Genomic DNA, 129,645 nt, shown 5'->3' on the forward strand with positions numbered 1-129,645 from the left:
TTGTATATATGTTAATAGTCAAAACTGGCGTTATTTATTTATATTTCAGACCTTTTCTATCTAATATAATTCCTAAGATACACATTTGAAAAATCAAAAATATGCAGATATCTGTACATTTTCAAATATTTACAAATAGCAATTTAGTCCAATTTAAACTCTGACGTGATTAAAAAATTATATTAAGCTCCTTTTTATAATATTTTTTTAAAATCATTAGAATAATTCAATGCTATTTCAAATTATTCATTTAGTATTACGCTTAATTGATAACGCATACATTTCATCTCAACAAACGTGAATTAAACTGAATGAGAATGTTTCTAACCAAAAAAGGACCAATGACATTCGTGATCTTCAATGGGTATACAATTCATAATATAAAAAAGGTTTGATCGTGTGTCATATCTAAAATAAATGGTAAAAAGAAAATAAGAGCAAATCATTCGAAGTACAAACAACAAGTCTAGCAGGTAAATATAATACATGTATAAATTTAAATTTTTCTGATGTTTATATGATTGAAATCAAAGAGAAGGCATTGTTTTTTACACTTTGGATAGTGAAAATGTGTAAAATATGTTTGAATGCATTTAACTGCTCTAGCTTAAACACCTTATTATTTTGTTGTTACAATTTATCTTCAATTTAATTGGTGTCAATAAGAAAGATTATATCACGTCAAAAAAAGTAATAGTGTGTCTTGATTTTAAAAAAAAATACTTAGACACGATCTGGGCACATTAAAAAATTATTATGTCTAGAAAACATAGGTATTTTTAATGCCTTGTTAACATTCGAAAATCAAATGCTTTGTTACAAACAAGATAACGAGTTGGAAATTCTTTGTTTTGTAAACAAAGCTCGAGTCTTGCTAATGTTTACATATGTGTTGTATTGGTTTAATTCAATCAAATGTTGCTTTCTTTTGTAGAAAAATATTTTTATGAACATATTGAATCAATACTTCTTGTTTGCAACTACTCATTTATGAATTCTTACATCTTTATCTCTCATGTAACTTGAATTTTAGCATTCAAATTTTGGTCAATCATTCAAAATGCACAAGTTAGTTATTCCATGCATAGAAAATAAAACAAATAAAATTTTGATTTCAAATTGTATAGATCTATTTGAATTTTGTCTGTTTTACATGTTTTTTTCCTTGTTCGTATACTTATCAGCAGTCTTGTGTCTTGTGTACCGTTCTTTTCTTTGAGTCAATAAAATGAAATGAATCGATAAATGAGTACATTCTGTCTTTTTTATTACTTCTAATTATTAAGTATTTTCTAAATAAACGCTAGTTAATGTAATCATTCAGATGGTTATATTTCTTTTATTACATACCACTTTGTTAAACCAAACCACCAGATTCATTGAGTGAACGCTTCAAAAATATAAATCAAGAATATGTTTTAAGCGCAACTGCGCACATATTAAATCAAAAGAAATCGTTTGGGTCTGAAAGTGTGGCCCAAATCAAGTTAGTTCGCTCTTATTAATTACAATCTTTGCATTATATGAAAATGATGTGCATAAATAATATCTCTTGTCTAAGTATATAAGTAAACGGTAAGATAATATATATTCTATTTAATGATTTTTATAGAAAAAAATTTATCAATCTCTAACTTATGTAATACATGATATATTAACGGAATTTATTATGGGATATTGGTAATTGCAAACTTCCAACGTTGTTTCGTTTTCAGTATTAAATTCTTTAAAAATGCAACAACTAATAAACAAACATTGTGGCTAAGTTTGCTGCATGCATGTTGATTTTAATTTAGATATTACTGTTCTTTTTTTTTTTAAACCAATAATAAAAATAGGTTTAAAATAAAATACATCTTCCCCGCTTCAGAAACTAACGGTCATACATTATAATATTGATTATAGATAATCAATGAACTTTTTTCATTCTCAAGAAAGACACGTCGGAATGTTTTAGACGTTTTTTCTTTAACTGTAATTGTGCTTTCTCATTAACGATAATTAGATATTTCAAACTGAAATGTCGGACAAACTAGGAGAATTAAAATACGGCAATACTTATTAGTGTGTGAAGAACCAGTAATCGCTCTGAGAACATAAACTTGAGACTACATGCAGGGTGTGGTCTCATTATTTGGAATTTTCTTTAAGAATGACATTAACTATCTCTTGGTCTAATCATATTTCATTTTATACCTATTAAGTTTACTTTGAATAATTAGTGTCTTCTCTGTGTCGGCTTCAAGACACCATTGCATTGGTCAGACTTATCATAGGATACGACGGATTTGCTTTACAATAATCGGATAAGTTATGATATTTTTGCAATCAAAATCAATACAAAAAATATAATTCCTATTATATAACATTTTATGCAACAAAGTAATACTTACACTTGTTGTACGTGAACCAAACCCTGTTTGTCATCGAAAACCTTATAAACATGTCTATCTGGCATAGTTTTGTAATATTCCGTGAGCACAACTTAACAACAAAGTGAATATTTGTTTTTGATTAAAGCACTTTGTACATCTTTTGTATTGCCCCATTGACGACGATATATCGATTCAATGCGGATACCATACAAGATCATATTCTGTCAAAAATTGCAATAGGGCAAAATGCAGCGAAACAAAAAGGTAATTAATGCTCCTTTACAGAAAAGTGAGGAATTTTGTGCGAAGTTATGGTTGCTAATAATATAATAAAAGTCAACACAAATGTTTTCACCTTACAAAATGAATAATACTATAAAACATTTTATTGTTTGAAATAAAGTAGCGAACGGGGAAATTAAAATGCGTACTTGATCAATCATAAACCAATGACTGTGCCTTGTGAAAATTACTGGTTATTAAACATATATGATATTTACTCCTTGGAAATGATATTTTGTTTTAATCGAGGGCATAAATCCCGAGCCCGAGCTGTTTTATGACAGGACCCGCCACGTTGATTCTCTTGCAGTGGTGGTAATTTAGGTCGACGTTGAATGAAGTGCCACATGATGGAGATTATATTGGGACCGACTTAGTTACGCGAGCAGACCTTATAGAGTATGCAGATGTCGGTATCACATGAACAGCAGCTAACTTTGCTTTGAGAGGCAGAGAGGAAAAGAATGTGTGGAAAATTATGTTAAATGGTATCCCATCTCACACCCACAGTGCCAATCTGAAGCTACCTCCATCACTCCGAACCAAGCTCTGTAGCTATATGATATCAGTTGCTTTATTGGTCTCATAAGTGAAACTACTAAAATTATCATTAATTGGTGTATATTTTTGGATAAACAGTTGATAAGTAATTGATTGAATTATTTTGCTTTTTCCATTACTTTCAGTGTTTGTAGTAATCTAACTGTTTAATCAATTAATTCAAATTTCACTCTTTCTTGTGGTCTGTTTTACTTCTTGCGATTACTTCTTGCGGGTTAATCGTTATAAACGTTAGAAACTATCAGATACTTCATAATTATCTAGAATGAATGGATGTGAAAATCAATTTATGAAGACAGCCACCTAGCTAGTTCTAAACCCAGTTTGGATATTACTAAAAGACTTTTTGAATGTGTTTAAAGTCTTTGTCGATGGCAATCCTAAAGAAAAAAGTTTATATTATCACTTTAAAAAACTAAATTGAGATTTTTTAGAATTACATATAAACTTTTCAAAATTAAAGCTCAATGCAAAATTTTTCTGTTTGACACACACACAATCATAAGAATTAACTTATGATCTTTTCATGATCTTTTCTGTTTTGATTTATTATTTATTTGTACAGCATTGTGACTTTTAACTAAAATAATAGTACTTATGTAAAAATGTGCAAAAAAAATTAATAAAGCGATAAAAGGTTCTAAAAATATAAGAAACATTTTGTCTTAGGTGGATATACAACATAAAAAAGCCCACACATTTTAACCCAATTCTATTACAAAACCCTATTTTGCTGTTCAACAAATGCTAACAGATTCTTTTCTTATGTAATTTATTTTGGTTTTTATTAAACCGACCTTAGTTCATATGAACGTGATTATATAGCTTTTATGCTTTATTAAACCCATCAGATGTTAAAATGAAGGCTTTATTCTTCTTTGTAACCTGTTTGAATGGTTTTGTTTTTCCGTAAGTGTTTATCAACACGATGTGAAACGTAAGAGCAAGAAACCAATAAATTCAAATTTTGATGTACCATTTTGATATTGTTTCTATATTTTATTTATGATGTTTTATATGTATATTGTTTAATATACATATTTACTTAATAACTTGTGCATATACATGCATTTGTTTATTTTCAAATTAGAGTTTTAGAGAAATTAGAGTACATTGATTTGTCTTTCTGTATTGAATATCTTTTCGCATCTGTAAATGTATGTCCATGAATTTAATTATTATAAAGTCAATAACTATAAGTAACATGTAATATTACATGTACTATGACAATTGTATATATTGTATGTATTATCATTAGGAGAGGAACATGTAAGTTGTAAGAACTTGTTTCCGATCCTTTTGTGTTACTTACACAATAAAATATGTTCAAATCAAATCATATCTTTTCGCATTCCGCGCCAATGTGTTTTACTTATATCTCTAATTGTTTCATCGCATCTATTTTTTTTAGATATTAAATTCTTAATTTCTTTTAAGTGTTTATTTTATTTGTCATAATTTAGAATAAACAGAGCTGCGGTGAGATTGTGGGAATTTATTTTCTAATTTTTTGTTGTCACATCAGAAAGATATTTCTTTGCAGTAGTAAAATAATGTGTTTTGTTGTTTCTAAAGCCGTACGTATTTTAAATTTATACCACTTCTAAGTAGTTTTGTTTTTCAATTTACACTAAATTAATTCTCATACGAATTAGGTCACTCGTAAAACTTACCGGCACAAAAAATTAAATATTAAAAAACTAAATTTTAACGTAATATCAATAATCTGATAATCTAAAAGCCATTAATTGACTAATTTTTGAAAATTCAGCCTCTTGAAAATGACAAACGTGTTTAAAAACAACGTGCTTACGTATATTCATTAAATGTATTATTTATCTAAATTCAAAAATTAAAAAGAATTTTTAAAAAATACTAATTACCAATCCTGTACAAGAATATATTTTCTGATGATTACGAAGAAAACAAATCCAATGTTAAAAGTAAAAAGAATAGAATCGTGTCAGTTTTAAAATATATGATTAAAAAAGTCGTTTTTCTTTTCTTTTAAGACATTTGAGCATATATTAGAATGTATATTAGAATGTAGAAGAAAAGGAGAAATGATATTAATGGAAAAGAGGAAAATGGCTGAAAAAGGTGTAACTTACATGAAACTCTAATATTTTTCACATTCTAGACTCATTCAATCATTTGTTTACTTGATCCAATCTTAACACATTTCTTCTGGGAAAAACACATTCGAAGCCAAACAATATGAAAATTTGGTATGTCCTGCCTATTGTTGTATCTAATGAATGAGTTCCTAGAAAAATTAAAGAAAAATTACACATTCAACATTAACATTACACATTCAACATTAAACAGGTTTGCAGTAAAGAATGCAAAGGGGTCGACTTTAAAAGCAATGGTCTAAATCTTAATTGTTTATAAAAAAATTAATATGTTTAATATGTTTAAACGTATCTTTATAAATGGAGCATTTGTAATAAGGGATCGACCTTAAGAATGTTATTTTCTTTTAGCTGTTAACAATTCTATTTTACCAAAAAGCGCTAATATTTTCTTTTTAAAAAAACAACAAATGTACATGCAAAACATTTTGAATTTTGAATTTGTAATTTACAAATAGAACTTTGTTCTTCTTGATAACTGTACTGATCATTAGATTTTAAATAGCGAATACTTAGAGCATTAATTAATTTCGAAAACATAAAAAAAAGATACTTCTTTCTGTAAAAATCTCTATCGTAAACAATATTGTTCATTCTTTTTCCATTATAATAATGTGCAAAATATATCCTTTGATATTGTTATTCAGAAGCAAAAACAAGACTTTTTGTTTGCTTTTTATGAGGTAAAAATTCAGAGTAGTAATGAATATAAAAATCAGGATATATAGATATATCTCTTAGTCAGTGGCTCTATTATATACTTAACTTATAGAGTATGTCTTTTGATATGTATTATTTTACGGTGCAAATATTTTTTCCAGTATCTAAAAAAATAATACAGTTTAGATTAATGTTTCATTTGCTTAATTTGCATATTATATTGTCGTACAAATATTCGTAAATCAACGTTATATTTTCTCTAGAAAGATCATTAAACTGAGTTAGGCCCAATAAACTTGTATCAGAATAAGTTTATAAAACCTTTTAGTAAAGTAGTCCCGTTTCTTCTGTTCATAGCAAAATAAACATATTACACGAATATTAACAAAATATATTGAATAAAACAAACAGCAAACGCAACTGATTACCAAAAAAACAAAACGCAAATTCCTAGGGTGTATCCATGTGTTTGAATTTACGACTGTGGATTAACCATAAAATCACGTTATTGTAATTAGCGAAGAAATGAGTGACTTTTGACGTCTTATATCTGGCTTTGGGACCAGTAAATTGGTTCATTTACCAAAATGCTGTTGTCCTTGTTGGCACGATGGTTATACCTACATTTAAGAGCAGTTATTAGAGTCTATCATAGGTATTTGAACAGCGTGATAATTAGCATCACCTTGGGTGACGTTGAATGCAAATCTATTAATAGATATGGAACACGTGACCTGGTGACAGATGACTGATGTGAAAGGTCTAGGGACAATACGTCGTTTTATCCCTTTGTCTGAGTATGAGAGGGGATTCTTTGGGGGACCAAATAATCAGATTTAATCCCACCATCAACACACGTTTTGTGGATTCGTGATGGCATCAATGCTTTTTACTTCATACAATGCATTCTCTGTATTTTATGATCACATATTTAAGACATATTAATGCCAAAATCAACGAATAGATAGCATCTTCTGGCCATTAAGAAAGACAATAACCCAGTGTTCTCTTTCGTTCAGAATAGTTCCATCCTTCAAAGACGATGTGGAAGTTGTTTGTGTCTACGGCCAAAGAAACTAGATATGTCAAAGAGAGAAACATGACTATACACAAATTCTGGCAGTTATTATCCCTGCCCTGTATAGAAGCGTCCAAACCATGTATATTTCATACAACAAAACTAATCACAGATGGGAAACTGTCTTCGAGAAAACCAAGAAGTGTGTGTACTGCCCCAGTTATTTTGATTGCACGTTTACGAAATTACATTTTGATGCTTTTTCTTAATTAGGTTTCAGTAAATTACCATGTTATAGCTTTTAAATTACAATATTAATCAAAAAATTTAAATTGCTTTTTAAATACACGTCTGTACATACCTCTGTTAAGATATTTTGAAATCCATTTGGTATCTCATTGTTATGTCCCAATAATAAATCGTTTTCCTTTTCCAGTACCCAAGTACCGTGTTGGTTTCTTAGAACTCCTAGCATCTAATACCTCAGATATCTAAAGAGTTGCTGCAAGAAAAATATCAAAAATGCCCATTAAAAATTTCTTTAATTATACACAGTTTATAGCGCATTCATATTGTGTTCCTCGGTGTTTTAGGGCTTTTCTGCTTCATTTTATGTGAAAAATCTCATATGTTACGGATAATGAAGTTGGATATGAGATTTGATATAAAAATATAAAACAATTATGACGTAAAAAATTTATACACTCTGCTATATGGATCTTATTTGTTACAAGTTAATGATAAGTGCCACGTTAACTATATTATCGGTTAATTTAAGATTAAATGAAACCCTGCGCTGGAATTTGGCACCGTGTTGCTGATATCAGAAAGCAGTTTAATAGAGAGGGTGGCGACGTCTGAGAAATACTGAATACATCAACAAACTACGACTGGATGAGTACAAAGTTACGGATAAGTTTGATAATATTTTCATTTATGTAATTGTCGACTTCATTAACAAATTAAATTTGCGTCGACTCTGAAATGAATGGTCATGCATCAATTAAACGTCAAACCAAGAACTGAACATAAAATAGCACGCTTTGAATTCAATAATACAATTTAGATTTCGAGATGCGTTTCAATGAACGATAGATTGTTTTGGTTGGAACTATGTTTGCGATAGTTTGCTGGATTAAGCTTTTCCTGGACGCTCAACTTGTGTGGCGTCGATCTACCCGACATAAATATTATCAGTGGTTCCTATCTTTATAAAGCCAACTGACGCTGGCTGAAGCAATCGGCAGTCATCAACGAGTCATAAAACTCCCATATAAACGTCTTCACCGTACTCCACCAAGGCGAAATGTGTAATGTTACGTTTAAATAGGATTTAATTGACACTAATAATACAGCCTCTTTCTTGAAGTATTTCCATGACGAGCAAAATTTTTGTCAAAATTTTAATTACTGGTTAAGGTTATGGTGTCCCAATAACAGAAATTTATATTGCAGCAATATCAATTAAATATGAAATGCCATACAATGAATCAAATATCTAGGTGAATCGAATATATTATTACCATTTAATGAAATACTCTTTCTAGTGATATTGTTAACCCAGTTTCGTTTTATTCTAAAAACGTTCTAACGTTATAGATCTATTATAGGTCATTTGGGTCATTAATACGAAAAACACATAAGGCCCAGACATATTAATTAAATTGCTTTAAAGCAATAAAAACTATTTTTTCCTCAGTGAATGATTTAAAAGTATTTTTAAAAATTGAAACATGGGAATATACTTTTACAAAATATTTTTTTCTTGGTGAGGCTATAGGTATACGAAGTGACTTTAGAAATATACGGAACCAGCATAGGCGTCCATGTATTTGTTGTACATATTTCTATGTAAACCATTTTCCCCAGAAACTTTTATTTCTTTTAGAATCATTTTTTTTTCAAAACCCTATATTGTTCTTAGAAACTTTTTTTACTTCTGAAGAGAAATGTTAAAAATGCATCAGGATTTATGACGGTATCAAATGAAATCATAAACTTTTTTTTTCATATAACCTACTTAAAGTCATGCCACATTTCTGACTTAACTTTATAAGAGCATAGTTACTACGTTTCACATTTATGTCAAAGCCATCGGCAAGTTAAATGATAAGTAAATAAAGTATCTTTTTCGATACCAATTCTTATCAAACAGATCCTCTGGTTCAAATATAACAAAAACACGTTCATCCTTTTATATTCATATATATATAAACATTGCAACTTGGCCATAAGTTTAGTTTGCAAAATAAGATCATTGCAAAGAGAGCTGCAATTTCCAACAAACAATAAACATCGTTATTGTTATCTCTGTCTTTCTCTGTCTTTTATCATTACACTAATATCAGTTTGGTGAAAATATTGTTCATGAATGTTCATTTTACGCTTCTTTCTAATGGAAAAGAAACTAATACTCAATCCGCTTTAAGAAAGAAAATAATACCATATTTTTAAATAATATTTGCAGCAATGCATCTGTTTTTAAAATGGAAATAATAAATTATGTTTATGAATAAAATGTGTGATATTATTAATTATATATTATATTTTCCTTATTCGTTTTTTAATGATTATGAAAAAACATGAAATAAATAAAAAATTGATAATAATAATGAATCATTTTTCGTTTCGTTCCGTGTTTAGTATATGGCTCTCTGATCATCCATCACATCCGATGTCAACCCTTTCATATGTTATAAACCAGAATCGTAAATCGCAAAAAATTGGACAAAAAGCATGAAATCTTTAGAAGTTTAATAAAAACAATTTTTTAGAAGAGCATTCAGTTGAATATATATATATTTTTTTATTTTTTACTACCAATAAAATGAGACTCGACTGAAATATTTATGTGAAAGGTTTATTTCCTTTTAACTTTATCCCCGTAAATCTTAGTAAGCAGCGACCACCCAAGGGACATTCGGACGGACTCTCTTGAGAAACCCTTGAGTGTGACGCACATTTACCAAAAGTAAGTCTATAACTAATTTATCATTTTAAAAATTTTAAGTAAAACAAAAGGTAATGTAAATTATAATCTTTTGGGTAATCGAGAATCACCAAGTGCATATTATATTAAATTTAATATATATATTGTTTTATAAAATTTTTATTGTTAAAGTTATTAAATGTATATTTTCATTTTCATATTTAATTGCAAGATGTACAAGCTTCATTTTCAATTAATATTTGTATACAGAAATGATTATTTAATTGTTGATTTTTTTTAATTCAGAAATTCATAATTTAAAAATTGAGTTTCCTGTATGATTTATTAATTATATTAAGATTTTTTTTGCATTCTTTTTCCTAAATACTAGTAACACTGTAACATATATTTGCAAGTAAGAGGAAGATATACGCATGCACGTCTATTTCATTATTCTTGAAGACTCTTCATTGTGGATAGCTTGGTATATAGATAACTGCTAGCTCGTGTGAGACGTATATCATATCGCAAATTCCGCCCCGCCACCATTGATAATCGTATTCTGTTTTTCTTGGCACTGTGGGTATTTAGACGATTTTAGATATATGTTCCCCTGATTGCACTTTTTATGGCATATATATTCTCTCCTATGAGACTTGCATCTGGATAAATTTCCCATTATCTCTGCTCAAATATTTTATCAAGCTTAAACTTGTGCTTTTATTAGCTACAAAAGAATAAGACTTAATTTGTTCCACTGGATGATGGGATTCATCAGTACAGTGCGTGTCGAATCATGTTCTGGTAGATACTATTTTATTGTAATCCAAAAAAAAAACCTGTATGAGCAGATATACAGCTAGGAAGTGATGATGTATATATTGACTACATTTTTTTAGAACTTCAATTTAAATATGTTTAAACATTTTACTGAAAACTTTTATCAATTCACCGATTTTTTCTACGATACGTTTTTTTTTTATTTTTCAATGAATAAAAATAAAAGCAAAATTAGATAAAAACAGTTTTTGTAAATGCAATGCATAATATTACCCGTATTTGAACAATTTCATTATTTATTTTGGAAAACGAAAAGTTAGATTTATTATTGTTATTCTTCTAATAACAAATTTAAAAAAACATAAATAAATAAGGGAATTGTAATGAATAACTCTTTGGAAATGAACTTGTTTATATCATCTTAAAGTCAGTATCCATTTTTATCGCTATAATGAATGAGGCAGTCGCATGCATTGGTATCATGGGGTAACAGAATGAAAAATATATATGTATTTCATTAAAGATAACTCGTTTCCGTTTGTGAAAGGTGTGGGGAAAAACAAAGCTACAACCTCCTTCCTTCTGATGAAATACTTTGATAGTAGGATGAAACGCCGCACCTGGCTTCTTTGATTTTTATGTAAAAACATCATGGTTCCTTCTTTGCAATAAGACGATAGGAAGGACATACACACAGACAGACACACATACACTCACAAGTTTGTAATACTGCCGAACACAATGAACAATGAGTTTACCATCAAACCAAAAAGGCAAGTAAAAGGATTAGAGTCTTTGACACATACATAGCATTACAGCATTAAAGAGTAATTAATTTTCGTATTGTCTGCACTAACTAGTCTAAATTGAAGTTGTTAGAGTGTAGAATATATATATATATAATTGTTAAAATAAGCATACTCATTGTTTTTATGAAAAATCGGGTTCATGCTTGTGTTTTTCAATAAATAATACCTATTAATACAAAGTTTGAAACTTGATTGTTTACCTCGGTAAAATTTATCATTTGAATGAAATCACGAGTGACCGAAAAGCAAATTATTTTTGCTGATTTCTTTCTTTTCTATTTATTATGCAGTAAAGCATAAACTTTTTATGTGCCACTTATTAAGTTTACAGGACCTACGCGTATCTTGGGTTGATTACTTGCATAACCTCACACGTATTTTATTTGTCAACATACAATATATATTTATTTACAAATAATGTATTCTTGAACAAACTTGAGTTTTATGCTCGATATAATTTTAATGTTTCATATTCCAATAGCAAAAAGCTACGTTTCGGGTTATATCATACCATTTTTTTTTTAACTTTCAACTAAGTTAACGGTAGCAAATATATACAAAATTGCAATAAATTTGCCATTACATTATTGTTAGTAAAGCAATTTTAACAAAATATCTCTGAGGATAATTGATTGATAAATGGATGTAACGAATGTTATGGACATGTAGTCTGTTTAAATTCAACGTTCAAAGTCCGAAGAAATAAAATTTCTTTCTGGTCACAACCTAGGTGTACGTAGTAACGGTGACAAGAACGTTTTGGGCAATAGTCCGGCTCGAACACGTTCTGCATTTTAAGTTCAGAAAAGAATAGTCAAATACATATTAAGTTCATGATGATGTATTGAAAGCTAAGGGTTTTTTTTAAACTATCCAGACTATGAATGCTAAAGAAAAGCGTATGAAAAAAGCTTCTTAGCGATAAAAATGTACATTATCTCCCCCAAGAAGGATGGATGAGACATTTTTTAATCATATCAACAAAGATATAGATATCATTGCAAAAGTTTGGGAGGTTTTGAGGAAAAAATCAATACTGAACATAATGCATTTAAAAGGGAATATATTTTAGTTTGAAAACAGATTTACTTTTCATTCAGTAAATTGTCTGAGTATTAAATTAAAAAATGATCATTATTTTGATCACTCCAAAGTTCGTAAAAAATGTTCGTAATGTTTAAAGGTAGTGTTTGTAGATTTCATCTTCGCCTTTACATACATATATTACTCAAGTTTTAAAACTTGATAAATTATATTCTGCAAGATGAATGACAAAAGAAACTATTATCCATTAAATTTTATTTATTTTCCTACAATTCAGAATTATATTATTGCTTCGTCACCGCGCCCGAAGGGTTTAGAGTTTAGAACCATTTTAACAAGAGCTTGGACTTTAGGTTATTGAGTCAAACGGAATTGTGACGTTAGCCTGTCTATTTCATTGTAGGCCACTCAGCCATGGCTCTTTGAAATCAAGAAGATTTTGTCTGGCTTTTGAGCGAAGACTACGCAAACAGTGTATATTTCGCTTGAAACCAGTGTCTTTTTAACTTGTTTTTACGCAAGGAATAGTCTAAGATCGTTACATCGTACTGAAAGTTCAAGGTCTTGTTAAAATGGTTGTAACTTCTGGACGGTAGCACTAATCCTCAATCTCTTGACTATGTATGCTCTATAAGATAAGCTGAGACATCGGACATGTGTCTGTTTGACTATCCGAGATTGATTTATCCAAAAAATCTCTTTCAATCTGAATCAATAATCATTCTTAACAGATCCAAAGTTTGTTGACAAAAACGATTATAAACTTTACTCATTACATCAATTTTACACGATGAATGATAATGTTATAATATTTTTCAACTTTAATGGTATGTCCAACTATAATCAAATGTCTACTTGGTTATTTAAAAGGGTCAGAAATCATTCCATAAAATCATGGGCATCGACGTTAGAAAAGACCTTTTCTTTATCATTTAATTACTGACTTGAAATGGTTTTCTGGTTATTTTGAACAGACAAAACTTCTGAACAAACTACAACGGTATAAGATTATACTCTACAAGACCTTTTTAACATATTCAAAAATAGTTTTAAAAATACCACACAGTTTAGAAAATCTATAAAATGCAATAAGAATCTTAAGTCCAATAGTCACGCCGAAGTCGTAGATAGATCATTGCTTAACAAGTTAACAACCACCTTTGTTATCATTGTATATCACCTGTCAGGTGAGATATTTACCTTTCAAAAATGAATTCCTGTAGGAAAATAATTTTTCCCATAGGAAAAACAATATTCCTGTAGGTAGTTTGAAATTTCCTATCGGAATACAAGAACTTCCTATAGGAATTTCAATTCCGATAGGATTTGATAAAATCCGATAGAAAACTTTATATCCTATAGGAAAACTACATATCTGAATCAAATTCCTACAGGAAATACCATTCTCCTTTAGGAAATATAATTCCTATAGGACTTTTTAAAAATCCTATAGGATTGTCAATATTTCTTGCAGAAGAATCAATTCTCCTATGTGAATGATCATTTTCCGATGGGATATTAATTTTTAAAGGTAAATATCTCACTTGTCAGGTGAAACACACTAAAAACAGAATTGGTTATATACTCTGTAGACAATGGTTTATCATTCGGTATATATGGATTTTTCCATCTTAACTGCATCCTAAGCGGGTGCAAAAATGCCACCTTGGCACTGGCATAATTATCCGACACAGTGTTTATGGCACATGCAGATTTGATTGATTTGAAGTACTAGTATTTTACTTGACCTGACCAAGAAACAAATGTTCGCCAAGTGAAAAAAAAAGATATTTTGACATAAGAATATATGTTTTATAAAATGGTAATCGTAAACTTTTGTCCTTTACATTTAGAGAAAAGCTTTACGCTTTATCTTGCAAAAATTAGCAGTTAAAACAACTAATAAGGGATTATTTCATCTGGACATCATCACTTATCAGTTTACACCAGAAAGGATATTCAACTGATTTAACAAAGTGCAGTTTGTTTTTGTAGAACAATTTATTTGAAACGCACAAGTTAGGATCCGCCCGGTTGCCTACTCAAATCATAAGCCAAGTTAAACTAAACGTCGCGTGTTCAGTCTGCATTATGACGTTATGTTTCATATGTAAAAAGTACAAGTTTTGTCTTCGTAAAAATCCTATTAGAGTTACGATTCCGATAAAATATTTCTTCTTTCATTGGTTATCAATTTAATTATATGTTGACTACAAGTAATAAAATTGAATACTTTATTCAGTATCTAAAAGATGAGTTTCTTGACGTAAATGATTTTATATTCCATCTAGACATACGTAGAACAAGTCGTGTTTCTTGATTGGAGTATTATTAAAAACTTATCTGGTTTTCACTTGAATTTCTTTTAACTTGAATTATACCGAGCGCAGCGAGAGGCGGGCTTCGCCCGCCTCGCGAAGCGAGGATTAATGGTAACACGTATATATAAGAAAATCAGTGAAAAATGAAAGTTGAATCAGGGGTACTAAGGCCAAAAAAAGTTTCTTCCAGCCCTGGGCGCCGCCATATTGGCAGCCATTTTCTTTTTTAAAAGTTAGTTCGATCATTGATTGACTGGTACTGGTCGATGTTTATTGCTCCTAACCTCGATTAAAATGTTTCAGTGTTTCAATAGAAGGTAATTTGATTTAAAATAAATAAAAGAAGACACCAGATAAGTTTCAACAGTGCTTCAATCTAGAAACACGACTAGTGTTATGTATGTCTTATCAAATTATCAGATGAAAAATAAAAACATTAACATCAAGGAACTGATCTCTTAAATACTGAATTTAGTATTCAATTTTATTACTGAGGCAGTTTTAAGAATTAAATTGATAAACAATGAAAGAAGAAATTTTTTAAAAAGATCGGTCAAACGTAACTCTCTTCGCTAATTTCCGAAGACAAAACGTGTACGTTTTACGTCTGAAACATGACGTCATAATGTAGACTGAGCACGCGACATTTAGTTAAACTTTGGCTAATGATTTGAGTAAGCAACGAGGCGGATCCTACTGTGTGCGTTTCAAATTAATTTTGTTCTACAAAAATCAAACTGGTGTGTGGTAAATCTGCGCTCGGTCCAACGGTCACACCGTTTACATATTATCTTCAATTAAAACATTGGAAAGTTTTTCATCGAGTTTAGGGGCAATAAACATTGATAAGTGTCAGTCAATCAAGGGTCGAACTAACCTTTTAAAACACAAAATGGCGGCCAATATGGCGGCGCCCAGAGTTGGAAGAATTTTTTTTAGCCTATAGTACCCCTGATTGAACTCTTCATTTTTCACTGTTTTCTTATATATACGTTTTAGCATTAATCCTCTCTGCGCTCGGTATAACGGTAATATTAGATTTGTCATACCCCTGTAAAACAGTTACTATATAACTCTATACGAAAAAAGTCCAGCATTTTGACTGTTGGGCTTGAACTGATAGATTGGAAATGTTAAAAAAGACTGTTGACCGGTGACGTCACATTCCGCAAAAACGTGTTATTGATTAGAAGGGGTATAACAAAACAGTTGTTGACTGGGGTAGAGCCCTCTACCCCGGTCAACAACTGTATAATGTTTTACGGTGTGACCGTTGGGACAAGCGCAGAAGGAACTAAACATCTCTCATCATTGTCAAATGCAACCCGTAGACTTGCCCCATCCTAAAAACTTTTACCACCGCAAGGAACCTGAAGTTATCAAACATTTATTCTAATTGTTCCGCTCTAGACTAATATACTTTTAATAATATTTTGATAAATACAAAGCCGTTTGATTTTTTTTAATGCACATACAATCATGTTTTTTCATTCCTTTACTTTTCAATAATGATCATTAAAATCAGTAAACAATAATTTGCTTGTCTGTGTTATTTTTCATTTGGTTCCTTTTTGTTATTTGAGTTTAAATTATTTTCCTCTGTATATCATCAATTTTGTTTTTAATTTTGTTAATGTTGTTAATATAATTGTTGTCACCTATCTAACATATGCATATTACAATTGGATCAATATGATAGTAAATTAAGCATGGGACTTGCATGTGTATTTACTTAGCCAACACTGATACTGAATACCTACTAAACGTTACACCCAGTACAGATGCTTGATCCACCTCTAAATTGTGACGTCATACTTAACTGTCTTTTGCGCTCGACAGTTCTCTTTAATTGTCGGATTAATTCGGGGAAGGAAATGGCGTCATATGTCAGCAAAGGTCCAGATAGGTACAGTTTTTTTACGTAAGCATATGCATTGTTTACTTTTACGGAAGGAGTCTTCTCGTTATCAAACATACTTCTTATTATAATAATAAGAAATTCATGAAATTTTGACACAGTCAAACGGGTCATATTACCAAATGATTCTATCAGTTTAATCAAATTTGACCTTTTTGTTTTCGCAAAAAGGTCAGGTCAAGGTCACTACCTTTTTCCTGTACTTAAAGGATGATAAAAATAAGTGTAGCTCTTTGTAGTTCTGTAGACATTTGTTTAAGATTTGAAAATTCTATTTTTCTATGAAATGATAGAATATCAAAATGTCTATCAGCTTAATCTACTAAATCGATATGAATATTTATACTAAGATTGCTATTGTTTAGCCCGCATTTCCTCTAATTTAGATAAATTTTGAAGACATTTTGATTATTATTCTATGCTTCCAATAATAAAATATTTCTGATTTGTATGTATTATAAAGACTTTCTAAGACTTTATATAAATATATAAATACACAGAAAAGCTTATATATTGACCATTTAATAAGAGAGAAAAACTGATTTTAGTGAATATTTCATTAAAAAAAAACAATGTATAGAATGGGCGCTTTGAAAAGCTTGTAAAAATGTAATTTGATAGGCAAGTCATATTTTAAAAACATATTCTTAACCCAAGTATCATATCATTAGTTCACATTAGTGAACAAAAAAAATCCAACATTAATGTTATTGTTTTTAAAATGCTAAAACAGACTCATTAATCTGCAGTAATTCTGAATTGCGTAACATTTCCTACGCCAATATTACGCCAAAGATAAAGTCCTTGGTAGATTTTAAACATTGATTACTTTTTTTATGCCAAATTGTATGATAGTAAAAAAAAAAAAAAAAAATTTACTGTTTTACTTTCCTTTTATCCTGATTTTCTAAACAATTAATAAAATTTACGTTTGACAAGTCCAAAACCAGAAAAGACTCCTTCCTTAAGTGTTTAAAACTTAAAAGTCTTTTTAAAGGATTTTTTTATTTGTTAAATGAAAAAGATGTCTACAATTAAGAGGAAAAAATTTCCTTAGAAATGCTTTCTGTTCCACCATTTTGCTATACACTGCTAATGATTATTGGGATCTGTAGAACTTTTTCACGCGGGTCCACAAACATTTCTTTGAACAATTTGCAGATTTCAACTCGAATTTCCTCTATGGAGCTCGCTACGCTCGCGGCGCTCGCTAATATTGTTATTTGAAAATTTGCTGTGTGAAAAACAACATTATAAAAAAACAAATTATTTTGCTTTCTTTTTTATTATAGAAAAGTATTTTTGCAGATGTAAATGTAAATTTGCTCGCAGATTCCTATTAACAGGAAATATTGATTTACAAAAATCGCAAATGTGAACAAATGATAATGAAAGAATCTGAAATTAAGTACGAGAATACAGATAAGGTTTCATTTAATTATTATCAAATACATAAAAAGATTGAAATCCAAGAGGGTGAAAATTTCATATTTGATTCATATGGAATATTGTGATAAATCCATCAACAGATGGTAAATATTACTATTAATTAGGGTAATACCATTGGTGATGCAAATGAATAAGGAAAAGAAACAACATTTATATATCACTTGTAGTATTTTTCCAGAGGTAAAACTTTTGGATTGGTCACAAGAAGGAATATCCAATGAGTCGTTATACTTTGTTTTGTACCGTAGAAAGCCTCAGTGTCAATTGAAAGAGTGAACAAAAATATCAGGTTTCGTTTTGGTAAATTCCGTTTCTTATAAATTATATATATATAATTTCATACATCATTTTTATTTTTTGAAAATAGGCTTAATGGTACGTTTTTGTTTTAATAGTTGTTTTATGTGTTTGTTTCTTCAATAAAACATAGTCTTTGGTATTAGTAGATTTTTCTTCATTTTTCACACGTTTCTTCTCATTTGGAAACTAACATTTATACTGTAGAAACAAGTGTTTTAAATATTCAAGCTAACCTCAGTTGAATAGGAAATGGTTAATTTGACACATATACAATTGTATGAAGCGGATGAATTTAAACATTACCAGAATTGTATGATACCTCTTATTTGCTGTTTGATAAAATGATGGAACATCATTTTTAGTTCTAAAGTTTTAGTTAAATTTGCTAAAGACTACAGAAATATATAAAGACTATATATATATACTGTATATAGTAAATTGATGTCATCAGCGCCACTTAATACAACACATCGTATTTGGTTCCAAGACGTACTTTCCCGTGTTTTTAAAGCTATTTTTTGTTTTGTCTGGTGTTCGTATGTTTTTATAATAATTCCATTAAAGTAAAAAATAAATCGTGCTTTTTATAAACTTCGGAGGTTCTGTTATTCATATAAATATTCCTAGAATATTAACATATTCCTATGTTAATTATGTGCAACATTCTTGGAAAGAAATGGTTCTGTGAAATTAATTGTTGGACGATTCAATCATGATAGGAAAAGATTGATACATTTTTACGTGTATTACATGATGTAAATGCACATATGTGACCTTTGGTGAACAATAACATATAAACCAATAGGTCACTAATAAAATACATTTCTAAAAAATGTTAATGAAAAAGATTATAAGAAGGTATAGATACTTTCAAAGCCTACCAATACAACAGGCGAATTAGTATCATCAGCATTGCTAAGATATTGAAATATGAGGCTTCAGTTGTGAGACAACATGTTTGAAGATACTTCATCAGAGTAAAAACTCAGCAGGTGAAGTTAGGACTAGAGTATGTAAGTAATGGCACTCCTTCCATGCTTTCAATGGTTTCATATTTTCAAGTTTTACAATATATGACCAAAAATATATCCTAGAAAAATTTTTGGTGAGGTAAAATTATAAAAGCCTTAGCGGGATCCCACTTAATGACTTACAGATTCATAGTTAACGCTCTAATCTATTGCGCTACGCTGTTAGGTATATACCAATTTTGTAAAAGAAAACATTTATAAAATTATTCTTGATCTCAATGTTTACTTCGACAGGAAGTACGTCACAATATAAAAGTGTCCCAAACCACCTTAATCAGTCCATGTACCGAAGCCTCACATTTTAATATATTACCAGTGATGATAATACTAATCCGTCTTTTGGCCTGCATTGATTTAAAGTTATAAAAGTCATATCAATCATAAGAGTTTTAGCACTCTCAAAATTAAGCATTCTAGATTATAAAAACTAAGTTAACTTACGTATATTGTTTACAAAAGCAAACAAATGTTTGGATTGTTAATTTCTGTTCAGGAATACCTGATATACAAAGTATGAATGATGCTAGTCTAAAAGTGCATCATCAGTTCGATCTAATGAAGTTGATGTTCACACTGTTTACTTAACATATCTTACATAATATTACGGGTATGTCATATTGTACGTAATGTTGTATAATATTGGTGCTTACTGACATCATTAATATGCGATTGTTAGTATATTTTAAACAACATTCACAACCAGTTACCAGTTATGGGACAAAAAATCGGCAATATCGCAAAGCATTTTCAAATGGGGAAAATATATTCAGATTAACTTGATTTCTTTTTTAATCAACCCTTTTGTTTACATAGGTTATTTGTCAATTCAATTTTCTAAAATAATTTTTCACAAAAATCGTAAATATTTATTGAAATAATTATTAACATACTAAATCTATAGAACTTAATTAACAATCATTTTGAAATCTTTGATACCATTTTACATGTTTTGCGTTCACATATGAGTTATTAGTGATAGTTCTTATATATTCTAGTATTTTTATTCTAATTAATAATCCTTTTTTTGTTGGATGTAAAATGCAGTTAAAAATATTTTTATTTGTTTTGAGAGTTGCCAACAAAGGTGTGATTTATAAATGGGGTATACTTTTTATGAAGATTAGTGCCAAAACATAACAAGTATTTACCACCTGTATTTTAGAGCTTTTGAACCACGTCAAGTGTTATTCAAATGATTCCAAGGTCAGGATATTATCTTGAATATATAGCTTTGATAACGAAATCTGATGGAGAGACGACCATTTTGTGATAAAATTATCATATTTTATTAAGAAGAACAACGATTTACTTGGCAATGCTTACTTTTACCTGCAGATGATATCTCAATATTTTTTTATATTGTTTTTCGGCTCGGTATAAGAATTAAATATCATTTTGTAAATAATTGAAAATGATTAATAGTCGACTTGAGTGGACTACATAAAGAAATCCAATTCAGAGCTACGTTTAAAAAGATTCTGAGGTAATATTTTTAAATAATAAAAGGAAATCAAGAATAGTTTTGAAATATGAAACCAAATAGTAGGTTAATCAAAAGTATAGTGAATGAAAAGGGTTTAGATTATTATGATACTTTCATTGTTGGTGAAGATATCATTTTCATAGTATATGAAATACGTTAATGAGATTATTTTCTAAGAGAATTCAAGCAAGCATCTTCGATTTAAAAAATCAGTAAGATAATTTACAAACTTTTAAGCCTCTATTTTATTTTTAAAAAAAATTCATGAGATATTGAATTATACATGAATCATATTTAAATAATAAATACATTGGTTGAATTATTAATAGTTTTAATTTTAAAAAATAAATTGAAGATAACAATTACTTGGTCTTAGTTTATACAATCATAATTCGAAGAGGACAGGAATGAGTGAACTTTCATTTCATTACAAAAAATGAATATTCTACTGAAGCAAATAGAATAAGAGTCCAGAATGCATATACTAATGACTGATTTACGCACATTATATTCATATATGAATAGAATTAACCTATTCAAGATAAAAATTGATAACGACAGTATATTTTAAATTATATTATACGTTATACAGATGTTCTAATGGATGGCTGATTAATAGTAATTTAAGGTATTTACAGAGTTTTCTTTTTTTGAAACTAGATGAAACCCTGCGCAAGCGTGGGAACTAACACTTTACAAATTAATATGATACAATGCTGAATATGTTGAACCATATTTTTGTTTTATTTTTGCATATAGTTTCTCCAATTGTTTTTTTTAAATTACGTAACTTATTCTTTCAAATTAAAATTTAAAAAAAGCCAATTGCATGGCTGAATATTTAGAGGAGCGGGCAGGGATGAAAAATCTAAACTGAAGTGGATAATATAAACATGTAATTACAAGTGTTGTTAAGATGGTTGCACATGGATTTATACTGTACTGTTTGTAGAGTCTGTCCCAGCTTTGTGATAAATGGTCATTGGATTTTCCGGGGGGGTTTTGCTGTTGTTATTGTTAGATTTTTTATTATTTGTTTTTGGTTTTGTTTTTTGTTTTTGTTTGTTTGGGGTTTTTTTCTATCTACCAACATCAATCTACGATCTGACATGTTGCTTCGAAATTTTTACAATAACAAACTTTTTAAACAGATACCCATACAGTTATTTGTATGAAGATATGAAATTAACCTTTATTTGATATCACAGAAGCGCTTTGTTCACGCATAACTGCTGCTTCTTAAATAAAATACGCTAAATGTTGAAATGATTGATTTTTTGTTCCATTAAAGAAAACGGTATCCTTTTAAATGGTGTCATTGATATCATATCCTGACGTCCTGAGAACTGAAATAGATAAGTATATAGTCGGGGTCACGTCCAAAAGTTTTCCATTAACGTTTTGTTTCTTTGTTTAAAAAATTGACGTAATCGTTAACGTGCCTACGATTTTTGAGGTAAGTTCAAATCTCTCTGTGATTAGTCTACAAGCAGTCCTTGAAACTTGCAAAACCTGTATTTTCAATTCCAAATGATAAAAGATTCAAGCCATATAAAGCACGTTGCTGCTTGCTCCAGTCGTTGTTATTTGGCCTTGCTATACGTATACGCCGGTCAGTTGTGAACGGGATTCGAACTTAACAACCTTTAAACCGATCCGTTTACGGTGGGATAGGATACATGTTGCTTGAGATATCAACGTCAATAAAAATTACATCATATTAAAACTATGGTAATCGCTGTAAAATAAATAATTGTACAATATTTTTCAAAACTCTACCAAAGTGAAATATGTATCCTGAGCGGGTATCGAACTCATGACTAATGCAAGAACGTAAGCTTATGTTTAAACTATTACGCTAGCTCCTTTACATCAGTATTTGGGAAAAGTGTATGAAGTTTAAGTCAAATTAATTATTTTTTTTTAAAGAAAAGTTTCTAAATGTTAAGATGTACCAACGCTCTTTAAAAATGAAAGTTATCTGAATGGTTAATAGTGGTAATATTTTCAAACTTTGTCTCTGAGAAAAAAACTTTAAGCAATTATTATTATAATATGTATTGATTAATTTGTTCTCGACTTGCTAAGGCTTCTCAATGGACTAAGTGATCAAGCCGAGTGTTGTGAGAATGTTTACGAAAAACAGATTAACTTGACATACATTGTAACAGAACTTTATATCAAAAAGACATAATTTCTTGTTCATTGGAACTGACTAAGTTAATTGCTTTAAATTCTTTGAAAACATTATAATTTGATTATCTACTTAATGTATGAATTGTACAATATACAATATCAGAAATGTAGATGGTAACATGGTAACACCACACTGAGTAATCTTTTGTGTAAGCAATCTAACATTATCATTTGATTGTCTCTCTTTTCACTCATTCTGTGAAACCTGACACCTTCGACAACTCCTATTAATCTTAACTAAAAAAAATAGCCATTTATTGTCTAATATGGTCTAATTTCCCTTTTAAAAAATGTAAGAATGAACATTTTAAGGCATGAAAATCATACTTAAAAACTTAAAAGGGTAAAAGTAAGAGTGAAAAAATACTATAATAATGCCAGTGTTGTTATGTCCGATTATTATTTTGTCTTTATCATAGACAGAGAAGATGTGATATACTTGAATTTGAAAATCATTTAAAATGTTTTTTTATTCATGCAATGCTTCAATGAATGGCAAAGATGCCAATATTTTTCCATAACGTTCAAATATAGTTTTACCACTTGATAGTTAATTAGAAATCATGATATAAAGTGGTTTGCATATCATAGTCATGGATACCTTAATTGATTTTTACGAGGAGAAAATTTGAAGACATCATCCCTTTGATTTAATTTTTTTTTCTATCGGAACTTTAACCGTCCGCGAGTGATGCTAACTTCCTCTGACATCAAAGAAGGCTTATCGGGAATCGGTATCAAACAAAAGATTTTAATTTGCTCGTAAAGTAAATTTCATTCTGTGTGGCAGACGTAAGCGATTCCTGTGTTTCATTCCATAAACTTCGTCAAAACCGGAGTATGTAAACATCTTCAAAGACCGCATGGTTTTATTGCAGGAATTATTGGCTTGGTTTTATGTTTTTCTGGTATGCAATGGTTTTTACTTTTGACACTTTGAGGTATATCTATATATTTATTGAGCTCAGACCAAGATTTTATGCTTCAATATACTGTTTTTGTGTGTTGCATGTATATCTCATCAAGGTTTGATTTTCTATTACTCACAGATCTTTTTTAAATGTCTGTAACCAGTTCTTCACAGAATAATCTCTTTAAAAATTAACAAGTACTTTTTTACAGGAACGTCAGCTTTTGTTTTTATTACATTCTAAATTCTTTAAAGAAAGTTTATTTACTTTACAACTACTCTGTTTGATTTGTTCACTCAGCTTGTATTTGATATCAATAATTTAAAAACAATTGGATACAAATAAGTTATGTTTCCGAAATGATAAGTTATAACATTTCAAATAAATAATCGTTTTTATATTAATAGATGATCACAGAGTAATGATAGAAAAAACAATACATTTAAATTATTGTTATCTTAATAATGTTTTTGATAAATTCAACTTTTAATTTCCTTTTTAACTTTTGTTTTCTTTCTGGAGGCCCGAGTATCTGTTTTGGCAAATGCTTTATTTAATTCATATTGTTATCATAACTTAGTTATATTTTTGGTTGAAATTTTGATTACTTTTCCGCATTTATAGGAACACTTAGACACTTTATAAGATGAACTGTTCTGTCATAAAAGAGTCCAGATAATTTTAATTTAGATAGGCAATAAAGAAATCATAAAAATTAGGGTTAAGAGGTTGCTAATTTCACGGCCGTTTTACGCTCGTCGGAATCAGGAATGTGAAGTCTTAAATACCGTCATGTTTTCAATGAACTTCGGACTGGTAGACGCATGAACTGAAAATCATAACATTCTTTTACATTGCTTTGTTTTATTTCTAAATCACGTGTAAATGCATAAGGAATTCATTAATTAAAAATAGAGGAATGAAATTTGAAAATTCCAATTAAATGAATGCTATTAAAATTAACAAAAAGATTACCGCAATTTTTTTTTATTTAAAAATTAACAAACTATGATGACATCGGTAAAATACCTTGATGTTTTCGTTTTTATTGATGATTTTAATTACTTCCTGTGTAAATACATTGATATTTCTTTGGGGGTTTTTTTAAATATCAAAGTAACAACATTTTTAACAGATTTTTTTCAACATTTGCTTTAAGCCTTACACAGTGAAACCAAATTTATGATATAAAAAACGAAACTCTACCAAAACGTTATCATGTAATAATATATACTAGTAATAAGTTCATTATAAGAAAACAATAAACAACAAATTTTCTAATAGATATACCACAAAGTAACAATTAACTACGGAACAAAACAACATAGATTCTAAATTTCTTTGTATCGGTCTTAAAAGTTCCGGATTACTTCTTACATCTGATCATATATCTTGAATGTGTTTATCTAAATCCTTATGTTAACTCTCCACTTTTAAGGACATATAACCATAAAATTAAAATTATAAAACGCAGTCTTATCAATACAAAGTCTTAAATCATAATCAATTTTTCTTTTAAGTTTGAATTTCACAATGACCTAGAAAATAGAAATATTCAAAAAAATTATATTTGTATCAATCAAATGCATAACACTATCTACAATAAAATATATAATATTAAATGCAATTGTAGGATGTCATCTCAAGTCGATTTGTTTAAAATTTTACGAAGAATATACATGTTTTCTTTAATCAAAACATATAGATGAATTTTTTTAACATCATTTCTTTCTACACACTTTCATACAGATATTTTTAGACGAATATTTTTTTCAGAGTTTGTATTAATTGGATTTTATGGTTTATTTTGAAATTGATTTGTTTTATATTTTCACAGAATAATTGTAAAATTTCTATTAAAAATATATTTTTCGAAAATAATAGTCTAGAAACAGAACTACAAGAAGAGGATAACGTTTTGATATTTAGATTACTGAAGTTAATGTTGAACAAAAACGCATGGTGCAATTTTATTTTTTTAAACATCGGTAGGAAAAATGAAGATTTATAAAATGTTGAATTGAAAATATGATAATTAAGATTATAAAGTATGTTTTCTATTTGTCATTATATCTTGGGGATTGTTTTATAAGTTATCCTATGAGTAGACAGAACACGTGTCTAGGTAACATGTGGATATCAAACACGCTTTTATTCATGAAAAGGCTAAGGGTTGTGAATTTCTAGTCTTCTCAATATTCAAAGAAGAAACATAGAAATAAATGTGAATAACTATAAAATCAATTTCGAGCTAGGTTTTTAACCTTTTTTAATTGGTTTGACAATTTTCTTTAATAAACAGTATATGCCAAGCTGTGCCATTAAAATCTGCTAATTATAGTAAATATATTCTCACTTTATTATTGACTTTTCATTTTCACAACATGTGTGCACACATGCGTATGTTTGGGCATATTATAGAATCATTAAAATATTACTAATGAATTATATAATTGAAAGAGAGAGAGAGAGAGAGAGAGAGAGAGAGAGAGAGAGAGAGAGAGAGAGAGAGAGAGAGATATGCAGGTGGTGCATACACGTTTAAACCATAAACTATACCATATTTTCTTTTCATATTCCTTATTTCTGCATTTTTCTGTAATGGCACTTTTTAATGCATGTAGATTAGGTATTGGATTACTTTTAAATTTACACGAAAAAAAATAAATCATTTTTGGTAGCCTTTGAGGTGAGCAATTAGGCAATTAGGCGTGGTATTAATTTTATTTGACCACTGCGTATGAAATATGAAGATTGAATAAATGGTGGGTAAAATTTTGTTATTCAAGTTATCTGGTTTTTACTAAGTTTACATACATCTTATTAACTCAATTTCTATACAAAATCATAGTTAAATGAATAAACATGTAATGTAAAAGTAATGTTTAGAATACCAACGAAAGTAAGAAACGATAAAAATTGTCATTGAATATATATAAGACAATTTTTTAATGTTTATAAGTTGTCTTAATATCACTTTTAGATAAATGTAATGTATATTTACAAATGTAAAGCAAAATACCTTAGAATCAAGGCAATATGACTAATGAACAAAGCATTAAAAAAAGAAAGTGTTCACATACAAAAAAATATTTCAAGTAATTCATCAAGATTGTTAAAAGCTTTTCAATCGCTTTGGGAGGTAGAGAATGAATTGAGATGGATTACGCTGACAGTGCAATTAATACAAATAGTTTTGGCGGTAACATTGTTCCATTGTAAGAAACATACGGTAAATTAACATAAAAATGTCACCAAACTCACCTAGTTGTTTGGAATAAATATGACTGTTTCATGTTTCAAATTAATCGTAATATAATTGAAAAATCATGAGATTCTTTATAAATTTTTGACAGTTCGTCTACCGATACCGCGGGAGTACTGATATTTCTCATCCCCTATCTGTCATCTGTAGAAATGAAATATTAGCCTGCTGGGTTAACAAACCATCAGCCGACATTTGTTTTTTTCAAGGACGGTGTGATATGAATAACACAGCACAGAAATCAAGTAGCAGTATTTTGTTCAAATAGGTCATGTAATGTTTTATGTATTTTATTTGAAAAACTGAATTAAATATAATTGAAAACATTTACCTTAATAAGTTATTCTGCCTATTACATAATTATATTCAATTAATAATCGATTCGTTTTGTTAATCATGAAACCGTATTTTTTACCAAATGACTTCATCACAAAGTAAAGCTGTTGGTGCATTACGTTCGTTTTGATAAAGAAATGAAAACCGTCGTGTCGGAAAAGATTACATAAAAATTTAAGATTTGACTTTTGCACAAAACGTGTAAACATTCGTTGCAACACTCAAGATGAACGTGCTTTTTAAAAGATAGTAACCGTGTTTTAATTTTGATGTAAGCTACTCCATTCCTGCTCAGACGTTAATGTTCATGGATGAAATGCTTATCAAATTTTCATAGAAGATCGGGTATCTTCTATTTATTCTGATTTTAGCATGAATCGATTTTATAATTTAGTCTGAAGTCATCATTGAAAATTGCATAAGTACCTTTCTCTGGTGCAGTTTTACCGTAATGAGTTAACATTTTCGAATCGGTATTTTTTTCTGCGTTGTTGCTTATTTTCATTCCCTTAGCACTAATACAAAAGCGAGATCCTTTCAAACCGGAATCAATCTTGTGCATGAAATGATCTACGCTAACTATTAAAGATGTGGTTAATATCATTGACGTAGAAACAAAACCAAAGACATAGCCTTCACATGGAAGTGTCCAAAGGTTTAATGATTTGTTAAAATATGTAATGGAAATTATGAAACAGAAATATACAATGTAGGTACCTTACGGATAATCAAAGCATGTACATGTATTTCAACACAAGAAGGATAGGGAGAATTTGTCGATGCTGTGTTAATATGATAAAACAACAAGGGGAGGAATTTTATAATCTACCCGATATAGTCTCGTGAAAGTTGAAAAAAATTCAAAACATTCATTTTCGAATGTTTTTATCCATTTTCCTTTTTATTCATTTTCTTTCCCAATACATGTTATACTTTAAGTCTTATCCCTTGTATTCTTATAATTGGCCATGGGATCTTAAAGAAGTGTTGGAAATGTTACTCTTGTGCAAATAGTTGTTGCTCTGAAGGTCAGAACATTACTGTGGCTCTAGTACATTGATTAGAAGACCAAACAAAATCACTCTGAGAACCTCTGGCGACTTACTTGTTTTAGTATTGCATGAATACAACTTTGCGATGCAGATATGGTTTTGTTCTAAGGCAAAGTTTGAGTTTGCTTTCATTCTTTAATATGTTAAACACAACAGTTTTAATTATTTGGCTAATATCTGTACATTGTTGATCAGCCAATCCAGAAAATAATCAAATTTTTAAAAGATTCAAATGATTTATCTTAGAAGAGGCTTATACAAAAAAAAATTGAAAAATAAGAAGGATGCTATTTTATCTACTCCTTTAATCTTACATTCGAACTAATTTAAGGCTCTTAGACAATAGTATTGTTACACCTATTTAAATCCTTTCTATCACGATATTCCTAGCACAGCCTTTGCGCTTTACACATATTTGAATCAAGTATTTAAGTAACAAATTGGTTTCATGGAAAGTTATCTCAGCATAAACATTTAAACTGATGAAATGTCTCGAATATGTTACATCTATATCCTGTATTTAAGGTCGTTCGCTTCTTGCACTAGATTTTAAATGGGCATGGTCACAAATCCAGCTGACCATTTTAAATTCAACTTTTCCGTGATACTTAGAATTATTAAAATGTTTCTAATTATCAATCAAAGTAATAAAGTTAGGTGCAAGTTTTTAGCATAATATATAAAGCTCACAATTAATTTTTTGCTATGCTTACAAAACTTATTTTTGTTTACTTTGTATTTTTATTCTGATAATACTTCATTTTCCCTAGTGTTTTCTATTTAAAAGTTCTAATGATTACAATTTAAAACTTTCGAGTAATTGCCAGTTCTTTATTTTTTTTTTATCTTAGAAACAAATTAATTTCCTTATTGAAAATAACAAAAACGTTCAATTCTGTATGTTTGCATTTGCAAAATGTGTTTCATTGGGACTATGAAATCACAATAATTACTGCAATCGCTTATCATTTGACGGTTGCATTATTGTAAACATAAAAACACGGTTATATTGATAGTTCTGAACGATTTGCCATTTTGAAATGTTTTATTTAGGTAATAATCAGAACGTTAAAAAGTTAAACGGGATATGAACTTAATTGTTACGTGATCCCATCTTCTGAGAAGCCCTTCGGGCTTTACATGTTTTCACCACGTTACCAACGAAGTTCATATCCCGGTGATGTTTTCAAAAACGATTTGGTTTTCTTAAACGTAAAAATTAATGATAAACAGCGATGTTAAAAAGTATATCGGGATAAAACTTAGTTGATACGTGATCAAATCTTCTTAGAAGCTCTTTGCGCTTCACGAGATTTGATCATGTGCCCAACCAAGTTCATATCCCTGTGAACTTTTTTAAAATTTTGTTTAATTTCAGCAAGTCTTGTTTTATAAAAAGAAAAATAGCACGAACTTTGTAACAAGGAATTAGACCCTTAATGTTTAAAAATGCATTTTCCTTAAAATATTCAACGTGTTTTCATTTACCTATAAAAGATAATTTCACATTTTTTTGGTTTTTCTTTGACTAAGTACAGGAAAGTATATGTACCTTTATAATGGTGTACACACATCGTTCAGTTCAAAGTTAGTATCATAAATATTTTCATAACTTAAACTTAGCTTTTAATACTGTGCAGGATAAGTTCTTGCATGCTAGTGCCAAGGTTGCATTTTTATACCCGTTAAAATGTATTAATTTGCTTCACAATGCATATCAAACGATAGACTATTGCTTAATTAGAATAAAAAACTACTTTTTTAATTGTATCTCACCGGATTGGTGAGATATTAACCTTTAAAAACTTATATCCTTATGAAATAAAATATACCTACGGAGAAATAATTTTACAATAAGATATTTAGTTAATTCTGTAGCACTTTCTTTAAAACTTCAACAGAAAATATGTTTTTTTATAGGTTAAAATCATTTTCGATAGGAATTTTTTTAAGGCCACATCAATATAATTTCTTGTTCGTCGGACCCCGTGCGCTCGTGTTTGAAATAAAACTATACACATATTATTATTTTCAATTTCTCACATCCAGGCAATTTTGGACTGTTTGCTGTTGTATTTCCATTCTATTTTTCGCATTTTAAATAGTTTTTATTTATAAATCAGAAGCAAGTAGAAGAAACCGTCCGCTCAAATTTATTTATGTACCGCCTAAAAATTTCTAAAAACAAAAAATAAAAATTTTACTATTTGATCGCTCGCCCGCTCGTACCCTATTTCACTGAATATCCGACGAACAGGAAATTATATTGGTGTAGCCTAACAGGTAGTTTTTATCTCTGAAATCCTTTGGGAGTGTTGTTAAAACCCTACCGAAAAAAAATCCTTCAATTACAAAGGTAGGAACCTCACCTGATAGGCGAGTTACATTAAATGGGTGCAAAAAGCATAGGCATGATTATCAAGCACAGTGTTTTTATGAATTGAAATAAAGTTTAACCGTACATAACCATCAAGACATTGTTATCTATTGAACTATAATATGTCATTGCAATGTTTTATAAATTCCATCAACCAGATATGACAAAATTACTCAGGTGTCTTTATATAAGATATTGTTATTATATCATCATCATCAATCAATACACAGTTTGTCTGGACAACGTCATCATCTTTGTATATTGTGTATATTGTGAATGACTTTACGTCATTGAAAGAAGTGCGTCACGTGATTGACGTTTATATTTCTACAGTCGACCGGTAGCATATTAAAAACGGTAACAAGGTGGCTCTAACTTCTTTTACGTTATATTCCGGGTTTTTTTTCTTCAAGTTTTAACAAACAAAATGTCTGTGTCCTTTGCAATACAAAAACGTATTACGTTTGTACGTAACGCCATTGCGTTCTAAAGACTAATCAAATCCGTCATATTCCAGTAAGTAAGAAACCTAATACTAGTGGGTAATATTGTACATAAGGAAAATTACACGGGTCGAAAACAACCAGTAATGATGCCTAAACATTAAATCTTTACTTAACAACAGTTTGTGACGCAATCAATGGCATTTGGAAGTTGTCCGTCATAGAGATGACATATTTAATTTTAATTTTATATATCAAAACTGAAATACATGTATATGAAACTTTGTATAATCAGGATTTTGACTGGGTTGGAATGATGTCAATTGAACGACTGGATGAAATTGTGTCGGTACCGGTGAAATATATATTCCTGATAAACCATTTCAAAATAACCATTGGTTTTTCTCATTTAGGTGTAACCTCAAGAAACTCGCTTAGAAAAATGACGACTGTAATGTGATTTTTTGAAAAAAATATGTTTGGTCGGAAAAGGCATGAAAAACATAAAACGAATTTCACAAGTTCTATGATAATACAACAAATTTGACAGGCAGCATGATTCAACCACAGAAAATGATCTAAATCGCTGAGAAAGCGATGTTTTCAAATAAATGGATATCAACATTTTTACATTATCTACTTTAATTATTGTAAATCAACATGCTTAGACAAAGAATAAGCATGCAAATTAATTCGGCACATTTTCGCCTTGTATTCACTCTCCATTGGGTTTTTACGCCGAGGTGGCGAACGATATCTATCAACGAATTTATTTTAGCGCGTCCGTTGTTCAAGATGTAGCACTGAACCTGGAATTTCAGATGCCAAGTTTAAAGGAACATTTTTCTACTGACGGTCTGCTACATCGTACATACATATATATTTACTGTCTTTAAACACTACACTAAAAATTACATGGATATAATGCTGTTAATGTTATTAAAGTGCATATAGTTTTAATAATTTTGATAAAAATGGCAAACATTCATTCTTTAAGTTCAATTCTTTCATGATGCAGAGCTCTTAAGACTAACGATTCTTGAGACCCAAATGTGGTTCACAACAAAATGCCTTTAAAATCAAATTCATCCTCTACATTGATGACAGTATCAGATGAAACTGGTCCAAAGTTGAATTCTCCTGTTCCTGAACAAAAGAGGGATATGGTGGGATTATATCATTTGATAACAAGTCATCATTGACGATCGTTTATACGAATTCAAAAGCATGCTCATTTCTTGAATTCATCATAAAGAACCTGGAATTATGAGAGACAACTGCCCGTTCCTTCGTTTTGTTAAATGGCCGTTCAGATAACGTTGCAGTTTATTCAGCAAAGGCTTCATTCTGTCGCTAGAGGGTGTACGTGAAAACATCGGGTTAGAGCAACAAAATTTCAGGCTTTGAAACGTCTATCTATTTCAATTCACATCAGAACATTTAAATGGATTATTGTAATTATTTCTTAAGATGTTATATTTTATAAAGCGCAAGGTAAGGTTAGTCGCCGCACGCTGGTGACGTCGTTCTTGGAATTTTGGCGTTCTGTTAAAACTTCATAATTTAGTCTGTAACAAAACATTGGCCATCATGTTCTGATTTTGTTTGTTTTTTTATTATCTTTGAAAAAATTATTATTTTTTCGAATAGAGTAGTGTATTGAATTGTTTAATGCGCGATCAGTTAAATCGAAGGCTTTACGAATAGTCATGAACGTAAACTTATTTCATATGGCTGATGAAGAACCTAGCTTTTTTGTTTTATTTCTTGCTTTCCCTTTCTCTTATAAAAGGTAGGACAATAAATTACTTTTTAGTACTGATGCTCAAAATTATAAAAAAAAAAAAATCTTTGAGACAATTTAAAGAATAAGTAAATGCAAATCCATTTACACATCAACATTTTTCATTGTATGAATGATTCGATATAATAAAAAAATGGTAATACGAGCTTGCTTTTGCAGATAATTGTTAGAAAGGTCTTTTGCATGGTGGTAAAGTAAAATGAGACATAAAATGTGGTATGATAATTAGTTAGACAAATTGAATTTCTGTTTCGTTTGAACTTTTGTTATTGGGTTATAAAATCTTCATCTTTACGAGGGTGGTCAAATAATCCGCCTCAGTGGCCCTGTATACCGCCGTCGTAAAATGTCCACAAAACAACACCCATGTATCTATCGCTTGCAGAGAAAGACGGTTCTCATTAAATCTGCTTATGATTAAAACACGCACCCCCATGCTCATGGAACAAAACAGCGCCTGCAAAATATAAGAAGATTGAATTTGCAAGCGACCTTAGAATTTAATTAGATATTATGCATTGCTGACGAAGTCCTTTTTGTCTATAAACATTTTGTTTTTGCTTTCTTATTATATATTTACAGCCCTCCTGTCTTATTTCTAATTCAAACAGCTATGGTAATAAATAAACAAAAAGGATCGCCACATTCACATAAATCGTTTATCTCTGTCTAATTGTAAATTTTAATTTCTTTCTAATTCGCGGTGCTAATTAGGAGCTGCATACATCGTAGAATGGGTGATCTCCTAGAACCCTTCAGAACAACAAAAACTGTCCCCTGTAAGACCATTCATCAAAATTGCCATCAAATTCTTTGTTAATGTATCTCTTGTTTATCGTTATCCGTCAGTCGGGGATACCTAATTTAAGTATTAGTATCTATGATTTAAAAATGAATTAAACACCAAAAAGTGCAATGGTGGTGACAGTTTTATGTTCAATTGAATTAATTTGCATTCATTTACAATTTCGTCGAGCAATAATAGGGTTTGTTAATTATTTCTATACATTTGAAGCATTAGGTCTTATAATTAGCTTAAGTAAACTGAAGGTATTTCTTATGAGAAGAATGGTACCAAGTTGCTCCTTGCACATCGCTCAAGTCCATATGCCGGATTGGAAACCTACAATTTACAACCATTCTTACAAGGCCATGGACTTTCAATAGGACGTAGCTATCTTTTTTTTTCTTGTGTCAAAACAAGTTAATAATGACGCTGGTTTCAAGCAAAATATACACCGATTGTGTAGTCTTAGCTCAAAAGCCAAACAAATCTTGTTGATTTCAAAGAGCCATGGCTGAGTGGCCTGCAATGAAATAGAAAGGCCTACGTCACATTGTTGTTCGAGACAACTACCCAAAGTCCAAGCTCTTGTTAAAATGGTTCTAAGACCATATATTACACAGGACTTCATCTGTTGAAATATTACCAGACCTATTGACACCGGAACATTAATTTCGCTCATAGTTCGCTGATCTTTTTTAAGGTAACATTTCTTGGTGGAAAACCAAGCTATTGTCTCATCAGAAATCACCAAATTTTGTCAATCAATCTAGACACGTGCACTTTGGCTCACTTGATCTCATGCCCCCTCCCCACCCTCTGCACCTCAATAATGGTTCTTTATCTTATATATTTTAAACACTTTCAGAATACCAGTATTAAATACAGGAATTTTCACAATTGTTGGGTGTTTCCTTGATATAATTAGACTAGAAGCCTGGAGGAAAACATTACAAGTATTGTAATATAAGTGTTCTTGATCAAAAACGAATGTTATGAGAATTTATGCTAGTTTTTCATGTACTAATGCATCTAAAATATAAAAACAAAAACGTATATTTCATGTACCAGTGATTCTGTCTCATGAACTAATGCATCTGTCACAAGTAAGAATGCGATTTTTAGATGTACTATCGGAATGTTATATGAAGTATTGCGACTATCAAGAGTACCACTCAATTTTTACATCTAGAAGTGCGTCTTATACTGAACTGGTGCGTATGTTATATGCACTGTTGTTTTTTGGTATACATGAATATAATATTTGTGTCTTCAGCATGTACTTGTGTACATGAACTTGTGCATCTCCTACATATATAAATGTAATCGCATCTGTTACACGTACTAGTGTGTATATCGTATGTACTTATGTGTCTGTTACATAAACTATTGCAATAGTGTCTGTTACATGAGCTAATGCCTATTACTTATACTAATGTTTGTTACATGTCCTAGTGCATGTTACATATGCTATTGTCTAGTACACGTCCTAGTGCTTGTTACATGTCCTAGTGTCTGTTACATGTTCTAGTGTCTGTTACATGTTCTAGTGTCTGTTACATGTTCTAGTGCCTATTACATGTCCTAGTGCCTATTACATGTCATAGTGTCAGTTATATGTCCAAGTGTCCGTTACATGTACAAGTGTTTGTTACATGTACAAGAACCTGTTACATGCCCTAGTGTCAGTTATTCCTAGTGTCTGTTACATTCCTAGTGTCTGTTACATGAACTAATGCCTGTTACATATACTAATGTTTGTTAAATGTACTAGTGCATGTTACATGTCCTATTGTCTGGTACACGTCCTGGTGCCTGTTACATGTCCTAGTGCCTGTTACATGCCCTAGTGTCTGTTACATGTTCTAGTGCCTATTACATGTCCAATTGCCTGTTAAACATACATATCTTAGTGTCAGTTATATGTCCTAGTGTCTGTTACATGTACTAGTGTTTGTTACAAGTACAAGTGCCTGGTACACGTCCTAGTGCATGTTACATGTCCTAGTGTCAGCTACATGTCCTAATGGCTGTTACATGTCCTAATGCCTGTTACATGCCTTAGTGTCTTTTACATGTCCTAGTGTCTGTAACATGTTCTATTCAGGTACACGTCCTGATGCCTATTTCATGTCCTAGTGCCTGTTGCATGTACTAGAGTCTGTAACACGTACTAGTGCCTGTAACATGTACAAGTGCCTGTTAAACATACTAGTCGTGCCTGTTACATGTCCTTGTGTTTGTTACACGCCCTAGTGTCTGTTTCATATCCTAGTGTCTGTTACATGTTCTAGTGCCTATTACATGTCCTAGTGCCTATTACATGTCATAGTGTCAGTTATATGTCCTAGTGTCTGTTACATGTACAAGTGTTTGCTACATGTACAAGAACCTGTTACATGCCCTAGTGTCAGTTATTCCTAGTGTCTGTTACATTCCTAGTGTCTGTTACATGAACTAATGCCTGTTACATATACTAATGTTTGTTACATGTACTAGTGCATGTTACATGTCCTATTGTCTGGTACACGTCCTGGTGCCTGTTACATGTCCTAGTGCCTTTTACATGCCCTAGTGTCTGTTACATGTTCTAGTGCCTATTACATGTCCAAGTGCCTGTTAAACATACATATCTTAGTGTCAGTTATATGTCCTAGTGTCTGTTACATGTACTAGTGTTTGTTACAAGTACAAGTGCCTGGTACACGTCCTAGTGCATGTAACATGTCCTATTGTCAGCTACATGTCCTAATGTCTGTTACATGTCCTAATGCCTGTTACATGCCTTAGTGTCTGTTACATGTCCTAGTGTCTGTAACATGTTCTATTCAGGTACACGTCCTGATGCCTATTTCATGTCCTAGTGCCTGTTGCATGTACTAGAGTCTGTAACACGTACTAGTGCCTGTAACATGTCCAAGTGCCTGTTAAACATACTAGTCGTGCCTGTTACATGTCCTTGTGTTTGTTACACGCCCTAGTGTCTGTTACATATCCTAGTGTCTGGTACACGTTCTAGTGCCTGTTATATGCAGTAGTGTCTGTTACGTGTACTAGTGTCTGTTACATGCCCTAGTGTCAGTTACATGTCCTAGTGTCTGTAAAATGTTCTAGTGTCTGGTACATATCCTAATGCCTATTACACGTCCTAATGCCTGTTATATGTCCTAGTCTCTGTTACATGAACTAGTGTCAGCTATATGTCCTAGTGCCTGTTGCATGAACTAGTGTTTGTTGCATGTACTAGTGTAGGTTACATGTTCTGTTGTCTGTTTGTAATAACTGCTTGTATGTATGTATCTAATACTATAATACAGACATCTTTAAGGTGTAATAGTGCGTCTGTAATAACTACCTGTTTGTATGTGTCTAGTAAATATAATACAGCATCTGTTTGGCGTATTTGTGCGTCTGTAACAGCTATTTGTGTGTATGATTTATGTCAATGTGTATCTGTTATATTAGTATATTATATTAGTGATTGTCTTACAAGAGAGTCTTTATTATTTGACTTGAACTAATTACCAATGGAATTTAAAAATAATTGTTATCAAATATATTCTAAAGATTATACGTATCAAATATATTCTTAAGATGATACGTTCACTTTTTTGCTTCTTTGTTATGTCTATATGTGTCTATGTTTGTTTATTCATCCTTTTGATCGTCTGAAAATATGTTATCAAAAATAGATTTTCCAATATTCACAACAATGAATTTTTTCTGTATTTAGAATATAATCTTCCAATGAGTGTGTTCCGCATTGTTACGAGGTTTTTATTTTTACTTCTCATAAGACCCATCAAAATTATACCACCGGCGATTTAAAAACTTTGTAAGTCAAATTAGGTCGTGTAATTAAAAGATATAACTACGTTATAAAAATCAAATCAACATTAGTATGACGTTTATAATTTATTGGAATCTCAGTACAATATAATCATTTACAGTTTTGCCATATGTATGATTACATTTACCACAACACGAAAGTCCTGGCGTCAAGGAGCACGCATCCACATAAATCACAGCCCCCTACCGAGGCGATATAGCGCCCCACACAGAAAGTGACTGAGTTGTTGTATAACGAATCATGGACTGTTTGCTATATTTAGGTTTACTTGGAATCATTATCATTTTATGAATTATTTACATAAAAATAAATTGCACTGGTTTAGTTGGGGGAGGTGTAATTGTTGTTTTATGGATTAACTTAGAGACCTTGCACACATAACAAGTAACAGTAAAAAACAAACAAAAATGAGATTGATATTGTCTTTTAGATGTAATATAGTGATAAAATGGCCTATCAATCAAACGAAATGAAAAACTCTTCATTGTATATGTAAAAGTATAATAACTGAAGAATGCAAAAAATAAGTTATCTTGCTGACAACATAAATGGTCAAGTCATTCTGAAATGGTCAAGGACGTATTGATTAAAAACTATATGACTATGTTCGATGCTTATACCGAGAGTTCCTTCAGAATGCAAGTAGACGGTCCATTATTGCCGGTATCCTCATTCATGAATCAAATGATGCCGTGGCAAAACAGGTACAAACAAAATTGAATGGATATGATATGGTAGGGTGTATATCTGTCAAAAAATGCTAACAATATTTATAGGAGTAAATCGGATAAAATAGGTTTAATGCATGAACTCGATTTCCAAAGAAATATTCAAGAAATCTAAAAACTGAAGTTACGACCTTGCTGCTATTTTTGTCCTTTATGAAACATATACATGTAGATTACACACCTGTGTTTAAATCACTAGGTGTTTAACTCAAAGTTCTCTTGATTTCAGACTATTTATTATATACATGTGAATTTTGACCTGTAATGGTAAATAATATTGAAGTATAGTTTTTCTCATCTATAAATTCTCATCTATAAAATACAACTGAAAACAAAGAATGATACTTCCTCAGCTTGATGGCGTTGGCAGAATCGAAACTAAGTGTGTAAGGTGTTAATTTTTTGAAATTTGCCTGACTCGCCAGATGAAAAAATTTCATATATTAAACAATTTTTCAACAACCGCAATCTGATTATTAAACTTTAACTATTTATAGGCAAAACTGTTTCTGCCACAACAAAAATCACAAATCGATTAGATTGAAAAACTTCGTATATGTTTGTCTTTCTGTGCAACGTAAATAATGCTTCACGCAAAAACTTTCCAAATTTTATTTATTAATTATTTACACATGAATCTGTTGATAAAAATACGCGATTAAGAATGTTCGGTCAAATGGTGAATCTAATACGAATTTTTGTTTTAGTTTAAATATCTCCATAATTTTTATACCCGATTTGAGAAAAAAAGAAACTGCTTCTAAATAATTTTTCCCAGATCCTAATAACAACATCTATATTTTATTTTTTTTAACAAGAAACACATAGAATTATTAATAGAATGAAAATTAAACTCAAGAACTACGTTATTTAGAAAAAAATAGGGTATTCGTCGTTTCCAACATTGACACATGCAGTATTAGTAAATATTTCCTCCATTTCTGTTTCCGTAAATTAAAATGGAAAGGTATCATTATATCTTATTTTGATGGTTTTTATTATTATTTACACAACAATTAAACTCATTAATAGAGGAATTATGTGTCATTAACATATTCATAAACTGTCAGTAGCATTTCTTTTTGGGAAATGTTATTTTATTTAGGGCAGAAGTAAACACTGTGCCGTATAATGAGGCCAGGGCCAATTAAGGTGGCGTTTTTGCACCCACTGTTTATTTCGATGCAGTTTTTGGAAAATCAAATATACTATATGATAGATCTTGTACATAAATAAACAAAAGGTACACTTTTGATAAATATCACCAGTCAGGTGAAATATTTACCTTTTAAAAAAAATTCCTATGACAGAGTTATTATTTTCGTAGGAAGTACTACAGGACTTCTAAATACCCTGTAGAAAATTTGTTTCTCCCAATGGTAGTAATTATTTTCTTATGGGATATTAATAACTAAGGGTTAATAGCTCATCTGTCAAGTGAAATACACATAAAACAAAAGTGGTTATAAACTGATTATGCAATGGTACATCATTTGATATTCTATAGTATATAGTATTTTACTAATCTGTAAGAGCAAAGGTGCTCCTTTTTTGAACTGACAGGGAATAAGTAGTTTAATAAGTCAATAGATTTTTGAAACTCTGACGTCCCTAACATAGCTTTGTGACACCTTATACGAAGCCTTCGAACTTTCTTCGTGATCTTTTTCTGTCTTACACGACGACAAGAAACTTTATACTTAAGAATGAAGAAGGTATAAGACTTCTTAATTACTTTGATTGAAAAACGTTTGCATGTTTTTCGTCGTTGACTATGATGCCTTTGTCATATGTTGATGATAACTTTGAGTTATTGTTGATTATTCTGATTTTACGATGCCATTGTTCGATGCGTTTTAAAATCTTCGAAGAAAATAATTTTCTTTAAAAAAGTTTAAATTTCTAAGTTTTCAATTATAATTATGTTTTGGTATGAATTGTTCAATTGTTCAGATATCAAAATAATGGAGAAACATTCTAAAAGTAAAAATATAAGAGAAAAAAAAGATGTAAATTTCCAAACCATTTTATAAACTTATTTGCATATTGTTTATATATAATGGTCATCAGGAATAAATAAATTTGTATCACATTTAATTTGTTAACAATTGCTTTTTGTTTGATTTTCTGCATCATTAACATTAAAATATTTAATAAACATGTTAAGAATCCCCTTTTATAATTTTTATAAGAATGTGAGGCAATTTGTATGCATGTATGCTTGAAATTGAGCAAATAGTACTTCGAGAAATCTATTTGGGGGGTGTTAATGCCCCCAAAAATGATTAATCATTATTTGCAATTTCTAGTGAACTTTATTACATAGATAAATATAAAAAATGATTAATCATTATTTGCAATTTCTAGTGAACTTTATTACATAGATAAATATAATAAAAGCATAAAATTGCAAAATACGAGTTGATTTAAGAGTTGTCTTCCATATTTCGTTGAATATTCATGAACCTGACACTTCCCGAGAATGACTCCGCCCCCTCATGCCTCTTGTGTTAATATTATGTAAACAGAGCTGGGGGCTGGTGAGTAGAGATTCTGGTTAATGTTTGAAATTATTATATTTTGAAATTTGTTATTTATCGTAAAGTTTGCTCCGAAATTATTAGATTTGTAACACTTCCAGGAATTCTACACGTTTAACTTGGAGCACTGGTGAGATACTGATATAAAATTTTATAATCTTCAAAATCTTAATTTAATTACGAGACCTTTGAGTCTAATAAATGTGATACCTTAACTTTTTTATTATTGATATCAAACAGAAATTTTATGAAGTGGAAATATTTAGTAATAGTTTCTATAGAGTTAAATTATCTCGCGAGCATTTATTGTTTGTTAAATAATTTTTCATTATCAAAAAATATGATATGTTGATTTTGCCGATTCTAAATTAATGCGACAATAACAAATAATTTACTTGGTAAAATAGCATAGCATCTTATATAATTTTTTTAATTCTTTATCTAGATAATCAAATTATTTTTAAAAATATGTATTTAAAACCAATTTTTGATAGCGTTTTTAAAATTAGTTTCTTCATTTTCTTTTTTTATGCATAAATAGTTTCTAATTGATTTAATATATTGTACTTTACCTTTTAAAGTTTCTCAAACATATATTGTGTAAATATAAGAGTAAAATAGTTTTTTTAAAATTCGGTTCATTTGATTTAATACCGTTAATACTGTTATTTAAATTATTATCAATATTACACCGTGTATTATTATTATTTTCTTTGTTTAATGAAATTTAAATCTTTCTCAGCTAAATCAAAATGTGTTCATATTTTGATCTTACCATCAGTTATCTGATTTTCACCCTTGTCATAATTTTAAAAAATATTTCTTGGTAGGAAATATATTTTTTATCACTTGTAGAATTTGTAAATCGCTAAATTTTCGTATATCAAACAAATATTCCATATAAAATAAATATAGAGGAAATAATTCAGTGAGATTAATAATTTACGAGTACTTTGCAAGTGTTTTACCACTGAACTTTTATTTGGTTTTGTTTTATAATGTTTCATTACCGATTCCTGGAATTTCATCTTAAAATGAAAAAAATAAAGAATCTGCCTTGATCGTTAGAAAAGCTATCAGACTACCTGCATAGGCCCAGCTAATAAAAAGAATTCATTGCCCTCACAATAGAACAGGCTTGAATTAGAAAAACAGATTGGCAAATATTTATTCGTAGAACAGTGGTAATAATTCCAAAAATTTTCGCAGAACAAAAACTAATAAAACTTTTCGCTCATGTGGTAAAATCTATACCTTTGAAGAATCGGGCATTATTTTTCTTTTCATAAGAATTAATATCGGGGCTAATAAATCCAGCTTCCTGGTTTTGTGGGGCTTGAAGTGTCCTGGTTATGACCGTTATTGCGGACAGACCCCTCATAAAGTGGCCGGCAAAAATACTAAGCCGCACCGTGAGAGCCTCACAGATTCAGCGGTGTTTTGATTTTTTAGGCCCTTTGCGGCGGGTTTGATCGTGTCTAGTAGGTGGTCCGCAGACCTCGCAGATATAAATCAGAATTTGATAAATTATAGAGAAACAAAAGTCTAGAATAATAACAGCAAGTCGTCTTCTTTCTAAACTTGAATATTTTCATGCGCGAGCGACTGTGTATTGTAGCGAGGAGTTCACCTTAAAGCTGAGGTCAACTTTATACGCCATCACCCGCTTGCTGAATTAGCCAATCAGCGGGCAGCGTTTCTACAGTAGAGTGTGGATTATTTTAATGAGCTGTATGACAAAACTAAACGAAGCGAATCGGTGTACTTATGTTCATCTGTCATTTATTCCTTATCACACCGCCTATACCGTCCGTAGTTCGACTTCTATCTAATATTTACAGAAAACAATTGTGTTTATGTAATATATCTCTGTGAAGCGAATTAAAAATCATCGTACTCCGGTACAAGCGTTTCGTGTGGTTAAGTGTGTTGGTTATTTACTCTATGTAATTTTTACAGAGGCTTTTATCAAATTAGGAGTGAAGTGACTCGCATATGCAAGGACTTAAAGAAGAGGAAGAATCATTATTTTCCGGGAAATGGCTGCGATGAATCCGTACGCATTTAGGGGTTGGCACCTTCCATCGTATGCAGATGGAGCGAACTGTGACAGGAATTATCATATGTACGGGTCCTGGCCCCACTCCGGGTACTTCCCCCCGGGGTCGGTGTATTCACTACAGGCAGACACACCCAAACAACACAGCAACAGTGACTGGAAGCTGAACGGACTGTGTACAACGTCCTCAGAAGGTACGTCAGCCAGGGGGGATAACTCGTCAGTAATGAAGCCAGGATTTGAAAGTATGCTTTATAAATCCTACACTAGTCGAGGGGACAGCGAAACCTCGAGAGAGGAATCCCCCTCTCAAAGAAGCTGTTGTGCTGTATCATCCACGTGTAGTGCTTATGAACGTTTGAATGTTTTAGATAATTCTTGGAGGTCCCCGGAGGTTCCGACAGCTTTGGACCTGAACAAGTCTGGAGCAGTGTCCGCGTACCCTTCCCTGTGTCAGAGAGGTGAGTACCTTGCTAAACCCGACCCCCAGCTAAATTGACTTGTAATGAATAGACAGCGATACGATCAAAGTTTCTGTACAAGACCAAAATTCATCACAGCGTTTTTGTCATTAAAAATACATTACGGTTTGAAGAGTACATTTCAATCAGGTCCATTTTTGAATTTTTAACTTGTGTCGATAAGACGCTGTATCCGGAATGAGACGAAGATCGTTAAAAACACATAATTCAATATAACAATGCATGCTATGCAAAACTACTTGGGGATCAAAAGCACGAGGTGATGGGAAAACCATTCCTAACTCAGGAGTACTTCTACTGCATCGCTTTGTCCGTGATACCCACAACACAAAATACTGCACCATAACATGCAATTTATTTACACATTTATTGCCTCAATTCAATCAGTATCCCGATCAACATTCAGATACATTTTTAAAACGCTAACCGAATTATGTAAATATTCGATAATAAATAAAAGCAAACACTTCTTACAATCTTTAAAAAATGCATTAAAATCTACAAAAAATACTATACCCAGAAGAGAGTGAAGTGAAATAGGCTCGGCTAATGGTAAATAATTTATTAATATGACAGGTTTATTTTACGCTGTGTGGATTGATAGCATCTTCAATCTTGTAGCTTTAAACATAATTACACGTAGGCTCCGTTTTGTCAATATTTAATTTAAATGTAGAATTTTGAATCAAAATACTTAAAATAACCCCCATGGCAGTATTACACATAGGAGATAATCAATGGAACCTTTGGTTTTAATGTGACTAGTTTTAAACTTTCTATTCGAATCGTTGCGCTGTAACTCACTTTAGATTCTTTATTTATCGAAATGATAAAAAAAACCGTACATTCAAAAAGCCTCTTGAAAACAAAAACATCATAACATGGTTTTAATAATTTTCCTGAATCACCCACCAAGATGCAGTTTACACATATCTACAATTCACAAAACCCATCAGAAAAAATGCGCAATGGTGAATTAGAATTTTGATTGCTTTATAAAAACAGACAGGATTCACACGACCTCGTACCAAGAAATCCCCCGCTCCCCAGCAAATCCATGTTATCACTAAACCAACTACAGAGACCAAAGCCGAGAGGTGCTTTATGAAAATGATTTTTTGATGAGACTGAAAAATAGGTTAATTGGGTTTTATATAATGTACTTTAAACAAAGAAGAAAACGTTTTCAAAATTTTTTTTCCCTTTAATAATGCATCTTGTTTTTATTATAAAATGCATGTTATAGCGAAATCTAGCATTTAATAAAAACAAAATTGAGAAGAGAAAAACGACCAAAATGTCTCATGACATCTGGAAAAAGAAAGCAAGATAAGTAAACAAATAATAAAACATGATGTAATTATTGACTATATTGCTCATATAATAGCATCAACTACCGAAAGACCCACTTAAAAGCACAAAAAGAAATAATGCAATATTAATTTCAAAATACAGACTGTTTGAAATTTTTGTCTGCTTTACCTATGTGGTCTACACAGAATTTATACATAAATAATTAAAGTGTCAATGATATATCTCTGTTCCCCAGGAATTATTTTGTTATCTAAATGTCAAGGAATACATCTTAAATAATTTTTATACATACTAATGTGGTTGACACACGACAAATAAGAAACTCGTGACTAAAACATGTCTCCCACAATCGGAGGGGCTGGTCAAAATTATTTCCGTAGGGTACCCTCCCCCCTTAAAAAATGAATGTTTTCTTACAAGTAAATTTGCCGTAGTTGAATATAGAATATTCTAAATTTTTAATCTTTCTTTTTTTGTAACTAACGTGATGTGACCTGTATATAGAGTATCTATGTTGATCATTTTGTCCTAACGTATCACCAAGAAAAAATTCGCCGAGACTTATTTTTTTCGGTTTCTCATTACCCAATGGCTTTCTCCATGATTTGATATAAACATTGATAAAGAACTTATTAAGAAAACAGTAGAAAATCGTCCGCTACATCAACACGGTATCTTCACCTTAGTTCCTCTCATTGAAGGACCACCCAAGTTCCCGCTTAGATCGTGAACATGCATAATTTAGTCATAATACATCTTTTTTTGTTTTTTACTCGTGTTTGCAAAAATCTGTACAGTGGTCATCCCATCATCGCGCGGTTTTTACTTAATGAATGACCATGATGATAATTAAGGTGTTAAAAGATATTAATAACGCTTTGTAAACCCTCTGTAGTTCTAAGTTATAAACCGTAAGGTGTATATCACACACGATATAGAACAGGCACATCGGACAGCGACTATCATAGCTTTCAAAAACTAATGGGAATCTCTCTCTCTCTCTCTCTCTCTCTCTCTCTCTCTCTCTCTCTCTCTCTCTCTCTCTCTCTCTCTCTCTCTCTCTCTCTCTCTCTCTCTCTCATTATCTCCTCGGTTGCACTTCCGATCGGAAAAGGCAGTCTGCATTTGCATCATTACACAGCCCGGAAAGCTTTCTCATTTGGACTTTAAATTTCTTTGCAGTCTCAAATGAAAACATGGCGTCATGTTCCTGCTACGATCGTTTCGCTGGTGATATCATCGTTACATAATTATCTAATTGTGAAAGTCGAACACATCTCGGAGATTTTTTTGTCGGGTTGTTCATTTTGCCGTAATCTTTCTTATTTATCAATATCCGAGATGAGACTTTGTTTACAGCCATAAAGAAACGCCTGATCAAAGTCCTCTAATTAACTACCTTCATTAACTAGTAATACTCCATTACCCCCACTGAAGCTCCAGAATCGGTTTGTGAAATTTACCGACATCGCGAAGAGTCGGTGAGTTTGATTGGTCATTAGTCGTGTGATTTTTTCCCTCGTTTTTTATATTTTTATTTAAAGGGTTAATTATTCACATTTGATTATCACTTAAACAGATATTTTAGCTGTATACAGAGGTAGTGTCGGCGATGTTTAGTACTAAGAGAGGTGATTTATTATTTATTGATGGGGGTTTCTGAGATCACAAAATAACACGGATCTCCTTAAAGTGCAGTTTTCATACATATCATTAACACTTTAAAAGCAATTATCATTGCATGAAAGACATTTCTGCAATACTGCACCGATTGCCGTTCTCGACGATTTATGGATGTTTGAGTCGATGGTTTGAAATATGGATCTTTGTTCCCCATCACCTAATCCGGGCATTAAGGGTTGCGTTTACACCCGATATATCTCATCGTATCTGGGTAATTTTTAGCCAAATGGAATTTTAAATTATGAAAATGATTTAAAACGCTGACTTTTTTATTAATTGACTTTTACACCATTACGATTTGCAGTAATGCATGTTTCTAATGGGTCCCACAGAATAAGAACCTCACTTTAGAATAACAAGTTTTTATTTCTGAGTTTTTCTATAATGCATATTACTTTTCTTCCTGTTTATCGGAACAAATGATTAAGAATTGTCGTGATAATGTTTGAATGATATTTTTAGAGGTTTTGTAATGGTGTTTCCTTGAACACCTTTAGGGTGGCTTATGCATTCAGTAAATAAATTATCACATCAGAAAAAAACACAAATCATGAACTCCAGGATTATTCACTTTTTACCCCCTCCCCAGATTTAGATTTTTTTCTTTTTTACATGAAACAAGAACGACTTTGAGTTTTTATAATTTTTATTAAAAAAACAAGTACGAAAACATAAGATCAATTGTATAGACGTCTTACCAATATTTTAAAAGTAACATATAATGGAACTTTAAAAATAAATTCATTTGGTGATAGTTCATAATTTATCTAAAACTAAGGACAAGCGTGCCATTTTTAAGTTTCAACCTGTTTTCCGAGTTTCCCGGACTTAATGCGTTCTTTCTTATATATTTATTAGATTTTTTAAATAGAAGTAGTTTTAAATAAATCATTGTTATTCATATTTTTGTACAATGTAACAATGTAAAAATTAACGGCGGTGTGTATTTATCATAAAGAATCTCACATTTATAGAATTTCGAAACTTCAGAAAGTTTTGTAAAAAAAAAAAAAAAAAGAAAGAAAACAAAAACAAACAAAACAAAACAAAACAAAAAACAAAACAAAACAAAACAAAACAAAAAACAAAAAAAACAAAAAACGAAAACTCATAAACGCCAACAACTTTATTTGTATACTAACTAGCTATATTGTATGTCACAAAAATTTCGAAATGATACATAACCAGGAATCAATAGGAATAAGAATAGATTAAGAGGCTATATGTTTGTTATGAGTTAGTCGCGTTGAAAACGGTTTTATATTGTGAAATTTAGTTCATATCAACAAGTAATAGTATCGGACAAAATCAAGGGGGTGGGGAGGGGCGAATGATAAGTGAATAGAATTAAGACCCCTTCTTGATTTTTAGCATCCAACATTCCAAACCTGGAAAAGACCAAACAAGAACGTAATTATCACAATAGTAGTTCACGACCATCACTGGACATGTTTAATTGTACTGTTTATTTGAATATGTTCGATTCAGTTTATTTCCTTTAGTTATACAAGTCACCAGAATACAAAATATTGTATATATTTAGGTCCCATTGGTGTGTGGACAGATATAGGAGATGAAGAAAATAACAATGATTGTTTTACAAAATATTACAATGGTGAACTTATTAATTTCACAGCTTTTCTGTAAAATATTACCTAAATTACTGAAGGGCTATTTGTATTATCTTCACTAACCAACTTAACTAGTTTGTACGCATTAGGTTTCCCATGGTGAAAACACTTAATATATTTCTTTCGTAATTCCTCCTAAAATGGACTTTTCAAAATGAATTGGAACTCACCCTCTATATCAATTTGGTGGCACATATTATAAAAACCTCTGATCTAATATAAAACGTTGAAGTGGAGTTCACACATTTGTTTATCTTTGAGCATTAGATGTTTTACTGAGAAGTAATGACTCTCTGATTCGTGTGTCGACTGAATCATAAGTCAACACAAAGAAATTGTCATTTGAATTTTAAGTTAAAATAAACAATCCTTGGCCCTAATTGATTTCTAAGAAAAAAGTTCGTAAATCTTAGTTAATTTTCAAAACATCGGATGTGAATTAGTGACAGGTTTTCTCGGTATTTTGACTTATGCCTCAATACATCAAGCAGGTTTCATTCTGATAGCACAATAAGAGCTTGTTAAGAAGATAAATTTAATTTGTATGTATGTTTAAATAACAAAAAAAAACCTTAAATCTCGCGTAGCGCTGAATGAAGAGTCCCTGTTGACGTTTTATAATCATCTAAATCAAATTAAGATAATTACGTCTTACGTTATAAATAAACGTTAAAATGAGTTGAATTGAGGATCTCAAATAACCGGTATCTGTGCAGATAGCTCTATGGCAGGAATCTGACGGTTTGACAGGTAACATGGGACGGGGGACGGACGGGAACCGGATTCCCGGTATAATGCCCCACACGAGAGAAATAAAATGGCTGGTATCATTTCAGCATCGCTGTAGTTCTATCATCTGAAATTTTATCGGTCCGACAAATTGAAAATATGACGCCACCTTTATATGAAACAAATATGCTAAAGAGATCGGTTGTAGGTCTGGCTTTGTCATACCGACTGTTTCAACACTGCACCACTGAGCCACGGGACAGGTTTACGATCGGAAAACCTCCGGGATGGACATAAAACCCCGATAAATCCCGATTTGGTAGTTAGGCGGCTTTGATGGGGATCTTTTCACACTGAACAGAATGATAAGAAATAAAGAGATTATTTCCTCTCGAATTATTCAAATCCTGAGATGAAAAGTTGTCTTTCATGCTGTTGGCTCCAGTTTCCATTTGCAATCAGCAATAACACATTTCCTATATGCAGAGTTAAATGTAACTGTAAATTAGAATTAAATCTAATCTCTCTCTCTCTCTCCCTGTTGATCTCTCATAAATTTAACGAATTGATACTACACGTTTAATCGTAGAAATTTCTTAACATTAAACAAGTATATTCACTAACCATTATATTGTCTCCAAAAAAACAACAGAGAAAGCACGAGACAAAGAGATTTTTTTAGCTGCGGAATGTAAACAGAACACGAGGTGTTTGATTGTAACAACTATGTAGGTGGATGAGTGCAATGGTTTGCGAATTGGTCGTCAAATGACTTACGGTATAGGGGTTTATAGTTCTTTTACAACTGAATGTGTATTGGGTCCCGTGAACTCATTTTATCACCCGCCCAGAGCAAAGGGACGCTCTTTGCTAGACACAACAGCAATAATCGAGGTTCAGATCTGATCAGTCGATCCTAACAAGCTATATATTCATATATTCAAACACAAGAAATTTAAAGACATGAGATTAAACAATTAGATCTAAACTATTAGAAAAATAAAACCTACAATGCGTTTACTAAGTAGTTTAAAACTGTTCTCATCTTCGAATGCGTCACCTTGAGAGCATTCATGTTCAAGCCGCAAGTTGAAAATTGAAAATGATGTGCATTTCGGAATAAATATTCTAAAAAAAATTAAAACAAATCAAATCTCTCTCTCTCTCTCTCTCTCTCTCTCATAAATGTTTGTTTAGCCAATTTAAGTTAAATTTACAACCGTGAGTCCATAAATCACACATTTCATCTGCAGAAGGTTATTTACAATTCAAAACATATTTCATATCTTTTTTTCAACGTTAAATGTAACCTAATTTAGAGCGTACGTCTCCCATTGGGGGACCACCCGCTCTCCGACACCGGTCCATTGACAGTGCAGTACAATCTAAGATCGAACCCCCCACGGCCATCCACCAGCGATCCCGTGATATGCATCCCGACGAGATCTTAGAGCCCTCAAATCGATTTACTCTCTCTCTCTCTCTCTCTCTCTCTCTCTCTCTCTCTCTCTCTCTCTCTCAATTCGTTTACACCTTTAACAAAATGTAAGATGATGAATTCAGACGTGGCTCAAGTTAAACTTGTAACGAATGCTGTGTGATGGAATTCTTTTTGTACACACTCAAATGAAGTTTCTCACGGGGACCTTCCTTACAGGTAGTTGGTTTACTATTGCCCAAATGTAGTCTGCTGTACAGACAGTCTACCAAGCAAAAGGCATGATAATATCAACGTGTTAATTGCTTTTCATTTATGTAAAAAAAAGAAGAGTCTCGCTGTCAAAAAGATGGCTTTTGAGATCGAATTTAGCCATTATAAATCATCTTTCCGTTTGGCACAAGTCAGTTGCTAACATTACAAAATTGCAGAAGACAAACATATGGTGTATGTCTTTCTCCACCGTGTAAGGATAGAGTGATCATAGGGGATGACGTTTAATAAACAATCTGCGGCTTGAAGTGGGCCCTTTACTGTAACTTTGACGAAACCCAAGCTTGTATTTCATTGAAGAAGAACCCTGCATACTTATTATGTAAATGAACAGAATAAGTTGAGCATAGGTGGACATATCCATTAGTTTGCTGTAGAATTTGATACAACTTGATTTCTGCCTATGGTATGTTACTTTAGCTGATTTATTTATTAAAATTGATATATCCAAGGAGTATCTGTCTTGCATCAACATGTACGGTGGTTTTAAAGGTGTGTGTAGAAGGTTTCGGATGTTCAGAAAAATGATCCCTATTACCCTTACTCAATCGTGTCCTTACGTGTTGTTTGTAATTAAAATAAGTTTCTGCCAAGATGCGAAAAAATACTGCGATTGCCTCGGAATGTTTCTATATATAGAACCCAATGAATATTTGCCTGTATTTTTACTTCTGTAAGTGCAAACAAATTAGGGATGATCTATAGTCTCGACCGGCTTCATCTGAACTATTTACATTCATGTGTCGATTATGCATCTTAGCCGCGGTGGGTTTGTTTTGCAAAACATTTCAACAACAACAGTCCTTCAATATTTAATGAAACATCGCATATAGTACTTTAGGGATTTTTTTCTCTCAAAAATTCGTTGAACCGTGATTGTGTTCCATCAGTCGTGGTAATGACGAGTTAAAGATTCATGAAAATGTTCAAAGTAAACATCTAATTAACCAGTGTCACCGCGGCGCCTAGGCTTTGTCTCCTATGCTTCAACACCCAGATCTGGGTGCAACAAGGAGATCCGGCATAACAGAGGAGGGAAAAGATGAAAGTCGTCCACAGTCGGATCGTTTGGTAATTATTTGTAAATAGTTTGTGAGCGATAAGGAACTCGATGTTTTCTCCTGCTGATCAATGTGACAAGAGAAGGTACATTCCCACCACCTCTCGCTCAGTAGTTCCACTAACAGTACCTGTGCGTCGTGGGAATAGGTATTACTCGAAAATGCGTAGGAATATTGAGTTTTAAATATTTTAATTTTTATCGTCTAATCTGTGTTAGATTTTTTAAAGATAATTAGCCTAATTAGACCACTCACCATCACCACGACACAATGGTGATTCTGTGAAGCTCTGGCGTTGTGAGGCACGTGATGAATGAATTATAAGACTCAGGGTCCAGGGTCTAGAACACTCGTTAACATTCCTCGGCACGAGTTTTATCTTAATCAGTCATTAAAGGAATATTTCATAACATTCACCAAACACACGACGAAGAAAACAATTTGAATTTCTGTTTGAGGGTTTTTTTCCAATATATTTATGACTAATATCTTTCCTATATTATCTTTACAAACTATGTTGAATCGATCACGCTTACAGTTTGTCATGATACAAAAACAGAACAAAATGCACCATCTTTGTTTTACTATCTTCTGTCTACTTTCATTGATTTTTTTTTTTACAATAATGTCTTACTTCATATAGAATTGAGTGCGTTTATTGATTTTAACTGTAAACTATTTTACCACTGTTCTATCAATTTCATCAAAACAATTCGTTTAATGTCCTTGTTAAAAAAAATTGTCTAAATATATATACTGGAATTTCCCCCTTGTAATGATATCAAACATTAACCATAGGATTTAGTTTTGTTTTAATCAGGCATGTCAGTGAATTTATAGGATTGTAATCAACGGTAATTGCTGGCGGGCACCTTATTTTTCTTGATCGGCATGTGTTTGATTGGATTATAATGAATTTGTGATATCCCATCAGATCTGTAGCTAAAAGACATATAGGTTAACAGTAATATGAGGGTCCTGATTATTCACAAGCCATAAATATAACCCATAAATGCAATTGGTTTCTATTTTTTTAAATATCTAATTACTTAGTACTTATCTATCTGTGACATGCCTACTGCATTGCAATATCACACCGATAAACACACGGGCGCTCATAAATATGCTCTCAGCATGCATTCGGGGGCCATAATATGTATCAAATGGCTGTTGTCTGTCTGTAATTGTGTTTTCTCTGTGCACTCGCATTGGGGTTTGAGTAGTAAATTTGAGAGAATCCAAATGCGTTTCTGATTAACAAGGCTTTAAAAATCTCATGATTATTGGATTAAGTAATTGTTGCTCCCATAAAAGTCTGCTGGGTTCATTTAAATTAATATAAAGCGGAATTAAACAAGACTGGTTGTTTTCTTTTTATTGTACAATAAATCAGCTTGTATCATCATTGGGTCCGTGTTTTCTTTATTTGGCCGATGTTTCGCCAAGAATCGCATTGTCATTGTATTATTGTAATATAAAGATTTTCTTTCAAAAATATTTCTTAATACTTAAATTTTATGCATATTTTTTCGGGAGAAGAAATTAATTTTCTTCATTACTAAACCGTGTCAAATTTAAGATTTGAAAAGATTTATAAAATAATGCCAACATTTTCAACAGAAATATTTTAAAAAATATAATAAAGTTTTCGACGTTTTCAGAATTAACGTACGAATCTTATAAAAAGTTTTTATTTTGTTCGGTTGATTTGTTTTGATTTAATCTTTTGTTTTTATTTAAAAAAAAACCTTGAAAACCAAAATTAATGGAAATTTATTCATGAAAACAATATCTATTTTGAAAAAGCTTAAAACTTATTTCGTGTAAATATAAATTCTAAAATTCAAAAATTTGTATCTTTCAGAAGAACAGCCTATATCATGGAAAAATTGTAAGTATCTATAGATTTCCAAAACATTTGGCAAAAATGGACATCATTTCAATTCTTGTCGATACAGCTTATCTAGAAAACGTATTATCTTCAAATTATTCATATTCACTTAGACAACTTTATGTGCAAAAATACATGAAGTATTGTTTGGTTTAAATATAATCATTACTCTACCGGACTTTTCAATTTCTTTTTTATGCTCAACTTCCCCAGCCCTTCGACTGCTTGTCGCTTCATGTAATAATATTATTGATTGCAACGCATAAAACATGCGGACCCCGTTGACATTTTTATAAGGTTTTTACTTTTATGTTAAACAAATAAATAAAAAACATGTACAGAAAAAAGAACCTCCTGTCGCCCTTTTGACTACCGCAGTCTCTGTCAACGACATTTGGACAGTAAGCTAAAAAAAAAAACTTGATCACCATTGTTGTCTCTTTCCTCGGCCGTGGTTTGCGTTGAGGTGAGAAAAGACCGTATATCTGCCTTTGATGTATCATCAGCATTCTCAAAGTATCGCCAATACGTTTAAAGGTTATCTCTCCGTCTTCGGAGAGTCCAATTTCTTTTTTCATACTATTTAAAATATAATTTTGAGGGGGTAATTAGAATAAATGAAGCAGGCAGGTGCGATACAGTGGGTGTTACAGAATGATTTAAAAATTCGCTAAATAATGTTAATTGAATTTTTAAAATAACCAAAGCAAACGACGCAATTTTCAAATAGAGAGCAAAACGAAAATTAGCAAACTAAAAATAGGACGTATCAGCATAAATTTAAATGTTTCAAAATACGCTACTCAAAACTGTCTTGTTTACATTTGTAAATACATTAACAAATAAAAGTAAAATATATACTTTATTTATCTGTAGAAACTATAGACTACTGAATAACTGACAAAGACCATAGTCGAAAACTACTCTTTTTAATATTTGTAAAGAAAGAATAAAGCAGTTGTTATTGAAATTTGAACCATTTTCCTTGATGGGGAAAATCTTCAGTTACAGGTAATAATAACGTTTGTATACCTTTCGTCCATCGGGTATCGATACTAGTGTCGCCTTACAAGTCGTATTTTCTAGCAATGCTGACGAGACGAAATAACCCAGTAGATCAGTTTTCTTACATATGCAATGAGACCTATTTTTATTACATCCAAATCTCTTTGTCAAAGAAACAGTAGATTGAAGCTACAAAATCTGTTCTGGATGCACAGCTTTAAAGTGATGTCGCCGTTTGACCCCTTTAAGGTATCGGTTTCCTTATCAATTGGGTGCTAATGCTTGCATGGGACCGGTGCATCAGCATTGTCATAAGAGCCGCATTGTGTTGGTGGGATCGCATGACCGTAGTGGATACTTACTGGAGACAGCACTGCAAACGATTGAATTAAATATTGATGCAATTACAAGCACACCTTATGGAGGTGTTTGCGTTTTTATGAAGGAGAATATTGTTTTATCAGTTCGATTCGATTAGCAATAAAGCAGAAGAAACCTCGCGGTATCGGCAGTCTGATTAAGAAGTAACAGTTGTAAGACTTCCGTATTGAGTTTCCTTCTCTTTTCAGTTATCAACACCTCAAACGCCCAAGTAATTCTAGGTTTCCTAAAATCAGAAAATCGTCCAATGAAATGGTAATAAACTGCTAGGTGCTGACTAGTCGGGGTCCGATTTGACGAATTAACCGGCGGGATTGACGAAGTGACCACCTGTGATTGTTGGCAGTTGTAGCTTTAATTTGTTTGGTTTATGGTGCACCTTATACCTTAAATGTTACAATTAATGATATACTTACATTTAATGTTACCTGGCGAGAAAGGGACAAAGATTAAACAGTCCTTTTATGAGAGCTATCAGTTTCCTTAGCCAGTCAAATCTTAGCCTGAACAGACTCCGGGTCGATGCGAATTAAAGTTTACATTGATGTGTCATTGATGTACAATTGATATTGACAGGCAGTAAAGCTACCAATAAATATGATATGAAGTTTCCAGTTACAACTGTAATTTATCTCATCTACTTAACAATGCTGAGACCTCAGAAAACCTTAGCGGTATTTATCCAAGGTTTCAAAGTAATGCTACATTCTCACGTAAGATTGAAACCGGCGTGATAAGTCTATTTTACTAATCTACGTTCAAGACGGTTATTTTTGTTACTTTTTGTTTCAACATTAAAATTCCTATATATTTGATGAACAGAATTTTTTGGAACTTAATACATCAGAAGTTTGGACAAGACTTCAGAATCCTTAAGATTGAAAGTCAGATCAAGAAACCTGCCTTCTCAAGATTTCAATCGTTTTTCTATAAAAGTGGTTTTATATTGTTTACACAAAATTTCATTTGCCTGTAAAAAGAGTTTATAGAGATTGCAGTACGATCGCCTGTCTTTGATGTTTAGACGTTTACCATAATATGGCGATCGTAAAATTCTCGTGAATTCTCGTCAATGCGGATTTTCCCGTGAAGTCGTAGGATTTCAATAAGATCTACTTTATGTTATATTGGCGGAAACAAACCTTTATGGTACCAGTTGTTTTCTTTCTAAACAAAGTTGGTTTTTATACCTGTTTCGCCACCCTTACATCTTTGCTAAGTTAAAATTCTCCTATTCAACAAAGAACGAATAAAATCGTTGTAAAAACGCCATAAAACACCGACCCTCCACTGCGAAAAAATCGGCCTTCCAATAGCTGGTCATCCCTTGCAAGATAACCATACAAAATACGTTCCATTATCAAAGTTTGAAATATTTTGTGATACCACGTTTTCAAAGATATTTTCTAAAAGTTGTAATTTGTTGAGATAATTTGCGAGCAGGAAGTACCGTGCAGTTACATGCATTAACATATACATGTATCTAAATCTTCAGTTTTATTGTACAAAACAGAAGACAGTATCTGGCAATAAGAGACATGCATAAAAAAGACCACCAGTACATTCAATATCCAAAAAACCTTCCGAGGCGGCGGTTCTTGGCAAACTTTTTGTCTGGCTGGCGATACAGATTTTTGTTCTGGTCACACTAATTAAATGACCACCAAATTTGCCGGAAGGTTTGTACCATGATCAGTGATAATTCGGAAGCTCTTGCTAATCAAATCGACACAATATGTATGAATGGAAAAAACAGCGTTGGCGGTTGTCTTTTTTTTCTTTCTCGATTTATTTTTTTCCATAACGAGAGACATGTCAAATTGCAAGAACTCTATGTTACGAATATGATGAGTAACTTAAAATTTGCCCTGTGTGGTCTAATGCGTTTCCAGGACGATGGATCCGAGCATGTCTCATAATCAAACAACGTATTTAATCATTCTCCATTTTTTAGAGAATGCCCTAAAATAATATATCATTGCCACCGTTGTATCGACGATTTTAAACTGCTTAGATATTAATGTCAACCAGACATCGAAAAAAAATCTTAGCACATAAAAATGTGAATAAATTCAAATGAAATGCAAAAAAAATTAATTGATTAATTAATGATAATGCAAAAATTAATACTTTTCTTTAAAATTCTTTGTCTTGTGTTATATTTTTTAAAAAGTATATGTATATGAGAGGAAAGTATTCAAATGAATAAAAACGATGAACAGGCTGGTTGTTTACCAAGTATTTGTCTATTTTCAGATATGCAACAGATTCATTTACCGTCAACGACGCTTGCCCCCACCGCTGTGACGCTGAGGAAGCGAAGAAGGCCCTACTCGAAATTCCAGATCGCGGAGCTTGAACGCGAATACAATAACTCTACATACATCTCTAAATCCCGGCGATGGGAACTCTCACAACTAATCAACCTCTCAGAACGACAGATCAAAATCTGGTTTCAGAACAGACGTATTAAAGCCAAGAAAGTGTCAAAACGGGACGATCCACCACCCAAAACACAGTCTTCTTGTATGCAACAGCAGCAACCTATGAGTCACTGAGGAGGAGGGAAAATAGGGAATAATGACGTAACAGAATCATGATGTGACGTCAGGAGCACGCGTCTGGATCTCCAGGATTTTGTGGCTCTAGATTATTTTACCAAAGAACCAACACGCCGAATACCTCAGTCTGCAGACGTAGTGAAAACCAATGGTCCCTGGGAGTTCTTTGACTTGAATGGACACAGCCATCGAGCGCTCTTGAGGATCGAGGGTCTCTTGAAAAAGTAAACAATAGTGTATGTTCACTTGGACTCGCACAGGAATATTACGGCTGGTTTGTAGTATTACAACGTATAATGAATCTTCTCCTGATGCAAGGACACGATGTGAATTCTTTTGTCTCATGACAATTTTATCATTTGTAGAAAAGGTCCCAATTTAGACAACAGATTCTGAATCTGTCTGTCGCAGAATGACTGCCGATGTGAATATATCGATTAATGTAGAATGTCTGAAGATGTGATTGTATCGATTATTTGTAGAATGTTTGACAATGTTTTACTACATTGACTTTTTGTGATTTGTCCAAAGATAAATTGTATTCTATATAAAAAATGAATAGATGAAATAGCAATGAAATATACTATCCTAAACTACTTTCTGGTCTCTGATTATGATCCAAAGAGTATTGAGTGGTTGTGTTCGAGAAGTCAGATAAGGTATACTAGTGTTTGATCACTTGGCGGACCGCGGGACAGGACACGACTTCGCTTCCCGCGTGTCTGCAAGGAATGGCAAAGACAGAAGGAAATCGATTGATTGTAAACAACATATACAGTTGATATATTAACGAGAGAAAAAGGGTCTGTGTTTTTATGGAATTATGATATTATGCAGCAATTGATTTCTCTGTCTGAACAGAAGACAGTATAATCGAACTGCCCATGAACTGGAAAGGTCGAGTTTATCTCTTTTCGTTTGGGGCATTATAATTTATATTAAGAAATAATTTCTTCTGTATAAAGGTCTTTTTAAGTGCATTTATTGATAGAAAATGTGTGAGCATTAGTAAAAAAAAAAAAAAAAGACAACACTGTGCATGAAAACTAGGTTCTGAATAATGACTATTCATTCTTCTGCACTGTACAGTTAAAATATATACATGTAGTATTTTTATCATTTGATTCTTTTGAATCCCATGTCATTATAAAGTATTTATATTGCTAAAGTAAGGGATTTCATACTTATTAAAAGAACCCTAGAATAATATTGGCACGGTCGTGTTAAAACTGAATCAACGTTCACACCAAACGTTAAATCCTTTGAAAGCAAATTAATAGTACAAGTTTATCAAATAAAGATTATTAATTTATCAAACTAAGATTATTTAAATTTATCTTTGCGACTTTAATCATACTTGTAGTATCAACATTTATTGGTGTAGTTTATTTCCAATACCTGTACATTTATTTTTCGATTTGATTTTTTAAAAAATATTCATGGTTCACTACGTTTAAGAAGGAAACATTTCTAATAAAATAATCTTCAAACAATCAAACATTCAAGTATTGATTAATATAATATTGATATAATATAACTGATATAGAGTTTGAGAATAACCTGATACATTTACTTTTAAAGTTTACTAGATCAGTGATACAATCCCCACATTTCTTTTTAAAGTAAACCATTCAATATAAATACTCTTTATTCATTTATGAATACATGTTCAAAATTGTATATTTCCTTTATGTATAACTTTATTGAAATGGTTGCTCCTTCTTTTTTATTCGGCGTACTAAATACATGTATGAGTCTTAAATACAAAAATAAAATCTTTATTTGTGATAACTTACAAATGTAACATGTTAACACTCATACCGTGTCACAATCATAATAAGGCCTCTTTGCGGACACATTTATAATTAGCAAACCATTATAATCAAAAATGTTAAGTAACAATGCAATATTTCTGGTCATCTTTCGACTTATTAAAAGAAACAAATAATTTTGTGACAAAGTCACAACCCAGAACACGATAGGGATTTTTGATATCTTGTATTCATCAAATGATTAGAAAAATATATTTATTGAAAGTACACTGAATACCGACACTTGATAAAAAGCTTGACCTATCGTAAAGGTGTGGGTGGGTCTGCTAACACCGACCGATGTTCACAGGCCTCGGGGTGATGGATATGTCATCGCTGCAGCAATACAACGATACAGAAGACTGAGAGACTAAAAATCTCTACAGTGGACGTGTACATGTATATGAAATGGTATCATGACATGGTCATGTAAATCATGTTATAAAACCTTTTACTTTTTAACGATGGAAGTGATTTTTAAGAATAACCATAATGGTATTCTAAAGACAACATTTTTTCAAAGAAAACTGTGTAAACTCTGTTAAACCTGATATAAACATACAACATTGACTTAAAGCAGGACGTTCTTTGACAAACAATACATTAGAAAAGTATATTCATAAATACAATACCTATACTATTGTGCTGACCAAAGTTGACCTTAAAATTCGACTTTTAAACTACTGTGTTGAACCTAAGACCAAGACAATTAGGCTTAGCGCCCAGCACCGCCAGGCACTATTAAGTTTACCGAAAAAGAGGTTTGAAAGAAAACATTATGAACTCCGCCAATATTTCATCTGCATTATGTCACTTAAACATCCCATACAGACCACCATTGTGCTCATTAGAAACTGCAATTAGATTAAGAAAAAAAAAGATAGAATTTTGATTTCTGTGAATACATGCATATCAAGAAGAAGAGAAATATTTTACCTAATGACTTATTAAACTGACTGATTGCGTAAATAGAGTTAATCTGATTGTTTATCCCAATATTACGTAAATGTTTAGCCAGATCGTAGAAAAACCTTAAAGCTGACATTGCCAAAATAAAATTTAAGCCTTATCTACCATTGCCGAAAAAGCCCCGTTTAGACATTCCGATGATAGAGGATGCCGTGATAAAAGTGTCTTTGACAATAGACGAGAAAACGTTTTGGATCAAACAAGGGCGGTCTCAGGGCTGAGAAATCTGTCTCGGAACGTTCTTGATGGGCCTTTTCGCCCTCGAATATTCAACTTTGATTTTATATAAAGATGCACATGTATCATTAACTCGGGTGATACTTAAAAATTACTGCACCTTTTACATAATACTGGCTCAGTTTTAATTGCAGTAATGGAGCAAATTGATTATGATGGCTCATCTGGGAAGTCAATAATAGTTGCTGACTCTTGAAATACAAGCAATATTTGGGCGAGGATTTGAAAATATGATTAAAAGGGGGACATACCCGGCCCCTTTGCGTTTAACAGATCTGTGGTTGTAGAAGACATCTATAAAGATACCAAAAATGTATGCTTTAACTTTTTTTGGTTTTCCCTTAATTTTGACGGCAATTATCATATCAAGTTAAGGTTACATGTATACGATGTCTTAGAAGAATAAACTTTGACTACAATTAGTAAACAACGATCAAAGCACCAAAAGGATGGAAAATGAAGTGTTTTTATATAAAAATATGCTAAATACTTCTTCGTCGACGTATCATAATCAAAAGGAAAAGTAATGTTTTGTTTTTTTTCTAAAAATAAATGATAATAAAAATAATTTTAAAAAAAATTATGATTAGTATAGTTGATGATCTGAGGGGAAAAGGCCTTTAAACAACCAATTTCACGTGGGAGTGGGTAACCATTCAATCATGTTACTTTCTTGAAGCTGTCAAGCCTTTACAGTAACTAACTTTTTCTAGCGTGAGTGATATTTTGCGGAGAATAGTTGTTCACATCAGAGTCTCTCCTCAGGGAAAACCCCTGACTTTTGATAGCAACATATACTAAGGGTTCGTGAAGAGAGTAAATGTAGCAGATCTGCAATTCTGCCATATGAGTTGTTCAAGTTGGCGTAAATATAAGCGATGGACTTGATGAGTTGACTTACGCTTCTTTTCGCTAGGAACGCTAAGTTGAACAACACCAAAATAATACATTTGCAATATTTGTCAGTATGGACTTTTTAAGTTTATCGTTTAACAACATGTTTCAATTGAGAAAATTTCATCTTAAGGATGACGTTTACTCAGAATGAAAAAAAATTCCACTGATGATAATGAAACCCCATCTATTGTATGTTATAGACCTTTGATTGTAGTGTTATTTTTCACTTTCAAAAAAGTAGGTCAATGACCTACTTTTTGAGTAAAAGGCCATTGAATATTTTTTGAAAAATCAAGAAAAATACCATAAAATTTTACACTACAATTGAAAATATATTGTAAATATTTTTCAAATAATAAAACACTTAAAAAAATTAAATACATTTTATGAATGGCAGTGGCACTAAATAGGTACAAAACATTAAGATTTCAGCTACAATTTGAAAAAAATACTTCAGTCCGAATTTCCTCTATCTGTTTTCAAATTCCTACCCATTTTTGATCTAAGTTTACAAAAAATTGAATGATGATAATACAAAACGATTTATAGCATTGAACTACTTATATTAACCTTATTCTGTTGGCATATAATTTATATGAGGTCAATGATCAAAATTTTGAGATATGGTGTCTTTTATCGTTTTTAAGCATTTTTTAATATTTTCGCAATTCGTGCCATACAATTATTTTAATGAATAAGTGAGGTAAAACCAGCTGAAAATATGAAAAATTATATAGACTAAAATATATAATTTTAAGTTTCAATATTAGAGTACTGCCAAAAATGTTTTAGTGGAAAACAAAATCTGCAAAATTTAGTCCGAATTTCCTCTGTTTGGCTTAAAGTCTATTTTTGTTTGAGCCTAATTACGTAATAAAGTAAAAATATCAAATGTTTTGTCAATAATAATTCATTTTATTAATACTTTTTTTGTTTAGAACAAATTTTACTCATTACATTGAACTTTATAACAATTCGAATTTGAGAACTCAAACCCTGAGTAAACAACACCCTTAAGACTCCAAGAAACAATTGCTGGTCTTCCACAGTGGTGGTGGAGGTGCGGAGGTGGTGAGGTGACACTCATTGGGTTACATAAATCAAGGCCATGCTTCTTGTATTGCTGATATTTTGACAAATTGAAAATAAATGATACTCTTGTAGTATGCTTTTATACAATGTCATAATTTTTATGTGAGTTCAATACAAAATCATATTATTTACAAACGAAAATTATCGATAACTAAAGGCTACATTACGAAGAGTCTCAAAAGCGATTATTGTATTACAGAAGCGTGTAAGTACCTTTTCGTTGGTTCATTATTATCAGTAATATTCAGTTGTCATAAAACATTTTTTAAAATAAACGTAAAACCACAGTGTAGTTAGTTTATGGTTACCATTTATATTGACAAAGTACAGTACTGTATTCGATTAAAAAAAAATGTTATATTTGACTTCGCTAACATTTGGTCATGTCATTAAACAGTAGATTATTGATGATATCCTGATATACACCCTCAACTTAACTTTTTTTTCATAAAATAAATAATTCATTGATTTTTTTTGCTAAATAAATTAAAGCTTAATTTCTGTTATATATCAAGATATTTTATAATCGTCTTGTTTACAAATATATACACAGACATAACAAACAACTTAAAAAGGTAAGATAGATATATAGGGAGGATATTGGAACCTTATGATTGGGTTCTTATATAATAGTTGTTTCATAACTGGATAAGAAAATACTTTCTTGGTCAACTTATCTTCATCGTAAATTGATATAAAGTACATGTATGTCTTACGCAAGTAAAAAAAAACACAGACTGTGGAATCGTTTAAATTTGTTGGGCCAATTTTCGTAGACTGTGTGGGTTTGTTCTTCTCTTTATGGGAGTTGATTTTAATCAACTCTCCTATGCAGTTACTCTGACAAACCGAAAGTGAAACAGTGTTTGGACCAAAGCACAAAACATCGCCGCTGACAAGAATTAGTTCTTGAGAATAATTGATAAATTCGAAATAATGTATGCTAAAGCATTGATTTTCAAGGAAACATATTTATAAATACCTTGAAAATAGTCAGATTTTAAATGGTACGAACAATTTAGAAATTTGTTGTTGTTGTATGTATTCTTACGCCAGAGCTCAATATAGTCTCGTTCAACTCGACGCTCGGCTGTCTCCGTAAATCTCCGACAAGCAGAGAGTCTCTCTTGCTTGTCGGAGATTAATGGCGATAGCCGAGCGTTTGGTTGACCGAGACGAGAGTTCAATACTAGTATTGCTTGGATCCATAAATTTTCCAGAAATATTTCTATTACTGATACATAGTTTGATTGAATTTATTCTATCTTTAAATATTACTTAACATGGGGTTTTATCAACATTCTTGTGTCGAAAAAATCCGAAAATTCATATTATAAAAATGTGCGTAATTCAAATACAGATTAGAAACTACATGTACTTGTCATGCAAAATAACATATCAATGATTTTAGAATAAATAAACATCGATAAAATCAACTCCCGTCAGTTCTTCGACACTTTGATTTTATTTGTTCTTGTTTATTCGTGGGGATGTAATTTCGTGGATGCGTCGGTTTTCAGTTTCAGTAAAAGAGATAACTCTTTCAAAATTTGTTTTCGATGAGAATGTAAATCAGTGGGGAAAGCGACCCACGAATACCACAAAATTGAGGCCACCATTAATTCCAATGATTCCACGGTATGTATATCTTTTACTTGCTGTTCCTGTTTTACTAGTACGTGCCACCATATACTGTGGTTTCATTAATATTCAAGGGTATCAATTTTCGTGGATAAAGTGAAAATTACGTAAATTCGTGGCCAGTGGTCTTATCAATACAAAATGTTATTAGAAATTGCACTTCAATGAACACTTAATTTCGTGGATCAACTGAATAACGAAATCCACGAAAATTGGTATTCAACGAATATTGATGAAACCACAGTAACCATGATCAAAGCTTTACACCAAGCAGAGCTATTGTCAGTTCTAAGAATTAAATCAACAATACGAGGAATTCAGTGACATCCAATATTCTAATTTTATTGCGTTTCCATACTTCAGTTTCAGTATTTATCAATAAATAAGTATTTAAGCGAGTTATGTCATTGCCTAATAGTTTAATACTTAATAATTAATGTCTTTAATCGTAACTGATTAACTATTTATTACAATCGCTTTAAAACTTTAAAATGTTTCTCCATATCAAACATTCATTTTGTTGTAAGAGATTGTAATCGTGGCATCATAGCGTTTCTAATGCATTTAGATGATTTTGCTAAAACAGAAATGGATATTTGGACATTTTGTTGAATTACTTTATAATGCTTCTTTTACGATGTGACTGGTCTATAATGACTTTTTAACAAGAATTTGGTTTGATTTGGTTAATCATATGGAGTGTTTTAGTTGTACTTATTAACAGATACTAAGGGTCAGTGTTTTTAACATTTTAGCATTTGTTGATTTCTATTAAATAAAATGGTTTTCTTCGATGTTTTCATAATTCTGTTTAATTTAATCAGAAATATTCAAAAATTGAAATTAACAATTTTTCAAATGGATTGGAACGTCAGTTTGTAAGTATTTTTTTATCATAATTTAGAACAAACATTGGTTATATGAAAGACATATGGTTTAAAGTTTTATGAAATTTACATCATAAAATTGTGTGTGTGTATAAATATATATATATATATATATATATATATATATATATATATATATATATATAATGACTTCATATCCTACCCTTGCTTGATACCTTGTTTGGTTGAATTGAATCCAATAACATTTTCGTGGAAGTTAAGTTTTACAAGCAATATTATGCTACCTAGCAGCTGTCACAAATTCACGGCTGTGGTGAAACAATTGGTTTCTCTAAATCTCTTCCTTTGATAAAACCGCCTTACGAGACATAATTTATGGAGGGAAGTTTTGGATAATACTGGGAATGGACATTTCAAGCTTGGTAAATATTGTTTTGTTAACAAGCAAATCATTCTCGAATATGTTTGTTTATTACAGATGTTTCGAAATATGCAGCCACGGACATACTTTCATGAAAATTCAAAAAGCGAGGAATTGATAATGACAAATAATAGTAATGGAATTAAATTTATTAAATATCGTGTATATCATTGAGCATTTGGGGGAAAATTTTATGTCTAATGACACCTTGTATTATATCCCAAAGTGCATGGGTTGGAGCATGAGACCTTTTTTGAGAAAAAAATAAAAACGCAGTACATCGATCCTCTTCGATCGGCAACGTTCAACATTTTCTTTCATCTACTATTTACATTTAAATTAACCTATCAACTATTAATACTCTAAATCATCTTTATCTAGTATTAAAGTATTTAAGAACGTATTTTCTTTTTTTCTGTTAATTTTCAAAAGCAGCCACTGTTTTGCATATATATTTCGCGTTGTTTATAACGCTTCCATTAAGATAAACAAAGACCACATAACTATACTAATGTTATGGTTCATTTTTATTTCACTTGCAAAAGTATGTAATGAAATATTTAACAGATAATCTATAGATTGTTTGATAAAGAGGTAATTTCCTTCATAAAGAAGCGTTTATGAAAATGTAAAATCGGCAAGCTGAAAGCAAATATAATATTTAATTTTATAAAGTTGGTTTAAAGTTATTTATTTATATTTAGTTATCATCATAATTCTAAAAGTCGAAATTTTATACATAACACATAAACATATTACACGTAGTTTTCAATTTAACAAATAATCATTAAAATGAAATGCATAAATATACAGTGCATATTTGCATCACTTGTATGAATAATGTCAGAACAAATATTACAAAACTTAATCTTATTGTATTACCTATGTTTTACTGATATTTTGGTTTTTTGCTTTGAACATATTTTATTGCACATAATAAGGGTTAAACACAGTTTCTTATATTTTATGAAAAAAATTAATATAATCGATAATATTTTAAGTTTTTTGTTAAATAATTTTGACAAGAGTAAACTGTTAACGAAATAAATGCCTTTTTCCTCCGACAAAAGTCTAGAAAATATGTAAACTTATAATTCGTTAATTGATTTTTAAGGAGAAATTATAAATAGCTATTTGTATATCATTTTTTTTAGATTATTATATTTTTGAATATACATATATTAAAAGTAAAACATCACAATTACAAAAAATGATTTAATTCATAATTTTTGATAAACCTTTTTATATTTATGTTTGTTTTATTAATTTTTAAATTATAACAATGTTTATGGACATTTTCTGAGATTATTATGAAATCAAAAGAAACTGCAATTTTCATGTTAAAATTGATTTCTACGAAAATGTGCTTTATTTCTTGTAAAATGACAAAAACCATTATGGCTTTTTGAATTTCTGTTAACCTTATTTTTAAAGGAAAATCAGTTAAGAAGTCTTAATTGGTACAAAATTGAGTTATTGTCGTCCTGTACAAAAATTGATTTTTTATATATTCCCTGGAAGAGAAATCCTAGAAGAGAAATCTTTCTTTTGACAAAAATTAAAGTTTAGGTTACATGCAGACTTATCATACTAACAGGTTTTTGCTGCAAAATGAAATTCTAAAAAATACAACTCATATATTGCTTTAAGTTTTCTTCGGTATGTAACATTTAAATAAATTTATGTTTATTTATTTGTTATATATCAATTCATCTTTTATATGTAATCATCGGGTAGCTATTTGTTTAATTACATATTTTCATATGTTAATTAAAAAGTTTGTTAAAGAAGCAGGACCTAATCAAAGGCTAATGAGAGTATGTTAATAAAACGATAAATAAAAAGGCTTTTTTTACTTCACTCAATTACAAACAAATCAATCGTATGGCGACATCATCTCTACTTCTTGAAAGAATGAGAAAACAATGGGGGGAATATTAATTTTCTCTGGAGAGACAAATAGCCTCACTTATGAATTACTCTCTGGCTATGAGCGTATGCATGAAATTGAATGAATTATTCCATCACTTTGTGTGGTCCCGCATTAGGAATTACCGACTTTGCCTTCAGGACATAGACTTCACACACGTCACTTCGCGGCCTCTACGAGAGAGGTTCTACTCCTATATACAAAACACATCACAGGGTACAAGAGCTTTATTGTCATGGGAAATTTTGATCTACATCATTAAAAAGCAATATCTCCTTACTGCAGTGTTTGGCAATTGATAAATTAATCAATTTGTATATCCTCAGCAATTTCAAAGTGATGTAGATTGGAGAGAGAGTTTCCAGATTATATAAACAGGTAATTAGATGTATGAAAGTTAATTGCTTATTATCGGTTTTAGGAAATTATACAATATTGTGAGACATGGGCGTTTCTATTTTTAATTAAACAATCGATAATTTCTTCAGCGTACCAAGAGGAATTATTTAACTGTCAAAATGCAGGACTGTAATTTGTATCCGTGCTACAGAAAGATACTGGGTGCACGTGATGAACCATAGGTCAATATGATGCAATCATCTTCAAATTTGCCAAGATTACTTTAAAATTCACAGTTGTTATCTTGACACAGTCAACATCACTTTTATTTAGCATTGATAACTTAATTCCACATGTTTAAATTAAAACCTCTTCTTTTGTTTGAAGGAAGAAAGTTACCTTAAAATGGTCAAGACCACCAGGTCACCTTTATTATCGTATCAAATGATTTTTTTTGCCGCCATATGTAACGACAGTATTAGGGGCAAAAAAGAAAAAAGTGAAATTTCTAAAAAGAATTTTACTCTCTCTCTCTCTCTCTCTCTCTCTCTCTCTCTCTCTCTCTCTCTCTCTGTGTACATAAGGCGCAATAGTTATTAATGGGTAACCATGTGTTGCAACATTATGTGTGGCCTCAAAACCGATATATAAAGATTTCGATTTTTAATGTGACTTTATAAAACTATCTTACAATGTGTAAATTCTCATCGTCATTATCAGTGAACCTTGTCGTGATTTGATGTTAGTGCAATCAATATCGCTGTACCCACGCCCCAGAATTCTATTGTAAAAATTAATGTGCCCTTTTAAAACACATTTATTTTATAGAAAACAAGTTCACAAAAGTCAAAATCAAGAATAAAGTGAACGCATTAAAAACAATTGTACAATTTTACAAGTTCTAAATAATTCAAAGTATTTACAATTGCAATATTGCTGCATATGGTAAAATTTATATTGTACCAAAACCGGACAAAACAAAATTATATTGATATATGTACATCAACAAAATTTAGTATTACAAACATCATAAATAAATATAAATAACACGAAGGGTAAATCTGACACTTATAATAAGATATGGTTTATTATTCTCGTTATACATGACCAACAAAGCTACAAGAGCAGAAATGGTGTACTTTGAACAAACATCGAAACCGTCCTAGTACTTAAAACTATTTTTGAACGACAGTTTATAACAGTATTTTATGAAACTGGAACAAGAAGTGTTAATGTAGCACAGTGTTACGTAATAATTGTTCATGCTTGTTAAATGTCTCCTTTAGCATATTTATCTCACAATAATACACAGAAAATTACACACTTATACATGCAGCTAACTACATTAATTATTTTGCTAAGATCTCATGTTATGTGGATTTTCCCTCATGCTACAAAACTTATCACTAAAGAGCTATTAAAATGAAGAATGTCTATCACTAGGTCGTTTAGTTAAACACGTTTTAACAAATAATAAAAATTACTTATATATAAATGTCTAAGGCCTAATTGTAATATGAATTACAAACGTTTATTGATTATGGGCCTAAACATCTTGGGGCCTAAAAGTCCTGCTATCTTGTATAATTATGCAACAATGGTTCATAACTTTACTCATTTTTAAAAAATAATTTAACACTATAAGGTTCTATCGAAAGTAAACATATTACCTTCATCCTCCATCTTCATTGTCTTCATCCTGCAAATTTCTAGTTTAAAGAAAGGATAATACTGTATAGATTTTTATTTCTGATTACTAAGTATACTTCTTTCGTTCTAGTCTTAAGGAAATATAAGAACTAAAGTTTATTGATATTCTTTCAGTTTACTTTATAAATCTATATGCATTGGTTTTCCTTATAGTTTAAATTCAGAAGATAATTATGTAAATAATTGGAAGTAATTTTTAACAGTTCAAATACTTGTTTTAATAAAAAGGAGTAATATGAATAAATGTTTGAATAAAAATGGATTGACATTATTAGAAAATTAAAACTTTGTGAAACAATATACATGTACATCATTATGCATGAACTGAGGGAGGGGAGTAGTTATTTCTAAAATATTATTCTTACCTTTAAGATATACAAAATACAAGCATGAGAACCAGTTAAATATAAATACACACATATATATGAATATACCACAAATGTCGATATTATTGATTATACGACTACTTTTGTTGGATAGTTTCGATAAGCAAATCGTAAAAATGTTTAAATTATATCATACCGCAAATGTTATAGTAAACATCAAACTAAACATTAAAAAGCCACAAAGGGTGATTAATACCGTTATAATGTGGTACAATAGATCAAACCAAGAGAACATGAAAGATTGCTGTAATTACAAGAATTGATAAAGGCAACTTTAAACTATTTATCTTCGTATAAATACTAATAATCTTTAATAGCCTATACATAAATTATGTATTTACAATACTCTAGATAAGAAATTAGTATGCTCATTTCCTCGGACAAAAAATGCTGCTTTTTTCAAAAGATATCTTTTTCCAAAACTTAATTGATGTCACTCAGACTTTTTTTATTTAAACAATATTTTATTATGTAAAAAATATCACATAATAGGATTGGGCAGCAGGCAATCTGCCTATTTGAGCCCTCTCCTTTAACAGACTTTTATGTATATTCATATCTAAACTGTTCACGTCATTTATATTTCTGAGTTACGTTTCGTATAAACAAAGATATTTGGGGTTGATTTAGCAAATATTTTTAAAGCTTAAAATCGATCTTATCGATTTCTATTTTATGATGAATCGGTTAATTAAATGGACATCAAAGTAAAAATGAAAGAACCTACAAATTTCCTATCATTTATTTAAATTGAGCAAACACAAAAAAAACTAACAGAATATATATACTTTAATACAGAATATAGACTTATAAAAAGAATATATATAATATCGTAGGAATATGTTTGTATTTACTTTATGGCGATCTCAGTTCAATACAATGTTGACAAATCCTTAGATGGGTGTAAATTCGTAAATATGCATATCTTTATAAGTATATTTCAATTTTCTTCACATAGTAAAAAAAAATACATGTTTACCATACTTACAATTTTAAAAATGAAACGATAAAACCATAATAATTACAATGCATCTACAAAAAGAAGCTTCGTCCTTTGAATTAGAAATATCTTACATTTTAATTTGGTTATTTAAATGGAATAAAAATGATTAAAATTAATACTGGTTAAAAATAATAATAGATGATTCTTATCTTTAGAATAATCATGATTTTGACGTGGCTACTCAATTGATGCTGAGGAATTGCCATGCACCAAAATCTGTGGTGAGTTAATTGGTAATGAGATTGGCAATGAGTTATATTACATTAATCATATTATCAATGGCAAAATGCATTGATAATATTTCATTTAATTGTTTAGTTTAACAAAAATGCTATTAGATACATAAAAGAATTGGACATCAGGCAATGCCTATGTACATGTAAGTCCTCTCCCCCAAGGATTAAAGTTACAACTGATATTCGATTATATTTAAGTTATATAAGTATAATAGCATAATAAGTACATAATTAGTTGTTGATTTTAGAACATCTTATAAGACATTTGCATAAAGGTTATGTTAATATAAGCATCTAATAATCATTTGCAAAGTCATAAATTCATCACCAGACATGTTTTGTTGGGTTATATACAGTCCCAAAAAGTGTTCGTTTTTGCACAATAATTCTGTGTTTTGTTGTGTCGGTTACCATGACACATAAGTTATGAGGTTATAGTGCCATTTAGTCTGATGTCGAAGCAAAATGCCCCGAAAATAAATTGTTTTATGTTCTAACTGTCACAATTAAGTGTTTCCATCGATACCGAGATTGTGATATGCTGACCTGCAGCTAATGCTCACAGAGCTATGGTCACATTGATTGTAAGTTTTTACACTATTTTTTTTACACTAATACACTATTACACAACGCAGTATCATATGGTTCATAGAAGCATTCCAAAAAATAATAATGCGTTCTCTCTTATGTTAATATTTAGTTGTGAATACTATTTTATTTACGTTCAAATGTTGAAGTCATCTCAATGAGTATTGTCTGCATCATGTAACTTTAAAAATTCTTTTCGTTTTAATGGTCCTACTTGAGTTGTTTATTTATCATGATAATTTTGTTTTTGCTTTTACATTTTATATGTTATTTCATGCTATGGCTTTTCAGAACGTGAAAAAATCGCAATAATTGTATTATAGATTTTCAGATTACTTGATATACTAGATACTATTACAGAAACCATATTTCATACCGTTCATTAACATGTTTGATTTGTCGGGAAAAGCACGGATAAATTTTTACTGCATAATAAATTAGAATTAAAAATCGCTTGGAAAGGTTTATGACGTTAGAGTCACAAGTGAGCACCAAACTTGGTATAATTAGAGCAAACAGTGTCTCTTTTGGAGTGCAAAGATTGGTGTGAAATTAATTCTGTCCAATTTGAGCGTCCACGATAGAGACAAGCTGCTCTAGTTCCCTAGATTATCTGAGAGTGGGACATGGTCTATCTTGGACCCCTGTCTCGCTGTCTGCCCTCATCCACACCAGGTGATATTTTGTGAAACCACTCTGACGGAACAATCCAACCAATCACAAATCAGTTCCGGACTTTATAAAGTAATGGTTAAAAAAAATTTAATTACTTTAAAAACATTATATTGCATGCAGTTTCAATCACAGACATCTTTATCAAATTATCATTAATAATCGCATAATGAGATAGTATTTTTATGCAGTCTGGCGGTATCCTTAAATAATGTCAAATTCATGACATATTTTACTTTTTTTTTCCAAAGCCCTTATCCCTAAGGCACAGGTGATATTTCTTTCTTGTTGATCTGTTCATACATCAATAAATTTTTTTAAAAAAATAATATTATAGGTTCTTGAAAACTACGTACTCATTCATAGAGAAAAAATACTTAAAAACTAAAGAAAACAGGTTTACCGATATAAAAAATATACGGGGTATGTATGAAGTATTTAAACAATAAAATACGGTTGTACAGGAATAAAGCGGGTTTATTAAGGGGCATGTATGAATATGATGTACAAAGACTGTGAAATACAGTACCTGATTTGTACAGAAAAATAGCGGACATAAAAGTAGTCCTTGTCGTGACCCAGTGTGTGTACCTGGCGACCAGCTCGACACCGCGTCCTCGGTCAAACTTAACACGTCCCGCAGCTGATGTCTTTATTCCCCATTATGCCACCAAAAGTGCTGGTCATTCTGTACAAATCATCTAGTCCATATAATATGACAGAACAGCAGACTGCTAGTCTGTGTTTACAACGGTTACGGGGGTGGACCACAGAATGGCTGGATCGTGGGAGCTGTTCAATCGACCGTGATCCGTTTGAAGTCAGCCATGTTGGTATAATCCAGGATACAGGCTGAATTTTCTATAACTTTTGCTGTAACCTTTCGTCATATTGGTGTAGTTTGGGCAGATGACACACTCGTTCTATGCCCGAATGATCCAAACCGAAATCATACAGACAATTGTACGGAACACGAATGGAAGCACAATTGCCTGTCAAATTTTAAAAATTCTGAACTTTGTTGTAAAATAAAATAGTATCCCGTATTTAAAGTATTTAAATTGGGGCGTTACAATCATAATGTTTACTTTATAAACATTAATTTTTCATTTTATTTTTATTTGATACAATAGTTCACGTGCATAAAAAGTATATACATATATTTTAAATTGTTGTAAAACGATGGTCTTGTAAGTACATGTACGTGTTTCATTAAATGCATCCAATTCAACTTTACTCATATTAAACTTACGTTTAACTATACGTATTTTATTTAATCCAAAAATTCAACTTTACTGATAATGAACTTTCAGTTCAATATAGATGCTATAAAATATGAGAATAGAACAAACGCGTGAATTGAAAGTTTAATACAGTGAGATACAAACTACAGTCAGTGTGGTTGTGTTGTCATGGAATGTATTTTATATTCTGAAATATTATATATTTTGTTAATAGACTTATGCATCAATATTAAATCAAATGTTTTATTTACTCTCACGTAAATTATTAATGACATATAAACGTATTCTGAATCTGCGTGACTCTGGCAAATGTTATCTTTCTTTGTTTTATTAATGAGGGACGTGATTGTAATTATGGATGATAATACATCAAATTTTATCTAAATACCACTTGAAAAGTAATCAAATTAAGGGTTATAACATTTATTTGTCCAAGCTACTGAATGTATTTAATTTATTAGTGTATTAATCCCCAACATCAGCTCTCCGAGGAATTCCTTGTCACAGAAGTTTCCGATCGCTATTTCATAAAGTTCTCGCATTCTAGTACAAATTTTTGCGTTTTGGGAAAACAAAGAACAAAACAGCATATGGTGGAGATTCGTCCCTGCCCGTGGGTGATTTATTTGGTCTGGTATGATTTACTGGGGGAGCTGGACAGGCCATTCTGACTTACGAGGAACTGGTTGCCTTCAAAGACTCTCCGACAATCCCATAAAAGACCAGAAATACACAACGCACCGCAAGCGTTCTAGCGGGGACCATGGAGGTATGTGGGAATTATGGTACCAATAAACATTGATTTAGGGAACCGGTGTCATGGAATTATTGGGTATCTTGGTCATCAACTGGGGACACACCTGAGCAGGAGTCCAGAGACGGACCACATAGTAGAACCTGGCCCTTAAATGGACATTAAACGAGGGTCGTCTGTTGAGTTTCTGGGGCGTTTGTCAAGAACAAAGTCCTTGAAGAATGATATAGGCCTACTGGATGATGTTGGGATCCATGGAAAAACGTCTATATTACCTACATCTCGCATGAATAAACATGAATAACTTTGCACTAATTTGAATATGGCCACCCATGCAAAACGATGACACATATGATGCAAAAAATCACATCAAGGAATGTTTAGTTCTGGGCTTTTAATAAAATGTAGATACCTGTGTTTTATCATTGCATAGTACATAAAGAAATGGGCTATAACTGTTCTGAAGACAACAGTGATGTGAGTTAAGAGAATATCATTGTTTTCTATGGAGATAGCGAGTCATAGAAAGATTTTGGACGAGCGACCTTTCACACACAAACTTTTTGATCAAAATGAAACTTATACAATTTTGAATATAATTTCACAAAAAGCGACAAGCAGCTGACAACTTCGTTTTGTTTCTGTTTTGTTTTTGTTTTTTTGTTTTTTTGTTGTTTTTTTCTGGGTTTTTTTTTCATTTTTTAAACCAAAGAGTGTGGAAATATCTGCCTTAAAAAAGAAAAACGAAGTCACATCACCTTTTCCGGAACACCGAGAATTTGTTTTCCATCCCTGAATATAAACTGTAATTGTCATACATAATTATTATACCTTTTAAACAAGTTGTTTTCAAGTCACGTGCTTTCACCACCCACGAAGTCCTAGTTACAACATAAAAAGGTTGTTTTTATTATTACATTCAAGTTACCTGGCCATAAATAAAAAGATAATCAGTTTTGGTGGGAAAAGTTCTAGACTTACGGACATGTGTCTAAATAATAAACGAAAATGTGTACGCCTGAAGTTGAAGATGTCACAGACCAATAAAATTCCTATAAACGTTAATGATTCTGACAACGGACCGCTAGCGAAAGTCAAAGGAGGGAGTCCAATAATTAAGTGATACAGTAGAAAAAATTCCGTTTTTGTATTTTTTCAAGTGTTACGATTTTATGTTTGTTTTCCTTTTTTTTTTACTTAAATCAGGGAGATAATAGAATTGACTATAAAGTAATTCTTAATGGACTTTATTACGTGTAAATTGGACAATGAATAGAGGCAGTAACGTGATGAAGAGACGAGATTCAGTGATATAGATAGAAGATCCGGGGGACACACCAGTCCATTTTATGGATCAGTTAAGTGGGTATGCTGATTGATTAGTTATCAGATGTAACGATTTTTATGTCCCCAGAAGTTCCTAGAGGACCCTTGTTTGTCATATTGCTCGGTAAAGCCCGTCAATCAAGACAGGTCCTGCCCTCCAACGCAGTCCGCCACTCTGACACATCACGTGACCCACCGTCCCTGGTCTGGATCCTCAGTGTGTTTGCCTGACAACAGGCTCGTGTCTGCTTAGAGACAGGGGCAACACCAAATTCCCTTCTGCGACAAGACTAAATGGTCCCCGCTGTATTTGTTGCTGGGAGTTTTGTTTGAAGAGGACATGTGCAGTCCTATACTGTATTGCTAGTCAGTACTTGAAGGTGGTTGTCGAAATGACTTTTACAGCCGTTCCTAATTTAATGTTTGAGACTTGGATATTATATCAATTTATCATGTCGTCCCAGCCTTTGAAATGGTTGTAAAATGCTAATGAAGCAATCGTAGTTCTAATACGTCGTTTAACATGTAAATAAAAGACAAGTACCCTGTAGGAATAAGTCTAGACAATCACTTATAGCTGAAAAAAACAGTAGCTCAAAACCCGATATATGAAGAGTCACAGTTCTGGCGATGCAAAGTTTTTAAACTAAGTATTCATTGCACGCTACAGTTTTTCGCATGTTCATGGATATTTCTTAATAAGCTATTATGTTATACCTTAAGCATACAATACGTTTATAAATTAACCATTGCAAGAATAAACAACTGTGAATATAAATATTTATTGTATTTTTTAAGTGTTTAAATTGATTATCGTGTATTTATTACAGAGAGATAGCAAAAACTGGATATACTACATGCTATTTAGTAAACTATATTAAAAAGTTTTGAATTTTGCTTTTGATTGTGTTTTTTGTTGGTTGGTTGGTTGGTTGGTAGTTCCTTTGTTGAAAGGTGACTCTTTGGTCTGTCATCCGGATCTGAACAGCGGGGACTACAGTTTTGCAGGTAAAACTTGCTTTGCTATAAAACAATCACTTTCTTACAGAAAAGTTAAACATAATTTTAAAAAATCATGCTAACTAGCATCGGTTGTTTTTTAAACCATAGTATATATGCACAGCGAAAGAACAATTTATATAAAATGTATATTTGAAAATTAATGCACTTGTACTAGCTTAAGTGTGATAGTGATGATTCCCTATAAAAATACCTTTCCTATAGGCTATTAATATTGTTTTTCTATCGGATTTAATGCCGTTTAACAGTTTCCTGGAAATTTTAATTTCGATAAGTGTGAGTATTGGATTTAACATTTTTCTATGAAATATAAAGTTTTAAAAGAAAATATCACACCTAGTTGTAACTAAAACACATTAAAAGCGAAAGTGGTTAGGGTAATTACTATCTTTGATTATCAAACGACATTTAATGATTTCTAGGAAACTGCACCTTATGACGGGTGTAAAAATAGCACGTGGGCACAGACATACTAAGTCTTATGTCCCCAAATTTTAGTTTGCTCGTCATTGTGATTTTCAAATGGAAGGGGTGTACATGTACAAAGATGCAGTTTCGTAAGAAACCATATATACCAAAAAGAAAACACCATGTGTAGACAATATATATCAACTTTTGCTTTTAGTGTGTCTCACCAGATAGGTAAGATATTAATCTTTAGAAATAAAACTCCCAAAGGGAAACAATAATTTCCATTGGAAAAATAATATTCCTACAATAATAAAAATCCATTCAATGGGCTAAAAATCCTATCGGAGTCATATTTCATACAGGATAAATGTATTTCCTGCGAGAATTTGATTCAGAGAAGTAGTTTTCCTACAGGAAATTAAGATTTCCTATCGGATTCTAAAATTCTATGAAAGTTTTGTTCAAATACTATCGGAATTTAAATTCGTAAAGGGAGTTCTTTTATGGTTTTTTAAAATCCTATTTGTTTTTCCTATGAAAAAAATATTTTCCTTTAGGATTTTATTTTAAAGGTAAATATTCCACCTGACAGGTAAGATACAATGATGACATAGGTTGTTGTAAACTCATTAGGCAATTGTCTATCATATGGCATGATTGAATTTTTCGATACATAAAGCTTAAACGAGTGCAAAAATGCCACCATGGCACTGGTATTATTATCCGTCAGTGTTCTAGATGTTATGAACCACTTGTGATTTAATGGTAAAATTATATTGGATGATTAAAACGACGACCAATGGAGCATTTATTTGTATGAATAAAATGCACTAAAACTATACAAATCTATGTTTCAAATAGAACTGCTTCTTTCTTTATCCCACTAGGTTTATTGCAGTTGAATAGTGGTTGTGTGCACCACCACAAGTAGGTTGTCATTACTCAAATATCGAGAACGTAAAGAGATATTTACTGAAGAACTCTAATGGATCCGAAACAAACTGGTTCTTCAACCAAATCGCATTCACCTTACTATTTTTAGTATCTTGCATGTGAGAATTAATAGAACTTCGCAAAACGTAAGCTGCCTTGTGATACTCTTCTTCTACGTGCCAGCATTGGTCGATCTGTTGTATAGGTCGATTGCTGCTGCAGTGACTGGTATCTTACTGCACTCTTCTGTCATCAAGATGTTACCTCTGTTCCTGGTGTTAGGATCGAGGTACATTGCATTGCCATGGTGAATCACAACGTTCAGTGGCAGTGAATTACGCTAATTCGGTTGTCTTAAAATACGTATATTAGGAGTTCTCGAAAAGATGGGAAACAACATACACTAGGCAAAATTGCTAACGCACCACTTACTATTTCTTTGATTGTTTTAGATCTGAACTTAACAAAGATGAATTTATTATATTATTTAAATAGTTTATTATGATACAGAAAATGAAACATTATAAGTTGTAAACTTATTGAACAGATGCTTTGAGCACTGTTTGTAAAACATTGGTACCCCCATTATGTGATCCACATATCAATATCGGATGATACCTCCATTTGCTCGGATAAATGCTATGTGTCTGTCTTTGTCGCTTAGTACATGTAGTTCGCGGCGCTTTGAAATTTTTGCTCGGTCCCTCACACTTCCTGTTTGTACAAATTTCAAGTACAACCTTGCAATTGACGTGTGGTGCCTATTACCTATTATTATCACTGTGGCTACCTAAAAAAAGGTGGGGTTTTTTTTTTAATAAGCATGCTGCATCATGTTTTCGCCACTATCACAGTCAATCGTTAAATTATTTAAAAAAAAAAATTCTCACCTCTCTAAAGGAGATCCCTGCAGAGACCATACTAATTGTCTTGCCACGCTCTTCTGTTGTCAAACGCGGCATACCCCGTCGGGTTATTTGTGAGTTTTTAGTAATACATGCATTAATAATAAGAACACAAAAAAAGAAAGTAAAGATTTATTTTTCAAAAAAAGTGTGAGCACTATTTGAGCATTTCTAAAGAACAGTTACGCTTTGGGTAACATTGTATCCATTTATCCGTTTGGGCATTTAAATGTCTTACTTATAATTAAGGTCAACTAATTAAACATTAAATTCATCTTTAAAACATTTTAGGATGTAAACATTATTTTAGTTTAAATGGTGCGTTAGCAATTTTGTCTAGTATATAACACAATCAAAGCTATCGGTTATACAGATAGTGCCTTAGTTTCCCGAAAAGATGCCCCACCTATGGTTACAAATCTGCTCAGATTCCTGCAATGTAACTTAACTATCAGCTTTTGGTAACAATGCCTTCCGATCAGGAAGTCAAATTAAATAGTTATTTTGTGGTGTTTATTTTTATTGAATTTTTATCAAAATTTGGTGGTATATGTAAAAGTGTTTTAAGGGGACAAATAGGAATACAATTAAAAGCAGTATGCCGGGGGACATAAGGAAAGATATCAGATGTACTTTTTGCAGTTTGCAATGGTCATTAATTGATTTTATGGAGGGCAATGGCCTAAAGTACAAATGTAATTAGAGTACAAATGGAAAACCCTGTTTAGAAATGTAAATAAAATCTAATTTTAATTGACATTTTAATTCACTATGATATAATCCTGTATGGCATACCTTGGGTATGATTAGACTTTAAACCATTATTTCTTATATTACAATATTTGACGCAAAACCCAAGGCGACGAAAGCGCGAAAAACAATTAGAAATGCTTGGTATGCTTTTGAATGTTAATCTCCTCTCCGTTTCACGACATCTTGTTACAGGGATGTTCATAGGTATGCAAATAAATAGAGGTGTGTGAGATGACTATCACGGAGTCCCGTTTTGTCTGACTTTTGATATCTAGTTGTTTAACAATGATAAATTCAACGATCTACTCGAAGTTTTAGCATTACACAATCGATTCTTAGCCGAGTCCATTCAGAAGTTGAAATGAGCGACTTGTTTGTGGCTTTCAAAATGGCTAATGACACGGGACATTTAGCATGGGAAAATGAAGCTTTTTGATAGACGATATCTCACCGAGTTCTTTAGAAATAAATAGATCAGAAAGTTGTGTTGTTTTGTTCTTTAATGTAAAAATCTCAATAGATTGATGATTTTTGTATACAGAGAGAGAGCTTGACAAAAACCCCTCCGGTCACATCACTTGTGAGGAAACCTTATCAGCAAATCATATCTCTCGTTCAAAAGCCCAGCACTCTACCAATATTCATTTACATAAATCAAGTTTGGTTTTTGTCATAGTATTTTGCATATTTGAGATTGTTGTGACAAGCTTTTATTCTGAACTTCTCTCTGGGTGTTCTGCCTAGCCGTACAATTGACAGAGATTCGCAAATATCCATATTTTTGAATGAGACAGACATGCAAGGAAGAAAAATTGATCTGCACTCGGTGCTACAAGACATAGAACATGCATGTAAACATGTATGATTCCACAGAGTGTGACCAAATCCATTATACTTTGTTTACTCCGGCATGCTGACTTGATATTTCAGAATAATTCTATATTTTTTGCCGGATCGTACAGCGTTTGGTGTTTTGAGCGAAAGGTTGAATAAGTATAGCACATGCAAATAGTGCCTGGTTTTTGTGTACCTTTCCGTTTGACGAGAGAAAACGCTTCTGAATGATCAAAAAGATCGACATTGACTGAGAGAGATCACAAGTGACTTATTCTCGCTAACATTCTGTTTTCTATGCGAGATACGAGCTTCAAGTGCATTTTATATTTCGTTGTTCAATACCAAACATTTAAAACGTTTCAAGAAAAATAAATTGACGAATAATATTTACGGTAAATAAAACTTTATTTCCATTGCCCACCAATGATCTTTGCACCTTACTCATTTTGATTGAAACCTAAGTGTCAATAATTTTGCATTGAACTTAATTCAAAATTTATTCCACCTGCTATTGAAAACCTTTCGTTTTTTTGTGATTTTTTTAAAGAATGAACGAACAATAAAATTGTTTAAATATACCTTTTGCAAGTTAATTTACATATTATTTGAAAAACAAATTACAAATAGGTTGAAAATTCGTTCAGTCAGTAATATATTTCAATAATAGACGCATAAGAATGATTTCCTAGACAAATACATACAAATGATTCTTACTTTGAAATTTTCACGTTATTTATTTATTGTGGGTTTGTAAGTCGATCGGTCAGATATTAGATATAGATAAACTTTCTGAGTTTTCTATTATCAAGTGAATCATTTATAATTCCTGGGGCAAAGATTTGAATAGCTGAACTGTCATGAATCCTATAATTCATGCTTTTCTCGACTTTTCTGTCTACTTTTTTTTAGAAAGTACGCATGATTCTACGACGCCAAGATGAAGATATGCAAAAAAGAACCAAAACATTATTATAGAATATATCTCATTTGCATATTCACAAGTATTGTCCAAACAAAGAGGGTTTGGAGCGGGTATATGAATTCACACCTTTTTTTTTTATTTATTAAATAGGTCCTCTCTTCTTATAGGATCAATTTTGGCTAAGAAAAAAAAACCATGTTGAATATATTGGTAGCTAAAAACCATGCATATGTAGCAATACCTAAAGCATCGAAATTGTACTTATTTAAGATATACATGTATCGGTTGGGTAAAACATGCAGTTTCAGTAACTTTTTTACTTGTTTCATTTGTGATTTTACTTGTTCATGGCTATGTTTTTGTGTGTTTATATATATATATATATATATATATATATATATATATATATATATATATATATATATATATATATATATATATATATATATATATATATATATATATATATATATATAATTCGTCTATTTCTTGAGCAATGAACGCAGATATGTCAAAAAATACATATTGCACACTGTCTTAATACTTTCCTTACATGCAACCACCAGTTGCGTTCATACATTTGTAACTTCATCAAAACAATTTATTTCATCAGATATTTCAATAGATAAAATATAAGACTTAAAATGTAAGTAGTAAACATTGTTAACTATCAATTCCTTGTAATTGAAGACAGACACAATTATAAACTACATCAAATTTCTTTGAAAATGTAAATAATTACACTCAATTACAATTACTTTTTTTCAATTATCGCACCCCTGGTAAACGAAGCGAAATAATAGAATTATCTGTACTTTAAGTTAGTTTTCAATGCAATTTCTTTTAAAAGGTACGAACACCTATAGCTAATTAATATCCAAAATCTTGCATATTATGAGCTTAATTCTTTCTATTGTGGTTTTACCAGACGTATTATTTTTTGCAACATTACTTTTTATCTAATTTACTTTTTCTTGTCTACGTGTAAAAATTAAGAGTACATGGATCGGTGCTAATATTACAATTAAATCATGCGCTTAAAGGTCTCGTGCATTTTCAGCGTTACGCAGTCTTGCATTCTTTGCTTTGCACTCTTTTCCGGCAATCGGTTTTTAGAACGCAGTTCGCAGTTCGCAGTTCGCAATTGAATAGTGAACTGCGTTCTACAGAACGCAGTTCGCAATTCAAAATTTAGTGCGATTGAATAGTGAACTGCGTTCTATAGAACGCAGTTCGCAATTCAAAATTTAGAATTCATACTTGGGGCCCGCTTGCCTTATATGCAATTGAATAGTGAACTGCGTTCTATAGAACGCAGTTCGCAATTCAATTGCATATAAGGCAAGCGGGCCCCAAATATGAATTCTAAATTTTGAATTGCGAACTGCGTTCTATAGAACGCAGTTCACTATTCAATTGCATATAAGGAAAGCGGGCCCCAAATATGAATTCTAAATTTTGAATTGCGAACTGCGTTCTATAGAACGCAGTTCACTATTCAATCGCACTAAATTTTGAATTGCGAACTGCGTTCTATAGAACGCAGTTCACTATTCAATTGCGAACTGCGAACTGCGAACTGCGTTCTAAAAACCGATTGCCCTCTTTTCCCGACCGTCACTAGTGACAGCCCCTTCCCCCGGACTTTTCGGATTTTAAGATTGATAGAAGCAGCTCGTGTCTGGCGTGGGGGCAGTACTTTTACTGTGTCGGCTCCCTCCTAGCACAGGCGAGGGCAGGTGGAAGTTCACTCTGAGAGACGGTCTCTATGTATAATTCAATGTTTACCAATAGCTGCTACACAACTGTGACATTTCGAAACCTGTTTTCTGTCTTTTGTAAAGAAAAGTACATGTCTTCATTACTTGCACTTACTGCTATGCTGACTGAACTCTGTACTTAACACTTCATTAGCGTCTTATTTAAACACCCAGGTGTAATTAACCCGTAAAGATGAATTTACACATGAAAAATGACTTTTGACTGGTTGTAACAGGATTCATGGTCGGGTAAATGTGAAATTGAATTTAATTAGAGTAAATCTCCAACTTCAAAATGTGAAGTTTTCCATTCATTTTCATTTTTATCAGATGACCCTAATAATCAGTAATAGGATTGAACTAAAATAGTAAATGATTGTGTACTAGTACAAAAATTACATTTATGAAGCGGATCGAAGGTGTTCATTGCAACAATTTCTCTTTTGTCTGTGAGTCGAGTACATGTAACTCTACAGAAATACCTGCAAGTACTCTAAAGGATTTTTCCAAGTGTGCACTAATATACAGGCATAGTTTCTTTAAACATCAACAGAATAATAACACGCTTAATGTGTAATACATGTATTTACTTTATGGGTGAATATAATAATTATATTTGTTACGGAAACAAGCTCAAGCTATAGAACCCAATTAAATGCGTTAGATTAAACAGGTGCTACATGTAATAAAATATGAAGCTCTTGACATGCATATTTACGTTGACCTATTTAAGTTTTAGAATAATAAAAACTATAATATGTAAATCTTAAGTTCAAATCTAGGGGTCAATGTGAGTTATCGTGTTTATAATGCAAATATTTCAAGAACGGTAATTTTAATATTTTATTTAAAAAAACCAACTAACATGTATGACAATTAAACAATGCGTCCACAGTTAATTTGGTAACAAGCCTGTCGTCATCCGGCAGAGTAACGGATTGATTCTATAAATTGTCCAGTGTTGACCTAGAGATGAACTATGAATATTACACACTTATTACGTTTTATTTTAAATCATAAAACCACGTGACAAAACGAATGAACATCTTATATGAATGTTCACAAGAACGACAATAAATGAATGGTGTTCGTATTCTTTGTATATCGTTTACTAAGAAGATATAACACTGAAAATCCATAGCCGGATACCTCTAGAAAACTGAACCTTGATATAAACTCATTTATCAACCATCAGTTTATATCATGATGTAACCAACTTTGTTGGGTTTAGATTTGTGTTTTATCCTTCTTTCACAGACAGATAAATGCTCTTTTCCTCCATTCTTTACAAGTCGACACCAGCTGCCACGTGGTCGTCACGAGACTATCACGTGACTACTATCCATTTACTGCTTCTTTTCTCAGTTCGATTTTACCCATCTTTGATGAGGAATATTCATTTGACATAACCTTTAATCAATCTTTACACGACATTATATCATTTAGTAACAGTGGGCTGGCGATGTATTTAGGCTGATTCAAACAGAAAGAAATCATTAGCCCTGATCTAAGGATGAGCAATGGTTTAATGTGGTAATTGCATGGATTTATCACGTGGATGTCTGTGAAATAAAGTTAAGATCTCTTTCGACTACTGGGCCAAGATATTGACTTTCTCACCGACAGAGTTATTTTGAATTAACATGAGCACACTTCGCTCCTTAGTAGGTAGCACTAATTTGATGTTATCGAGATGTTTTCATTTTGGAACAGTCACATTCATGGTTGTCGGAAACCAAGAGGTCGGCAATGTATGCGAGACTGGCCATTTAGGAAAGAATACGTGAAGATTGATATACTGTATCTCTTTAAGTTCACACATTTATTTTTTATATATGTACATGTATTTATATAATTTATGGAAAACGACATGTATGTAGATAAGTATTACATTTGGGCATGTATTCTATTAGCGTTTTTGGCAGAAAACGGCGTCCGCTAAGTAACTCAAGTACATCACCAAATGTAAAATATGTCAGTAGATAAATAGTTACATTTAGAAATGCGCTAAATCAAATCTACGCTAACTTGTTCAAAAATCATATTCCGCCAAATATCGTACACGCGAAATATAATATGTTTACAGTAATTATTATGCCTATACATTATCTATTGCAAACAATATGTTACATGTAGTTGGCAGAGTTTGTTTGGGGCTCGGTATTCATGGTTTGTTGTACAACATTGTCGCAATTAAGTCTCTAAGAAGTTTGATAATTCTCGAAGGGATCAATAACAACAAATTAATGTACCTCTAGAAAGAAATATGTTCAGATTTGACTTAGCAAATAATTAAATTCTGTTAATTTGGATCGTGTTTTTAAAGGGAAGGAGAGGGGACAGACCTACGCTTACAATGTTGTTATGCAAAATTATTCAAAATTTTGTCAGGGTTTGGTCGAACTATTTGAGAATCTAATACGATATATATAACTGTTTTAACATTGCTTAGTTCAAGCTGATATATTTTAAAATTGGTTTTATGTTGACCTGATTAGCAGCCTCAGAATTAAGTTTGCTCATAATCTCACCTAGTTCAGCAAACTGTACATAAAGAAAAACCTTGTAAGCGTGTATGCAGTATGATAACTCCATAAAGAAGGATCTCTTATTTGGTTGAACTATGCCAAATAAAAATATTTCATGGAGATAAATGAACAAATTTAACTAATACGTCAGTCGTGTATTTTAAACACAATCTGGTGGTTTTGAATCAGCTTTAGTTGATAGTTGTTTTAATAGTTATACAGTGTCGAGTACCGGTACTTTGGTTTTCCCCTCTCCGTTCTTAATGACGGTAGATTTCGGTCATGTTTACAAATAATCATACTTTCAACTTACATGTATTTAAAGAAACAAATTCCAGAATTTGTGATTTTTCCATGTTTTTAAAGTGCGTTATATATCTCCACTATAAAAATGTTCATGTACATTTCTAACGCTCTTTTAAAAAAAGATTCAATGTGGTAGACTTGGTCCCAAATATAATAAAGCACCTTAACAAACTTTCAAAGTGCTTACGATATTTAAAACGGCGTTGTCACAATGGAGAGTGAAGGGTCAAAAATATGTACACCAAAAATTTAAAAGAAAAAACTGTTTAATTCAAGTCTTTTTTTTGGGGGGGGGGGGGTAATTGTTCTGGGATATAGCTTTTGATTTTTTATGTGCAAGTTGTTTCAATTTGATATAATCTTGATATTCTTGATATTTTCTTGGAATTTTGTTTATTGAACTAATTTAATGCGGCAAAAATATGCGTCATATCCTATGTGAACAATCTTAAAATTACTAGAATATGGTTAACGGAGCATTACTAGCATTAAGAAAATTGTCATCATAGGGGGGAAATCTATGGATCAGAATGTTCCAAACTATACATTGCATATTTATTTATACAAATAGAACATAAAGCAAATCAGCGCTGAAGTATAGTAGTAGTAATCCTGTAGAATTTTTGTTCGATGTTTTAAAATAAAACTAAAAATCTTTTTTTTATAAACTATAGCCTTTGATTAACTTTCTAGATTTATCTATATTGTGATTTGGTCTTTTAAAATAATATTATTATACTTTATTTATTATTTACATTTTTAACATTTGATAGGTTTGTGACATGTTCTATAGGTCCTGTATGACTTGTACAAAACTAAAGTTTGAGGGAGTGTTATATGTTTATAGCATAAAACCATGCAATTATTTAGAAAATGTCGGAATTTTTTTAAAGCCAAATTTTGCGAGAATTTTAACTTATATACCATATGTTTACAATTTGACATCACCGACCCCCATGTTTTATTAAAATGATACTGATTACATGACTAGGCAAACTGGATTAATCTTATAAAATTCTTGATATTCAGAATGTTTTTATTTCAACTTCAATTTATTGTAACTATTATAGAAATTCTCTATTTTACGTGCAAAAAGGTCACACAAAAATTTATGCAGCTTCGTACAAATTTTTCTTCGTAATCCCACTATTCAGAGTGACCATTGTGCATAATTAAAAAAAATAACTCAAGAAAAAACTTTGCTTAATAAAAATACTGACAATAAATCCTAATCAGGCTGAAATCGCATTTTAGGTGCAAAAAGGTCAAATTAAATTGGCCATTAACACTGTGCCGGATAATTATGCCAGTGCCAAGGTGGCATTTTTGCACCCGTCTAAGCTGCATATATCGAAAAATTCAAACATGCCACCTTTGTTATTATTGTATCTCACCTGTCAGGTGCCTTTCAAAAATAAATTCCTATAGGAAAATAATTTTTCCCATAGGAAAAACAATATTCCTATAGGTAATTTGAAATTTCCTATCGGAATACAAGAACTTCCTATAGGAATTTCAATTCCGATAGGATTTGATAAAATCCGATAGGAAAACATAATATCATATAGGAAAACTACATGTCTGAATCAAATGCCTAAAGGTAATACCATTCTCCTATAGGAAATATAATTCCTATAGGACTTTTAAAAAACCCTATAGGATTGTCAATAGTTCCCGTAGAGAAATCAATTCTCCTGTAGGAATTATCATTTTCCTATGGGATATTAATTTTTAAAGGTAAATATCTCACCTGTCAGGTGAAACACACTAAAATCAAAAGTGGTTATATACTCTCTAGACAATGGTCTACCATTTGGTATATATATGGATTTTTTCGAAACTGCACAAAAATGCCACCTTGGCACAGTGTTCATAATTCAGAGGGATAAATACTGACCTCCCATAATCTTTGTATTTTTTAAGTGATTTTTGTCTACAGATTTCAATGATATACATCTGAAGAAATTCTAGATACAAGAACATTGAGGAGTTGGATACCTTAAGGTATTAACCATTATCCCTGATGGTTGATGCCTCTTTTTATAGCAAATTAAAGTATGGTATTTTTTTCCCATTTTGTGCTGTTTGAAATTAAGGGCAACCATCATTATTTTTGTGAGAGAAAACAAATTAACTCATCGGAAATCAGACTGTAATTTTCACCCTTTGGTTTCTGCTGTTTGTTTTAACAATCTCATTAAAGCTAACTGTGAATACATATATTCAAGCGCGGAAAATTTGTAGTTAAATCGTGTTTCGCATTTTGTTAGTTGCTTAAGGAAGAAGTCTTTTCTGGTTTTCGACTTGTCAAACGTAAATTTGATTTATTGTTCATTAAATCAAGATGGAGGGAAATTAAAATAGTATAGTTTTCTTTCTTTTTTACTATCATACAACTTGGCATAGAAAAAGTAATCAATGTTTAGAATCTAACAAGGGCTATATTTTTAGCGTAATTTTGGCGTAGGAATTTAGTAGTATAAGCTGATAGACATTCTGATATTCTATCATTTCGTTGAAGAATAGAATCTTCAAATCTTCGGTAATGTCTACAGAACTTCAAAGAGCTAGCTACACTTATTTTTATCATCCTTTACGTTGAAGGAAAAGGTAGTGACCTTGATCTGACCTTTATGCGAAAACAAAAAGGTCAAATTTGATTAAACTGATGAGTCATTTGGTAATATGATCTGTTTGACTATGTCAACATTTCATGAATTTCTTATTATAAGAAGTATGTTTGATAACGAGAAGACTCCTTCCTTAATGATCAAGATCAGGGGCTCGTAACATAAAGCATGCTAAGATTTTGACTTAAGTAGTGTCATAAGTAGGACTTAGGCGGAATCTTAGGACCTACATAAGTCCTGCTTAAGTATGTCTTATACCGTAACATAAAGCAATCTAAGCAATGTCTCAGCTAAGTCATGTTTATGTTAAAAAGTATAAACGTATTTTTCATTTCTTTTGTCGAATTTTAATGTATTGGTAATAAAATCATATTTTTATAGATACAAGTGCATGACATCTTTGATATTAGATGGGGGTGGATGTAATTAAATGTACATACACAACATTCAAGGTTGCATGAGTATATATACGTTTGTACCTAAAATTTTAAACATAACTCAAACTCAAAGTTATTGTTGTTGCTTCTGTTTTGACGAATATTCACTATTTTAGTCGTTCTCGAAGACTGCCTGTGAGGTAATATCGCGAGGCCGGAAGAACTTGATATAATTATATAGAGGATTTCTTTTTATCTTTTGTTCTACATCTTACCTCACCAATAAGGCAATTCATATATTCTGAGTATGATTTCTTCATTAAGTCGATATATTGAAATGAGGCAATCGTCGTCATTAAAATCGCTGAGGTTTTTAATTTCTCAAGTTTCGCAAGTTTATATATGCAGTTACTTCTTGTTAACCGACCATTACGTGTTTACAACCTATTTAGCAGTCCACTTGCATACTACAGGTTTATGGAAAATGTTACAGATCATTATGACCACTGTTAATATTTATATCAATCAAATCAAAAAATTTATATTGATGAGTATTATGATATTTATTCTGTGTAAATATCATGATGTGGTTGATACTCTGTAATTATATGTTGAATTAACAATAAGTCTTCTAAATGTGTGAAAACAATACTTAAGACATACTTAAGTCACCTCTACCGGCCGCCTAAGTTTTGGGTAAATTGTCCTAGCTAAGCACTCTTCTAGTTACGGACTTAAGTCTAAGAATGTACATAAGTCCTACTTAAGCACTGTCTTACACTTAAGTACCCTTTATGTTACGTTAATATGTTATTATGGGAAGTATATGTTAATATGGGAAGTACTCGGTAGATGTAAATTATATATTAATCAATTTTGATATATTTAATTAAAGTAATTAAAGACTAAACATAAGTTTCTTTGTCGAAAGTGCTAATGAGATATATCGTTCCTTTTAATCTTGTTATATTACAGTTTTACTAAATGTATATTAGATAAATTGCTGAAAATCTTTTTTGTATCTTTTTTATGATCTGTTAATCATGATGAATACCAGCATTGCTGGAACTGTTAATCTAAGAGGAGTGTAAAACTATTACTCAATAACTTTTTCTGCTTTTTAAATACATTTACTTTTACTCATGATAATTTTCTTGCCTTACGTGGGAGATATTTTAATAAGAATTATACCCCTTTTTGTCATTATGTTTTTCTTGTGATAATATCAGTTTTTTTGCAATCAAAAAATAAATTTCATGGCATTTATTTGCAAGTTTTATTAAAATTTACAAAAATAGTAGTAGATTTAAAAATCAATTAGAAATAAAAAGTCAAAACATTACGTTGAAACTTTTCTAGAGTTAACGCCTATTAAAAGGGCGTGGTCACGATTTTGGTCAGATTTGATTATTCTGTTTTTATTGTTTACAATGCTTAAGTAAGGCTTTTTTGATGAACAACCAATATTTGAGTATCAGTTGTAGAGATATATGCGAGATACACGTGCAGAGCTCGCAATTCTTTGTTATGCAAACAAGGCTCGAGCCATATTTTTGTTCACATTGGTTCAATATACCATAAAAAGTTCTTTCTTTTATCTAGCTGATTGTTCTATCTGCTTATTAGTTTTGAATATAAATAAACAGTTTCTAGCATTTGCCACATTCATTTACGGTCTAAACATTAAAAATTTCTAAATTTAAACAAAAACATGATCTGAGGTTTGTTTACTCAACAGAGATTTATGAGCTCTGTATCTCACTTATGACTCGACTAACGCTCAAATTTTGGTCAACTATTAGAAATGCCTTACTAAAGCCTTGGAAACAATAAATTTTGACCAAAATCGTGACCATGCCCCTATAAAACCTAGGTAGTTCACTTTGTTATTTGTTCCAAGATTGTATAATTCATATATTTCTAAATTATATCGCCTGCTTTTGTATCATTTGCTATTACTGTATATTTTATTCATTTCTGAAATATCTCGTCTGTTGTATGTTTTTGTTATTGTATGTTCCGTACACATTTCTAAGATCTCTCATCTAATTTTGCACCTTTTGTTATGGATGACTTAATAACATATACTACTCATGTTTCTTAATTATTTTTCTTGCATCTACTGTTGTGTTGATAAAAAATATAACTTATACTTCAATATCTAGGTTAGTGTATGATGCTTGAAATACAAAAATTCAGTATCAAGAAGTCCTGGGTAAAGTGGTACAGTACTCTAACCAAAGGGAATGACAACATTGTTTTAGTATGCTCAAGGACATATGCTTTATTGCTTAGAAAGCAACAGGAACAAAGAAAAAAACAAGCATAATTTTAGAACACAATTAAGTTTTTATAATTTTAACAGTATATTTAAAACAAAATTATCCTTTTTGAAATATGCAATGACATAATCTTTTAAGATTTTGCTTAGATTTAAAAACTAATCCAATAGTATCACAAAAGCAAGAATATAGCCCCTTGCGCTTTATCTTTCATCATTATCCAACATTTACCTTACTCAGCAAATGAGGTGTAAAATAAATTCTTTTTGGTTTTTTATGCTAATAAAAGACACCAAATACATATTCAGTAGATATAATTGAATAGAAATATGATTTCATAAATACCACAAACATTTTTCTAACACTCTCTCAATGCCACATACACATATAAAGTACTTTCACCCTTTAGTCTGCACAAAAACTTGCATTAACCCATAAAACCATAAAAATGCAACATGTTCAATATAGTTATATGCATAATATGTACATGAATCAGTGTGCCCTGTCTATAGCTTTAGATAAATTATGTAACAATTGCAAATGTTTTTCATGATCTACATTTTCTAAAAAATGGCTGACTTTTATTTTTCTTGCAGTAAACGACCTTCTGTGATTTCAGAGTCGCTTTCTGAGTTAATTACAACACAATTTATGCACTTGATATTTAGTCCCTGCTTTGAAAATCTAATTTCCATGTCAGGTGGAACTGTTCCAGTACAGTAACACTGGAGTAAAAAAAAAAGTCACATGACTTGGCCGCTTCATTTCAGGAGTGACCATTTTATCTGCTCTTTTGCACTTTGTAAAACCTGGAAAAAACAAGAAAGCATAATCAAAAGTCAACATACAAGGCAACTTATTATTTTTATTTTGAAAGTAGATTTAGAAATATTTTTTAAAAATACAGTTGCATAAATTTTTTTTTACTGAAAGTCTTCAAATTCCTGAAAATATGATTTTCTTGCATAGTGATGTACACAAATTTTGAAATACCAAAAAATTTGTTTCACATCAAAATGACTACAATTTTAATTCATTAAGAAAGTTCCTATTGTTTCCAAACTTGAGAACTGCTGTGGTATATATGATGATGGTTTATCCACTGAGTTTACAGAATAAACACAAATCTACCAATACAAAACACTGAAATTCTTTGTTACATAATAATGTCCATAAAAAGTTCTAGTAATCTGCTTTGGAGGACCTTGGATAGGGCAATGAGCAATATAAGCTAAACAGTAAACCCAATTTTATATTGCAGGACAAAAGCAACAATGCAAGCATGCAAAATAGTATACAAGAAAAAAGAGTTTGCAAGGAAAAGCTGAGTCATACCGGTACCTTTAGAGCCAGCTACTGAGCTGTACTAAAGAACTGAATGTCTTATACAGTGTAAAATATTGCACTCTTTGGTGTTCTTTCAAACATTTTAGTCTTAAAGTACGGCTGCATACAAAATTATCAATCAGGGGACAGTTGATGATTAATCAAATTTTTGTTAGAAATTCCCCCAGATTATACATTATTTATTAATTAAACAGAAAAAGTTGTGATTTCTAAAATCAGTGTGAAGGAATTTGTCAGAAGTTTATCTTGAGCGCCTTGTTGTGCATGCCTAGCACCAGATTTAACATTGGCCTTGTCACATCAATGTAAAACAACTGCCAACAAAACAATTCTCTCCCTGCTTTTTACATAAATCACCTTGCCTTGTCTTCACTTTCATAAACAGTTCAATTCCTATATATGTCACATCAGCCATTCGTTTGCATACTAAGTATCTCTCTAGAAATGATTGAAAACTTAAACTGGTGGCCACCAACTGTGACCAACAGCAAACAGAACCAACAGCAAATAGTAGAGCAGAAATAACATCCTCAGTGCCAGCGTGTCTATAGCATGTCACAAAGTTTGTTGGGCCACTTTAACAAAAGGGATCTGTTGGATATTTTGGGTTTGTCGGGTCTGAAAGATATTTTGCAAACTTGTCACCTTTTAAGAAACAAATATTGAACTCTTTAGGGTAATAGAGAGAACACCTAATCAAAAGTTCACATATTTTCCTGATGATAACTAAACTTAAGCTAATAGAAATTATGAATAATGAGGTCAGAAGAAAGAAAAACATTCAAAGTCTGAAAAAAATCAAGAAATTTGCATTTTTCATCACATCAAAATTATTACAGTATTTAAAAATTGACTGTGATGAAAAATAAGAACAAAGAGTTTTATGTACATACATCCTTTTTATGTTATTATATCTGCTAATATGAGACGTTTTGGGGTTATTCACCCAAAATTTGAGCATTTGAGAAGCCAAATTTAATTCATCATTGTTACGTTTAAAAAAGATATTTAAAATAATGAAATATGGCTGATGAGTTTTTCCATAAATTAGTCATTAAGAAAATAAATGAGAATGTAAATAATCTGAAAATACGTTTTAGCCCAAATTACTGTAAACAGAGCATTTGTGTGGTGAGAATTTGTGATTGTAATTTCCTGCCTTCAAACTAAGTCATTAATTATCCACTACAGATACAAGTCTGCAATTTACATATTAGAATAAGACATATTACACTCGGAGCAACTCTTGACAGGAATTCCACCTCCCAGTCAAATCTAAGTCACTGTTGACAAATTTCAACGAATTCCTTGCTCGAGAACCTCTTTACCAAGACAACATCCCTGCCCCCCTAATGTGATGGGGCTACAGCATGGAACCACACTGTCACCGTCTCTTGGTCATAAATTTGTCTTGTTTAAAACATTTGGCCTTAATTAATTACAAATTTAGCAAAATTCATTAGTTTTTTTGGAAAATGGTGGGGGGAGGGGTTGCTGTGACCTTGATTGGGAGTTGATCTGATGCCTTGTGTTGGTGTGTCACCGTCCCAGTCCTGGACTCCGAGGCTCCAAAGCTAACCACAAAACAAAGAACTAGAGACCACCACTTTACCTCTACTTTTGATGAACTGGATCTTCTTTGAAGGAGGAAGTAAGGATAAAATTGGACAACAATTCATACAAATTGGACAGAATAAGGAATTGTACCCTGGGTAATCTTTTACATAACAACTTCCCAATGACTAATTTGAAAGAACTAAATGCTTATTTTTAATCACCTAGATTCAATGTAATTCTTGTTTCAACTTAATTACAGGTACCGGTAAATGAAATAATACTCTTGTAAGTTCGAATGTAAAATGTAGCATTGACCTTTTGATCATTTTGACGACAATTAACATATATATAGGCATCAAATCACAACTTCAAACTTCTCCTCATATCTCATAGATCAGTGATTGTCTATATGACATGTACATACATCTATTAGGTAAGAAACAACCCTCGACTCCTGTCTATTACATAGGTAAAAAATGGTAGATTCTCTCAAAAACAGGAAGAAAGTGGGCTCTTTAAATATGATAATAGGTGCACTGTTATGATGTGATGAATTAATCTAATGAGGAGATGAAAATAGCTGTAAACGGTCATTGACCTTGTACTAACAGAGAAAGACAGGAAATACATTGTACCTAACACACTAATCCTAGTCCATCGTACTCATCATATGTGATGCAACAAAACTCATTCTGGTGGAAACAAAACCAAAGTAACTTCCAAACACTGACCATCTTTAATCAGTAAGACCGTTCTGATCTAAAATCTAACTCTTACTCAGACTCAATTTTTTATTCCATTATTTATTTTCTACATTTTAAAGAGTATTATTTTTTAAAAACCACATAAGAATGGTATTTGTATAGACATAGTATTTAAATAGAATTTAAGAAAATGTCTTTTAAACAAATTCACCGATATCATAATGTGCCAGGTACCATTTGAAATTTAAGTGCAACAAAGTTTTCTTCTATGTAGAACTCTAGTTTTTAAAAATTTTAAATTCATTCCAAATCACATCTGATTTATTTTTGACAGAGCCCTTAATTAAAATGTCACCACAAATGAATATTCACTAATAAAGAGCCATAGAAATAATGTAATAAACAATAAACAAAACCACTAGAAACTGTCATTGTTCACAGATTCATCAGTGTTACAGAAGTAGTCCGTAATGGTTCCACTCAGAAAACAGGAAAAGTTTAGAACGCCATCATAAATTATGCCCACCTCACGCAATTCAACATTCAAATTGCGTATTTTATAATGAACAACAAAAACTTGTACAAATCAAGGACAGAGGTTGTTTTGAAAAAATGAAACAGATTTAGCAAAAATCTTGCCTTTTTTAAAATCAAATACCATTAAAGATAGAACCATATTTTATGAGAAAATATCCTGGATATCATAGGGGGGGGGGGGGGGGTGTCAATTTAAGAAATGATATCACATCTAAGAAAACAAGGAAGAAAAAAGGCAATGTATATTCTACTTAACAGTAATAAATGGAATGAATCTTCATGGGAAAAAAAACCCCTTTTTAGAACCCTTAATTTTTTATTTTCACAAAATCTATGACAGGACTTTAACACCTCACTCCAGTCATTTAGTCATGCATCTCAAGGGTAATGCTGTACACTTTTTAAAAATACAATTGTCTTTCTATACATATTTAACACAAAAAAATAAATATATTCATGAGTGTGTTTGTTTTGTGTTTGTTTTTTGGGGGTTTTTTTTTTTTTTTTGGGGGGGGGGGAGGGGGGGGTGAGGGTGGGGGTGTTTTTATGGATATACACCAGTGGCAGGCTAATCTTCACCCTCTAAAGTTCTATAGGACCAGCCATCACCAAATGTCCCACAAACTCACCTCCAGCTTTTTGTTAATCTGACACATAGAAGAAACATGATTAATCAGGACCAATATTTAGTGTATGGAGTTCTGTTCCCTCCACCAGTGCCCAGAGTCAATGATTAGATAATAAGAGCATAAGAAGTTAGTCCATATAATTATGTGATATTAGTTTCAGGGTCATTATAGTAGCTAAAATCCCTCACAAACTATGTAAAATGTAACTTTACAAAAGATTGAACAACTGGAAATGAACACTATAAACCAATTTTTATTCGCAATCGAGAAATTTTCATGATGTTCGTGAGATCCTCATCACAAATATTTCTTTTTGCAATCCATTCTTGATCTGTCTCATAAAAATTAGTTTTCAGATAATATACATCAAAGACCGCGAAAAAATAGTTGCCAAAAAACCAGTTTATCTCCAGTAAATTGCAAAATAAAGTCGTCACGAATAAAAGTTGGTTTACGCTAGTTGTTATAAGTGTTATTTATGCAACTGACAACAAAACCAATTCTTATGATGTAACTATGTAAAGAGATAATTGTGCAAGTTTCTTTATTTTCATTTTCTTCCATGCGACACTTAAATTCTTCCTTCTAGATGCAGTTGATATGAAATTAACATGTTGTACAGATTTAGGTCATACTTCTTTAGCATGGTAAGTCCCATGTTAAACACTCTACAAATCATAATGGGGTACTAAATGTTTGCTCTGATTGCATGATCAAGATATATCTCCACCACGCAACTCTAACTTTCAAAAGATACACATGTCAAAACGTCAAATTCGTTCCACAATATTTTTTCCCTTATATAGGAACATTCACGATTTGAGATGGAGATGATAAAATGGCCGCCTTCTTTGATTGCTCTTGCTGTGCTGAGGTTGTGATTAATCTCCATAGGAATACGACATTTTAATGAGCCTGTTTTACATATTTATCAATGGAAAAGCCTTGTGCGTCTCTTTAAAAATTGTTTGCTCTACCAATGGTACAATGAGGGCCACATCAATTGTGTATCTGTGGTCTTGCATGTATTACACAAATTGCCTCATTATTGCCAAATATAACTACACATTAACATGAAATATTACAAACAACAAAATTAAGATAAAGTATTCGCAAAAAAATTCATACAACTAAAAAAAAATAACTTAAAATTGTTACCACTTTAATTGGAATTCAAATGATGTTCTTCATTTTTGTATCATATATAAAAATATACGAATGGGATGAAGGATGAATAAATATAAACACTAAATCTGTCCCTGGTTAGCAAAGACTCTCATTTTTCTAAATATCTCAGTACGTCATTCAGGCATAAAATTAAGCACAATTACTTAAAAATGTAATCAATTAATAATCAATTACATAGGGTAATTTTGTGTGATCGATTATTAAACGTTTACTTTTTTAAAAATTTCATTAAAATGTGAATGAAACCTCTTCCGAACATATAGCATAAACTCTTCAAGTTGATTTGTTTTTAGAGTTAATTTGGTATTTTCATCATATACATGATATGAAAATTTGAGATTTCATATTTCAATCTTAATAAGATTACATTTTATAATTTCTACTGCTTATTCAAATTCAAAGTCAAATTATAAGCAATAGAGAGAGCTTAGTCTGTTAAATTATGTAAACAAGGTTTTTTTCTTTAGAGTTTACAAATTTAGGTGAAACCTTGCACCTTTAGCCGGACGTCATAATTATTCTGTTGATACTGATTCCTAGAAAACTAGATTCTGATAAAATTTTGATAAACAAAATATTATTGGCAATATGCAAAGAAATTTGAGGGAACCTTGCTTCATGATTTGAATGAATTGTTTTTGGAGCTTGTACTTAATTGTTCTAATTTAATCGATCCTTGTTTAGGCTATTTCCATTGTTATCTAAACATTAGGGTGGTCACACCTTAAAATTTACATTCCACATATTTTTTGCTTGCAAAGTGTGTTGAAAGCTATGGCAATTATAACACTGTAATGTACACAGGGTATTCAAAGGTTAAAATGACGAGTTTTATTGTGACATCACAAACGTTGAATGCTGTAAACGGCAACGTTACATGCGAAAATCAAAGTTCACCCTTGTGGCTGTTACTGTGGGTCTCCCATTAATATGAACTTACCCTTACGATAAGATAGGAATTTTAAGGTATAAATCACATTTGCAGACAAAGCGTGAAGTTAAGAAAATGTAAATATTAGTAATAAATCATGATTTTTTATTAATCATGATTTTTTGAAGTATACAGTCTCATAACTGCAGTGGTGTGTGCATACAAATTGAGTAATGCGCATTAGCTAGTTATTAGACTGTATACTTAAAAAAATCATGATTTAATGCTATATTAACTGCGTTGTGGATTCTTTAACAGACAAGGACAACCAATCTTAGTGAAACTTACACACATTTTCTCTTTCTGTGGCAAAATAGACACAAAATATAACTCTCTCTCTCTCTCTCTCTCTCTCTCTCTCTCTCTCTCTCTCTCTCTCTCTCTCAATAATGGTCAATATAAGGTAGCTATAGTGATTTTTCTAAGACACATTACAATATGTAGGTTTAAAATTTAAAAAATCTGCAAGTAGGTGTGAAACATAGAGTGAACAATTGATCTTTTATGTAAACCAATATTTATATTTATCAGAATAATGAATATAAAACAATTTTATTCTATGAATTATATAATAAACAAAACTTGTAGAGTATTTTTTCATATACATGTAATATGCGAATAACAAAATATCTGAAGAGTAATCGAAAGTAATTCAAAAATTAATTATAATTACACTGAAATTTTTTAGCAGTAATCTATTAAATTATGAATACTGACGATCATTTGAAAAAGAATATTCATTACAATCGATTACAATTATGATTACCCATTGCCTGATGTCATTCTTAACTTGGAGACAGATGTAGGAGCAATAACAGTGTCCTAAGAATCTTTACCAATTCTATTTTGAATAGAAAGCTAGATCTTTCTTCCTAAATCAGATATTTTGTCTATGATATGAACAAACCCATTGAAAAACAACATTACATTTGTTGTTCATTAACATAATTGAAGGAGTTTTTATTGCTACAAATTACAAAATCAATATGAAAGATTGAAAAGACACATGTACTCAGGAGATTTCAAAAACAAAATATTGGCAATTTCCCCAAATTTCACATTTTAAGTTAAATATGAATTTTAAGATATCTGCCAAATTTTTTTTGGAGCCTGGAGCAGGCAGCCCTAACAACAGGGGGTGATATGTTTGTAACGAGATGTTTGTGAAGAGAAAAGTTCTTCAGTTTTTGCATTAAAAAGGAGTTGGAGGAGAAAGTAATAGCAACATGCAGAGCAGATTGGTATTAAACTCACATTCTTGATTATTTTTGAATTGCATCAAATCATTCCTCAATCTATAAACATTGAAATTTGTGGAGTATTTTTTTTTTTTTAATCTATAGGGTGATTTCACCATGCATCGGACACCTTTGGATTTTTCCCTTTGTTCACGCATCAAATGTCTTCCAAATATAAATAAAACTTGTTTTAAAAGTTGCAGGTTTTCCCCTTGCTTAATTATTGAAGAAAAAATTGTGAAATTGTTAAAAATGTAGAAAATAAAGCAAATTAATGAAGCGTTGAACTATTTCACCATGGATCGGACAATATTTACCAAGCATCGGACAGCTATAGCAGTACAGTAGAGATTAAAAATAACAACATTTTCTGGTTTTAATGCAAAAATACAAAGGTTCGGAAATATTAATTTATTCAATTGCAATTCATATTTCTTTTAATGTAAGTCCTTAAATCTACATATAGGAATTTAGACTAGTGCTTCTGTTTAAAGGAATATTTATCATAAGGGGTTCTTTATCGTGCCAGCTCCTACAGGAACTTTGGACTAAAAAGGGTTTGTCTGTAAAACTCGATTTTTAAGTGGTTTGAGGAAAATGTTTGTATCAGTTATTTTTTTAATTTATATTTTACTTCACATTTAAAGTATATCACAAGGAATGGGCACATAATATCCATATTATTAGAAAAAATCATGCAGTGAAAACTGTCCGATGCATGGTTAACTTTTGTCCGATCCATGGTGAAATGAACATATGGTGCAATAATGACCTTGACATTAATTGTTCAAATTTCTTGGACTTATTTTAATCAAATTTTGTTTCAAAACTTACTTCTTTCTAATTATTTTAGGCAGAGAGTGCATTTTCACTAACTCACAATCAAACGCACAACATTCAAATAATGCTTTGGTGTAAAATTTTCAATAATGGCGTATTTGATGTCATTTTACGATGTCTATATTGCTATTTCTTTGACAATGTGACTGTCAAATTCTTAATAATGATAAAGTTCCTTTGTTCTAATTCAGGAATATACGAAACAACACATGAGCGCATGCACATTTATTTGTATATTTATAAACAAAGTTGTCCGATCCAAGGTATGTGTCCGATGCATGGTTAAATCACCCTACTTGGGACTCCATTCTCCTGCATCTTGCATCAAGGTTAGCCTTGTTGATTTTAACATTGCATATAATCTTAATAGCTAGTTAATATTATTCATAGTTTATCCAAGTTTCCATTAGCCTTTTGCCCTTAGACAGAGGCTTTCCTAATTTTCAACAACTAACCTCCGTAATTATCAACAGGGACCCTTTGCCCTTCAGAGTCATTCATTAACCCAATTCTCCTCAGAGTTTGATGCTGAGGTCAAAGTTGAGTTTGAATGCTAATTAACTGCTCATCAATCATTATTGTGTGGCAGTGATTATGATTACCTGGGACATGGTGTGTTCTCCTAGGGGGGTGTCCTCACTCCTGATGGACACCTTCTGAACTATGGAGGAGGCATCCGAGTCCAGGACGATTCTGAAATACAAAATAAATCTATCAGCCTTTTTAGTGGAATAGCAGGAAACCTGTTACAAAAATTAGCCAAGAGCTTTCTATATACAAAACAATTTCTTGGATTAAGTTGCATAACAGATATGTTACAAGTACTTGCAAAATACTATAAACATATTACATGTATATTTAGCAAGGAAATCAAATTTTTCAACACATAAGCATAGATTTCATTGAGCAATTTTCTAAACATATTTGCTTTACTCCCAAATACACTACGAGCAAAAAATATAACACAATTTTAGTATTCCAAGACAGAAGACAATACATGTACTGTCAGTTCTATATATTGGTCACAAGCATTATGATAAGATGTTAAACACCATTAAAACAACACTGAAAGCACTTAGCTCACTTATAAATTAACAAAGTTAAATTAACAAATAATTTCATCAAATTTGTACTTGATCCTCTTCTACCACTTCTTAAACCTTTTTCTCACAAGGATATGCGCCTCTAACTTATCAATAGACAGACCTACCCTCCGTCACAAATTTCATCCACAACAAGGAAGGCTGCATCAAGATTCTCCAGTAGTGATCGCTTCTCCACATTCTTGCGAAGAATCTGGTTGATGGAGTCGTACAGAGCATTCAGAACACTGGCCAGTATCAGCTACAAAACAAGAGAGGACAGTGTTTTCAATGACATTACATAACATGTGCCATCCTGTGTTCATTACACTAACACAGAGAGGTTCTTGTAGGAACATGTCATCCCATTACAACAAAACCCAGGTTTCCATTGAAACAAGATTTACATGTATACGTACTTTAAGAGACATAACTTTGTAACCATTGCATGTTTTGTAAAACTTAACAAGTAACAATTTTGCATTACTGTTCAAAAGGAGATAACTCATACACAATCATCTTAATCATTTCCTGCCACAAGTCACTATGTGCATTTTTAGGAAAGAATCCAGAAAATTATCCCAAGAGAGAATAGTTACAGAAGTTATCACTACAAACAGAGACAGTAAAGAGTATTACCAAATCATATCATGAACATTTATTGTTTATATAATAATATCATTAGTTACATATGGTTTGTAGTTGACCAAAGGGTTTATATGTGGTCAGAAAATTGCATATGGGGCGAAAGCAGAGCTCAAGCCCTATACGGAATTTACTGACCATGTTTAAACCAATTTACGTCAACTACCAACCATGTAAAGAATATATTTTACTAACTGCCTTTACATAAATAACTAATTCCAAATTCATAAATGATTTCAACATTTATAGATAATGTTTTAAGTATCATATTGTGTACAAAACCTGACGTCATAATACTCTCAGAACAATGTCATAATGCTCAAGGGGAGGTAAACTTTTTACTGACGGTGTATGAAATATACATGGTCTCCATGTGACTGCTGTTTTTCAATGAATTTCTTAAGAATTACAAGAAGGTAAGACATTATATAAATAGTGCCTGTTTGGGAGGGTAACAGTTGAAATTGACACCCCGAGAAAACCATTGTCAACCAACGTTATCCTCCCAAACAGGCACTATTTATTTTGTTATATTGAATGTTTTAATTTTAAAGAAAACTTAACTGCTTTTACATAGGAATAACGTGAATCCTACGGCAAACCGTACGCGCATAATTTTCGCGCATGTGACAATTTGTAATGTTACCCATTGCTAAGTGCGTTGCTAACGCTGAGGGTAATAGAACGGATTATGAACTGCGTCTAAACCAATCAGATTTCAGAATTTAACATGAAAGTATAACAATATAATATATGTACTACATGATTTTTTTTATAAATCTGACACTTTCAGATTTATATAGATTTAAAATTGAACTATATTGTGTATCTGAGTGTTTGGTCTATTATGAATATTCCCGTATTCTATGTAGATAAGTTAGGTTACATCTTTATAGTTGCATTTGATGATCAATACAGTATTGAAAAACAAAAATCATCAAGCTCTAAATTTGATATCAGTAAGAACATCAACTCACATGGATACAAATCCCCTCCTGTGAAATTATTCTAACTTACCTCATTTTCATGTGAGCTACCGACAACGTAGAAGAATAAATCTACGTTACTCTTGTATACACAGGTAAGGCCCTCAAACATGATGATTTCAGCTGTAAAGCGGAAATTAAATCAATTAGTGATTTATAAGAAAACAGTTATCAGAGTCATTGAAAGTACAAATGCAAAAGAGTGTCCTTACAATTTGCTTTGTGTGTTTTTCCAAACAGATTCTTTTCAAATTGTTTCTGTTCCTTTGCAGTTGGAAACTGTTCATCATAATACTGAAATACAAATAAAATGCAAATAAAAGGTTTAATTCTGTTGTTTCAACAAATGACTACCTGCATACATGAAAATGTTTAGAGATCAAAAACATTATTTGCTTTCAAAGCAATGCAATGTAACATATCAAAATCTGCAGATTTCGACTATGATACTTTAAAACGAGAAAATATCACACACTACAAATTTAAACGCCTATGGCACAACTGCCCCCAAGCGCTAAAATTAATAGTGCACTAACGATTTTCCAAATGTATGAAACTTCTTCAAGTAACAAAACAATAACTTAGTCCTCTTTTCAATATCGTGCATGCGCTTTCGTAATTTCGTAATTTCGGACGGATGATTCGGTTACACAATTATACAGGAAATTAAAACTCACTGGATGCAATTGATTTCCCTCACTTTTAGTCTCGGAACTCTTCTAGTATTATCCCAGTCGTAACGTTAAATTTAAAGTTCGATAACTCAAACTTGTTTACAAGTTACACCCTATCACTAATAAATGAAGTTTTTATATATATATCCTGATGATTTGGATAAAACATGTTATTGTAAAAGTAAATGTATTGTTCTCAAAGACAATCCATTGTGTATCAAGATAGAAATGGCCCTCATGTTTAAATGCTTGAGTGAACACAGAATTAAATTTGGGTGAAACAGTTGATCAAACATGATATGTTTCATGTAACCATTTTGAAACAAAAGGTGATTGCACAAAAATTATTTTTTGCCAATGAATTGGCACTTGTGTTTGTTCTAAATATGTATGCACCAAATTTTCTCATTTAACAGAATCTGATATCATTTTCAACAAAGTAACAAAACCTAATCCTCAAGAAATAATTCATCTTTTCTTATGTTTCTAGTACTTACTTTTGTTATCAGTCTATTCCCATCGTTGTCCAGAATAGCAATAGCTTTCACAGAATACAGGGATGGCTCCTACAAAAATAACACTCATATGTGGACTTTTCAGTGCAATGCATATACCAGTATAACATACATGTATTCTTCAAAACAAAAAAGTACATATACTTTATTCAAAAAATATGAAACATAAAATAGATCTAAATTAATACACTTCAAATATCCATGGATGGTTTAAAGAAACTTTACACCATGATCACATATGCAAAATCATTTGATTCTACATGTTTTGACTCCAATGTACCTATATTTATGCACAGAAATACTATCTTTACAACTTTTATACAAAATGCATGAATCTGCAACAACAAAAAATCCCACTCATCATAAATCCATTTAAATAATTACCAATAAACAGAGTAAGATGCTATTGGGTATATAACTTTGACGAACAAACTTTGTACTTCAAAGATCTGAGCCAAAAAATAGTGATTTAGATATTTTTTTTTCAAAGCTTATATAAAAATTTTATGCTTACAAATCGAATTAATTTGATAGACACATTTGAAACAAGTTCTATCTTCTTAATCCTAAATGACCTTATTAAAAGTTAAGATGTCACACATTCAAATCTGAATCAGAGGATGTGATACATCAATCTACAATATTACCAAGCGCAGCGTGAAGTGAGGATTAATGGTAACATGTATATATAAGAAAATCAGTGAAAAATGAGAGTTGAATCAGGGGTACTATAAGGCCAAAAATAATTTCTTCCAGCCCTGGGTTCTGCCATGTTGGCAGCATTTGGTGCTTAAAAAGTTAGTTTGATCTTTGATTGACTGGCACTTATCAATGTTTATTGCCCTTAAACCCAATTAAAATATTCTAGTCTTTCCAACGAAGGCAATTTGAATTAAAAGAAATAAAAGAGGAATCCAGATAAGTTTCAATAGTGCTTCAATCAAGAAACACGACTAGTTCTATGAATGTCTTATCAAATTATCAGATGGAAAATAAAAATATTAACATCAAGGAACTTATCTTTTAGATACTGAATAAAGTATTCAATTTTATTACTGCGGCATTTATATGAATTAAATTGATAAACAATGAAAGAAGAAATAAAAAAAGTTCAGAATAACCTAACTCTCGTCGGATATTTCCATAGACAAAACGTGTACTATTACATCTGAATAATGACATCATAACTTATGATGGGGTAATCATAATCAGTAATCGTAAAGATTAACTAAATGTCACGTGCTCAGTGTACCTTTTGATTCATAAAGTACACTGAGCATGTGACATTTAGTTAATCTTTGGCTAATGATTTGAGCAGGGAACCAGGTGGATCGTACCAGAGACATAAATAACATTAATGTTATTTATGTCTCTGATCATACTGTGTGCATTTATATAAATTTTGTTCTACAAAATTCAAACTGTACTGTGTTAAATTTGTGCTCGGTCCAACGGTCACACCGTTTACATATTAAGCATATTATGTTAATTCTTTGTCATTTACAATCAGCAGATTACATATATGCTTTTTAAATACAAAAATGAATGAAGTCAAAAATGGGACATAGACTGTCACCAGATACAATGTGTTTTGTTTTAAAGAATCAAAGTATGAGTGTTTGTGAAGAGAAGTGGATAAAGGTCATGCCTGTTCATGGTTCTAAACCAAGAATCCCCGTAACCTGTAACCAATTACATATCAAAAACACACGTCATTTTGTTTTTCCCATTACTGACATAAGTAAATGTTAACTCATTAGTACAGAAATCGTCTAAAGGGTGCAGAAGTTTCCATCTTTAAAGAACAAGGCAATATTAAAGAAGTAGAAAATAAAAGAGAAACAAAAACGATCTTGTGTACATTCCAAAACATATTCGCTTTCCCTTTCGTTACACAATAACAAAATTATTCTTGGGTTATGTTTTCGTGAATATAAATATGCTTTATAATACCAAAATTCCCCCGTCCATCATGTAAACACCCGGCTTCTATTGCTGATGAAGAGTCGACAAGCTTGACGTGGAGAAAGCTCGGTGTCAAAGTGACGCTTGTGTAAAACTGGTACAATTATCGCCAGTTTAAACGCCTAGACGATTCAATCTAATTTTATGTTAAATAGAGCAAATGATTTTTAGTGCAAATTAACAGTTATTACTCTCATATTAATCAGTCATTGGTTATATATATCATATTTAAATGGTACGGGATAAATTCTGCGCTCACCCTGAACCCAAGCGAAATAAACTGGTCACCAGTTTTTGCTAACAATGAAATTAGTGTTATAACAAGGAGAACCAGTTTATAGTACAAAATGGCGTTGACCAAAAAGAAAGACGGTTCGCCAAATGTTAAATTCTTCGAAACTGTTGAAACAATCGCACAATTTGACTCCGTGAGAACATGGCTGAACAAAAACTACAAAAAGGTTGGTCACCATTGCATGTATTGTTATCTATTTTGTTGGGAAAGATTGCCGGTAATTGCCTTTGTTTAACACTTGCCGGTTCGATTTTGTTTGTGATGCTATAATTTTTAAATTATAAATAAATAACTCAATGTTGATTATATGCCTTTTTCATATAACGTCAGGAAACGCTCATTTCTTAAATTAAAAAAAAAGATACTATAAGCATGAGTGTTATACATAATGATATTCTAATGTTGCTAAAGGCCTATTCTATGAATTCGATGATATGTTGATTTATTGATTATAAGAACAAGGTCATTAATCCCAATCATCATTAATTTTCTTTATGATTGGTGTCGAGGATCTGATTTTAATAAAATTTTGTTTGATACTTGTTTTAGGTAAAGAAATATAGTATTTGAAATGTATAGCTTCATTTGTTATGCTTATATTTTAATTTGATGCATTTTTAGTACATGCAAGCAGACCCTCCCACGAACAAGAACCTTGCAAGTCTGGTGTGTCAGCTGCTTCAGTTCATGGAAGATGCGTTCGGGAAACACGTCAGCAACCCAGCGCTTACAAAGCTCCCTGTATGTCATTGATATCTATATAGAAATGGACATTCCTCTAGAACTAGAATTACATTTGAATGTTAAGATCATTAAAAATTTTGAAAAAAGAAGAAATTAAATCCATTGTTTCATAAAATTCTCTTAGCTTCAGTTTTAAAAGGAAACTTAAATATTTTTAATTGGAAAATCAGATACATGAACCTTATTTCATGATGAAATTTATGATGTCTGTTTCAGATAAGATGTTTCCTGGACTTTAAGCCTGGTGGTGCATTATGCCATATCTTGGCCGCTGTCTACAAATTCAAGAGTGACCAGGGGTGGTAAGTTGAGTTTATTGTTTCACAAATGTCTGAAATCATGTAGTACACATGTGATTTTATTTCATTGTAATTTTATGTAAGAATTAATGCAACAAATTTTTTTACATGTCATTTGCAGGAGAAGGTTTGACTTTCAGTCCCCATCAAGAATGGACAGGAATGTAGAAATGTTCCTGCAGATCGAGAAAACCCTTGTCCAGAACAAATGTCTGATCCTGCCCACCATTTATATTATGACTGACATGGACAAGGTTCTTCTACCAAAACTGAAAGACATCATCAAACGTCACCAGGGAAACATAACAGAGGATGACGAGGAGGCGACACACATTGTCCACGTCCTGCCCACACACCCACCCACAGAAGGTAGGCCTGTTACTGTACAGTCTGTGTACATGTAGCCCCAAAAAATCAAGCTGAATGTTGTAATCACCTGTTGGGAATCTGTTTTCTAAAATGTTAGTCAGAATAAAATATGTAACAGTTACTGTTCAAATTGTAAGGTGTATTTCTCTAAGTCTAAGTCAAAATGAACAAATGAAATTTTTAATGTAAAAGTTTTCTTTTTACCTGGATTCGAAGAAAATGGATAAACATGATAAAAGTGAAAATATGTTCTTTTATTTGTTACTGTATAAGAAAACTTTAACATTATTCCACTTTCACAATATATTTTTCCATCTGGTGTTCAGTTTTCTTGGACCATGTACATTACCTAGGATTGAATTTTTGTATTTTTAGAGGAGTTTATTCGTCCTGTGATGAAGCGTGACCGTAACGCGATGATTCATTGGTGGTACACCCCAGACAGTTACGACGTGTGGGTTCCAGACGTGTCCCCTGACCTGGAAATCGACACCCCTCAGCACGGCGGGGCCCTGGAGGTCAGTGTAGCAGGGGAATACTGAACTGTGTGTTGTGTAATCAGTCGGGGGGACTGATTGGGTGTGTTAGCTTGGTTAACAAGTGCTGTTTTAGGGGACACATGTCCCATGATCCTCTCTGTGCTGATAATTGCTAAAATGGTGTATAGGAAAAAGAATTTAAAAATCCAGACATATTTCAATCTGCCTTTTATGCATTCATTTCAAAATTTTATTTCATCTTTTATGATTAAAAAAAAAAAATTATATTTGATTGGAATGTCAAGATTGTAATGTTCCAAGATATGAAGAAATATTTTTGATTAACTCTCTTTAAAAAAATTACCTAACAGTGTTTCTCACTTTTAAGTAAAGAATTTAACTAACACTTGACTTTAGTTCTTCCAAAAAAACAGTGGTACAGTATCTACCGGTATTTACCTAACATTTTTATGAATACATATAGACAGCTTTTAAAAACTGGAATTGTCAATATGCAATAGACAACATACAAAATTATGCATTTAAGATAAGAAGTACTTTGCTGTATATGGAAATGTACAGTAAAACAATGTAAATGTGCATCCATCAAGGGAAAGTAATTTTGGGCCTAAATAGTATCCATGTAGTTCACTGTCCTTTTCTGACACATTTTAAGATTTAGTATAAATCTGTTGTAATTTTAATTACTTTTATTGTTTATTTACAGGAACGTGATGTGCTGTTTGGTTCTATATTTTCTTCATAGATAATTAATCATAATTATTTTTTAAAGAAAACCTGTGTTAGTCTCCAAATCTATTATGACAAGTCAGAAAAGGACAAAAACTTTTGATTTAGGGTCATACATGTAAATAACTGTGTATATTTTATCCATGTAAGACTTAATGTATTCAATATTCATAAGGTCACCTTAAAAAATTATTTGTACTCTCCAGTCTTTAAACTGATGGTGGGAAGAAAACTTTTTTTTGTTCTTAAAACTGTATGCAAAATTTTACATTAAATAGAAAAGTGATGGGCAAACAACTGTTTATTTATTAAAATGATGATGCTCAGAGTGTTTGTCATAAAATATCTGAGAGAGGTCTCATTGTCAGTCTTTAGAGGGCAAACAAATAATTTTGAAAGGTGTCCTTATTTATAAGTTTTTAATGTTGGTGTACTGACCTGGGTGATTCTGTGAATCAGGTGACCGCGAAGTGGCTGCTGGACATGGAGGAGTACAACGAGTGGATGAATGAGGAGGACTACCTCATCGAGGATGAGGTAAGGACTGCACCTCAGTAACACTATGATAGTTGTCATGTTTATGTAATAACAGCATTCAGACAAGATTACTGTAAACCAACTTTTATTCATGTGTGAGAATTTTTAATAAGAGCCTCACTGTTATGAATATTTTTCGCTGGGAAACTGGTCCTCAAAATGTCTCAGATATTTAATTTTTCCTAATCTATATCTTGATCACAAAAATTAGTTGCCCAAGCTTTTCATTGATAAATCTTAAAATGAAATAGTCACAAATGAAAGTTAATATACAGTAAACTGTAATACTTTATGTGCTTATTGCTAAAAACAAATTTCCCTTTGTTTCTGCTCTACATTTATCAAGTATAAAAAAAATTGCAATTCTTGGGTATAAATTAAACACCTTTTGATGATTGGGAGTGGGGGGGGGGGGGGGATGGGTAAGAATCATGTACAGTTTTATGAATTTTCAATCAGAATTTGTATGCCACATTGGTATGTTGAATTTGTTAAATTTAAAGTGTGAAATTTTCCTTTTGATAACCAGTTCTATCATTAAAATTCTTCTGGTGTCCACCAGTTAACACAATCATTTACATATAATTTTCTTATTTTTAGTATGAAACAAGAAAAAACAAACGTCCAAAGAACAAAGTAACTGTGGAAGAGGTAATACTTTTAAATTGCGAAATAAGTTATATAAGTGTTTATATCTCATATACAGGTACAAAGATAAAGTTAAATTTCAAATGTATATTGATGAAAGATCTTAAGTATTTTATTTATTGTCGCAAATCACTGTTTTTAAATTACTGTAAATGGTTTGCTTCAGTGGATTATCTACCCTGAATTTCAACTTTATAACTTCAAAATCCACTGAAGTAAACTGATTTTGTTTGTAGCATTTAGAAGTTATTCATCCAGATATTTTGTGACATTTGAGAAATAATTTATCCCCTCTGATTTGATTTATAGTTTATAGCCAACCAGGAAAGTGACAAGAGGGAGAAACGAGACAAAAAGAGCAAACGGAAAAGATCCCCCTCCCCCACACCCGCCCCATCCTCGGAGAAAAAGAAAAGAAAGAGGTACAGTATTCCTTACTCTCCTTGAACAAGTTTACTAGCTTATCCTTTTTGATGACTAACATGGATGGTTTTGGACATCTCTTTATGGTTTTCCTACTGTTTTCGTCCTTTTGAATCAATTGATAAAATATTGAAAATATGTTTATATAGCACGAGGACTCCAGGAGGACCTGGGAACTCTAAGAAGAGGCTAAACAAGGAGGACACTGATGATGATCTGACCCGGGACATGGAAGATCCCCTCCCAGAGACCAACATACAGGAGGTCCAACTCTCAAAGCAGTGTAAGGCTTCATTATGCTGAAAGCATTATAGATAAAAAAATTACGAAGAAAAAATTTTAAACAAAAAATAAAAATGATTGAAAATCTTGCCTTTAAGTGTGAGTTTTTAAAGGTATTGCTTTTCTTTGCTAAACAGCAAGCAGTAACCGTAGTAACAAGGACAGTGAGAACCAGCCAATCAAAGGAGGAACGATCATAGACATGGATGAGGAGGCCACCGACAAGGTAAGGGGTCAAAGTAATGAAGACCCACTGTTTATAGTAGAAATGATGATGTGTTCAGAATTGTTTGTTACCTGAAAAGTAATAGGATCATGATGTGAAAGTTTCTCTTCTTATGGTACATGTACACTTGTCTATTTAAAATCCTTATGTTCAGAAACTGGTACAGTTTTCAATTGTTTTGTCTGATAGCTGATTGGTGAGGATAGAGGGGATGAGGAAGGAGCAGACGATGACTCCAAGCGAGAGAAAGAGGATGAGGACAACGTGACTGAGCAGACCCATCACATCATCATACCCAGCTACTCGGCCTGGTTCGACTACAATGCCATTCACTCCATTGAGAGGCGGGCCCTTCCGGAATTCTTCAATGGAAAGAACAAGTCGAAAACGCCAGAGATGTAAGAGTCCAAAAATAAAAATCTTAGCTAAGATTACTGAGGAATCATTTTTTGTGGGAGCTCAATTTTGTGGATACCCCTTACCTACTAATAAACATCTCTAAAATATATTCACAAAATAAAATCCCTACATCAATTAATCCATGAAAATTAGCCTAAATGAATTAAGCACTGGTCTCACTAAGAATGAATCATATTGGTTACTCAATTGATATAACCTTTCTTAATTATATAGGAGACTAGGTCAGATGAGCCATATATAAACACCATTCAGCAAAATTCATGCTATGGAATTATCCATGTTAACTTTTCCATAGCAACAAGACTCCAAATAGCTGTGCTCAAGACAGGAAAGGAGCATTTTTATTTCTATGACAACAAAATGATTCCACAGTTTAACACTACAGTACACCTATTCAGAGAACTATCACAGAGCCTGGTTGTATGAGGGCTGACTCTCTTTTACAGATACCTGGCCTACAGGAACTTTATGCTGGACACATACAGACTAAACCCCACAGAGTACTTGACAAGCACCGCCTGCAGAAGAAACTTGGCCGGGGATGTGTGTGCCATAATGAGGTACAATAGCACAGCAATCCGTCCCCACGGATTTAGAATATCACTTACTTAGTTATCTTAACAACGTTTTTTCACAAATTAGTGCTGTGGGAAAACATTATACAAATATTGACTGGGGTTGAGGGCAACATTGATTATATTAGCCCCCGAGGGACGAAATATTGCCCGACGCGAAGCGGAGGGCAATATTTTCGTCCCAAGGGGGCTAATATAATCAATGTTGCCCGAAAACACAGTCAACATTTGTTTTGTTATATGAAGAAACAAACCAAAATTAAGAAAGTAATTGAAAACAGATCGCCGTAATTTTTTCGGCTCAACAAAGAATTCACGAATTCATTCTGTGCAAAGTTCATTTCCAGAATATCCTCAGCATCAAACTGCTGATACATGTATTCCGCCGACCGAAAGAATTAATATACAGATGTTCTACCTGATTTTACTTCACAGTAATTCGCAAATCCTTACATCCGTTATGATAGCAAACCGTCGCATTGCGCGTCCGTTGTTTACTTGCCTTGACTGACTGTCTATTATGACGTCACCTTGTTTTGGAGTCGCGAAGAGTTATTTACGTCATCGTTTACGAATCAACTAATCAGAGGCGAATATTTGAAATAGAGGGAATGTTCTCTAGATATTATTCCTAGCCGGTCAATATCAAAAAAATATTGACCGGTCAATATTTTTCGGACGAGCTAATATTACAATTATTGACTATTTGTCTATATAGAGTTATATAGTGAGAATATACTACTGAATATAACAATGATAAATATTACTGATTCTATTTTTAATATGTATTATACAAGAGCTTGATATTATAGTATGAATGCTTACTTTCTTTTTTGTGTGTGTATACAGAGTCCATGCTTTCCTGGAGCAGTGGGGCCTGATTAACTATCAGGTGGATGTGGACAACAGAGCCACCGCCATGGGCCCCCCACCCACCTCTCACTTCCACATCATGGCTGACACACCCTCAGGACTTCAACCCGTCAATCCACCAAAAGTCAACCAGGTAAGTCTTTGTATTATTAAATATTCTATACAAAGAAATTTTATAAATCAGTGTTGCAGTTCTTCCTCTTAATATATATTTTTTGCAATAAATGCTAATTTTCGTTATCTTTTTATAGCCCTCAGCAGCAAAACAGATTGTTAGCTTTGATGACAAGGACAAAGAGAGGGACACAAGCGAGGGCCGGGAGCTCTCTGACTTCAGTCTACGCATGGATATATACGCCAAGAAAGCACTAAAAGTAAGGATGGGTTTCAGTTATCAACAGTTGCAGAAAAGTTTTAGATCTAGACAAAGGGATATGTAATTGTTTGGAAAATAAAGTGATACTGACATTTGATATGTCATTGTTTGAAAATAAAATGAATTGATGTTATGATACGTAATTGATGTGAATAAACAAAATAACATTGACATTGTGTTATGATAGGACAAGGGAGCAGCCACCCGTTCTCGGGAATGGACCGACCAGGAGACCCTGCTTCTGCTGGAGGGACTGGAGATGTACAAAGACGACTGGAACAAAGTCAGTGAACATGTTGGCAGTCGAACCCAGGACGAGTGTATCCTTCACTTCCTCCGCTTGCCCATTGAGGACCCATTCCTGGAGGAGAGTGACTTCGGCCATGCAGGTCAGTCAGGTGATCAAGTCATGTATTGTCTAGTCTGATTACTTAAATTTTATCTTTAATGAATAGTACACTTATTATGATAAGTAGGTGGGATTTTTTTTTCTAATTTCTAAAATGAATAGGAGACAGATGTATAATTCATTTTATATAATGGTTATTACATGTATATTGCAGGACCCCTGGCGTACCAACCCATCCCCTTCTCCCAGACAGGAAACCCCATCATGTCCACTGTGGCATTCCTGGCCTCTGTCGTTGATCCAAGAGTCGCCAGTGCAGCAGCTAAATCAGCTCTGGGTACGAATAGCCATAGTCAGACTCTAGAAAAATGATTTTTTATGAAATTATTTCAAGTGATTAGCTTATTGAGGGATTAACAGCAGGATGTTGTCTTAGTAGATTATTTCCAGCTGATATGCTGTACACCAACTTTGAGATGAAATTTTATGAAGTTTGCATAAATCATCTTTCATGATATTTTCAACTATGAAGCAGTCTTTTACTGGCTTGATCACAAAAATTAGTTGCTGTTAAGTTGTTTTAAAATTGTAAAGTAAATCCATCTTGAAAGTTGGTTTCCAGTGATGATTAAGCAAAGTCACACAGTCCAAGATCCACAAAATGATACGGTGCCTGTGTTTATTAACCCTGTGTGTTGTAGAGGAGTTTTCAAAGATGAAGGACGAGGTACCCCCTGCCCTTACTGATGCTCATGTCAAAATGGTGGAGGATGCAAACAAAGAGGGCAAGTCTCTGGACGCTGAGTTTGGTCTCGAGAAGAGTGGCATTGCAGGAACTGTCCCCGAGAAAGAGGAAGGTATGAAAGCTGGTACGAACATTTTTTAGAAAAATTCTTAATTTTGATGCATTTAGATGTGTTAGGAAATAGAATGCAGATTTATTGGGTTTTCTTTTTAATTTCAAAGAAGAGGCAGTGAAAGAAGAGGAGGAAAAGAAAGAAGAAGAAGAAAAGACAGAGGAAAAGAAGGAGGAGGACAAGGAAGAAAAGGTAGGGGCTCTGGCACTTTGAAGTTTGGAAATGCAATGTAATTATTGACTCTTGTTTATCACATTTGCTAATATATTGTTTATTTTAACAGAAAGAGGAAGCCATGGAAACAGATGCCCAGGACAATGAAGAAAAGAAAGAGGAGGAGAAACCAGAGAAAGAAAATGAAGAAGAAAAGGCAGAGGTTAGAGCAAATGTATTCTGTATTTCATATATTTGAACTTTGCTTAAAAGGGGTTAATATTTAGAATCAATTTTACACTGTACCTATGATTTGTAAATACACAGAGTAAGACAGAGTCTGAGACCAAAGAGGAAACAGAGGAGAAGAAACCAGAGGAAGAGAAAGAGACAGAGGAACAAATCCAGGAGAAAGTCAGCAAGGCAGTGGCCAAGATCCCCATCAAGCCAGACGGCAATGTGGCAACGGCTGCTGCCGCAGCATTAGCGTCAGCTGCCGTGAAGGCCAAGGTAAGGAGCCACATCCTGATTAAAGTGCATTGACCCTCTAACAAAAAAGATTACTCTCATTGATGTCAATGACTATTATTTACTTCGTAAATTTTTCAAGCATTTATATTTTCAATATTTCCAATTTTGCTGAACAGGGTATATTGATATCTTATGTGTTTCAATTGCAATTTTGATTTCATTTCATTAAATGAACACAAAAAAATTATTTAAGGGAACAGAGAATTGAGAAACTTTAGATGGTGGCTTATGAATTAAACCAAATGGTTAATGATAAAACATGAAATGAATAGCGATAATGTGATTCATTGTCTGATTGCTATTCTATTCCAGCACTTAGCAGCTGTCGAGGAGAGGAAGATAAAGAGTTTAGTGGCATTGCTGGTTGAGACACAAATGAAGAAACTGGAGATTAAGTTACGTCACTTTGAAGAGCTTGAAGCCATCATGGACAGGGAAAGAGATGCAGTATGATATTTTTGTCCATTTCATTGTGAAGTATTTTAAACTCATTGCAAAGCTAGCACTCTCAGTTAAATTGCTCCGTGAGAGTTTGTGGTGGATGCATGTTCTTCTAGTATTTGTCAGGGCAATGCAAGCTACCAGTATTTGAATCAGTAATGGACAAAACAAGATTTCATCAAAACATCTGTCTTAGTAGTATATGTACATTGTATGATAAATTTTGACTATACTTAATAATAAATATGAATTGTCCTGTTTTGCAGTTGGAGTACCAAAGACAGCAACTTCTACAAGAGAGGCAGCAGTTCCACATGGAGCAGATAAAGGCTGCAGAACACCGAGCCAGACAAATAGCCATGCAGCAAATGGTGACCGAGCAGAGACAGCAGAATATTGGGGCAGGGGACCAAGGTAAGAGAACCAACCAACGTGTACACATTTATCTGATAAAGTTGTTTCTTTGCAAGCTATGGGATCATTTATGAAAACCTATTAAAATCTGTAAGGTTCTTGTGCACTAAACAGGTGTTTTTGAAAGTAAAATTTCACTCAAAACTGTGATATTTTAACAGTTGAGAACAGCAGACTGGTAATTTTGTTATGGCGACTACTGAGAATACCGGTACGCTATTTTTCTCTTTTGCAGCCTCAGGACCTGGAGGCCCAGTAATGACAGCTAACCCCAGTTTGGCAGCAGCTGTAGGACAGAGCTACCCCCTGTCTGGCTCCCCAATGCCCCCTCAGGGACCCCAGGCCACCCAGGGCTCTCCTGCCCCTCCCCCACCAGCCTCACAGCCCCCGGCTGCCCAGCCGGTCACTGGCACAGCAGAGGGGGACCTCTCAAGTGAGATTTACCTTTGCTTTTATCTTTTTGACTTATTAAGTGAAGTGATAATTTTTTGTTTAAATTTAGACCAGCTTTATGTCCATATTTATATATGGTTTAACATGTTTGATTTCTTTCCCTTTAGCACCAGCCTCATCCAATGATGTCCAGGCCGAGCCTATGAGTACTGACCCTCCCCAGACCACTGTCCACCCCCCACAGAACATGATGGGCACCAGTCCTGTCTCCTAACATCACAGAAGTCATCGCCATCATCTTCAATCATCGGCCGCTGCTTTTATCTATAGATTCACTGTACCTCATTATTGCATAGTAAACTTGTATAAAGGTGCTTATCATGCGAAGACTGTTGAACAGATAGAGGATACTGATGTTGTGTTCCCGTGCTAACCGTGTATTGACTGTCGTAGTGGTGAAGATCTGTGTTCTTGTGCTGCATGTATTCATGGCCCCACTGTCATCAACATGAATCTCCAACCAATCAGTGAACTCTGTCATATTTCTTGTAGTATGTTGTAATAAAGTTTTTTGTCAAACAATCAAGTGTGTATTTTGTATGAAAAGGAAGTTCCCTTCACTTATACAATGTTTGATGCTATCACTGTAAGAGTGATATTAATAATGGAGTGTCGAATTTAGACATATTATATTTAAAACATTGTAATTTGAGATTGTACTGTATGAAAGCAACATATGAAGAGGTTTGCTAGAAATTCTCAAATTCAAAAGGGCTGGGTTTACGGGGATATGTTAACAGGCATGTAGTGAAATTCAGCAACATACCATAAAATGTTCTGTACATATAATTACCTAGAATGATAAAATTCAAGCATTAACCCCCACCCCCTCAACGCAAAGAATAAAAAACCCATACATGGTTGCAATTCAACCTTTCCGTTTAACAAGTGATGAAGTGCCCCCGTCAATCGAAGCATGTTCCAGCATTGGTATTTCTCGATTAGGAGAAAATAGCGACTCGACAAGATCAGAAAAAACAAACCAGCATCAATCACGACCGAGGCTGACATTTTAGGATTAGAATAATGGCTTATTTGCTTTCGTGGAGGAAATGCCAGCCTGTTCTTTTGACTGATGCACCGCTGCAGTGTCACGTGACTACCATATCCCCCGCCGCAACATCATCAATAAGATGAGGGCTAATGGCAAGGAGAACGACCCTCTAAATCAGATTTTGGATTCATTCAGCGATTTCTAAACAGATCATTGGGCAATCAGTAAACAAATATCGGGTAATGTCCTGAAATGACAGAAGAAGTTTCCATAGTTATGTATCTTTCACGTATACTTACAATATTTGATGTATTTGGTAATTTTGCTTCATAGGATGGTGATATGAAATGCTTTTTTATATCAGAATTATATTGATATCATATAGTAATGATATAAGATTTGATTTATATAAGAATTATATAATCCCTCTTATATGATTATGGTATGATTGAAATTGCATGGCAATTAATAACATGATGTAACGATAACAGTATTATATGATATCATAAGATTTACGATATGATTCTGATATGATGCCATTTTTTATCAATCAGCGGGTGCTCAATGACATAAGATTCATAATATTTTGATCTGAGAATTTCATATGTGGCAAAATTTCAAGCGTATGGTCTAGTCCGATTTTCTTATGTAGATATTTGGCTGGGTTTGTTCTTTTCGAAATCGTTTATCAAATGAACGTGATACTTTTTATGAACACAATATATTCAATTTTCTTGTAATTCAGAATGTCAGTTGAGACTGTTTTATCTTGTAGGTCAAATGTAGCATACATGTAGGTTAGTATGCCAAATGCAGCATATATTTACTTGTACAATAAATACGGGGTTGATATAAGAGCTTGGAGAACTCTAGAGCAATATCAATGGTTACGATGACCGATTTATTGGACTGAGAGATGAAAGTAGCTCTCCAGAGCCTGCTTTTATAAATTAAATCGAGTCTTAATTAACACTGTTGATGTAATCGGTCGTTCAACAGTACTGGTCCCACCAAAACTAATTAACCCGAAATCGCTCTCTGTTCCTTGTCAATTTCTTTTCATTCCTGGGAGACGTAACCCTAAAGTTCTTTTCTCTTTCTTAAATTGCCACGATTTACTACAGAATTAGAATACTTGTTTACGTAAATAAAAAAGATAAAAAAAAAATACAAACAACGGAAATGAAATAGGAGAATTGAAAGTGCATGATGTTGTTGTTTACAGAATGAAAGAGATGAAAATATTAACAGCGGAAATGAAATACATGCCAGACCAGTATTTTGATATCAAAATTACATTAACCTTGTCCCAATCCCATAACAGCCAAGATATAAATAATTTACCGCGTGAAATACAAACATGTTTACGTAATAAAACATATTTATCCAGTCAAGTAATTATAATTAAGGATGCAACTGAGACTATGGCTCGGTCATACCGATCCTCGACTACAATGTAACATTTTATAGACGACTGTTAATAAGTTATAATGAGTAAAATCATCTAACGTTAAGTCTAAACCATCACGTCGTCATTATTGTCAACAATTTAAAATGCATGCTATATTTTGCTTGCAGAACTCGTGGAACATTGTTAAAATGTGGGCGAAGGCTTGGCTGTTTTATATTTTCCAACTTAGTCGTAGCAAAATCTGAAAAAGCCGATATTAGGGCGGCATACCTCTTCTCTTTCTGCTTAAGTTACATTCTATCAAGTATGTCGACATGCACGATAAAAATGTCAAAATGCAAAAAAAGCCATGCTGTATAGACATTTGAGAAAATCACATTCATATAAAAAAAAAATTCCAAAGCATCAAATATCGCCCATATGTCACTTCCACGTGCTAGATGCTACTTATTTATGTCGACATGCAACTTAGTTATGTTGACATGCAACTAATATGGCAACATGCAACTTATTTAAGTCACCAAGTTATTTATTTATGTCAACACGCAACTGATTTATGACAACTTATATATCTCAAAAAGATGCACTTAGGCATACTCATCCCGCATGTCAATATCACAAAGCTACATGTTAACCTAAAAAGTTGCATGTCACCATAAATAAGTTGCCTGTCAACATGTTGATGTCGCTTGCCAACATACGTAAGTAGCATTTAGAATGTTGGAAGTCACATGTGGGCGATATTTAATTTGTTTAAACTATTTTGATCTGCTTGCAATTATTTTTTGCATTTAAACACAGTAATATTGCATGTTGACACATATCGCATATCGACATAGTTTGGTAAAATAAAAAAAAATTGCACACGGGACAGAAGTATGCCACCATACATATGCACACATGTTATTTGGGGAACAGATCTGTGCCGAATTAGATGTTTCTTTAATATATATATATATATATATATATATATATATATATATATATAAAGAAACATCTAATTCGGCACAGATTTTTTTTTTTTTTTTTTTTTTAAGTAATTTGTATGTAATTTATTGGTTAAAGTGACATGTGCTGGATGATCAACAAACTAACCATTAGATCTACCTAAAAAGTTAGGATATAATTTGTTTAGCTATTTTTTATTATTCAGTGAAGAAAAAATCCAAATAATTTACCTTTTTAAGGCATTTTTCTATATTTTTATATGGACCTCTTCTTCTGAAGGAGATCAATACAGTCTAAAATTGGTCATGACAATCGAACCCTTTAATATACATGTACATCTTATGCCAATGGTGTTTTATTTACGTAATAGTTCAAAGAATGCCTAGTGCCGATATGCCGATATGCACTTTTTAAAGTGCGGTGATCGAGATTTCTCACTCATATTGTGTATTGTGTATTTCTGACCCGCTGTGAACCACTGGGTTCTCCCGATACACGGCCATAGGATTCCGGAGAGTTCCTCAGCAGAAGGGTTAGCAATGGTTCTACGGTAACCGGTAATGGGATCCGACAACTTGAGCAAATGCTGTTAAATCTGTTTTTTCCACAGAGATCGGCGATATTAAGGGACACTTGGCCGTATTGACCGTATGAAGAACGGACACAGAGGCTTTATACCAACATGCGACAGTTGACCACAAAAAACAAAAAAGTTTTAATTGGGAAATTTTGATTTGTGAAATATCTGGATATTTTTGGCTGGCGTTAAATGGAACGAGTTCTACAATATTGTATACAGTGGGAATTTAGTAAGTTGTGTTCTTGATTACGATTGCTGAAAACATTTGAGGTAATTTAACGGAAAAGAGACATATTCAGCTGTGTCACAGTATCCGCGGTCCTGTTGTGCTATTAGACGGGGACGCCGCCAAATCCGTGATTTTTTTGTCCGTCTGCAACACATTTGAATGCAATAACAAAGATCTTGGATGAGGAGAAATGAGATCTGTTGACGAGGGACAGGCAATGTAGATGAGGATTTGTGGTAATTAATCGCTGGTAATATATTGGTGGGGACCAAGAACCGCTGGCGGCCCACTTGGAGAGGTATATGCAGTCGGTCATAGAAATACCGTGCCAGACCATTAATCTAAAGTCTTCTACGATTACCATTTTACAAACAACGAAACAAGGCAATTCTGGAAGCCTGACATCCACGTTTTTTATAGACGTACACAGCCCAAAAGTTCAATAGACAACGATCAGATCGGAGGTGGGAATGCGATGTTGATTTGTGCTTTAAGTCTGTTTTTCTTATGTGTTAGAACTTGCCACGGTGTAATTATTAAGGACTTTGACAGTAGGTGTTGTAGATGAAGCAATGATGAAGATAATACAAAACCATTTCAACTGAAGTTAAAAATGTAAGTATTTTTATTATTACTTTCTGGTTTTGCGGTTTTATTATCGGGTGGGAGGAGGTTATAAGTAAATGTATCTCGACCCCAAGGCCATGTGCTTTTTGTATAAGCACTTTTCACTAAACTCTCTCGACGTTGAAGGGTCGCGTGCGCTGTTTGAGACATGGTTCTCAGTGACCACCTATGGATCCTTTATGTACATAAAAGTCTCAGAAGAACGTATTTCCGATCAGACGGTGATGTGTTTGTTTCCTGGTGACCATCATGATTATCCCTCGCAGGCTGGAGATTATGGTCCAGGAACACCATTGACAGGAGCGATTATCTGAGAGAAACAAGAAGGATGGATTCCCGAGTCGGCAGGACAACAGACAGATTTACTCCGGCACCGTAGGTGACATTTCCCGTCCACTAGTAAGTTCCGGCTGACCGCTAATTGGAGACAGATTTACCAGTTCTAATTGAGAGGAAAACGATGTCTTCAAAAACTCATAACTATATTTCACGCGCGGTTACGTTTGATGCTCGAAGATACTTTTTAAGAGATATAACGAACGCATCTATACGGTTAGGCTTGTCTGGTTTTAATTTTGCACTTTCACGAGCCATCGCGTTTGCTTCACATGAATTGATATAAAATGGACCATAATTGAGAAATTTTTAAACATATTTTGTTTACTTCATAAACTTGAGGCATATCTCTGAGAGAGAGAGAGAGAGAGAGAGAGAGAGAGAGAGAGAGAGAGAGAGAGAGAGAGAGAGAGAGAGAGAGAGAGAGAGAGAGAGAGAGAGAGAGAGAGAGAGAGAGAGAGAGAGTATAAGATCTTATGGATGATTCTGAGGAACAAAATAAATTTTCGTGAATTTCAGATTTTTATTGATGCAGAAATCAACGACTTTGTGGGTTTCGTTCAAAATACTCCGATTATCCCTTGTATCAGAGTGTTTGAAGAGTTTGTAGGCCGAATAATTATCGGGAATGAATATCTAGCGCCTAACAAAGGAATCGTTTACCGAAACTTATCCCTTTTCTTAATCATTCAGTGCCGTGCGATCGCTCCTAATCACTAAAACTTTCTCGTGTAAAGGAGACCACTATTTCAAAAATACGAAAAGATTTTATTTCAAGTTATAAACGGCAGGATCCTGAGCAAGCCCCTTATCTTATTAAAAAGGAATTAAACATTTGGCTCTAAACGAGATTTCTCTGAAATTAAAACTCAAGCCCGGATGTTGCGTGGAAACTCCATCGATTTGGACTTCGAGATTGCCATACAATCCTGCTATAATTAACAAAGTTAGCGAGCTTTGTTATAGGCGATATCATAAAACCATTTTCTTCTTCAATCTAAAACTACGAAGGCTTACCATAATCCGGTTATTTTGATACTTTAATTTAATAATTTTTTAATACTTTAATGTCGTGGGATGTCCCAGAGCATCCCAATCTGCAGCCTTCCTTTAACGTGAAACTCTGGAATCGGTTTAATTAACTAATCAAGGTCGTGACCCTGGCTATTTAAGGAGGCTGGTTGGTCAACAAATTTACCATTAAATCTACCTCATCATAACTGACTATTTTGCCATTTTCTAATATATAGGTGTTACATTAAAGTTTTAAAATTCAGAGAATTTAAAACTATCTTGAACAATTTAAATTGTTATAGTTTTAAATTCTTTGAATTTTAAAACTTTAATGTAACATTAGGAAGAAAACTTCCAAATATCTAAGCTTTAGAATTTGAATGTTTTTTATATATCTTTATACAGAGCTCATTTTTATGAGGAGATAATTACAGTCTAAAAATGGCCACTGCCATCAAGCGCCTAAGCTACCTTTTCAATTAAGATAAACAAGGAAGCACTAAATGGCAGCGTTACACGTTACATATGTTAGTTTAAAAAAATACTAGATATATCTCGTAGCTACAAATATTAATACATTTAAGCATTGAATCATTATTTTTTGAAAGCTGTGGTCTCATAACTGCAACGGTGTGTGCATACAAATTGAAAAACGCGCGCTAGCGCGTTATGATAACTTATTTGCACACACCGTTGCAGTTATGAGACTACCATTCAGTGCTTATATTTACGTTTTTAGACATTTATTTCTTTCTCGCAAACATGATTTGTTTTTAAAAAGCTCTGACTTATTCAACGAGTAATGCAAAATTAACGGAAGAGCCATTGGAACATCCAAGTTAAGCTGACAAAAATAGTGCATAGCGTTTTGAATTCTAATTACACAATTTTCTTTTTCTTTCTGTGATTTAATGAATCTGCTTTTGGTACACTAAGAAATTAATTAATTGAATTCATTTAACCGTCAAAATATATTTACATCAAAATATTAATCAGCGTAAGTATAATATCAGGTCGTGATCCGGTTTGAAGTCGCGAGAAGAATCAGTTCATGTTCTTCGAGAAATACATGTACTGAAGGAATGATGAATGTATTCCTACGCCCCAGATTTGGTGAATGGGTCTTTTGTGTTATGCGTAAATACCACTCAAATCAACCGATGCAATTTAATAGAGGGAAAGAATTGAATGTAAATATATGATTTTATTATCGTTTTACTTGAAAATACAATGTATACACTTTGTACTGTATGTTAAGTTTTAAGGTAGTCCATCCATAACTATCATATTTCATATCTAATAGATTTCAAGTTTGATCCAAAAATCTCAGTGTGATTTTAAGGGTTTTATTAAATAATAAAGATTCACCTTTGAAATTAAAAAAATGAATATTAACAAATTTATCATATGTTGAGGTTAACATTAAAGTATATGGGAAAAATGCATTTTTAAATATATTCTTTAGTACAAGTAATTTTCTCACACTTCTCTTGGTAAAAAGTTGCAAATGCTTTCCCTTTCTTCGAATATGCTAAAATAATTCATAATTAACCATACATATTTTCAGAAAATGATTTTTTTTAATTTTCCAAAAGGGCAGACAACTCTTTAAAAAAGTTTTAAGTGCAAAAAGTTCATTTAACTGACTACATTCATACTTCCGAGTTAGGTTTGTGTCAGCCTCATAGTAACTTTAAAATACATATTTGATGTAGTATAGATCAATCAAAATTGTTAAATTTGCCTTAGTTATGGATGGACTACCTTAATTCACAACACAGTGTCTTTAAATGATTACCTTAAGAGTATTTTAAACCTCAAAACAAATTGAAGTCATATATTTCCTCAAGAGAATTTTCCCTTTAAACAATGATCAATCGTTTATTCGGAAAATATCTTTTAAACACCTATTTTATGTGATAATTTTCAGGTAAAATTCGTGTGAAGAGCTAAGTCACATAAGGTATATTTGTCTGTAAAATGCGTATGGTTAAAGCATAATAAAATAGGTGAAGATGGAGTCTTAGTCTTGATAAACTTCTGGAAACAGAGCAGAAATCCGCGTCGGCGGAGATGCTTGAAAAGAGAAACAAGAAGATAGCAACAATTGTAATGCAGGCATAGATCATGGTTCGGTGTCAGCCCACCGACTCAACACAAATTATCGCGGCTCAAATAGCTCACAGATTGTACAATTTTATTTCAAATCAATGGATTTCATTCACAGAACGTAATTGATTTGGGGTTTTGTATGGCAGAGTTGTTTATTAGTAAGATTTTCCAATCTCTTCAAGTTAACAACGAGCTTTATGACAGAACATATTTGAAGCGGAAATTTGATAAAATATCAGACTGAAATTCACGGAGCGTAACGGACGATGCTTCAATTACAGGACATCTTTTATCATATACATTATACAAAGAATTCTAATAAGTGCAATATACCGAATTATTTTCTTGTATGAAGACATTCATTCTTATCTAATATGACAAAAGTCAGTGGATTCATTTATTGTTCATTTTTTCCGATTGTTTTTTTTTGGGGGGGGGGAGGGGCTTTGTATTCATTTTGAAAACTTGAAAACTTGAATTTCCTGTAAAGCTAATTAAGTGTCTTAAGCTGGTCATGCTGAAGCGGTTTAACTTTTCCAAACAGATTACAACATTTAGTCTGCCAGCTATATTTCTATGCATTAAATTTAATTTTTGAGAAATCAGTTGGTTTTGTTTTGTTTCATGAAATGACCAATGTTTTTTTGTTTTGTTTTTTGTTTTTGTACTTTTAGATAATATTTCTTTTCAACCTCTTCAAGTTAATGTTCAAATATAAGAAAAATGAAGATAAGAAGCAAAGGACAATAGAAGATAAAACCCTTAGAAATGTTAAGAAATTCTAGGAAATAAGACAACTCTATACCATTTTAGTATTTTCCCCCAATTTAGCATAGTATCTGTAATGTGACAGACCTTTTTAAAGTATTACAGTTATTCAAAAATTGATACATAATAATTTGACACATTAGTAGATAATAAGCTTTATCAAAAAATCCAAAAGAAATTGTTCACACCTTCACTAACCTTTTAATAATATTGCATGTATCTGTATATTTGGTAATCAATGGTCGATATTACTTACGCACTATCTTAAGGTGAATAAAATTTGAATCTTTTTTTCAGACATTTACAACTATGTCGATGATAGCAACGATCCTACCGAACATTACAGAGACAGCCACAAATGACTCAAGTGGAAACAAAGACATTTCTTCAGACTTTGAAGAAGCAGCGACATCTCTGCAAGTAACCCGGATTATTGTAAAACAGATTCTGATCCCTATCATAGCTTCAGCTGGAATCATAGGAAATATTTTAAATATTATTGTATTGCGCAACCGGAAGATGCGCAGTTCAACAAACGTGTACCTCTCTGCTCTTGCTGTATCTGACATGCTGTACCTGATTTTTACTTTCACTTTGTCTTTTGTTCATTGCAATCTACCAGAGCAACCCGAATCCGCCTTTTATTTCATACCCCGTGCTCGGGTTCTCTCAGACTTGTTCGGAAACACCGCCGTGTGGCTCACGGTTGCATTCACCATCGAGAGGTACATCGGTGTCTGCCACCCTATGAGGGGTAAGGTGTGGTGCACCGTGGGCAAAGCGAAGATACTCTCACTCCTTGTTTTTGGGATCTCCTTAGTAAATACGTTTCCAGAATTTTTCGAAATGGAAATCATAGAATCTCATAGTAATAATACGACGACATTTTCCTGCGAGCAGACGTCTTTCGGAAAGTCCGAGTCGTACTCCATTGGATACTACTGGTGGTTCGTCACCTTCTTCACGTTTGTGCCGTTCGTCTTTCTTTTTGTATTCAACAGTGTGTTAATCAAATCTGTTTGGCAAGCCAACAAACGTAGGAACGAGTTGTCTAATTTCTCGGTGGTGGGAGAAAATTCCCGCCAACAAAGCGAGCAACATAAAGTCACGACGATGCTAATAACGGTGGTGCTCATCTTCCTACTGTGCCAGCTACCCTGGACCGTCCTACTGATGTACAGGACGTATCTAGACGCCAACAATCTGTATAGGTCTCAAATGACTTTCATCTTGATATCTGGAAATATATGTAACCTGTTAGTGATTATGAACGCATCAGGAAACTTCCTGCTTTACTCTTATTTTAGCAGTAGATTTCGCAGGACATTCACTAAAGTGTTTTGTGGTTGGCGTAAAATTCGGAAGACTGCACGTGGCTCCAGCAGCAGAATGTGGCGATCTTCTAGGTACGCCAGTAGTACAACCACTACTACGTCATCATGCAGATCAAAACGAGACACACTGTCAGAGTCAAGCAAACGTTTGAAGTTGACGACCGAGTGATGTAATTACACTAGTGTATAACATGTTTAGAGAAAATATAAGAAGTTAAACATTTGTACATGTGTTAAATATATAACTCGGTAAATTGTGACAAGGAAGCCCCAAAGAAGATAAAAACATGCCTAAATGACGTCATCTATTGTCTGAGTGGGTCAAGAAAACATCTTGATTATATCTTGATATTATATGAAACACCATATTTAATTACATTGTATTTACCAATACACAGCTTAACTGGTAAGAAAAGGTATGCCCCACCCACGCTCCAAAATTTCCGTCACTTTGGCAATTTTTATTCTTAATTGATAACTGTTAATTAAGTACAAATAAAATTGATGAAAAGGGAAAGAGTCCAAGATTTCTCTGTTGATAATCATCTGTGTTTACCTTGAGAAACTCGCATGGCCGAAAAACAACTCCTATGGGGATTTGTAATGGGACACATTATAACATCTTCCCATTCGAAATTATCGGGACGCCTCGCACAGTTTTTAACGTTATCATACGCCGGTGGCTTTCAGGTTGATTGCATTGCAAAATTCATATAGCCCTTTTATTTTTGACCGTGTATTGAAACCTGAAAAGCTGTTTAGATTTTTTCATACTATTGAATAAACATCGTTTGTAACCTGGATTAATTTATGAATATCAAATATTTCAAGAAAATGTACTGCATAAATGTATTGGGACAGATCTTTTAGAATCAAAACCCTGCGTGGCAGTCACCAATTAATATATTTTACTTTGTGATTTTGCATTTTTTTCTAAACATGATATGAAGTTTCTGCTTAATAAATTTCTCTGTCTAAAAACTAATCAAACCCTTCCAAATATATTTTTAAAAGGTTTAAATATGATGAATATACACATGTACATAAGAAATCACTCGTAATTGTTAGAAGTCTTATTGTGACGTAGGAAACATTCTTTAAACAGTATAAACTATTCTTTTAGCCAGTCAGAAGTTGCGTAACAACCAAAATTGAATTACAGTGTTGTTGATTAAGAGCAACAGTAGATATTAGATATCATGCATTAAAAATGTAAATTCCAGTCTTCAGTCGTCATTGCCTGCAATTTCCGCAATGAACAGGGATTCTGATGGCGTTTTATCAATCCTGGAGCAACGACGTCGAATCCAATAAAACACTGACCATTCTCGCCTCAGACATATAATCTATGCAGCGCGAGCTCTGAGCTTTCCTGTATTGTTCCTTTCTGTGTGATAGGGATAAAACGGTCACTCAGGGGCCCGGATGGTCACAAATCATTCACGATTCATCAGATTTATAATATTTTCGGTCATAAGATACAATATAGTAAACAAAAATCACAGGGGCATCGTATCCGCTCTGCACTCTATGACATATATAAACAATACATGTCATAGAGTGTAGAGCGGATACGATGCCCCTGTGCAAAAATCAAAATTCCAAAGATTTCGATTATCTATAAAATTTACATATTTTCTTATACTTACTTTCCTTACCGTACACAGAGCTTTTTTGAAGGAGATTCATATAGTCTATAAAACCTATAAGGTCTTTGTCACGGTGAAAGAAAATATGAACCACTGCAGTGCATAGGCGGGACATGAATCTGTCTGTAGTAGTTAAGTGTTCAAGGTAAACAATTTATTTTGGTGAATAGTTGTTTTTGTTTGTTTGGTTGGGTTTTTTTCGGGGATGGGGGGGGGGGGGGGGGGATTGTGTGTTATCAGGAAAACAGCAATTGTTTCGACATAGACTTGCCGTAAGATATTTACAACAGAAAAGTAATTGAATAAACATCAATGACACAATAGGTTAGAGTCGTTAATTGAAACTTCCATTCCCGACCACATACAGTCGATAGGTTTTAATTAGAATCGCACGAGCTCTAAATATTGCTTGGAAAATAGAATAACATGATCTATTTTTAAATTATTTTTATTCAAAGTAACTATTGATTTTACAATTATCTGCTTCAAGATAATAAACATAGTAGTTTTATAGGTCAATAGATACACGTACTAATTCCGACAGTACATACAAGCATACAGACAAATAATTAGACAACAGCTTGATAAAGATATAGATGTAGATATTAATAAGTTTCAAATCCGACCAAATCCCTGAAGAATAACTGTACGTTG

The 129,645-nt window shown here is 32.2% G+C and overlaps 4 protein-coding genes across 13 annotated transcripts; 3 read left to right on the forward strand and 1 right to left on the reverse strand.

The window, feature by feature from the left end:
• Positions 1-9,943: 9,943 nt before the first annotated feature.
• On the forward strand, positions 9,944-58,486 carry LOC105323256 (homeobox protein Hox-A9). 5 transcript variants are annotated; one of them, XM_011422318.4, is made up of 4 exons: positions 43,122-43,634; positions 43,812-43,901; positions 53,916-53,942; positions 57,585-58,486. In XM_011422318.4, the coding sequence occupies exons 1-4, from the start codon at positions 43,421-43,423 to the stop codon at positions 57,884-57,886; spliced, it is 633 nt and encodes a 210-aa protein (XP_011420620.1). In that variant the 5' UTR covers positions 43,122-43,420; the 3' UTR covers positions 57,887-58,486. The 5 variants fall into 5 exon arrangements, with proteins under 5 accessions (XP_065940782.1, XP_065940783.1, XP_011420615.1 ...); XM_066084710.1 differs by lacking the exon at positions 53,916-53,942 and adding an exon at positions 9,944-10,002 and having other exon boundaries at positions 43,341-43,901; XM_066084711.1 differs by lacking the exon at positions 53,916-53,942 and adding an exon at positions 41,364-41,381 and having other exon boundaries at positions 43,341-43,901.
• Positions 58,487-91,954: 33,468 nt separating this feature from the next.
• On the reverse strand, positions 91,955-106,642 carry LOC105323255 (coatomer subunit zeta-1). Of its 2 annotated transcripts, XM_020065230.3 has the most exons (8): positions 106,484-106,642; positions 104,513-104,581; positions 103,554-103,635; positions 103,373-103,464; positions 101,839-101,972; positions 101,231-101,321; positions 96,432-96,449; positions 91,955-92,466 (listed from the first exon to the last, which is right to left on the reverse strand). In XM_020065230.3, the coding sequence occupies exons 1-8, from the start codon at positions 106,502-106,504 to the stop codon at positions 92,419-92,421; spliced, it is 555 nt and encodes a 184-aa protein (XP_019920789.3). In that variant the 5' UTR covers positions 106,505-106,642; the 3' UTR covers positions 91,955-92,418. The 2 variants fall into 2 exon arrangements, with proteins under 2 accessions (XP_019920789.3, XP_011420613.3); XM_011422311.4 differs by lacking the exon at positions 96,432-96,449.
• Positions 106,643-106,797: 155 nt separating this feature from the next.
• LOC105323254 (SWI/SNF complex subunit SMARCC2) lies at positions 106,798-117,511 on the forward strand. 4 transcript variants are annotated; one of them, XM_011422307.4, is made up of 24 exons: positions 106,798-106,956; positions 107,412-107,531; positions 107,751-107,836; positions 107,955-108,202; positions 108,578-108,720; positions 109,891-109,968; positions 110,569-110,619; positions 110,926-111,038; positions 111,189-111,322; positions 111,459-111,547; positions 111,737-111,945; positions 112,414-112,527; positions 113,392-113,548; positions 113,667-113,789; positions 113,979-114,189; positions 114,355-114,477; positions 114,842-115,009; positions 115,107-115,189; positions 115,281-115,373; positions 115,478-115,660; positions 115,994-116,128; positions 116,389-116,536; positions 116,772-116,969; positions 117,097-117,511. In XM_011422307.4, exons 1-24 carry the CDS (start codon positions 106,843-106,845, stop codon positions 117,201-117,203), a joined length of 3,228 nt encoding a protein of 1,075 aa, XP_011420609.3. In that variant the 5' UTR covers positions 106,798-106,842; the 3' UTR covers positions 117,204-117,511. The 4 variants fall into 4 exon arrangements, with proteins under 4 accessions (XP_011420609.3, XP_065939881.1, XP_011420612.3 ...); XM_066083809.1 differs by having other exon boundaries at positions 114,842-114,997; XM_011422310.4 differs by having other exon boundaries at positions 113,979-114,180.
• A 3,234-nt stretch (positions 117,512-120,745) lies between these two features.
• On the forward strand, positions 120,746-127,567 carry LOC105323253 (FMRFamide receptor). 2 transcript variants are annotated; one of them, XM_011422301.4, is made up of 2 exons: positions 120,746-121,766; positions 126,306-127,567. In XM_011422301.4, the coding sequence occupies exon 2, from the start codon at positions 126,318-126,320 to the stop codon at positions 127,509-127,511; it is 1,194 nt and encodes a 397-aa protein (XP_011420603.3). In that variant the 5' UTR covers positions 120,746-121,766; positions 126,306-126,317; the 3' UTR covers positions 127,512-127,567. The 2 variants fall into 2 exon arrangements, with proteins under 2 accessions (XP_011420603.3, XP_065941242.1); XM_066085170.1 differs by lacking the exon at positions 120,746-121,766 and adding an exon at positions 121,789-122,177.
• Positions 127,568-129,645: the final 2,078 nt, after the last annotated feature.

The sequence above is a fragment of the Magallana gigas genome, chromosome 5 (assembly GCF_963853765.1).
Source record: "Magallana gigas chromosome 5, xbMagGiga1.1, whole genome shotgun sequence".
Classification (NCBI taxonomy): domain Eukaryota; kingdom Metazoa; phylum Mollusca; class Bivalvia; order Ostreida; family Ostreidae; genus Magallana; species Magallana gigas.

Coding starts and splice junctions, on each gene's coding strand:
- LOC105323256 (XM_066084710.1), top strand. CDS start 43,421: ATGGCTGCGATGAATCCGTACGCATTTAGGGGTTGGCACCTTCCATCG. Junction 43,902..57,584: donor CCCTTCCCTGTGTCAGAGAG/GTGAGTACCTTG, acceptor GTCTATTTTCAG/ATATGCAACAGATTCATTTA.
- LOC105323255 (XM_020065230.3), bottom strand. CDS start 106,504: ATGATGGACGGGGGAATTTTG. Junction 103,465..103,553: donor AAAAACACACAAAGCAAATT/GTAAGGACACTC, acceptor TCCGCTTTACAG/CTGAAATCATCATGTTTGAG. Junction 101,322..101,838: donor GATGAAATTTGTGACGGAGG/GTAGGTCTGTCT, acceptor TTTGTATTTCAG/AATCGTCCTGGACTCGGATG.
- LOC105323254 (XM_011422307.4), top strand. CDS start 106,843: ATGGCGTTGACCAAAAAGAAAGACGGTTCGCCAAATGTTAAATTCTTC. Junction 113,549..113,666: donor ATCCACCAAAAGTCAACCAG/GTAAGTCTTTGT, acceptor ATCTTTTTATAG/CCCTCAGCAGCAAAACAGAT. Junction 115,190..115,280: donor AGGAGGACAAGGAAGAAAAG/GTAGGGGCTCTG, acceptor TTATTTTAACAG/AAAGAGGAAGCCATGGAAAC.
- LOC105323253 (XM_011422301.4), top strand. CDS start 126,318: ATGTCGATGATAGCAACGATCCTACCGAACATTACAGAGACAGCCACA.